Raw genomic sequence first — 122229 nt, 5'->3', positions numbered from 1 at the left:
TGAGGCCTGCGATCCAGTCATTCGCTTCTCACAGGCTCACCACCTTGCCACAGCACCCCTTCCCCCTACAGCTTCTCCCCTCCTTTTCCATACACCTTCTCTTCACCCACTCCATGTGCGATAGTGGTTTAAGAGTTCAGAGGCTAACCAAAAGTTCGTTAGCTCGAATATACCAGGCGCTCCTTGGAAATCCTGCGGAGCAGTTCTACTCTGTCATATACGGTCACTATGAGTTCGAATGGGCTCGACGGCAAAGGGTTTGGGTTTTTTTTGGTTATGCTCTTTGAGGCTTTTGCAGTTCATTTTTAACATGACTTCACCATGCAGAAATGTTGGGGGGTGGGGTGTAAAAGGGGATCATTCCATCCATAAGGGTAAGGGATCTTTTCAGATATGATTTTAAAAATCCCCGTGCCAGGAAGACAGAAGAATGGGGATGGGAAGTACACGAGAATTTTCAGAAGGAGTGCCACTAGGTGCCAAGATCATCCTTTTTGACCGGAGGGACGCGGGATGCTGCCGCGCCCACCACGCCCCGCGTCACTGCGATTTCCGGAAACTCCGCGGCCTTGGGTACTGGGTTTCCCGGGATGGTTCCGGAAGAACGCCAGCGAGCGGGCTGATAGGGCACCGGCAAGCTCCAGCTGCCGGGGCGCAACCCACGGGCCGGACTGAAGGGTAGCGCCTTGATACCCGGCTGGTTCTTGCGTCCGTGGACCCCAAAGAAGCACGGAGCCCGGGATCGCGCACGCTGCGCCGCCGCTGCGCCTGCCTCGGGGACCTGCGCTGGGCGAGCGCGCGCACCTCGCGCGCCGGTGTCCGCGCCCCACCCGCGGCGGAGGCAGCGAGCACGAGAGCTCGTGCGCGGGGAGCAGCTTGGCGGCCCAGCCCCAGGGAGTCCCCGAGCAGAGGCTGCTCAGGCTCCGGCGGGGGTCGCTAGGAGCCTGAGCGCACGGAGACACAAAGGTGGGCGCGATGCAGGGACAAACAGGGAGCCGAGAAAGGGAAAACGAAAGCCGCGGAGCGAGCCGGTGACTGGTGAAGGCGCTGCGCAGCCCTCGTGACGCCGGCGGTGCCCGGGCCTGCTCTGGTGGGCCTGCCTGGCTGAGTCCGGTGGGCCTGCCTGGCTGAGCCCGGAGCGCCGTAGCCATGGCCATCGCCCACCTGGCCACAGAGTATGTGTTCTCGGACTTCTTGCTGAAGGAGCCCGCGGAGCCCAAGTTCAAGGGGCTGCGGCTGGAGCTGGCCGTGGACAAGATGGTCATGTGTATTGCCGTGGGTCTGCCGCTGCTGCTGATCTCGCTCGCCTTCGCGCAGGAGATCTCGATCGGTAAGGCCCGGGGCCCGAGGGGCGGGCCGGGGCTGTTGAGAAGTGATTTTATTTCGCGCCGGCCTGAAATCTTCGCAAGTCCCTGGCTCTGCTTGCAGTTACGGTGGGGGTGAACTTGGGAAAGAAAAACCAAACCAAACCCGTTGCTGTGGAGTGGAATCCGACTCATAGCCATCCTATAGGACAGAGCAGAACTGCCCCATAGGGTTTTCAAGGAGTGGATTCAAACTACTAACATTTTGGTTAGCAGCCGAGTTCTTAACCACTGCGGAGGTGGCCCAGTTTTATGGACCGAAGCGTTCTTTGCTTACGTGCTTCATTTGTACCCTTGTGGACCCTGTTTGAAAACCCTGGTGGCACAGTGGTTAAGTGCTACAGCTGCTAAGTAAAAGGTCGGTAGTTCGAATCCGCCAGGTGCTACTTGGAAACTCTGTGGCCTGTTCTACTCTATCCTGTAGGGTCGCTATAAGTCGGAATCGACTCGACGGCACTGGGTTTGGTTTTTTTTTTTTTTTTTTTTGGACCCTGTTTAAGGCGCTCTGGTGGCGCAGCACTTAAAGTGCCCGGGTGCTAGCCAGAAGGCCCGCATTCAAGTCAGCCAGCCGCTCAGCGGGAAAAAGATGTGGCTGTCTGCTTCCGTAAAGATTTCTAGCCTTGGAAAACCTGTGGGGCAGTTCTGCTCTGTCCTATAGAGTTCCTGTGACTTGGAATGAGCTCCACAGCAGAGGGTTTGGTTTTGGTGGACCCAGTTTCAGGACCGCTGAAGATCCCTCGCTAGAATCTCCACTCCTCAGGCCCCTGCACCACACTGGTCCAGACTGTGGCTTAGTGTTCGTGTCCTACCTTTTTGATCGGCCCCCTTGCCACCAGATTTGCTGAGAAAAACTGCCTTCCCCCTTTTCCTTTCGCACAAAGTTTAACAGTCCTCTAAAATTTTGTACCAGAGAAGTTCCTAAATGGCTCAGTGGAGGTGGTGGAAAAAAGTGCCCATGGGAAGTGTGTTTCTTTCAGTGTCTGTTTTAATTGATGTTTACTGAGACTTTAAGTTTCCAGTGATACCAGCACTTGGCAAGTATTAGAGGGATACTGAAATATTCCACCCGGGCAGCCTTATTACCAATCTGAGATGAACAGGTGACCTTCATATAAATTTTCACTTGATCAGAGTGACATTTTTGAGCGACTGGAAAGACTGGTGGTTTGGGGAGCATCACATGGCTAATCAGTGGCCGACCTTCCTCATCAGCTGTTCAGATTGAGCACAGGAGAGTATTCATGAATAGATAGGAAGACAGTGTAGGAGGGCTAGAGACAGTTTTGTGGGGGGACTGAGGGAGAGGCGAATGAGGCTGGACCTTGGGAAAACCTTTCTGTCAGAGGTCGGCTGGCCTGAGCCTTAGGTGAGGTTTGGATAAGCAGCAGCTAGACCATTTGCCAGAATCGACTTAATGGCAATGGGTTTTACCATTTGCCAGGATTTTGAGAGGGCAGAGAAAGTTAGAAGTTTCTGGGAGGGGCAAGACCCTGAGACTGCAGAGGCAGCTGATTAGTTAGGGATCCTAGGATCTGGGAGTGACTGTGGGCCAGGATCAGATTAGAACAGACAAATGCAGACTCAGTGGTTTAAGATGTGGGAAGTTATTATTTGAGTGGAGGGTGGACTAGTTGAAAACAGTATTTAATAAGTATAACCAAACCCTGGTGGCATAGTGGTTAACAGCTACATCTGCTAACCAGAAGGTCGGCAGTTCGAATCCACCAGATGCTCCTGGGAAACTCATTGGGGCAGTTCTTTCCTGTCCTGTAGGGTCGCTGTGAGTTGGAATTGACTTGATGGCAGCGGGTTTGGTTTTGGTTCTAACCTGGTGGTAGCATGTAGGGTTGGGGAAGAAGGGGAGAGAATGAAGTTAGGAAGAATGGATGCCATGAGAGGGGCATCAGGTGAGGTCTTGTACATGGATGGGGGTGAAGAGTAGAAGGGAAAGAATGGGAAGCAGTGATTCTGAGAGGTCAAGGAGCAAAAACCAGCACTTGGGTAACTGGATTTTAATAGAGAATGAAGGTCACAGACTGGTCCAAATGGTGCAAAAGCCACAGGCCCGTGAGTGGAGAATAGTGGTCCTGATGGAATAGTGAAGCTGAAGGGAGGGATGGTCAGAAAAGGGTGATGACCTCGATTTTGTGATCTACAGCACTGAGCGTTTAATTTGGCAGAAGTTGCCAAATTCATTGTGGAGAAGAAATTTTCAGTTTTCTTTGTCTTTGGGCAAGCATAGTCATGAGGGTCTCCTCTTGCCTTCCGGATGACTGGAGGTTGAAGCATCCCATAGAAAGGAAAATGACTTAAATACCATGGGTCCTAAAGATAATCTCTTTCTTCAACAAATGCTTTTTGAGTGCCAGCAGTGTGCTGGACCTGGTTCTGGGACCAAGGACCAGGGATAAATGAGGCATGGTTCCAGATGTCCTGGGAAAGAATACAGTGTTCTGATAGGGACAGAGAGCCGTAGGAGAGAGGAGTTGGCCACTCTCTGTGACCAGCTCCATTTCTGGCTGATGAATTAGAGGGAATCCCAAGGTACCTGTACCAGTAGTGCCTTCTTGTTGTTAGTTGCGACCAAGTCGATTCCTGAAACATCCGAAGTAATGGGTGGGATTAAAGGCATTTATTTGAGATTTGGAGTGGGCGTACCCAGAAAGGGCCTGAGTTTGCTACGTGTATAGCAGATATTCCACCTGAGGGGAACTGGAAGGGGTGTAGATGTGGTTCTCACCCTGCCCTGTGGGAGTTTACCATCCAACCTGACGGAGAATGGACATGGCTAACAGGCAACATTATTCGGCAGTCTGTGATCAGTGACAAGGTGGGCGTTGAACTAGGGGCACCAATCTGGTGAGGATTGGCAGGGACTTTCATAGAGAGCTGTCAAGCAGACTTTATGTTTTCCAAGGTGCTTTAGGAGTTTCAAGGGGACATAGAGGATAGGCACATGGGATGAAGCCACCAGGAGCATGTAAGGCCTATCAGGTTGAATACACATTAAGATAAAGAAGGAAAGTTTTAGAGAGAAGGAGAGGGGGACATGAATTAGTAAGTGGAGTAAATGGAGTTGGTCATGTCATGTAGTATTTAATTTTGTACAAATTCAGCTATGCACTCAGCCAAAATAAAAAATAAATGAGCAAAAAAGGAGAAGAACCAGAAAGAGAGAGCGAAGTTATTTAAATGAAGCAAGCATTTTTGCCTATCCTGGTAGCACAGTGGTTAAGAACTACAGTGAGCTATGCCTGCTAATCGAAAAGTCAACAGTTCGAATTCACCAGCTGCTCCTTGGAAACCCTGTGGGGCAGTTCTACTCTGTCCTCTAGGGTCACTATGAGTTGCAGCTGGCTTGACAGCAGTGAGTTTGGGTCAGTGAGCACATGCCCTAGAAGGAATGTGAGATGGGCCTGCAAACTGGTCTCTTAAAACCTGGCTTTATCCTCCCTGTCATGAAAATATCCCACTCCATGGTTCTGGAAATACTGTTTCATCGTCAGTAAGGAATCGCCTAGACTCCTGAGGGATAAGAATCAGAATCAGTACAAAGCTGGTTCCAGTGAGGCAGAGGTCAGGTATGTCTCTGCCTTTCCACTTCCGCGTAATTTCTGATACCAGCCGCTCCCCCCACGGCACTTTCTGCTTATCTGCAGGGTTTGATAATTTGTTGCAGTGGCAGCACAGGACTCACAGACCATATTCACTGTTATGTGGTTTACTAGGGAAGTAACAGGTTACAACTCAGGATCAGGATCACCTAGGAAGTAACAGGAACAACTGGAGATCAGGAAGCACATAGGCAAGGTCTGGAAGGCGCCTCTGAAGCAGAGAGCACATTGCTCCTTTCTTCAGTGCAGGACAGCATCCAACCAGGACAGCTCTCTGTTACTCTTCTCGGCCTCTCCACTGCTAAGTGACCCAGCTCATGGCCAGTTTAGCAGCTTTCTCAGCTCTCTTAGCTGCTCTCTGCTGTCGGGCTTCTCCGCTGTCTAGTCTCTGCCTACAAGCAGATCCTCTCGGCCATGCAGGCCCCAGGCCCCCTCTTGGCCTGTGTAGGCCCGTTTTCAGCCTCCCTGCCATCAGTCTCTCCACTACTAACTAGCCCAACTCATAGCCAGTGTAGCAGCTTGCTCAGCTGCTGCTCTCCTAGTGGCAGCTTTCTGCTGTTGCTGCCAACTCTGCCAGCGGGCGCCTTCCGGGCCTCTTACCGTCTTCAGTGTTATAGCCTTTGTCCTGTATTACAGCTTTTTTAGGAGGTTTCGTTTATAGGGCTCCCTGATCCAGACTGCTTTACTCCAGGCTCTTGGTCTTGAGGTTCCCCCCGGCATCCTTTAAAAACCTATGTGGGGTTAGCTGTGTCTATAAGCAAACTCCATGTAAATTTCAAGGCATGGTTTTCCCGATCAGGACCGTGGCCAACCAGTCCCCTCGGTGGACTGCGAGTCATGGTTTTACATACCGTGTTTCTGACTAGTAAACCTAGCAGTCCAGTTAAGGTGAGTAAAGTAGACCAATCACAGGGCAGACCGACCCAGGGCCAGACAAAAGCATCAAACCATCCCATTGTTTACAGCTCACCAGGGCAGTGTCAGTCAACCTGGGAAATCCCATGGGCAAAAGTAACAAACCCTCTGGGGTAGAAAACAACCTGGCAACCCCCCTACCCCCATGCCCCAGGCTGCTTCTCTGAAGAACTAGGGTAAAGGTAACTCTTCAGGTTTTAGGGGAAAAAAATCTCCCAAGCTGTTTTTCTAAAGAACCAAGGCAGAAGACCACATAAAGGAGCTCATTTCACCACACATTCTTTATTATTATTATTATTGTACTTTAGATAAAGGTTTACAGAACAAAACTAGCTTCTCATTCAACAATTAGTATACATATTGTTTTGTGATACTGGTTACCAACCCCATGACATGTCAGCACTCTCCCTTCTTGACCTTGGGTTCCCTATTACCAACTTTCCTGTCCCCTCCTGCCTTCTAGTCATTGCCCCTGGTCTGGTGTGTCCCTTTAGTCTCACTTTGTTTTGTGGGCCTGTCTGATCTTTGGCTGAAGAGTGAACCTAAGGAGTGACTTCATTACTGAGCTGAAAGGGTGTCTGGGGGCCATACTCTTGGGGTTTCTCCAGTCTCTTTCAGGCCAGTAAGTCTGAATTTTGTTCTGCATTTTTCTCCAGCTCTGTCTAGGACCCTCTGTTGTGATTTTGCTCAGAGCAGTCAGTGGTGGTAGTAGCCAGGCACCATCTAGATGTATTGGATTTAGTCTGGTGGAGGCTGTGGTAGTTGTTGTCCATTAGTCCTTTGGACTAATCTTTCCCTTGTGTCTTTGGTTTTCTTCATTCTCCATTGTTCCCGACAGGGTGAGACCAATGGAGTATCTCAGATGGCCACTTACAGGCTTTTAAGACTCCAGACAGTGCTCACCAAAGTAGAATGTAGAACATTTTCTTTGTAAACTATGTTACGCCAATTGAGCTAGATGTTCCCTGAGACCGTGGTCCCCACAGCCCTCAGCCCAGCAATTCGGTCCCTTAGGGAGTTTGGCTGTGTCTATGGAGCGTTCGTGACCTTGTCTTGGACAAGTTGCCACTACACATACTTTATACATTGAATTATAATCTGTCCATGTGACTGCCTCACCTGCAGGGTACTTGTGTTCTGTTCTTCCCTAGAAACTGGCATCTTGCGTGGTACAGTTCATAAACATTTCTTGATTAAATGAAAGGTGATAGCTTTGGCAAGAGGGATACTTTGTTTGGTTCATGCATTTGCAAAACATTTATTGAGCCTGGCGTGCATAGTGCCGCTCCTTGGCAGTGTGGAGTCCGACTTATGTAAGACATAGAGCCTGCCTCTTGGAAGCATACTCTAACCAAGGAGATGGATGCATGACCCAACCTAATCCAGGAGTAATAGAATCTGGGCTGTATCAAAGGTGTGTTCCAAAGCCTGCTACTGTGGGAAGGTAGATTGAGGGATTGATTCTGACTCAGAAGGACCAGCGAGGGCTTCAGGGCACAGAAGAGTCTTGAGCTGAGCTGAGGGAGGATTCCAAACGTATGGAGCAGTGTGAGCAAAGCAGGGAGGTATGAGATGGTGTGCAACTGTGAGAGCTTTAGGGGCATGGTTGCCTAGAGAGGTGGGAGTTGAAATGAGTCTACAGGGGTATGAAATAGAAAAGCACACAGTACATGCCATTGTTTTCCCATTTGAGTTGGCGTGTGTGTGTATATAAAATTAGAAATGAAAAAATCACCTTTAATGATTACACAGCAGATTTGCCTCTTTTCTCTTTGCATTGGTAAACTCGTATGTATATATAAAAAAAAAATAGATTCATCTAATTACAATATCAAATCCTCCTCACCATGAAATAAAGTTCATTTTCACTTACTTTCTAAAAGTTAAATTTTGTATTAAATGCTATACTATAAAATATGATTCAAGTTCTGTGACAATTTCGACTACTTTAAGATTCCAATAAATAAATAAAAATATTGCATATCCTGTTTTTAGAATTAAGGGGGGCCCTCTGTGTGTGGGTGGGAGGTGTTGAAAGTTAAAGGGAGAGAATGGCCTCACAGGATGAAACATATTTGGCTTCATATTAAAGGCTTCTCCTTAGTCTTCGGCCTGTTTTCTCTCTCATTCTCAACCCACTGGGCTTCTCTCAGAAAAGAGCGATAGAACCCGCCCAGCCACTGAGACCCACGGCCAGGGCAGTGAGCTAACCTTGATTTAGCCCCGCTGTGCGCCAGCATAGTGGCTGGTGCTTTACTTATATTAACCCTTTCATGGGGCTACTGAAGGTGAGGGTCCACGCCATGGGGACTCTGGCTCCTCGGCCTCCCCAGCAGCTCATACAGGCCAGTGTGATGGGTGCTAGTGTGGGGCTTCCCGGGATTGCTATTGAGGATTACTGCAGGGTCCAGGAGCAGAGGGAGCTCTGCTTGCTTGTCCGCCACATCTTGCCGTGCCTACACCTTGTTGGGTCATCAAAGAAGTGACGTGGTCCGGGGAGGGGAGAGGGGGCCAGGTACCCACAGGCTGAGGAGGGGCAAGTGGGGACGGGTGCCATGGGCCAGGGTGGGGCAACTCTGGTAGCTCATAACAACAGCCTGGGGCTGCCCTTTGGCCCTGACTCACCCAGTGATGGCGACCATGACAAGCAGAGATATTCTTGAGGAGCCACTAGCAGACTCTTAACTTCTGAATTGGGGCTGGGAGCATCTCGAAGGCTTGTGGACAGTGTACGTACTAACAGTTGGACTGTTAGTAAGAATTAAAAATTAGGCCTGCAACTTCTACCCAGCCCTTCCAAAACACTGTAGGGCCTGCTCCCCTACTGGGTAAGATTAGTTGGGGTGAGGGGGGAACTATCCAAGAAATGAATTCTGTAAGCGTGCTCCCTTTAGACAGACCACACCCTGACTGGGATTCAAGCTCCTGAAGTCTTTTGATGGGATCTTGGATACCCCACGTTTGGATTATGCAGGGCTTCATGCTGAGATGTGCTTCCTCAGGGGATGCTTTGATTCTGTGGTACCCTCACCTGATGTGTAGTCCCTGGGAGAGGGCAGCCCCATTCTCCTCTTGGGATGTTTCTTGCCCTGAGCTAGGCTGGCTGGACCAAGTGGGCAGTGGAGACCACCCATTGGACCCCTGGGCAAAGAGGAGCTCTCTTTGCTGCCATCCCAGTGGGCAGCCACAGTTCTGGGAAGAGAGGGACTTGGTCTCTCTGAGTTAGCTCTGCTTTGTTGCTGTCATTGCAGGGTGAGCAGGAGCCAGAGGACAGATATAACTGCAGCTGCTCCTGATGCTATTAGCTTACAGTTCCCCTTGTGCTTACCTACAACTGAGTCAGCAACTGGTGGCTTAAGTTGTCGGCACTGTGTGGCTGAATTTAGGCACATCTTTGGGAATATTCTCAGGCTGGTTTCAGCACGTCCCAGATGATGAGTAAAGGTGATTGATGATTTTTGGGATGTCCATAAGAATGGGCAAATAGTCAGGGTCTCACAGAGTAGGCCTCGTAACAACACATCCTCAACTCACACTTAGTACCAGAGAGCTAAGAGGGCCCTCCAGGACGCCTTTCAGAAGGACGGGTGCAATCTACTAGTGCTTGTTTTTCTGTTAATATTTCTGTTGTACTTTAATTGTATAAGTCAGCCTACATACCTTCTCATGGTAGAGAATTCCTAATCCTCCTTCACCTGTGCGCTAGAGGTAACTGCCATGGATAACTGTTACGGCCTTATAGTTCCCGTTTTCTGCATTAATATAACACTTACACTCTTTTTTTTCTTTAAATAACAAATTGAGTCATAGTGATTGTTGATGGTTTGCCATGATTGTCCTGTGATTTGCTTTTTTCCACTTAGTATATTTTGGAGAGCTTTTCATGCCTGTGCATAGGTATCACCTCACATTTTTAATGGCGGCGGCGGGATGGGGGGGTGGAATAATATTCCATAACCCAAACCCAGTGCCGTCGAGTCAATTGCAACTCATAGCGACCCTACAGGACAGAGTAGAACTGCCCTATAGAGTTTCAAAGGAGCGCCTGGTGGATTTGAACTGCCAGCCCTTTGGTTAGCAGCTGTAGCACTGAACCACTACACCACCAGGGTTTCCATAGCATGGTACATTTTTATCATAATTTATCTAAATACTTCCCTAGTGTTGGACATTATTGTTGTTTCAAAATTTCTACTATTACACATAAAGCTTGTTTGTGCATAAACCTTTTCTTACGTAAATACTCGCCTCCTTCTAACATTGAAAGGAAAGAAGAGAATGGTATTGATTTCCAGAACAGTGAAATCATTTTCCATTTTGTATTCCTGAGTTCTGCTATTGCAAGTAAGTAGACAAAAATGTTGCCTTGTAGACCCTCTACCCCTGACTCCCTCAAAACCAAAAACAAGCAAACCAGTTACTGTGAGTCACCTCCAACTCATGGCAACCTCATGTGTGACAGAGTAGAACTGTGCTCCACAGGGTTTTCAAGGGCTGATTTTTTAGAAGTAGATCGCCAGGCCATTCTCCTGAGGCATCTCTGGGTGGACTCAAACCACCAACCTTCTCATTAGCAGCTGAGCAATTAACTGTGTGACCCAGGGACTCCTAACTCCTACATTCAGCTACGGTCATGTACTGCATAACATCCATTCCGGCAGCCTCCCATCGCATATATGCCTGTGGTCCCACAGGCTTTTTTTTGTTTGTTTTTCTTTGTTTTTAAAGGGAAAGCAGCTCTCCTTTAGTTTATTATTTCCTCCTAATTATTTTAAAGACCCAACCTCCCAGAGTGAACTGCAGTGGGGCTCCGGGGTGCATCCCGATCCCCACAGAACCTAGTCCTTCCCCACCTCTCCCTCCGCCTGGCTTTATTTACCCGCTCAGCAGCCATATAGCCATTCATTCCCAGCACAGGGCAGCACCTGCAGGCTCCTCTGCTCCTGCAGTGGGTGCTGGCGGGGAAGTAGGCCAGGCCCGGGATGGTCACAGGCTCCCAGAAGGCACTGTACCAACAGCTCAGCCACAGCCAGGGCCACCATTGCCAGCTCTACACACACAAACACACGTGCACACGCATGCACCCGCATCCCCTGCCCTGCACCCAGACGTACGCAAAGTCCCTAATCCGGCTGCCGTAACCCAGCAAGCCTGGCCTCCTGTATCCAGTGGATAGTGGGCAGGTGGGGGCTGCAGAACCCGGGCTGCACCTGCTCCTCAGGTGGCTGGAACAGCAGGCAGGGCTGGACAAATTCTACTCTCTCCTGGCTTGCTCTCTCTTGCTCTGCCTCTGCCCACTCAGCCGCTGCTGCTGTCACCGCCCATTCCTCCTATAGCAGCTTCAGCAGCAGTGATGAGAACAACAGGAAGTGGGCTCCCATAATGTTTGTTTGTTTTTTATTATTTCTATTGTGCTTTAAGTGAAAGTTTACAAATCGAGTCAGTCTCTCACACAAAAACTTATATACACCTTGTTACGTACTCCCAATTACTCTCCCCCTAATGAGACAGCCCACTTTCTCCCTCCACTCTCTCTTTTCGTGTCCATTTCATCAGCTTCTAACCCCCTCTACCCTCTCATCTCCCCTCCAGGCAGGAGATGCTGGCATAGTCTCAAGTGTCAACCTGATCCAAGAAGCTCACTCCTCACCGGCATCCCTCTCCAATCCATTGTCCAGTCCAATCCATGCCTGAAGAGTTGGCTTCGGGAATGGTTCCTGTCCTGGGCCAACAGAAGGTCTGGGGGCCGTGACCACCAGGGTCCTTCTAGTCTCAGTCAGACCATTAAGTCTGGTCTTTTTATGAGAATTTGGGGTCTGCATCCCCCTGTTCTCCTGCTCCCTCAGGGGTTCTCTGTTGTGCTCCCTGTCAGGGCAGTCATCGGTTGTAGCTGGGCACCATCTAGTTCTTCTGATCTCAGGATGATGTAGTCTCCGGTTCATGTGGCCCTTTCTGTCTCTTGGGCTCGTAATTACCTTGTGTCCTTGGTGTTCTTCATTCTCCTTTGATCCAGGTGGGTTGAGATCAATTGATGCATCTTAGATGGCTGCTTGCTAGCGTTTAAGACCCCAGACGCCACTCTTCAAAGTGAGATCCAGAATATTTTCTTAATAGATTTTATTATGCCAATTGACTTAGATATCCCCTGAAACCATGGTCCCCAAACCCCTGCCCCTGCTACACTGGACTTCGAAGCATTCAGTTTATTCAGGAAACTTCTTTGGTTTTGGTTTAGTCCAGTTGTGCTGACTTCCCCTGTACTGTGTGTTGTCTTTCCCTTCACCTAAAGTAGTTCTTACCTACTATCCAATTAGAGAATAACCCTCTCCCAACTTCCCTCCCTCCCCCCTCTCGTAACTACAAAAGAATGTTTTCTTCTCAGTTTAAACTGTTTCTCAAGTTCTCATAATAGTGGTCTTACACAATATTTGTCCTTTTGCAACTGACTAATTTCACTCAGCATAATGCTTTCCAGGTTCCTCCATGTTACGAAATGTTTCACAGATTCCTCACTGTTCTTTATCGATGTGTAGTATTCTATTGTGTGAATATACCATAATTTATTTATCCGTTCATCTGTTGATGGGCACCTTGGTTGCTTCCATCTTTTTGCTGTTGTAAACAGTGCTGCAGTAAACATGGGTGTGCATATATCTGTTCATGTAAAGGCTCTTATTTCTCTAGGATATATTCCGAGGAGTGGGATTGCTGGATTGATGGTAGTTGTATTTCTAGCTTTTGAAGGAAGCGCCAAATCGATTTCCAAAGTGGTTGTAACATTTACATTCCCACTAGCAGTGTATAAGTGTTCCAATCTCTCCGCAGCCTCTCCAACATTTCTTCTTTTTTGTGTTTTTTGGATTAATGCCAGCCTTGTTGGAGTGAGATGAAATCTCATTGTAGTTTTGATCTGCATTTCTCTAATGGTTAATGATCGTGAACATTTCCTCATATATCTGTTAGCTACCTGAATGTCTTCTTTAGTGAAGTGTCTATTCATATCTTTTCCCCATTTTTTAATTGGGTTATTTGTCTTTTTGTAGTTGAGTTTTTGCAGTATCATGTAGATTTTAGAGATCAGGCGCTGACCAGAAATGTCATAGCTAAAAACTTTTTCCCAGTCTATAGGTAGTCTTTTTACTCTTTTGATGAAGTCTTTGGATGAGCATAGGTGTTTGATTTTTAGGAGCTCCCAGTTATCTAGTTTTTCTTCTGCATTCTTAATGTTTTGTATACTGTTTATGCCATGTATTAGGGCTCCTAACGTTGTCCCTATTTTTTCTTCCATGATCTTTATACTTTTATATTTTATATTTAGGTCTTTGATCCATTTTGAGCTCGTTTTTGTACATGGAGTGAGTTATGGGTCTTGTTTGATTTTTTTGCAGATGGATATCCAGTTATGCCAGCACCATTTGTTAAAAAGACTGTCTTTTCCCCATTTAACTGTTTTAGGGCCTTTGTCAAATATCAAATGCTCATATTTGGATGGATTTATGTCTGTATTCTCAATTCTGTTCCATTGGTCCATGTATCTGTTGTTGTACCAGTACCAGGCTGTTATGACTACTGTGGTGGTATAATAGGTTCTGAAATCAGGTAAAGGTCTCCCACTTGGTTCTTCTTTTTCAGTAATGCCTTACTTATCCGGGGCCTCTTTCCCTTCCATGTGATTTGTTTCTCCATCTCAATAAAGAATGTCGTTGGGATTTGGATCAGAATTGCATTAAATGTATAGATTGCTTTTGGTAGAATAGACATTTTTACAATGCTAAGTCTTCCTATCCATGAGCAAGGTATGTTCTTCCACTTATGTAAGTCTCTTTTGGTTTCTTGCAGAAGTGTACTGTAGTTTTCTTTGTATAAGTCTTTTACATCTCTGGTAAGATTTATTCCTAAGCATTTTGTCTTCTTGGGGGCTACTGTAAATGGCATTGATTTGGTGATTTCATCTTTGATGTTCTTTTTGTTGGTGTAGAGGAATCCAGCTGATCTCATTTCTTATTCAGGTTATTTGCTTCCTCTCCTGTTTTTCTTTTGTCTGTTTGGCCAGTGGTTTATCAATTTTGTTGATTTTTTCAAAAAACCAGCTTTTGGTCTTGTTAATTCTTTCAGTTGTTTTTCTGTTTTCTATTTCGTTTGGTTCAGCTCTAGTTTTTATTATTTGTTTTCTTCTGGTGCCTGTGGGTTTCTTTTGTTGCTCTCTTTCTATTTGTTCAAGTTATAGTGATAGTTTTTTGATTTTGGCACTTTCGTCTTTCTGTGTGTGTGCATTTATTGATATAAATTGGCCTCTGAGCACCGCTTTTGCTGTGTCCCAAAGGTTTTGATGGGAAGTGTTTTCATTCTCTTTGGAGTCTATGAATTTCTTTATTCCATCCTTAATGTCTTCTATAATCCAGTCTTTTTTGAGCAGGGTGTTATTCAGTTTCCAAGTGTTTGATTTCTTTTCCCTTCTTTTCCTGTTATTGATTTCCACTTTTATGGCCTTATGGTCAGAGAAGATGCTTTGTAATATTTCAATATTTTGGATTCTGCTAAGGCTTGCTTTATGACTAATACATGGTCTAGTCTGGAGAATGTTCCATGTGCACTAGAAAAGAAAGCATACTTGGTTCCAGTTGGGTGGAGTGTTCTGTATATGTCTGTGAGCTCAAGTTGGTTGATTGTGGCATTTAGATCTTCCATGTCTTTATTGAGTTTCTTTCGCGTTGTACTGTCCTTCACTGAAAGTGGTGTGTTGAAGTCTTCTACTATTATTGTGGAGCTGTCTTTCTCACTTTTCAATGCTGATAAGAGTTTGTTTTACGTATCTTGCAGCCCTGTCATTGGGTGCATACATATTTACTATGGTTATATCTTCTTGGTATATTGTCCCTTTAATCATTGTATAGTGTCCTTCCTTATCCTTTCTGACGGATTTAACTTTAAAGTCTATTTTGTCAGAAATTAATATTGCCACCCTTGCTCTTTTTTGATTGTTGTTTGCTTGATATATTTTTTTCCATCCTTTGAGTTTTAGTTTGTTTGTGTCTCTAAGTCTAAGGTGTGTCTCTTGTAGGCAGCATATAGACGGATTTTGTTTTCTAATCCGTTCTGCCACTCTCTGTCTCATTATTGGTGCATTTAGTCTATTTACATTCAGGATAATTATGGATAGGTATGAATTTTTAGTGCTATGATTTTGATGTCTTTTTTGTGTGTTGTTGACAGTTTCTTTTTCCCACTTAATTTTATGTGCTGAGTAGATCATCTTTATATCCTTCCCTCATATTTGTTGTTGTTGATTTTCTTCCTGTTGAGTCTCTATTTTTTCCTTGTATTTTATTTTGATGAGTAGGTTAGTTTTTCTCCTTTGTGGTTACCTTATTATTTACCCCTATTTTTCTAAATTTAAACCTAACTTTTTTTTTTTGTATCGCCGTATCTTCCTCTCCCTATGGAAGGTGTAACATTACATTTCTTAGTCCGTCTTTTTATTTTAATGTTGTCTTCTCTTTTATAATAATATCGCTGGTACCCTGTTTTGAGCTTTTTTTTTTTTTTTTTAATTTTTTTATAATCTTGCTTTGTTTTTTTTTTTATTTCCCTGTCTGGGTTGACTTCTGGTTGTTGTGCCCAGCATTCTGGTCTTGGATTGATACCTGATATTTTTTATTTTCAAAGAACTCCCTTTAGTATTTCTTGTAGTTTTGGTTTGGTTTTTACGAATTCCCTCAACTTGTTTTTATCTGGAAATGTCTTAATTTCACCTTCATATTTAAGAGACAGTTTTGCTGGATATAAGATTCTTGGCAGACAATTTTTTTCCTTCAGTTTTTTAAATATGTCATCCCATTGCCTTCTAGCCTGCATGGTTTCTGCCAAGTAGTCCGAGCTTAATCATACTGGCTCTCCTTTATAGGTGACTTTTCGTTTATCCCTCGCTGCTCTTATAATTCTCTCTTTATCTTTGGTTTTGGCAAGTTTGATAATAATATGTCTTGGTGACTTTTTTTTCAGATCTACCTTATGTGGAGTTCAGTGAGCATCTTGGATAGACATCTTCTCATCTTTCATGGTATCAGGGAAGTTTTCTGCCAAGAAATCTTCAACAATTCTCTCTGTATTTTCTGTTATCCCTCCCTGTTCTGGCACTCCAGTCACTCATAGGTTATATCTCTTGAGAGTCCCACATGATTCTTAAGGTTTCTTCATTTTTTTTTTAATTCTTTTATCTGATTTTTCTTCAAATATATTAGTGCCCAGTGGTTTATCTTCGAGTTCAGAAATTCTGGCTTCTACTTGCTAAATTCTGCTCCTCTGTCTTTCTATTGAGTTGTCTACTTCTGTAATTTTATTGTTAAACTTCTGAATTTCTGCTTGCTGTCTATGGATTTTTCCGGCTGATTAAACTTTTCATTATGTTCCTGAATAATCTTTCTAATTTCTTCAATTGCTTTGTCTGTGTGTTCCTTGGCTTTTTCTGCATATTGCCTCGTTTCCTTCCTGATATCTTAAAGGGTACTGTATATTAAACTTCTGTGTTCTGGCTCTGGTAATTCCAGGAATGCACTTTCATCTAGAAGATCCCTGGATTCTTTGTTTTGAGAGCCTGTTGAGGTGATCATGGTCTGTTTCTTCATGTGACTTGATATTACCTGTTGTCTCCAAGCCATCTATAAGTCATTGTATTAGTTCATGCTTGCTTACTGTGTTGTAGCTTCTTGCTTTGTTTTGTTTTGGTATACCCGTATGGGTTGCTTCATTGAGCTAGCTTGATTATTTTCACCTTTGGAGCTCTGACATCCTGTCCCCAGATGGCTAGAGCTGTTATCCAGTATATCAGTCTAGGAGTCCATTCAGTTTTCTTGTATGAATTCAGCTCAGGTTTCCAGGTAGCTGATCATCAGGTGTGTGATACAGGCTCTGTCCTACAGTCTTAGAGGGGCAGGGGTGATTGGTGTGTATGCAGGTATATGATTGCAGCAGGGGGTCACGCTGTGAACAAGGCAGGGGGCTGAGAGCCAACCCCCGAGTGTTTCTGAGGAAAGTGCGTGCCTGTTCCCTAGAGCATGCAGGTGGGTGGGTTCTGCAGACAGACCATGGGCACCCAAAGTTTTTGCTTGTAATGACTGGGAGGTACCAGTTATCTTTGGACCCCTGTCACGGGTGGCTTGGTGACCTGAGTGGAGCTACCAGTCCTTAGGTCCCTGATGTGGGTAGGTGAAGACCTTGTTTAATAGGCAAAAGAGTGTCAAACATCAAACACCTACCTCTCCACTGCATAGCTGAAACAGTTGGAGTCTAACAACAAGGGCCTATTCTCCCGAAATAGGCCCACACAGGTCCATGTAGAAGGGAAAGGTGCTCAAAGTCCATGGCCGGTTTATGCCTGGGCAGGAGCCGCTTCTGTCCTGAGCTCCTCCAGTTAGTGAAGCTAGCAAATTACCTTTTCCCCCAGTTGCAAATTTTTTCCTTCCCCAAGGCCAGGAGGATGGCTCTAGGTATTCAACGGTGCCTATCTCAGGCCCAGGGAATTCAGCCGCTGAAGCCAGCCTGGCGGGGGGCGAGGGGCATGGTAAAATATACACAAGTACTTAGCTTTTGCGGACAGCTCCGTACTTCTCTGGTTGCTGAGGTGTGAGTCTGCTGTGTGGCTGGCTGCTTCTCCCTGAGGAAACTGCGACCAAACGCTAGTACCAGCCAACTGCTGCTGCTCCAGGAATGGTATCTGAGGGCTGTCCGCAATTCAGGTCCGGTAGCTCCTCTCCGCTTCTGAACAGTCTCTTCCTCCCCTTGCCCCTCAGTTCATTTTCTAAGGTTGTCTTTGAAGGTCAGGGCCCCCAGCTTGTCAAAAATATACTCATTTCACTTGTTTTTTCAGGTCTTTGTTGTAAAGAGGGCTCACAGGAAGCGTCTGTCTATTCTACCATCTTGGCTCCGTGTCTCGACTCCCATAATGTTTTAATGTAATAGAATTTATGGGGGTTGGTTCACAATTTTGGATTGTACTCAAATTGGGTTTTGGGAACCTGGGAACTGCCTGCGTATAATACAGTGTTTGCACAACGGCCAAATTGCATAATGTCTTGTTTCGCAGAACATGTTCTAGACATTAAGCAACACGTGACTGTGTATTGGAAGATTAGAAGAGGCATTTTGATGTGATACTAGTGATATGAAAGAAATGACCCATGTTAGGGGTAAGATTGCAACTTTAGGTTGGACTTCCTGATACTGTTCCCATTATGCACTAAGTTTCCTTCCTAGCGCTTACCACAAGTTGCAATTATGTAATTATTTGTTGAGTACTGTCTGTCATCAGGCTATGAGCTCATTAAGGGCAGGGACCGTCTGGCTTTAGTGTTCTGTCTATAGGTTCCAGCACAAAACTTGATGCATAGTAAGCATTCAATAAAGTATATGTAAATAAATAAAATGAACAGGAATGTCCATAGGATTTTAGCATTTTGGATCCTGTGCATTAGTTGTTACACCCGTTTCTTTCGAGTCTTTTCTGAGTCATGGTGACCCCATGTGTGTCACAGTAAACTGTGTTCCATAGGGTTTTATTTTTAATAATATCTTATTGTGTTTTCAGTGCAAGTTTACACAGCAAATTAGGTTCCCATTCGACAGTTTTCTATACAAATTATTCAGTGACATTAGTTATATTTTTCACAACTTGTCAACATTTTCTTTAATTGCAGTCTGGGTGTTCTGTTTCCAGAACTCTAGTGTCCCAGCACTGGAGCCCTGGTGGCACAGAGGTTGGCAGTTTGAATCCACCAGCTGCACCCTATGGGGCAGTTCTGTTCTGTCCTGTAGGGTCACTAAGAGTCAAAATCGACTGAACGGCAGTGGGCTTATTCTGGGAAACCCAGGTGGTTAAGAGCTATGGCTGCTAACCAAAAGGTTGGCTGTTCGAATCTAACAGGTGCTTCTTGGAATCCCTATGGGGCAGTTCTGCTCTGTCCTATAGGGTCGCTATGACTTGGAATCGACTCGACAGTGACTGAGTTTTTTAATTTGCCGCACCCCCTTATCTTCTCATCTTTGCTTTAGGGTAGTTGTTGACCTTTTGGTCTCATATAGATGTTTTTTTAATGGCGCACCATACTAACAGGTAATATCCTTTATTTTCTGCCAACCTGTGATTAAACTATAAAGGTGAGATTAGGTGATATTTTTGGCTCGCAGTTTAAAGAGTATCTTTGGGCGATGATTTCAGAGAATCCTCTGGTCTCAACTTGCCCAATAAGGCTGGACTTTTTAAGAATTTAGGTTGCTCTCTGGGGCTTTTGAGGCTGTGACGTTTTGGAGGCAGATCACCAGGCCTGTCTTCCAAGGCACCTCTGGGTGAGTTCGAACTGCTGACCTTCAGGTAAGTCTCCTTGGCAAGCCCTCCTTGCTGTTACTCATAGAATCAAGCCCAGACTTTCTTGAATGCTATCCCAGGACCTTCTCATCTGTGTCTCAGCTGCTCCAGGCACAATGGTCTACTGTCTCCCTAAACACGCCATGAACTTTAAAGACTCCATGCTTTAATTTAATGCTATTTTCCTAGCCTGATTCCCCCCTCTTCTCCCTTTGAATTCAGTGACCCTCCGCTATAGTTCAACTTTTGTTGTTGTTGTTAGCTGCCGTTCAGCCAGCTGCCAACTCATGGCAACCTCATGCACAACAAAATGAAACACTGCCAAGTCCTGTACCATGCCCAGGATCGATTGTGGTTTGGACTGTTGATATCCGTAGGGTTTTCATTGCCTGATTTTCAGTAGTATGTTGATCGCCAGGCCTTTCTTCCTAGTCTTAGTCTGGAAGTTCTGCTGAAACTTATTTGGCATTATAGCAACACACAAGCCTCCAAATGGGTGGTAGGTGTGTATGAGGCGCGTAGGCCGGGGAGTTGAATTCTGGTTTTTGACATGGAAGGCAAGAACTCTACCACCGAACCACCACTGCCCTCGTCCTTATGTTCTTTGGTAATCTGTTATCATTAGTTATTTATATTATTGGCCTCCACTGAACTGTAAGCCCTTGGTGAGCAGGAGTCATGCTTTCTTTATCTTTGAATTGCCTGCATGGCACGCAGTACCATGTACATGGTAGATGCCCACTGAATGCTTCTGGGGTTGAGCTCAACACTCTTGCGCTCTGCTTGCCCCAGGGAGAGCATCTGTGCTGTGTTGCACCATAATAGAAACAAAGAGTGGGGCACTTAGGGAGGGTGAGAGTCCTTGGCTCCCTCTGGTTTGCTGCTGGCACCAAAGCGGTGTGACAGTAGATACCTGGCTCTGATGAAAACGCTTAGGTGTCACTTTCCTTTCTTGAAGTCCTTCAGAAAAGAGCATCTGGCACTTTAGCACATGCATTTGTCACTTAAAACCCGTGACAGCCCATTTAGAATGTCCTTGCGTTTGCAAAGAAGTCTTATGACCGCTGGTCTGCGTAATGGTAACTGCCGTTACAAGCTCTTTTCATTTTGTCAGAGTCACTCATCTTTGCTTCAGTACAAACTTTAGATTCTTAAGGCTTCTCGTCCACAAAAGGGCTTCTTTGTTGCAGGGACTGCAAAAGCTGGTTTTAAAATGGCATCTTTGAGAGGTGATTTGGAAGAAGTTAACAAAATTTGGGTTAATTTCTTGCTGGCCTCATTAAATCTAAGGATTCATGTTATCCAAGGCCAGCTTTCATGGTGTGTAAGAGATGAGAGAAACAAACCAGTAAGTAAATGTAAAATTAAAATAATTATAAGTCCACTTAAAACAGGGTATGATGGCAGATGCCTGCATCTTTGCATCTCCAGTGCTGACTGTGGGGCCTGACACATCGAAATAAACACAGTAGCTACCATTTATTGAATTCTTCCTGTATGCTGGTACTGTGGCAAATATTTCATTTAATCCTTAGGGGAACTCAGTGAGGTTTTGCACATGAGAAAAATGAAGTTCAGAAAGGTTAAGTAACTTGCTAGTAAATGAAAAACTCAATGCCTGTTGAATATAATGAAACCTTTTTTTAAAGCAATATTCAGCAATAAAGGTTCTAGAGCCTCTATTTATACAAGATTTGCCTTCCCCATATCTAACTGGACTTCCATATTGTTTTATGAAAAATGGCCTCTGTGTGAGTAAAAGATCAGCTGGGCAGTAATTTTGTCCAAACCCTTTTTATACTTCTTGTTAGTGTGTGCTGTTGAGTCAATTCTGACTCATAGCAACCCTGTGTGACAGAGTAGAACTGCCTCGTAGGGTTTCCTAAGCTGAAATCTTTATGGGGAACAGATGGCCACATCTTTTTCCTGTGGAGCCGCTGAGTGGATTCAAACCACCAGTCTTTCAGGTAGCAGCCGAGCACATAACTGTTGTGTCACCAGGGCTCCTTTTTTATACTTAGAGGTATAAAGTTACCCCTTGCCTTAAATGGGGTCCCTACATGGTGAAACAGTAATGTGCTCGGCTGCTAACCAAAAGGCTGTCAGTTTGAGTCCACTTAGAGGCACCTTGGAAGAAAAGCCTGGCAGTCTGCTTCTGAAAAATCAATCATTGAAAGCCCTGTGGAGCACAGTTCGAGTCTGACACACGTGGGGGTCACCATGGGTTGGAATCAGCTTGATGCCAACTGGCTTTTTACTGGTTTGGGCCTTTAATGATCTGTTCCTTGAACATTTTTCTTAAACCACTCTCTCCCCTTTTTGCGACATCCCATATCTTGTGTTCATTTTACAATTGTGCCCAGTTTCCCTACAACTCTCTACAAGGAGAAAACCAGGCAGAAAACACATTTTCTGTAATGAAGGTGGTGTGACCACTATGGGATTGCTGTAAGGATCTGTCTCTTGGCTCTCACGTGCCAGTCCTCATGTGATATTACTGATCGTTCGTTTTATTTTATCTGACCATTCCTCCTCCTCTGGATGAAATCAGTGCCTACAATCCCCGCCATCCTACTAATAATTTTTCTCACTCCACGGAAAGTAGCATTAGGTGCACTGGGCAAGGCCCTCACACACCAGCCATTGACCACAGGTAGCTGAATTGTTGGGTTTGTGGCTTTTTTGTTTTGTTTTTATTTTGGTGTATGTATACACAGCCAGTGATACACCATTTCAACAATGTCTGCATGTACAATTCAGTGACATTGATTACATTCTCCAGGTTGTGCTACCATGCTTGCTATCCATTTCCAATTTATTCAACCTTCTCATCCAACCTTTCGAGTTGCCATTGTCAATTTGATCTCACATAGATAATTTTTTAAAAGAGCACAATGCTTAAAGCAGACATACTTTACTAATTAAGATAAGTTGTTCTCAGTTCAAAGAAGATTTCAGGAGATAGTTTTGGTTTAAGGTTTAAAGTTTAAAGATTACCTCAGAGAAATAGTTTCAGAGGTTTATCCAGCCTCAGTGGCTCTACAAAGTCTGGATTCCATTGAAAATTGAAAGCTCTGTTCTGCATATTTGTCCCTTTTGATCAGCATTCTTCTATTGACTCTTTAATCAAAATGTTTAGTAGTGGTTTGGCTGTGTAGTTTTTTTGTTTTTTTTTTTTTAATTAACTTTTATTAAGCTTCAAGTGAACATTTATAATTCCAATCAGTCTGTCACATGTAAGTTTACATGTATCTTACTCCCTTCTCCCACTTGCTCTCCCCCTATTGAGTCAGCCCTTTCAGTCTCGTTTCGTGCCAATTTTGCCGTCTTCCCTCTCTCTCTATCTTCCCATCCCCCCTCCAGTCAAGAGTTGCCAACACACTCTCCAGTGTCCACCTGATTTAATTAGCTCTCTCTTCATCAGCATCTCTCTCCGCCCCCCCCGCCCGCTGACCAGTCCCTTTCATGTCTGATGAGTTGTCTTCGGTGATGGTTCCTGTCCTGTGCCAACAGAAGGTCTGGGGAGCATTGCCACCGGGATTCCTCTGGCTGTGTAGTTTTTGATGGCACTTTTTTCTGTACTTGGGCTGAGAGCTCATGGCCAGGTTACAGGGAAGGCTGAACTTGGCCCTTTCTGGTTTCTTCTCGTTTTATTGGCTGGCCTTGCATTCCACAGCGCCTATTCTTCTCCACAGCACCCAGGCCTCATACCGTGGCTTCACCTTCTCTCCTCCCTGGTCACTTGTTCCCAGGGTGTCATGGTATTAGACAAAGAGAATGACCACACCTTCAGGGTTGAGTTCCAACTCTGCCACGTATTAGCTGTCTGAGTCTCTATTTCCTCATCTGTAAATGGGAATAATGATAACTAGCTCTCAAGTGTCTTTTATTGGGTTAAATGAGAACATCTAATTCCTATCTGAGGGAAGGAATACACAGAGTCACTATACCAAAAAGAATTGGTCGGCATTCATCATTTCAGGAGGTAGCATATGAACAGGAACCCATGGTACTGAATGAAGAGGTCCTAGATACACTGAAGGCATTGGCAAAAAACAGGCTCCAGGAATTGACGGAATGCCAATTGAGATGTTTCAGCAGAGGCATGCAGCATGGGAAGCGCTCACTCGCCTATGCCAAGAAATTTGGAAGACAGTTACCTGGCCAACCGACTGGAAGAGATCCATATTTATGCCTATTTCCGAGAAAGGTGACCCAACCGAATGTGAAAATTAGTGAACAATATCATTAATATCACGTGCAAGTAAAATTTTGCTGATGATCATTCAAAAACAGCTGCAGCAGTATATCAATACGGAACTGCCAGAAATTCAGCTGGATTCAGAAGAGGACGTGGAGCCAGGGACATCATTGCTGATATCAGATGGATCCTGGCTGAAAGCAGAGAATACCAGAAGGATGTTTACCTGTGTCTGATTGACTTTGCAAAGGCATTCAACTGTGTGGATCATAACAAATTATGGATAACATTGCGAAGAATGAGAATTCCAGAACACTTAATTGTGCTCATGAGGAACCTGTAATAGATAAAGAGGCAGTCGTTTAAACAGAACAAGGGGATACTGAATGGCTTAAAGTCTGGGTTGTATTCTTTTACGATACCGATTCACTTTGTATGCTGAGCATATAATGCGAGGAGCTGGACTATGTGAAGAAGAACGGGGCATCAGGATTGGAGAAATACTCATTAACAACCTGCGTTATGCAGATGACACAACCTTGCTTGCTGAAAGTGAAAAGGACCTGAAGCACTTACTGATGAAGATCAAAGACCACAGCGTTCAGTATGGATTACACCTCAATGTAAAGAAAAAAAAAACACCATTTACAACTGGACTGATAAGCAACATCGTGATAAATGGAGAAAAGATTGAAGTCAAGGATTTCATTTTACTTGGATCCTCAGTTAACACCCATGGAAGCAGCAGTCAAGAAATCAAACGATGCATTGCATTAGACAGATCTGCTGCAAAAGACCTCTTCAAAGTGTTGAAAAGCAAAGATGTCACCTTGAAGACCAAGGTGCACCTGACTTAAGCCATGGTGTTTTCAGTTGCCTTCCTATGCACATGAAACCTGGCTGGTGAATATCGTTTGCCATCGAGTCAATTCCGACTCATAGCGACCCTATAGGACAGAGTAGAACTGCCCCATAGGGTTTCCAAGGAGCGTGTGGTGGCTATGAACTGCTGACCGCTCCGTTAGCAGCTACAGCACTTAATGACCATGCCACCAGCGTTTCCAGATGGTGAATAAGGAAGACCAAAGAAGAATTGATGCCTTTAAATTGTGGTGTTGGTGAAGAATAGTAGATATACCATGGACTGCCAAAAGAACAAACAAATATGCCTTGGGAGAAGTATGACCAGAATGACCCTTAGAAGCAAGGCTGGTGAGACTTTGTCTCACATACTTTGGACATATTATCAGGAGGGACCAGTCCCTGGAGAAGGCCAGCGAAAAAGAGGAAGATCTTCAATAAGATGAATTGACACAGTGACTGCAACAGTGGGCTCAAGCATAACAACAACTGTAAGGATGGCACAGGACCAGGCAGTGTTTTATTCTGTTGCACGCGAGGTTGCTATGAGTCAAAACCGACTTGACGGCACCTAACGACAGCAGTACTCTTTAGTAAATATTGCCTGTTCAGCTTTGTTAGGCATTTTTGTAATGTGGACTAGCTCGAATGTGATTGATACATAGGAGAATAATATCAGTATAATGTAGGAGTTACATTGGGTTCATATGCAGTTTTTCCAGCATGTGAATGATTTGTACCAAGTAAGTGCTGTGGGACAAAGCGAGCTGCGGAGGAATGTGGTGTGTACACGGTGGCCATTCACACCACGCTCTTCCTGTTGACACCGTTTGGTCATGTGTCCTGTCTTGGAAGTGCTATTTCATGGTTCTCCTGGCCTTTGTGCATTTTGCCACTTTGTGGGTAACTCAGAAGACTCAACCTTTCCTTATACACTCCTTCATCCCATGAGTGTGTCTTTGCCAGGGTTGTAACTGATTTTGTTAATGCTTTAGGTACAAAAGTGCGGATTTTGAGTGATCTACGCAACCCTGTATGTTCCATAAAAAAAACCAAACTTGTTGACATCGAATTGATTCTGACTCAGGGCGACCCCACATGTTTCAGTGTAGAACTGTGGGCCATAGGATTTTAAAAAGCAGTAATCTTACAGAAGTAGATTGCCAGTTCTTTCTTCCATGGCACTATTGGGTGGATTCAAACCACCAACCTTTCAGTTAGTAGCTGCGAGTAAACCATTTGTACCACCCAGTGAACTTATATGTTCCATACCAAAAAGTCGCTGCCGTCGAGCCGATTCCGACTCATAGCGACCCTGTAGGACAGAGTAGAACTGCTCCATAGAGTTTCCAAGGAGCACCTGGCGGATTTGAACTGCCGACCTCTTGGTTAGCAGCCATAGCACTTAACCACTACACGACCAGGGTTTCCATAAGCCCTATTATTTTAGTGATTCTTAAAACATTAGGTGTTTTTTTTTTTTAATTAATTAATTTACTTTAGGTGAAGGTTTACAGAACAAACTAGTTTCTCATTAAACAGTACACATATTGTTTTATAACATTGATTACCAAACCCATGACATGTCAACAGTCTCCCTTCTCAACCTTGTGTTCCCTATTACCAGCTTTCCTGTCCCCTCCTGCCTTCTAGTCCTTGCCCTTGGGCTGCTGTGCCCCTTTAATGTCATTTTGTCTTACGGGCCTGTCTAATCTTTGGCTGAACGGTGAACCTCGGGAGTGACTTCATAACTGTGCTAAAAGGGTGTCTGGGAGCATACTCTCAGGATTTCTCCAGTCTGTCACGCCAGTAAGTCTGGTGTTTTTTGTGAGTTAGAATTTTTGTTCTCCGTTTTTTTGCACTTCGGAACCTCTATTGTGATCCCTGTTAGGGCAGTCAGTGGTGGCAGCCAGGCACCATCTATGTGTACTGGACTCAGTCTGGTGGAGGCTGTGACAGTTGTGGTCCATTCGTCCTTTGGACTGATCTTTCCCTTGTATCTTTTGTTTTCTTCATTCTTCCTTGCTCCCGAAGGGGTGAGACCAGTGGAATATCTTACATGGCCACTCATAGGCTTTTAAGACCCCAGATGCTACTCGCCAAAGTAGAATGTAGAACATTTTCTTTGTAAACTATGTTATGCCAGTTGAGCTAGATGTTTACCAAGACCATGGTCCTCACGGCTCTCAGCCCAGTAATTTGGTCCCTCAGGGAGCTTGGGTGTGTCTGTGGAGCTCCCATGACCTTGCCTTGTATAGGTTGTGCTGGCTTCCCCAGTATTGTGTATTGTTGTACCCATCACGAAAGTTACCACTTACCTATCATCTATTAAGTGTTCTTCCATCCCCATCCCTCCCCTCTCTCATAACCATCAAAAATTGTTTCTTTTTGTGTGTAAACCTTTTCGTGAGTTTTTACAGTAGTGGTCTCGTACAATATTTTTCCTTTTGTGATTGACTTACTTCACTCAGCATAGTGCCCTCCAGATTCATCCATGTTATGAGATGCTTCCCAGATTCATCATTGTTCTTTAGTGTTGTGTAATACTCCACTGTGTGTGTGTACCACGGTCTGTTTATCCATTTATCTGTTGATGGGCATCTAGGTTCTTTCCGTCTTTTTGCTGCTGCAGTGAACATGGGTGTGCGCATGTATCTATTTGTGTGACGACTCTTTTTTCTCTAGGATATATTTCTAGGAGCGGGGTTGCTGGATCATATAGTACATCTATTTCTAGTATTCTAAGGAAGTGCCATATCATATGCCAAAATGGTTGTATCATTTTGCATTCCCACCAGCAGTGCATAAGAGTTCCTGTCTCCCTGCAGCCTCTCCAACCTTTGTTATTTCCTGTTTTTTTTATTTGTGTCAGTAATGCTAGGAACACATTAGGTGTTTTGGAACACAGCACTATTAGCAGAGACGCCTGTGTTGATTTTCCTTTCTACCTTCCAAATGGCTTTTTGTATTAATCTTCATTTCACAGAACCAAAGCCTTTGGCCTGGAGTAGGTCTGGAGGTCATAGAAGTGGCTTCAGGCAGACATGTGTTGTGACCCTTTTTTCACACTCTCACCTGGACTATTGCAATAGACTTCCGACTCTTCTTTTTTGTTCTTGACTCCAAGTGGGAAATTCTTCACATAGCATTCAGAGTCAGCCCTGTAAACAAAACTGAAATTTTCTCATGTGGATTTTAGGGTTGGGCAGATGTGTGCCTGTATTGATACTGTGGGGAGCTAGAGTGCTCCCTGGGAAAGAAGGAAGATGCAAATGCAGAATCAGGGAAAGCAAGGAAAAACCCGGTGGTGTTGGAATTGGGGTTAAGAGATCTTAGTATAAACTCAGTAAAATACATATATATATATTTCATGGCTTCATCTGCTGAGGGCCTAGGAGCAATGGCATAGTGGGAGCAGTGAGCACATCTAGCATCACCCACTGAAAGGAGCCTGGGGTTCACGGAGAAGTGGTTCTTACTAGGGTCAGGGTGGCAAGAGTCTAAGCTGAGCCCAGAATATCTTGTTTCAGAAAGTCTAAAAGTGCTCAAAAACTGAGGGAACCATGTCAGAAGGACATAGTTTGACAGAGGACAACTTGAGCATCAAAATGAATAACAACAGTAATGAATGATAGAGTACTGAATAATTTAAAAAGCCATGAGCAGCCCGCATTGATACCAAAAAACAAATGGAGAAGGGAAAGCTCTTCTTTATAGTAATATGGCAACTAATAAACAAAAAGAGAATAATAAAGATGAAAAATCTTCATTTTGCAACCACAGCTGAAATATTTGACTATTCGGTGAAAGTTTGGGAACAGGATATTCTCACAGTCTCAGAGGGTCTCCCTACAGAGCCCTTCCCGTTTCTGAGGGAAAAAAGTCCCCTTTACAGCAGAGAGACTTGGCAGACAACACAGTAACCAAGTGACTGTCATAGGTGACATCACGAGTTTTGGGACAGATTGTCATCAGGGGCCTCCTGGTATGGAGTCCTGTGGAGGACCCACAGCCTTTCTGTGGGATTTCTGCCAGAAAGCAGAACCTGGATTCAATTGCTGAGAAACAGAAAAACCCAGACTGAGGGATATTTCACAAAACAGCCTGTGCATTTCACAAATGATAAGGTCATGAATGAAAGAAAGGCTGAGAGACTGCTCCAGGAGAGGGGGACTAAAGAGACATGACAACTAAATGCAGTGTGAGGAGCAGAACTGGATCCTGATTGGAGGAAAACAAAAGTTGCTATAAAGGAGTTTGGGAAATCTGAATGTAGATTATAGTGTAAGCTCCCTGGGTGGCACAGATGGTTTGCACTTGACTGCTACCCTAAAGGTTCAAACCTACCCAGCAGTGCTGTGAAAGAAAGATACAGCGATTTGCTTCCGTTAAAATCACAGCCAAGATGGAGGGTCCCAGGCAGTGCTGGAGAGGAATGTACAACAAAATTCCAACTCAAAAAGAAAGACCAGACTTGCTGGCCTGACAGAGACTGGAAAAGCCCTGAGGGTGTGGCCCCTGGATGCCATTTCAGCTCAGTGATGAGGCCACTCCTGGGGTTCACCCTTCAGCCAGGGATTGAACAGTCCCATGGAACAAGCCTGAGGGGGCACATCAGCCCTTGGGTGGGGACTGGAGGGTAGGAGGGGACAGGACAGCTAGTAGTGAGGAGACTGGGGTTGAGAGGGGAGAGCGTTGACATGCTGTGGGGTTGTTAACTAGTGTCATACAACAATGTGTGTACAGTTTGATAAGAGGCTCGTTTGTTCTGTAAACCTTCATCTAAATTTCAAAAAAAAAAAAATTAAACATAAAAAAAAAGATTAAAAGAAAACCGTGTGGAGCAGTTCTACTCTGTAACACATGAAGTCACCATGAGTGAGAATCAACTCAATAACAACAATAACAGATTGTGTCTTTTTTTTTTTAATTTGGCAATTGCAGTGAGTTATGTTGTTTTTAGTAGATAAAAGCTTTTAGTCTGATCTCTGCAACTTACTTTGAAGGGGTTCAGAAAAAATTAAGAATGTGTGTATGTTTTTGTTGTTGTTTTTAGGTGCCATAAAGTCAGTTCTGACTCATAGCGACCCTGTGTACAACAGAAGGAAACACTGCCCGGTCCTGTGCCATCCTCACAATCATTGTTATGCTTGAGCCCATTGTTGAAGCCACTGTGTCAGTCCATCTTGTTGAGGGTCTTTCTCTCTTTAACTGACCATCTACTTTACCAAGCATGATGTTCTTCTCCAGGGACTGGTCCCACCTGATGTCATGTCCAAAGTATGTGAGATGAAGTCTTGCCATCCTTGTTTCTAAGGAACATTCTGGCTGTCCTTCCAAGACAGATTTGTTCGTTCTTCTGGCAGTTCGTGGTATATTCAGTATTCTTTGCCAACACCATATAAAAAGAAACCTGTTGCCATTGAGTCTATTCCGACTCATGGCAACCTTATAGGACAGAGTAGAACTGCCCCATAGGGTTTCCAAGGAGTGGCTGGTGGGTTCGAACTGCTGACCTTTTGGTTAGCAGCCATACTCTTAACCACTCATGTATACGTATATGGAAGGAGCCCTGGTGGCACAGTGGTTAAGTGCCTGGCTGCTAACCAAAAGGTTGACAGTTCCAATGCACCAGGTACTCCACGGGAAAAAGATCTAGCAGTTTGCTCCCATAAAGATTCTCAAACCCACTGCCCTTGAGTTGATTCTGACTCATCGTGACTCTGTAGGACAGAGTAGAGCTGCCCCGTAGGGTTTCCAAGGCTGTCAGTCTTTACGGAATTAGACAGCCACATCTTTCTCCCATGGTGTGGCTGGTGACTGCTGACCTTTCAGTTAGCAGCCAGGCACTTAACCACTACACCACCAGGGCTCCTTCCATAAAGATTATAGCCTTGGAAACCCTATGGGGCAGTTCAACGCCATCCTATAGCGTTGTTATAGGGTGTGAATCAACTTGATGGCAACAGGTTTGGGGTGTATGTATGGAGTTACTGGTTAATGCAAATGGTTAATGTGCTTGGCTACTAACCAAAAGGTTGAAGGCTCAAGTCTACTCAGAGAGCCTTGGAAGAAAGGCCTGGCAGTCTACTGCCAAAAATTAGCCATTGAAAACCCTACGGAGCAGAGTTCTTCCCTGATACACATGGGGTCACCATGAGTCAGAGTTGACTCAACGGCAACTGGTTAACCGGTTGGTTTTCTTTTTCATAATTTTTTTTCTTTTTTTAAGAATTATTATTATTCAGATGAAGCTTTATGGAACAAACTTGCTTCTCATTAGACAGTTAGTACACATACTGTTCCGTGACATCGGCTACCAACACCGTGACATGTCAGCATTCTCCCTTCTCGACCTCGGGGTCCCAGTCATCAGCTTTCCTGTCCCCTCCTGCCTTCTAGTCCTTGCCCCTGGGCTGCTGTGCCCCTTTAGTCTCGTTTTGCTTTATGGGCCTGTCTAATCTTGGCTAAAGGGTGACTCTCAGGAGTGACTTCAGTACTGAGCTAAAAGGGTATCCAGGGGCCACACTCGGGGGCTTTTCCAGTGTCTGTCAGGCCAATAAATCTGGTCTTTTTTGTGAGTTAGAATTTTGTTCTATGTTTTTCTCCAGCTCTGTCCGCCACCCTCTGTTGGGATCCCTGTCAGAGCAGTCAGTGGTGGTAGCCGGGCACCATCTAGTTGTGCTGGACTCAGTCTGGAGGAGGCTGTGGTAGTTGTGATCCATTAGTCCTTTGGACTAATCTTTCCCTTCTGTCTTTGGTTTTTTTCATTCTCCCTTGCTCCCGACGGAATGAGACCAGTGGAATTTTTTTTTTTTTTTTGTATTTTTAATATAACATTCAGTTCTTGTACCTTTTTTCTTCTGGGCCGCAGGTCATGGAATTTTTATTCACAGGACAATTGTCAGGTTTTTACATTGGATTTATGGGAGTTCTTGGTTTATGTGGTTTAAATCTGGGTGTGCTAAGAGGCTGGACCCAGCATCACAGGAAAGAATGCTCCAAAACCGCTGCTACGTTCTCTGATTTGTTTTGTTCTTCTGGGTGTAATCCTAGCTTCCTGGTTCCTTGTGGCTGTGGTGTCAGTCCAGTGTCCTACTTCTGGTTTTGCACTTAGAAGATTATCTTATATTGTTGACACCATCGTTCTTGAATTGAATGAACCTTTAGGGTTCCATTCTGAGGTACACTAAACTGGGTTGTAAGTTTCCTGTGTTGTGGGGCCATGTGGGTCATTCATCCTTGGCTGTAAGGTAGTTCAGTCGGGGTGGGCCCTTGTCTCCTCCATTTAGTGACAGCATCGCTGCACTGAGACCTTTGTCTAATCTGTTAGACGCAGAAGGGGAAAACCATTCATTCTAAAGTGCCCAGCAGTTGTTTATTACTTTCTGGGATGGATAGTGAAGTGCCTGGGGACTTCTTGGAACTAGTTCAGAAGATAACATTTGATGATGCCCATCCTAACAAAGGACCAGATGTTACCCCTCAGTTGTGTTCTTTTTTTTTTTTTTTTTAAATTTTTTTTGCGGTTAAGGTGAAAGTTTACAAATCAAGTCAGTCTCTCATACATAGTCGTGTTCTCTTTAAAAGCCAGGCTTAGCTGTGGAAAAAGAACAGGTGAATAAACTTGGCTTAAAGGGAAAGAATATTCTAATTTCAATTCAGTTTTCAGTATGGACTGCAGAGAGTACTTATATTTTCTCAGTGGCTTAGAGTAGTTCCTGTGAAATGTCCATTAACAGATGAAAGGGTAAACAAACTGTGGTTTTATACACAGTGGAATATTACTCAACCACAAAGAGAAATGAAATTGTGATACCTGTTACAACGTGGATAAACCATGAAATCATTATGCTGAGTGAAATAAGCCAGACACGAAAGGACGAATTCTGTATGGTCTCATTTGTATGGGAGCCCTGGTAGTGTAGTGGTTAAGAGCTCAGTTGCCAACCAAAAGGTCAGCAGTTTGAATCCACCATCCATTCCTTAGAAACCCTATGGGGCAGTTCTACTCTGTCCTGTAGGGTCACTATGAGTCAGAATCGACTTGATGGCAGCGGGTTCACTTGTATAAAATACCTAGAATGAGTAAATACATAGAAACAGAAGTTTATCAATGGTTACCAGGGGCTGGGGGGAGGAGGGAATGGGAACTGTTGCTGAAGGGTGCTGCCATTCTGTGGGGATGATGTAAAACTTTCAGAAACGAATCGTGGTGGTAATTACACAACGTGGTGAATGTAATTCAAAAGACAGCCAAACCTGTTGCTGTCGAGTTGATCCGACTCATAGCAACCCTATAGGACAGGGTAGAACTGCGCCACAGGCTTTCCAAGGCTGTAATCTTTATGGAAGTAAACTGCCACATCTATCACAGAGCAGGTGGTGGATTCAAACCACTGATCTTGTGGCTAGCAGCTGAGTGCTTAACCACTGCACCACCAAGGCTCCTGTGAATGTATTTAATGTATTAAATGATTAAAATGGAAAACTTTTTGTTCTATATATTTTAGTACAATTTAAAATGAAGAAGGGAAGAGGGAAAAGCAAAACTAGGCCAAAACCTCTCCAGGTGTGTTCAGACCCAGAGCCGGAGAGCTGTGCACGTTCTGGTGCCATTTAGAACCTGCTGGCTGCCTCTCCCTGGCTCTCCCTGGCCTGGGCTCTGTTTTCTGCTAGGCTGTGTTGCTCTGTGGTTCTCCAGGAAGCTGCTGCCATGGCGGCCTCCGGTCCAGTTCCAGGCTGCCTTAGGGGCTGCCGCGCTGCCTGCTCAGGAAGCCGGTATGAAGCCTGAGCAGCTCTGGGCCCCTAGCCATCCAGTGCGGGGTGGGCGGGATGTCTGTGGTGCGGATTGCTTACTTAAAAGGTATTGGAGCCGCTTCCACAGGCCCCGTGAGCACACATCCTCCTCAGAATCTTTCATTGTATTCACCGGACAGGTAAATGTAAAGCCCACAGCTCCCTCTGCCCTCTCACCCGACCACAGGTTGTGTTTTTTGTTGTTCCCGGTATAAATCTAAGACTTGTTTCTCCCTTTAGGTACTGTTGTGAAAGGCAGTACATTTCTTGCTGAAGCCTCTCCATCTCTCCAGACATACTTCCATATCCATTATCTCTCTACTTTTCAACAAGATAAAAAAAAAAAAATGTCGAGTCGGTTCCGACTCATAGCGACCCTATGTATGACAGAAAAAAACACTACCTAGTCCTGCACCATCCTCACAGTTTTTGCTCTGTTTGAACCCATCGTTGCAGCCATCTCGCTTAGGCTTTTCCTCTTTTTTGCTGACCCACTGCCTTACCAAGCATGATGTCCTTCTCCAGGAACTAGGCCCTCCTGATAACATGTCCAAAGTATGTGAGACAGAGTCTCTCTGTCCTTGCCTGTAAGGAACATTCTGGTTGTGCTTCTCTGTTCATTCTTCTGGCAGTCCATGGTACATTCAATATTCTCTGCCAACACCTTAATTCAGAGGCATCAATTGTTCTTTGGTCTTCATTATTCATTGTCCAGCTTTTGCATGCATGTGAGGCAATTGAAAATACCATGGCTTGGGTCAGGCGCACCTTAGCTATTTCCCAGGTATTCGAGCGCCTATTCAGCTGACATACAGTGGGATGGAGTGGGAAGAGCACAGGACTCATCGGCTGGAGAATTGTAGCACGTCACGGGCCTCTATTTTCTCAGCTGTCAAATGGGGCGGTGATATCTACCAGGGATACTGTGAACATTAGATATTAGTTAAGACAGTACTTATGATAGTAGCTTGAAACTTTGAAAGTACCAGACATTATTTATTGAATACAGGATGCTATGGGAACAGGGAGACAGAGACAGGGAGAAACAGACAAGAGAAATGAAGAGAGAGAGAGTGTGTGTGTGTGTGTGTGTGTTTTGCTCTGCCTGGTAGGAGCTGAGATACCACTAGAGGAGCTAAGGCATACGTGTTTATACAGTACAATTGAAGGTGATTATCTGCCTGTCTCTGATGGCTTTACAGTGCTGAGAGTTCAGTGGGGAGAAAACCTTGGACAGTGTTGTATGCACTGAAAGATGGGCCATTGAGGTAGATGGTGTGGATGGGCGCTGGCTTAACAGGCAGTGTTGGAGGGAGGGTCCTCCAGGCATAGGGATTAGTGTGAGGAAGGCAAGTATTTGGGAATGCATGAGGCCTGTGCAGGCTACAGCAATAATTGGGTTTGATTGGAGCATTGGTTTTGGGTTTGGACTCTGGGCAATGGGGAACCAGTAAAAAATGTTGAGCTAGGGGTGTGTGATGATCAGAACTGAGCTTTCCGACACATATTCTGGCAACAGTCTTAAAATGGGCAGAGTAGGGATTGACCAGGAACTGTCGCTACTGGAAGACTACTGGAGAAATATGTAAAATGCCTAATCTGTTGGTGGGTCAAGTCCACCCAGAGCTGCCTCAGAAGAAAAGCTTGACAATCTACTTCCAAAAAGTCACAGCCTTGAAAACCCTGTGGAGCGCAGTTCTACTTTTCAACACATGGGGACGCCATGCATTGGATCTGATATGACAGCAACTTTTTTTTATCTTATTGAAAAGTGAAGAGAAAACAGATGTGGAAGTGTATTTGGAGGGATGGAGAGTTGGGATGGTCCACGTCCCAATCTTCCTAGCCCCTGTGCCTTTTAGCCAGGCCGAGCCATCACGTCTTGGGTAAAGGCACAGGGCTGCGCAGCCCAGCTTGTGTGGGCACCCTGCACCCTCTTGCTTTGCCCTCTCTCTACTCCAGCTCTTCACTCCCTACTTGGTTTCTGTCCCTTACTGGCTTTGACTTTTGGCCTTCGTTTCCTGTTTCAGGCCTAAACCCATTCCTGGGGCTTGATGATCTGTTTGTTTCTCTGGATTTGATCCTTGGCCGTTCCCAGGAGTCTTCCCGCTCTTGACCACTTAGAGGAACCAATTGCTCCAGCCACCCCTCCCAACAGAGCCCTGGCTCCTGGGACATTCTCCAGCGTGGCCTCGCGGGCTCTGGGCTCGGGAGGAGTGGTTGGCCCAGAGAGGAGTGTGAAAGAAACTGGGAGTTGGATACGATTCAAATTCTGTTGCCACCATTGGCTAGGGGACTGCTTAACTACTCTGAGTTTGTTTCCTCCAACTTGGTTTGGTTGTAAGGATTAAATGAGGTCATGATTGAAAGGGCTCATGAGTGTCCAAAGAACATTGGTTTCCAGCTGCCTTCTGACCTTCCGTTACAGATGAAGAACATTTAGTTATGAGCACAACACGTCCTTAACATCCATCTCTCTAGACTCAGCTATATTTCCCTTCTCCCTTTTTCCCAAAAGCTTTGCTTAAAAAAAAAAAAAAAAAGTTGTATTAAAGAACTTTCACCAGTTCCCTGGGGGAGGCCCCAGGGGTCCCAAGGCAGAACTGGAAGGGCATTTTCCTATAGGAAGAATGTTGTAAATGTTGGATGCATGCATATGAGGACTGTGCCGAAGGACTCTTATGGACCAGGCAGGCTTTCTTAAAATCCTAAGAGCATTGCTCCTTTTCATGAGGAAGTATTTGAACAGATGTTGCCAAGCAGGCAACTTACAAGAAGTCCTCCATGTTTAACCTGGGATCGCCTGCTTATCTGCCATTGCATTCAGTAGACCCTTGGAGGATCAGACAGCAGAGAAAGCATTTGAAAACAAAGCCACGCTGATAGAAACACAGTGTGAGGTTAGTCCTATGGTCTGTGCTGTCCTTGACTAGTCTATTTTTTATAATATGTAAGAATTCAGGTTTAATGGGGTAAGACAGTCAGAAGGGACCTTGAAATACTTTTCATTCCCTTAACTCACATTTAAGCCATTCCTGGCTGGTGAGAACTTACCTTATTATGTGACACTTTCTGATGGTCTTTTGACTTTTCACAGTGATCTATCCAAGAGCTCTCACTGAGAAGTCCTCTCTTGATGTTCATGGGCATAAAGGCACCGATGAGGTGTGGAGACATTCAGGGTCTTGTCCATATACCCCCTTGTTCCAGACAACATCCTCAACATTTCCGACTCCTCCCACAAGTATAAAGGCCACCCTCCTTCCCAGGGAAAGGTAGCCCTTTTTTATGCCCTAGAGACTAGGGAACTCCAGCTGAATGTCTTCCTGCTATACAGGGGTACACAAAGTTGGGAACATGGTGGGCCGGCCCCCAATCTTGAAAACTATACCAGAATCTGCTACAAAAACCCAGAATCTACTAGTCCTTTCATATAGAAGACTGTAATATTTATTGAGCAACTACTGTGAACCAGGTACTATGCTAAGTGCTGTAGCCGCTACCATTTTTTTTAAACTATTTAATCATCACAGCAGAGCTATAATATGGATATTAATGTCATCCCTCTTTCACAGATGAGGAATCCCAGGCTTTAGGAGGTTAAGTGACTTACCCAGCTATGGGTGGCACAGCTAGGTTTAAACACAGCTCATGTCAGAGCCTGAGCACGTAGCACTCTCTTATTCCGTGGAGAATGTGGAAGAGAGTGTGTCTGCTTTGGAGCCTCAGTTGGTCCTCATCTGCAGTGAGTTCTCACACCAACTACCTGGGGTTAGCCCAGACTTCACAGGCTAAGGGTGTAGTCCTCCCTCCATGAGACTGCCCTCACTTCAGACACCAGCCACAAGCACTGGGTTCCCCAAGACACTCTCATTTCTGACCAGCTGGCTACAGATTTGCAGGTTCCCACTACCTCCTCAGGTTGATAAGTCTCTAAAATGACTCACAGAACTCAGGAAAGCACTATCCTTACAGTTACAGTTTTATTATAGTACAAGGATACAAATCAGAACCAGCCAAAAGGAGAGATGCATAGGGCAAAGTCTAAACCCCTTGCCACTGAGTCAGTTACGACTCATAGTGACCCTGTAGGATAGAGTAGAGCTGCCCCATAGGGTTTCCAAGGAGCCCCTGGTGGATTTGACCTGCTGACCTTTTGGTTAGCAGCCATAGGCTCTTAACCACTACACCACCAGGGTTTCCAAAATGTTCAGCTTTGTTGTCCTTAGGGATGTGTCACCGTCTCAGCATATTGATGTGTGATAATACACAGAATATCATCAACCCAAGAAACGCAACCGAGCTTTGGTGTCTAGTGTTATTATTGGGGTTTCGTTATGTAGGCCAGCCTTAGAGATTCCAGAGGAAACCCTGGTGGTGTAGTGGTTAAGTGCTATGGCTGCTAACCAAAGGGTTGGCAGTTCAAACCTGCCAGGCCCTCCTTGGAAACTCTTATGGGACAGTTCTACTGTCCTATAGAGTCGCTGTGAGTCGGAATCGACTCCACGGCACTGGGTTTGGTTTTTTGGATCTGTCACCAGATGTTCCTTCAGCCTTTTCTTCCTCAGGCTAAAAGTTCTTTGTTCTGAAACGCTAACGGAACTGCACTGTTGCCGTCAAGTCAGTTGCGACTCATAGCGACCCTATAGGACGGGGTACAACTGCCCCTTAGGGTTTCCAAGGAGAGGCTGGTGGCCTTGTGGTTAGCAGCCATAGCTCTTAACTACCGAGCCACCAGACCTTCCCAAGCTCTCATTTTCTAATCCAGTTTTCTGCATTGACTCTCCTCCTCACTGCCCACCTGCACACACCCCTTCTCTCTCTCACTCTTAGCGCAAACTAAAACTATCTGCATCTTCCTCAGATCTTTTTGGCTCTGGTTCCTTTCCTATGCTCTTTTTATTCTTATGGTAGTTTCACTTCTTTAAGAGTTTCTACCTGACAGAACACAAGCCATCGTCATGACCAGTGTTGGCCAAAAAGCTCTTAAATACTTGGCTTTGCAATAAACTTAGGTGTCTGGTCTTAGTTCTGCCTTCATGAATGTCCCTGCCTCCTGCCATGGTGCTCCATGACTTAGATAGCACTTAAAAACGCCAGGAAGGCTGGGAGAGGTGGGTGGGTTGGAAGGGTTCCAGAAACTGTGTTTTTATTTATTTGGAACAATCTGTTTTGCTTTCAGGTACACAAATAAGCTGTTTCTCCCCAAGTTCTTTCTCCTGGCGTCAGGCAGCCTTCGTGGATTCTTACTGCTGGGCTGCTGTTCAGCAGAAGGACTCCCTACAGAGCGACTCTGGAAACCTCCCACTGTGGCTGCACAAGGTAACCAGGTGCATTTTCAGATCTAGCCTGTCTGGTTTACAGATGTGGAAACTGAGGCCCAGAGAGGCTGTGCCAGTCCACTGCCATGCAGAAATGTGCGACCAGCCAGGGCTGTAGCTCAGATCATAAAACCTTAACACTTTCATGTCAAAGGGAACCTTAGTGATTACTCAGTCTAGTATCCTCATTCTTTGTACAGGTGGGGAAACTGAGGAGGTTTCCATTCAAATGTAAGCTCTGTAACAGCACACCTGTCTTTTGTGTTTTAGTTACCCCTACGTCCTTAACGCCTGGCAGGATGTCTGGCCCATAGGGTCTCATAAATTTCAAATGCCTGAATGGGCATAGCTAGGTAGTGGTAAAGCTGGAGACTCAAACATAGCTCCTAGGACCAGCACTTTTTCCACTACACACAGGGTCTCTTGAAAAAAGTCAGGGCCACCATAGTGCTCAGTTGCTTCTAGCTGACATGTTACCGCAGCATGGAGAAGCCTGGTGATGATCCCCTCTGGGGTGATGGGCTGCAGCACAGCTTTTGGAATAAAATCCTTTGCTGTCCAGTGGATCCGGATACTACAAAGAAGGGGAGTCAGTGCTGCCCAGGAAGCGCCTGTGTCCAGGTTCCATATCCTACAGAGAAGAGGCACAGGTCCGGAGCTCCGTGGCTAGGGGAGACGGGGCACATAGTGGCTGAGCTGTGAGGAACTCAGGCTAGAGCTGGCAGGTGTGTGCAGAAGAATGTTCTCTTAGTAGTGAAGTGACTCTAGTAGGTCTTCTCTGTGCTTATGAAAGTGAGCCTTTATTTCAGCCTGTCCTTGGTTGAACCACTGGTGTCTTTTGTCCATCATGAAGACAAATAGAACATTTGGTATATCTTCCGTTGTTCTAGTCTGCTGAGAAAAACAGATTTTTTGCTTCTGAAAAACCGGAGGCTGGAGCTTGTTTGACTCTCTTGCTTTGAGCTGCTGCTGGAGACACAGCCAGCATCCTTCTTTTTCAAAAAGAATTATTTCAGCTCTTTGCTCTGACTGAGGTGTGTTTCCTTCATGTTTATTTATTGCATGCCACTGGCATAGTGATACATCATAGGGGCTCCTTTCTTTCTTTTGGATTGGGCCTTTGTCTTTGGTTTTAGCCTCAGGGTTAGGCATGGGTCCTTGTCCACTCTGTATGGTTTAGTAGCCAGGACAACGGGTAATAAGGAACTTCAGCGTGTACAGGCACAATTCTAGGATTTGAGCAGGATTGTAAATCTCAATCCTTGCTAGTGTGGTCTAAGACAGTTTGTTATAATGCCCTTAGGAAGTTGGAAAGTTATAATCCATCAGTGGACTGGGCATTGATGGATTCATAGAAGAATGTGTTACCCAGAATTGTCTAATGTCAGAGTTGAGAGGGACGTTAGAGATTGTGAAACTTGGAGAGCATGAAGGAACATAAGGATACTTGCCCAGATACATTTTACAGGTAAGGATCTGAGAACCTTGAGAAATCAAGCCTAGGAATCACAGAGCTAGTTACCAACTGTACAGACTATAGAACACAGGTCTTTGGACTCCCAGCCCATTTCCCCTCCAGTCTAGGAGGGGGAAATCTGGTAACAGTGAGTGATTAAGGAGCTCTGTTTCTGGCAGTGGTAGATGAGCTTGTTAGGATGAAAGTGTCGATGACAAGCTGAGCAGAGCTCTTGCCAGATTTATAGGGCTGGGAATAAAATTTAAGTTCAGACCTGCCAAGTAGGATACCCCAGGATTTTTGGCTTCAACCCTGAAAAGCCGTTCACTGGGAGTAAGGGGTGATCCAAAATTAGGTCAGCCCTCATAGGATCTAGAGTCCTGCTTTGATTCATTTCAGTACTGATTGAATTAAGGAGATTTGGGATTGCTTGTGTCTCTAGTCTACCTGCCTTCCAGAAGCAAAAATAAATTTTCTCTGGAGGAAGTTAACATCACCCAGGGCCTCAAATTCTCACTCCAGATTTTCACATATAATGTTAGGCACTCAGTCAGAAATAACCAGGTGTGCAAGAAAGCTAAGAGAAAAATCAGAAATAGGAACAGACCCACAAGAGATCTAGATAATCAGCTAGTCAAACATACATTTTGAAAGATCATTAATAATATGTTGAAGGGTTAAGATACTAAGGAGTGTTTCACAGACAACTGAAAACTCTGAAAAAGAAATCAAATGGCAATTCTAGAACTGAGAACAGTAAGTGACAGAGAGTTGATTGTAGCTAACATTGATTGAGGGCTAGAATCTATGCTTGACACCAGAGAGCCATAGATGAAGGGATCCCTTCCTCAAGGAGCTCAAAGTCGAGTTTATAAACATGTAAAGGGGACACAAAAACCAAACCATTTGCTGTCGAGTTGATTCTGACTCAGTGACCCTATAGGACAGAGTAGAACTGCTCCATACGGTTTCCAAGGAGCCCCTGGTGGATTTGAACTGCCGACCTTTTAGTTAGCAGCCATAGCTCTTAATCACTATGCTACCAGGGTTTCCTAAAGGGGACACTGCATGATCAGAAAGCTAGAATGTGGTTATTATAGAAACCAAGGGATGAGTGTTTCCAGAAAGAACAGTGAACTCTGTTGCCTCAGAGAAGCCAGTGTGATAAGGGTAAAACAATTCATTAGATTTAGCAAGATCATTAGTGACCCTGGCAGGAGTGACTTCCGTGGAGAAGTGGGAGCCAGATGGCAGTGAGTGAAGAGTGAATGGGAGGTGAGGAAATGAAGATAGTGGGAATGGAAAACTTCGTCAGATATTTTTTCTTTCCTTTTTCAGAAAATCACACTTCTGGGAAAATGAAGAGAGACTAATGAGCAGGGAAGCTAGGTGGTAGACGGAGGGAAGGTTTGGGGGTCCAGGAAGATTTTGAAGGAAGAGAGTTTTGAGCATGCCTAAGAGAAGGTGGAGAAGAGGCTGAAGAAGCAAGCACTCCAGGAAGGACACCGCTTTTGAAGGACATAAGAACTGCTTGGGGAGGGCACATCCATCCAGGAGAAGGGAAGGGGACTGGCTTATCCTGGTGGGTGCTTATTTGAACTGTGGAAAGTGGGGCTGGGTTGTAGAGGACCTCTGAAAACTAAACAGGTGTCTAGGCTAACTGCTGGCACAGTGAGGACCATCACAAGTCCCTAAGTAGGTGAACTTGTTTCCAAGAATGAATTCTCAGTGATGGTGTGCAGAAGGGAATAGAGGTAGGGAGAGAGCCAGGTAGGGAGTCCACTTGGCAGGCACAGAGTGAAGGGTTTTGATCAGGGAACAGTAGCACTAAGGACAGTGTGAGGTCCTTGGTGGAAATGTACATTCAGGGCAACCGGCAGGTGGTGCTCTAGGACTGTTCGATAACTGGCCTTTTCCACGTATTCTTTTTTCTTTGTTCAAGTTCAGAATGTAGGCAACTGCTAGACAAGATTCCTCTCCAAAACAAAAAAGTAGATTTTTGACTTAAAACACACACACACATAAAACACAGTGGACAATCTTTCTTTGTTTCTTTTTAGGTGGATTCATAGAAACCTAGATGACAAGATCCTCTGGGGCTACCTGGGCCGGAGATTTGTAAACCTGAGCATTACCTGGGAGGCTTGTGGAGATATGGAGTCCTGAGCCCTATCCAGACCATTAGGTTGGAATCCATGGGGTTAGGGCTAGGAATATGCTTTCTATAAGCTTCCCAGGAGATTCTGATGCTGCTGGCCTGGCTTCAGTTCCCATGTGGGAACCACTGACCTAGACCAGCCTTTATCCAATTTTAGGTGAATGCACATCACCTGGGGCTCTTGCTGAACTGTAGGCTCTGATTCAAGTAGGTCTGAGTCTGTTTCTAACAAGCTTCCTGGTGATGCTGAAGTTGTTGATCTGCAGACCACTCTTTGAGAAGCAAGGATCTGGAGCAGGAGTTGGTGTTGGCATACACTCTCTTTGTGGCATGCACTCAGGCCAAATCCAGCCTGTGCTTATAAATAAAGTTTTATTGGAACATAGCCTTGCTTATTTGTTTAGGTATTAACTATGGCTGCCTTCAGGTTATAATGGCAGAGTTGAATAGCTGCAATAGAGACCATATGGCTTACAAAACCTAAAATATTTACTGTCTGGCCCTTTACAGGAAAAGTTTGCCAACCTCCTCATCTGGAGCACTGCTGTACTCCCAGATGGCCCCAGCTCCAAGGAAAGAGAATTCCCTGCCTCATAGACAGTTCATTCCATTTTCAAAGAAATCTGTGGACAAGTTGTGTCCTTGTAATTGATTCCGATTCTGATGGCGGGCCTCTATTCCTTCTTATGCAAACATGGTTACCATTTTCTTCTTTCCAGGTTTCTCTCCATGCTGGGTCCCTCCCAGAATATCACCTAGCACGAAGCACAGTACCCTGGGTGTCCTCCATTCGGTGCAGAATAGAATGGTGGCCATCTTTCTTTTTTACTTTCTTTTTTTGTTAGCTGCTCATGGAGGGCATTAGCCTTTTGGGTAGCCCTTTATTCTTTTGACTTCCCGTATCTGGGGTTGTCTTTAAATGGGTTGCAGCATACAGTCAGGAACACATATCCTTCATGTATCTTTTTCACTTCCCCAACATGGTTCGTTCTTGGTTTACCTACTTCCCACTTTCTATTTCTTCTCATCATTTTCATGGTTCTCTTTTTGACTGTCCGGTAAACGTTAGGGTCTAAGGTCTAGCCGTCGTCTCTTATCTTCTCCTTCTATACATTTTCCTTGGGTAATCTCAACTGTGTGATCCTGGCTTTTACTGCTTATATGTTGCCAAATTCTGAATCCTAAGGCCAGCCAGATTTTCTCCCTTTATTCTCAGTTATATACTACACGTCTCCATCAGAATATTCTTGACTACAGGTGCCTCACGTTCAACGTTACTCATCATCTTAGGTCTGCCCCATACTCCATTTCCCTCTTCCCTGAAACTGTTCCTCCTTGTTTTCTTTATTTCAACGAGTGGTACCACCACCTAGGCCCTTGCATAAGCTAGAACCCAGGAACTACCCTCACTTCTTCCCCTTTTCGTCCTTCATTTCCAGGTGGGCACCAAAACATTTTGTTTCTCCCTTTAAAAAAAAACCAAAACCATTTCCGTCAAGTTGATTCTGACTCATAGTGACCCTATAGAACAGCGCAGAACTGTCCCATCGAGTTTCTAAGGAAAATCTGGTGGATTCGAACTGCCGACCTTTTAGTTAGCAGCCGTAGCTCTTAAGCACTACACCACCAGGGTTTCTCCCTCTAGGTAGCTATTAAATCTATCTTGCCCGTCCCTTCACTGCTGCTACCTGGGTTCACTGCTTCTCACTTCCTGCCTCTCTGCTGCAGTGGCCTCCTTTCCTTCCTCGCCAGTTTATTCCCTTGTCCACTGCCTTAGTAAGTTTTCTAAGTAATTGTACCCTTTTCCGGCGGCTTCCTGTTGTGAATAGTGGGAATTTGAGGCCTGCATAGTTTGGTCCCTGTTTACCCTTAACCCTTACTACCTCTTCACTTATGGGCTCGCTCCAGTGTTTACTGTGGTTCTTTGGATGTGGAAGAGCTCACCAGACAGACAAGGAGAGAAGAGCATTCCGGACAGAGGAAAGAGAATGTTCAAAGGGCCACAAAGGAAGTGAAATTTGAGCTGAGTCTTAACATAATAACACTTTTTTTTTTTCCTCACTATGCTTTAAGACGTAGTTCAGGTGTTACTTCTTCAATGAAGCTTTCCTTGACCTCTCCAGGGACTTAGTACTTACGTATTTTGTGGCTGTCACTTTTATGTTTTGACTATAGAATTATTCACTTGTGTTTCCACCCAGCCTGTATGACCTGGGGCTGACTACATACAGTTCATCTTTGGGGCCATGCATCCTGCCCACTGCCTGGCTCGTCGCAGATGCCCAGAGGTGGTTTTGAATTAGTTTACCCATGCATAATTAATCCCATAGTTAGCGATCACATAAGTTTCAAGGAAGGAAATGTTCAGTACTCATTTCAGGGTTCTTTGCCTTAGATGAGGGAGAGGAGATTTAAACAATGGACGGAGGCTGTGCTAGATCACTTTCAGGGTTCCTTCTATCTGGAGATTCTGTTGTTCTCACTACAGCCCTTTCCAGAAACAACCCATAGTATGAAGGCAAGTAAACTCAAAAGTGCACCAAATGTGTGGCTCCTATTTTGCTCCGAGACGCCCTACTGTCATTTAAAGAGCTCAGTGCTAACGCGGGCATCACACAGAACAGCGCAGTCATGACTTTAACAGATGCTAAGCATCTCAAACCTAACTTGGGGTAAATAGAGCTTATGAGGGTTTTAGAGCTTATGAGGGAGCCCTGGTAGTACAGTCGTTAAGAGCTTGGCTGCTAACCAAAAGGTCAGCAGTTTGAATCTACCAGCCGCTCCTTGGAAACCCTGTGGGGCAGTTCTTCTCTATCCTATGGGGTCACTATGAATCAACTCGATGGCAACAGGTTTGTTTTTTTTGGAGCCCTGGTGGCCCAGTGGCTAAGGGTTTGGCTGTTAACCAAAAGGTCAACAGTTCAAATCCACCAGCCACTCCTTGGAAACCCTAGGGGGTGGCTCTACTTTGTCCAATAGGGTTGCTATGAGTCGGAATCAACTGGATGGCAACAGGTTTTTAGAGCTTATGAACAGAGCCATTCCTCTCCAGCAGATGTACTCTCAGAGCTCTGCATGTCTTTCCGTGTTCCTTATTGGGACAAAAGGATATTTTAAAGACTATAATTTAATGCTTTTTTGGATTTGTTTCTGTTGAATTGATTTTAATACCACCTTGTTACAGACTCACTGCAAGTTGCCTTTTTATTTTTAATGAGGGGAAAAAAAAGAGGTTTAACTGTGGAGAAAACCCAGAAATAGGGCATTCAACGACATTCCTACAGAGGTGATCCAGATACAAGAATATTTTAGGAGAAAGCAAACATCCAATATGTAATACCTTTAAACCTTCATTTTCCTAATTTCAATGAGCTGTGCTGAACTATTCATTGGTGCTAATTACTGCACCACTTGGGTTAGAAAAATTGCCACATGTTGTAAGCAGTCACTTTTTAATTCAGACGAACAGTTTGAGGTGAAATACTCTTATTCAAAGGGCATAGAGACAAAAGTGGCTTGTGAAAATATTTCACAACTCCAAGTCAGAAATGATTTCCCGCTGTGGTTCCCAGAGGAAATGCCTGGCCCTGTTGGTGATGGAGGTGGCACAGTTCCATGTAACACAGTTACCTTTTTATACAAATGGGCATCCTTCACAGTGGGCAAGCGTTGAACTAACACTGCTTCTCCCTGAAGCCAATTACGTATTACACTAATCACAGTCTGTTGTCTGTGTCATTGTGTGGCAGCCCTTTGCAAACTGAGAAGCCACACCCTGTGCCAGAACCCCGAGGTAAAGGAGCTGTGTGTGCTGAGAGAGCCTTGTGAACTTCCTGGGCCATTTATGCTTATTTCTCTCTTTCCTTGGAGGCAGGGATTTCCTAACCTGGGGTCTGTGATGGCACCAGGGGACTGTGAACAGGGATAAGAAAAAACATGACAGCTCTACCTTTGTACACTGGTAGTTAACCTGTGTCCAGTATTACCTGGACAGGTGAATTTAGCTGAAAATTCACTTCTAGCTAAGATACAACATTAAAAAAAAGTATATATGTAGGCTCCAATTCACACTGATATTAGAAAGACCCATGACTTTGTCTTCCATAAAAATTACAAATACTGTGAAATATCGTTTACTGTTTACTACTTTGGAGCCCTGGTGGCACAGTGGTTAAGAGGTCAGGTGCTAACCAAAAGGTTGGCAGTTTGAATCCATCAGCTGCTCCTTGGAAATGCTATGGGGTAGTTCCACTCTGTCCTGTAGAGTCACTGTGTGTCAGAATCAACTCGACGGCAACAGGTTATTCACTACTTCAGTTACGAGGCAGTGGTAGCTCAGTGGTAGAATTCTCGCCTTCTATGCAGGAGACCTGGGTTCAGTTTCCGACCAGAGCACCTCGTGCACAGCTACCACCCGTCTGTGAGTGGAAGTTTGCATGTTGCTATGATGCTGAACAGGCTTCAGTGATGATTCCAGACGAAGGCTAGGAGGAAAGGCCTAGTGATATGCTTTCATTTGGATCACAACAGTTCAGTCCGAAACTAATCATAGGTATGGCACAGGACTGGGATGCATTTCATTCTTTTGTGCATAGGGTCACCGTGAGTTGGGGGCTGACTTGACAGCAATTAACAGCAACAACACTTCAAAGTTACAGTAGTTGTCAGACCATCTGTTAGAACCTATCTAATGTGTTCATAAAAAAGCACATACAGATTTGTTTTTTAACTTTTTGGATAGTTTTATATCGATATAATCTGTTTCCTTTGTGATTCTGTATATATTATTCTGCACATTCAAAAAGCCTTCATGAAAAACAAGGAGAGACTGAGGACCTGTTACAGAACTGAGAAGACGAGGGAGACATGACAGCTAAGTGCAGTGCGGTGCCCCAGGTTGGGTCCTGGAACAGAGAGAGGAAGATTATGGAGAAGCTGGCGAAATCCATATAAAGTCTGGAGTTTGGTTGATAGAAATGTGCCAGTGTTGGATTCTTAGGTTTGACATGTAAGATGCTGGCAATGGGGGAAGTGGGTGATGGGTATATGGGAACCCCAAAAAAACCAAACCCACTGCCGTCGAGTCAATTCTGACTCATAGCGACCCTATAGGACAGAGTAGAACTGCCCCATGGAGTTTCCAAGGAGCACCTGGTGGATTGGAACTGCCGACCTCTTGGTTAGCAGCTATAGCACTTAACCACTATGCCGCCGGGGTTTCCATGTGGGAATGCTCGGTGCTATCTTTACAACTTTTCTGAACGTCTGAAATTACAGTGAGGGCAACGGTGTTGGGCCCCCTGCCCACTCCCAGAGATGTTTGGAGCGGGGGTTGGTTTTGTGTCAAGTCTGAGGACATTGTGTCCTCTTTTAGTTAAAATTCTGAGGGTCTGTGAGGGTAGACCAATCCTAAGGTAGGGAAAAGTGTTGCAGGGAAGTAAAGCACTTTGCAGGGTCTTGTGGGAAAGAAAAGGAGCCCTGCTGGCGTAGTGGTTAAGCCCTTGGCTGCTAACCGAAAGGTCGGTAGTTCAAACCCACCAGCTGCTCTGTGGGAGAAAGATGTGTCAGTCTGCTTCCATAAAGGTAACAGCCCTGGAAGCCCCATGGGACAGTTCTGCTCTGTCCTACAGGGTAGCTATGAGTTGGAGTCGACTTGGTAGCAACGGATTTTAGTGGAAAAGGCATAGCTCTGGGGTCAAAGAGGTCAGGGTTCAAATTCTGATTCTGTCACTTACCATCTTTGTGATACGGGGCCCAGAAATCACTCTAGGCTGCTGCTTTCTCATTTGCACAATGGAGCCATGAACATAGGCCTTGCCAGGGTCATTGCGATGACAACTGAAGATAATAACATGACAATCTAGGTAGCCCTTTTGCTAGTTTTAGCTGGTATTTTTTAGTATATATTATATTCCAGGCATTTTTTCATATATTATTGATTTTAATCTCCATAACACCTGTATGAGGGTAAGTCAAAATGTATTGCTACTAGGGTTCCAGTTCACACATACACAGGTTCATTGCAAACAGAACGTGTTTTAACCTGTCTCTGATCAGTGGATGGCTGCAGACAAGTTCTCTCAGTAATGCACTTGTCTTAGTCTCAGTAGGGTGCCTTCAAAAGAAAACAATACTTTTTGTGCCATGGAAAAAAATGATTTTGAGGTTAGGGCTAATAATAAATTTTTAACAAAACTCAACTGGACATCTTCCCAAATGATTGAAGCTTTGCTACAAGTTTATGGAAATGCTGCCCCACATAAAACAACAGTTTTTAAATGGATCAAACATTTTAAGGAGGGTGGGGAAATCCTCAAAGATGAGCCAAGGGAGGAAAGACCGCTCAGAAGGTTATAGCGACTGTTTTTTGGGATTCTAAGTGGATAATTTTGATAGATTTTCTCAGAGGACACAGGATGATCACAGGGGCTTATTATGGAGAAGTTTTCAGAAAATTGAAAACTGCATTGGTGAGAAACAGGTCAGGAAAGTAGAGCCGAGGAATTTTTCCATCATGACAAAGCACCTGCACAGTCTTCAAGGGTAGCAAGAGCAGTCCTGTGAGAATTGTGTTGGGAAACCTTACCCCATCCATCCTACAGCCCTGATCTTGCCCCTTCAGACTTCTCTTTGTTCCCGAAACTCAGCATTTAAAAGGAACATGATTTGGGTCCCTCGAGGATTCCAAAACTACCATTTTGGCATAGTGTAAATCGAAGAGTGCAGAATTATTTGGGGAAGGATTAGAGAGATGGAAACACCGCTTTCAGAAGTTTATAGCCTAGATGGAAGATGTGTCAAGAAACAATAGCTTCACGTTTTGATATTTTTGTTTGATAAAGGTGTCTGTGATTTCGTAGCAATACGTTTTGACTTACCCTTGTATTACATTACCATTTCATAGTTAGGGGAACTGACAGTCAGAGGGTCTTTGGGTCAGAGAATCTCAAGGCCACTCAACTGGTGGTGGTGGAGCCTGGACTCAAGTCTCCTCTGACTGCAGTGCATGGTCTTCCTAAATCTTCTCTTGAGGCTGAACATGTCCTGACCACCCAGCAGACGGTGGTTACCAGGTTGTTCCGTAACTTCCACATCCCCTCTGGTGTGTTTTGTGCAGATCCAATGCTTACTTCGAGATTCTGTTGCCTATTGTGGTCAGCTTCTCTGGATTTGAGGTTATCCAACTGTAGAAGAGAGGTGTTAGACTGTCCTCAAGGTCTGTTCCCACACTAGCATTCTGTGAATTTTAACTGTTTGTTTCAGCTGTTTAACTGGGATAATTCCTGGCTCACCAAAGCCAAAATTTCCCTAGTTTTGGGTAAAGTTCTTTGTTTCTATGGGATTCTCCCAGATTTTAAAGAGAAGAGAAAAACAGGAGCTATAACCCTTAGTTGTCTCTTAAAAGCACAGCAATTCAAACAAAAACAAAAAACCGAAACAAACAAACAAAAAAAAACCCTGGCGGCGTAGTGGTTAAATGCCACGGTTGCTAACCAAGAGGTCAGCAGTTCAGATCCACCAGGCGCTCCTTGAAAACCCTATGGGGCAGTTCTTCTCTGTCTTACAGGGTTGCTATGAGTAGGAATCGACTTGATAGCAGTGGGGTTTTTTTTTAAGCGGAGATCCTTGTTACCCTTACCTGTTCCTTACTTGGGATTTTACTCGGGGATTACACTGAAGAACATGGGAGTAAGTTTTTTTTTCTTCTGTGATTAGAAAGGAGACACCACATGTCACCATGTAGTTCCAATCAACAATTGTTGAAGGAAACAAAAAGGTATCAAGTATTACCTGGGCAGGTGAATTTAGCCGTAAGAAGGCGTTATTAGGTAATGAGCCTACTCTCCACAAGAAACGTGGTCATGCACATGTGTCTCTGAGAAAAAATGAGAGCAGCATTTAAGTTTGGTTACTTGTGTGTGTGTTGTAAGGGGACATCTCTGTTAGTCCCATGATTTGCTCTTCTTTTTCAGTTTTTTCCCTACATCCTGTTACTGCTTGCGATCCTCTTGTACCTGCCCTCCTTGTTCTGGCGTTTCACGGCTGCACCTCATCTTTGCTCAGATCTGAAGTTTATCATGGAAGAACTTGACAAAGTTTACAACCGTGCAATTAAAGCTGCAAAGAGTGTCTGTGACCTCGACAAGAGAGAAAATACCTGCCCAAGTACAGCCGTTAATGAGAATGCAGGGCAAAGGTAACGTACCCCCCAGCAGGTATTTTATCAGGCTTTGTAGAACAAGTCCTTAGCCCTTCTCCTGCCCAGCTTGACCTGGGCCTCCCATTGCCATAGATGGTGGGGAATGTCATCTACCTAGTGACAGTCTGTGGGAGCCAGGAAGGCTGTCCCCAAATCTCACCCCCACCTGCCTGTTCCAGCCCCTGTCATTTCATCAAGAGTTCTCATTCAATGCAACATCACTCTCTCAGCTTTTAGAAGTTCTACCAGGGTTAGCAGGTTAAGGTACTGCATATAGCTTGCTTGCTTTGATCGTCTCCTTAAAGAAGAAGCACAGAGTGCTAGGGTCTTGAAGAGTTGTGAGAGGTCATCTAAGGTCTGCATTCACTGGGAGCATCAGAGGAAGAAGGAGGATGAGGAATTGGTGGAGGAAATGGAATATGTGTCCAGTTGCCTCCACCAACAGCTGCCTCCTTTGCCATGAAACCAGAAGAACTGGATGGTGCCAGCTACCATTACGAAACAACTCGATCAAGGATTGTATAGATGAATCCTGGTCAAAGGGGAGGAAATGTGGAACATAGTTGAAAATTCTTGTAGAATCCAGCCTTTCTGGAGCCACTGGGGCTAGATGACTCCGAAAACTATTACCCTGAGGAAATCTTTAAACCTTGAACCGAGACTATCCCCTGAAGTCATCTTTGAACCAAATAATAGTTTAGCGTAATTGGAAAAGAAGTCTGCATTAAGCATTACACTCTTTTAAAGAATTGTCTATATGTGATCAAATTGACAATAGCAACTCGAAAAGATAAATGAGGAGCTTAGGTGGGCAGTGCGTTTGTGTTAGTGGTGGTAAAATAGTTTGGGAAAAGCTATCAGAAAAGGTGGCACAACTTAAAGAATGTAACCAGTGTCACTGAATTGTACATGTAGAAATTGTTGAAATGGTGTATGTTTTGTTGTGTATATTTTCACCAAAAAAAAAAAGAGCGGCACAGAGTGTTATAAGGCAACTGAGCTTAAGAGAAAGGTGTAACAGAAATGGGGAACAAGTAGGCAGTGCCTTACCTTTTTCACACACTTACTGTTGACAGTAGTAATAGTAATATTGATGGCTATCTTTTTTTTATCATACTTTAGATGAAGGTTTACAGAGCAAATTAGTTTCTCGTTAAACAGTTAATACACATGTTTTGTGACATTGGTTGCCAACCCCACAACATATCAACATTCTCCCCTTCTCGACCTTGGATTCCCCATTACCAGCTTTCCTGTCCCCTCCTGCCTCCTCATCCTTGCCCCTTGGCTGGTGTGCCTCTTTAGTCTTGTTTTGTTTTATGGGCCTGTCTAATCTTTGGCCTTCGGGTGGACCTCAGGAGTGACTTCAGTACTGAGCTAAAACGGTATCTGAGGGCCATACTCTTGGAGTTTCTCCAGTCTCTGTCAGACCAGGAAGTCTGGTCTTTTCTTTTTCATGAATTAAAACTGGTTCTGCATGTTTCTCCAGGTCTGCCCAAGACCCTATACTGTGATCCCTGTCAGAGCAGCCAGTGGTGGTAGCTGGGCACCATCTAGTTGGTCTGGACTCAGTCTGGTGGAGGCTGTGGTAATTGTGGTCAATTGGTCCTTTGGACAAATCCTTTCCTTATGTCTTTGGTTTTCTTCATTTTCCCTTGCTCCAGCCAGGGCGGAACCAGTGGAGTATCTTAGATGGCCACTCATAAGCTTTTAAGACCCCAGACACTACTCAGTAGCTCTCTTTTTTTTTTTGAACACCTAACTATGTCCCAGACCCTGTGGCCAGTACTTTACGTACATTAGCTCATTTAATCTTCAGAACAACATTATCAAGCCTTTATTATACCCCCCTGTTTTTCCATCATGAATGGTTGGGGTTTTCCAGATAAAAGCACTGAAGCATAGAGAAATTAGAAATATGCCAAAGCCCTATAGCTAAAAGTGAAAGAGCATCCACTTGAGGGACTGAATTACTGGGGCGGAGGGCTGGTGTCTTAGTTGTCTAGTGCTACTATAACAGAAATACCACAAGTAAACCCGTTGTCGTTGAGTCAATTCTGACTCATAGGAACCCTATAGGACAGGGTAGAACTGCCCCATAGAGATTCCAAGGAGCGCCTGGTTGATTTGAACTGCCATCCTTTTGGGTACCAGCCGTAGTAGCACTTAACCACTATGCCACCAAGGTTTCTGTGTCACAAGTGGATGGCTTTAACAAAGAGGAATTTATTTTTTCACAATTTAGTAGGCTAGAAATCCAAATTCAGGGTGTCAGCTCCAGGAGAAGGCTTTCTCTCTCTGTCGGCTCTGGAGGAAGGTCCTTCTCATCAATCTTCCCCTGGACTAGGAGCTTCTCTGTGCAGGAACCCCAGGTCCAAAGGACACATTCTACTCCTGGCACTGCTTTCTTGGTGGTATGAGTTCCCACCTCTCTGCTGCTCACTTCCCTTCCCTTTTATCTCTTGTAACATAAAAGGTGGTGCAGGCCACACTCCCAGGAAACTCCCTTTACATCGGATCAGGAATGTGACTTTAGTAAGGGTGTTACAATCTCACCCTAATACTCTTTAACATAAAATTATAATCACAAAATGGAGGGTAACCACATAATACTGAAAATCATGGCCTAACCAAATTGACACATGTTTTTTGGGGATACAGTTCAATCCATGACAGCTGAGAAACATGGTCTCAGGGGACTTCTGGGGTAATTGGCATAATACTACACAACAATAAAGTATGATGATGAATCCGTGAAACATCCCATAATAGGGATGAATCTGGAGGGCATTAATGCTGAGTCAAATAAATCAAACACAAAAGGACAAATATTTTACAAGACCACGATAATAAAAACCCAAGAAAAGGTTTACACACAGAAAAAAACAATCTTTGATAGTTATGAGGGAGGAGAGGGGTGGGGAGGGGAAATCACTAACCAGATATTAGGCAGGTGTTAACTTTGGTGAAGGCAAAGACAACACACAATATAGGGGAAATCAATACAGCTTAACCAAGGCAAAGTCATAGAAGCTTCCTAGATCCATCCAAACACCTTGAAGGACCGAGTTACTGGGGCTGAGGGCTGGGGACCATGGTTTCAGGGGACTTCTAGGTCAGTTGGCATAATATAGTTCATAAAGATGTTCTGCACCTACTTTGGTGTGTAGTGCCTGGGATCTTAAAAGCTGTGAGTGGCCATCTAAGATACATCTCTTGGTCCAATCACATTTTGAGCAAAGAAGAATGAGGAAAACCAAGGACACATTTAGTCCAGTGGACCGCATGAACCACAGCCTTCATCATCCTGAGCCCAGAATTAGATGGTGTCTGACTACCATCACCAACCACTCTTGACAGGAATTACAATAGAGGGTCTCCGACAGAGTGGGAGAAGAATTCAGAACAAAACTCAAATTCACAAAAAAGACCAAACTGGTCTGACAGAGACTGGAGGAACCCCCAAGGCCATGGCCCCTGGACATCCTACCAACTCAGAACTGAAGCCACTCCTGAAGTCCACCTTTCACCCAAAGATGAGACGGGACTATAAAACAAACAGCACATGTGAGAAATGTGCTTCTTAGTTCAATCAGGTGTATGAGACCAAATGGGCAACACCTGCCCAAAAGCAAAGACGAGAAGGCAGGAAGGGACAGAAAAACTGGACAAATGGACATGGAGAACCTAGAGTGGAAAGGGAAACAGGGAGAATGCTGACACATTGTAGGGATTGCAACTGGTGTCACAAAATAATTTGTGTATAAATTTTTGAATGAAAGACTAATTTGCGCTGTAAACTTCCACCTAAAACACCATAAAATTTAAAAAAAGAAAAAGTGAACAAGCTAAGACCTAAACCATATCTGCCTGTTCTCAGACCCTGTGTGCATACCCGCTGAGCTGTCTGCCTCCCACCCCTCACCTGGAGGAGGCATGTGTGTGTTCTAGTTGAGTCCAGAAATTTTTCACTTTCTTATTCTGCACAATTTAATAGAAAATTGTTATTTAAAAGAAAGCTGCAGAATAGGAGCTATCAAATGTATTTAACAAACAGCATTTACCGAGTCCCAGACACTGGTCTAAGAATGTACATATATTGGCTCATTTAAGTAACTGTTCTTGTTAGTTGCGATTGAGTCGACCCTGGCTCATGGTGACTTTATATAAAACAACGAAATGTCATCTGGTCCTGCATCATCCTCCCAGTCCCCAGCATGTTTGAGTCCATTGTTGTGGCTGTTGTGCCAGTCTGTCTCACCCACGCCCTCATTGACCTTCTACTTCACCAAACATGTTGTCCTCCCTAGTGATTGATCCCTCCTGGTGACGTTTCCAAAGCAAGCAAGTTCAATGATGATCTGATGATCCATAAGGTTTTCTTTCAATGGCTAATTTTCAGAAGTAGCTTGCAGGACTTTGTTCCTGGTCTGTCTTAGTCTGGAAGCTCTGCTGAAACCTGTCCACCTTGAGTGACCCAGCTGGTATTTGAAATACTGGTGGCATCTCTTCTGGCATCATAGCAACACACAAGCCACCACGATACAACAGACTGACAGATGGGTTGTGATTTAATTAACTAAACCCAGAAAACCAAACCCATTGCTGTTGAGTTGATTCTGACTGATCGAGACCCTATGGGACAGAATAGAACTGCTCCGTACGGTTTCCAGGGAGCACCTGGTGGATTTGAACTGCCAGCCTTTTGGTTAGCAGCCATAGCTGTTAACCACTACACCACCAGGGTTTCCTTTAATTAACTAGACTCTCTAAAATATTAAGGGGAAAAGTGGTTTATTATTGTTCTTTCTGTTTTTGTTTCTTCTTTTTTAAAACCTGCTCTTACTCTCTAGTACTCTAATGAAGTGGAAGGGAAGCCTTTGAGATTTTTAATATTATATGGTTGAATGTGTTTTTGGTTTTCATATGTGATGGGCTTGGTGAGGGTTTGAATTATTTTTATTTGTTTCCTTTTTAGTTTGTGGGAGATACCTGAAAGCCACTTCAAGTACCCCATTGTGGAGCAGTATTTGAAGACAAAGAAAAACTCTAGTTATTTAATAGTCAAGTACCTCGGCTGCAGGGTGCTAACACTCACAATTATACTGTTAGCATGTGTCTACCTGGGCTATTACTGTAGCCTGTCCTCACTTTCAGACGAGTTTGTCTGCAGCATCAAGTCAGGGATCCTAAAGAACGACAGCACTGTCCCCGATCGGTTTCAGTGCAAACTCATCGCGGTGGGCATCTTCCAGCTGCTCAGCTTCATTAACCTGGCGGTTTATGCTCTGCTGGCTCCTGTCATCATCTACACACTGTTTGTTCCATTCCGACAGAAGACGGATGTTCTCAAAGTATATGAGATCCTGCCCACGTTTGATGTTCTGCATTTCAAGTCTGAAGGGTACAACGACTTGAGCCTCTATAACCTTTTCCTAGAAGAGAACATAAGTGAACTCAAGTCATACAAGTGTCTGCAGATACTGGAAAATATCAAAAACAGTGGTCAGGGAGTTGACCCAATGCTACTTCTGCCTAACCTTGGCATGATCAAGATGGACGTTGCTGATGGCAAAACTCCCAAGCCTGCTGCCAGCGCGATGGAAGGGGAGCAGAAAAGCCAGATGGCAGAGCTCCAAGGTAGGGTTAGCCCTCCAGGCGGAGGCTGAGGGAGCCCAATGAGTGCCGTTACAGCCACATTTTAGGAATGATTGAGAATCTTTACTCTGCCTGCTGTTGTTAAACCGTTTTGGTAGAGTGGTCTCAGATGAAGTCTCTCCATATTGGGAGAGGGGAAAAGAGTTGAAGGTGTCCCGTATTTCCAAAGAAGGAAAGTGTCTGTGCTTTTTCTGATTGTTCTTGCTTCCTTCTCACTGACTTTCTGTCTCCTCTGTGCCTCTTGCTCAAGCACTCCTGCGTGTTGCCCCCTCACTTACTTTTGTCTTATCTTACTGGCTTTTCTCTCTGTACCACTGATCCCCTTGTCTGTCTATTTCAAAACTAACTGAAAGTTTATCAATTTAACTGTTGCCTTGAATTAATTTCACTGTTTTGAAGTTTCACCAAATAAAACATGGTAAAGCAAAGAATATAATACAGATTTATCTCAGAATATTTGATAAGTGCTGATAGTTCCTGCTATGTGCAGATGTACACTTTTGTCATAATTTGTTTTCAATTTTGGCAGATTTGAAGGTACCCAGTGAAACTAATGCAAATAATGGAGAGGTGAATGTCCGGCAGAGACTTATGGATTCTTCTTGCTGATTTTTTTCTTCCCTTGAACTTCAGACCTGTGACTTCGCTGATAGGGGATTCAATATGGGATTCATTTTGGCTGAAGCACCTCTGTCAACGTCCATGGTGGTTTGCAATAAATGGTTCTTCTTAGAGACATTGGGCATGTCTTATTGAGTCCCTGATGAAAATGATGGTCAAAAGAATGTTGTGAAGAATAGTTCATCAACTTCCTACAAGAAGCAAGTCATAGATAAGTAAACCACAGCAAGTGTGTGTGTGTATGTATATATATAAAAAAAATATATATAGATATATATATCTATATAGAGAGAGATATATATATTTATCTATCTATATATATAGATATATATATATATCCTCGTCAAATGGGAAAGTGGAAGGAATGAATAGTCAAAAGAGTAATAGCCCTTTGGAAGTTGTGGAGAAACACCTTTCTGTACAGATGGTGGCAACGCAACCCAGAGCTGCTAGAAGGCAAGGACGTTGGAAGGTTTTTTGTTTTATTTTATGAAATAATAACATATCAGAATATAATTAAATATGCAACTCCCATGTACTCTTAATTACTGTTGGATGAGAAAAACATTCACTGGCTAAATGGACCATAGGTCAACATGCTCTTGGCAGTGACCTAAACTGAGAGTAGTGCGGATTCCATGGTTCTCATACACATATTCAGGCTCTTGTTATGTCAACCTTGGCTAATTGAAATCCTCTAACCACTGTTTGTTGGGCTGTGCTCTGAAGAGCAGCAGGCCCAAGCACTGATTTGATTGAAAACTTTATATCAGTTCATACAATTGTGATGTTTATATGGGGAAATCTAAACATACAGAACCAATTAAATCAGTCACCCTCAAAGGGGGTGCCTACAGCGCTTTCCTCTGTTGCCAGAGGCATTTGAAAATAGAACTTAAACACATTAACAGAACATGGGGATGTTTAAAGTGAGGGACATCTTTACCTAATATGATCAGAGCACATAAATGACATCTACTCTATGATGTGCTTGGAGCCAGAACAACTTAACAGGTTATTTTATATTTAAAAACAACTTTTTTTTATTATTGTTCTTTAGATAAAAGTTTACAGAACAAACTAGCTTCTTATTGAACAGTTAGTACACATTTGCTTTATGACATTGGTTAACAACCTCACGACATGTCAACACTCTCCCTCTCCACCTTGGGTTCCCTATTACCAGCTCTCCTGTCCCCTCCTGCCTTCTTGTCTTGCCCCTGGGCTGGTGTGCCCATTTAGTCTAGTTTTGTTTTATGGGCCTGTCTAATCTTTGGCTGAAGGGTTAACCTCAGGAGTGATTTCGTCACTGAACTAAAAGGGTGTCTGGGGGCCATGTTCTTGGGGTTTCTCCAGTCTCTGTCAGGCCAGTAACTCTGGAATTTTGTTCTACATTTTTCTCCAGCTCTGTCCGGGACCGTCTGTTGTGATCTCTGTCAGAGCAGTCAGTGGTGGTAGCTGGGCACCATCTAGTTGTATTGAACTCAGTCTGGTGGAGGCTGTGGTAATTGTGGTCTGTTAGTCCTTTGAACTGATCTTTCCCTTGTGTCTTTAGTTTTCTACATTCGCCCTTGCTCCCGAAGGGGTGAAACCAGTGGAATATCTTAGATGGCCTCTCACACGCTTTTAAGACCCCAGATGCTACTCACCAAAGTAGGAGATAGAATATTTTCTTTATAAACTATATTATGCCTGTTGAGCTAGATATTCCCCGAGACCATGGTCACCATAGCCCTCAGCTCAGTAATTTGGTCCTTCAGGGAATTTGAATGTGTCCACGGAGCTTCCATGACCTTGCCTTGTACAAATTGTCCTGGCTTCCAGTATTGTGTATGGTCTTACCCTTCACCAAAGTTACCACTTATCTATTGTCTATTTATTGTTTTTCCATCCCTCCTTTGTAACCATCAAAGATGGTTTCTTTTTGTGTGTAAACCTTTTCATGAGTTTTTATGGTAGTGATTGACTTATTTCATTCAGCATAATGCCCTCCATATTCATCCATGTCGTGAGATGCTTCATAGAGTCATCATTGTTCTTTATCATTGCATAGCACCCCATTGTGTGTATGTACCATAGTTTGTTTAGCCATTCATCTGTTGATGGGCATCTGGGTTGTTTCTATCTTTTTGCTGTTGTGAACAGTGCTGCAGTGAAATGGGTATACATATGTCTATTTGTAAACACAGCTTTTTTAAAATTCATTTTAAGTCATACAGTGTCAGAATTGAGGCCTCTTGGGAGGAACATTTTAGCATTGATGGAGAATTATAGAATAATATTACAAATGCTGGGTGAATAAGATAAAACCCAAGCTTGCTTTTTTTTTTTTTTTTAAATAAACATTGAAGGCCAGCTCAAGATGTTAAAAACCTTTCTCAATTCTGACCATGTAAATATATCCTATGTTTACAGTTGATAGAGTTCTTTAAAATTACCTCTATGGACTTTGCATTTTTATTCTAAAAAAATTAATACGTTGCTGAAGTGAGTAATCCTCAGGAACCTCAAAGTTTACTTTTGACTCTTAGGGATAGTTACTTACCTAGTCCAATTACCATTTTATAAAGAACAAAAAATATGTATGCTGATGTCTGCCTTCCAGAACATTCAGAAAAGCAGATTTTATTTTTGCTTTTGTGACAATTTCTGAGATGGAAAGCTGATGATAAATATCAAAGATTCAGTCAATATTTTAAATTATTCTCTATAATATATTTATTACTGTTGAATTATAATGTGACCTCAAAATGGCAGCAACAAAAATAATTGATTTCGATACATTTTTCTATCACTGTATCTGAGAGTTTCTATCACAGTTTTCTACACTGATATCTTATAATTTAAAAGATTTATGGAATGTGTTTTTCTAGAGTGTGATCTTTTTTTAAAAAAAAGCCTCATCTTTTCTACAGACTAATTTATATTGTGAAGTGGTAAAAATTGCTGTCATGTGTAATCCTTTTATCAGGGTCAGTATAATTGGTACCCTTGACCTCTGCCCAGTTCATTTTTCCATTCCCACCCTCTGAGCTCCAGTAAGGTTCGTGATGTTCCAGGCATCCTATTAGTCACTGGCTCTGCAGATACGATTGTGGCAGTTCCTCATCTTTGAGGAGTTCAGAATCTAGTAAAAGGCTGTGGAGACAGAGGCAGGTATTAAGAGGTGAAAAAGTAGCTAAGTAAAAGCCCTGCCAGAGAACTTCAAGCAAATACACTGTGCTCCTGGGAGGCGCCATATTGTTTTTTCTTTCTCCCATAGCTGATGGTTTTGAGAGTCTAGTTACAGTTTTTCATAGAGGCAGATGATCTTCCTAAGGTTCTTTAGCCACAAATCCTCCAGATTGAAGCTTGGGCAAAGGAATAGCATAGACACTGATTTTGAACAGCAAGAGCTCCAATTGCCTTTATGCATTACCTTGCAGAGGGTAGGGAGGGCAAGCCAGTGGGATACGGTGAGGTTGCCGATGAGCAACAGTTGTGGCTCTAAAATGCTGACAGGGATGCCTGACCATACAGTGCAGTTTGAAGAAAAAAGAGTCTTATTAGGAAAGTTAACTTTTCCACCCACTGTGAGTTGCTGGCTCGAAGGGACTCCTTTTGAGGAGCCAGTTTCCTGAGGGAAAGGAGTCATTCACTGCCTTATAAAAAGGGACAAACAGATCCCGAAGGACCACCTCAGGATTTGTTTCCGGCTCATGTCTCCCTAGCAAGGCTAAACCAGACTCATAACAAGCGTTACAGCTGGAAATCAGACAGATCCTCTGAAAGCAGTACTCCAGCCGCACGTTTAATTTACCAGGGCAGGAGCGGAGACCCTCTAATGTAGAGGTTCTTAACCTTTGCGGAGGTCACAAACTCCCTTGAGACTCCTTTCAAAGCAATGATGAACCCACTCACTCCTCAGATACAACATTCTAAATGCACCATCAGAGGTTGTTAACAGCCGCTACATCCTGGTGGAGAAGCTGTGCTCTACTGGCAGAAGGCTATGCCACCTTCAAAGAAAGGGGGCCCCCATTGCCTCTGTGAAAAGCTACCCCTTCCAACAGTGAGACTCAGCTGTAAGTGTGCATATGAAGTCATGTTCGCATACTTTTGAACGAACTGTACCTTTTGTGTAACGACCTTCATTCTTCAGAGTCAGATGGAACAAGGTCAACATGAGTGGGCAGCAGTGGTCCTTGGATGATCAGGCAACCTACATTGACTCCTATCCTTTCTCTGGCCACGAGTCATTGTCTGGAATGTGGGTGGGTGGGCATTTACATTTGTAAAATGTTTCCTCCTACTTTGTTCTATGAGAAAGCTAGAAACTTAAAAGTGCATGGTGGGTGTTGTTGGTTTGTTTATGTCTCATTTGTGGAAACTACCCATTTACTGAGCATCCTCTCCTACCTGGGACCGAGCCACTGTGGTCCTTGGACACATGAGGATTAGTTCAGCTCTTAAAGGAGAATTGTTTTACACCTTTTTAAATGGATTCATTTCTTGGTTTATTTGACTTACTGCCCAAACCAGTTGCCCTCGGATCCACTGCAATGCATGGCTACCCCATGTATGTCAGAGTAGAACTGTGCTCCACTGGGTTTTTCCAGTGGCTCATTTTTCAGAAGTAGATCACGAGGCCTTTCTTCCAAGGCACCTCTGAATGGACTTGAACCTCCCTTTCCATTAGCAGCCAAGCGCATTAACCCCTTTGCACCACCCAGAGACTCCTTCTTATTGCCAGTCTGGGATAAATAGAAGATCTAAAAGGATGGACATTTTTTATCCACTGCTTTATCTCAAGCTCCCGAAAGGGAGACTGGCATGTAATAGTCACTCCGTAAATATTTGTTGAATGAATGAATTAGCAAACAAACCGTTAGGATAAATCATACTTTGTTGGCAACTGTGGTTCAATTTTAAAAGACATGGTTCTTGGCAGGGGAGGGGAGGCATATTCAGCTGCTCGGTAGAGAGAGGAATATTTCTGTAAATGAATAGGTTTCCACATAAAAGTAGTGATAGGCTTTCGCTTTTCATTATGGAGTAAATCGTGACTGCTTTCCGAGTTTAATACAAGTTCAGTTTTGACTGGTAATGATTAGGGATGTTCAAGTTTCGAAGGTTCTGGTTTTGGTAGTTCTACATCCTCTTGAAAAGGGATGCTGATGTAATCGAGGTTTCGTCTGAGGGCGGTGAGGTTCATAGTTCCTTTTGGCCAGTCATTGGCATTTTTCTTACTATTCGCAAGTGAAACCTTTTTAAAGATTGACAAAGATGATATTGTGTCATATGTGGAACGTAATAGATGTTAACTCGTGAGTGTTTTGCCCTGCCTGCTTTAAATGAAATGTATTGTGTTTCGGGGTTCCCCTGTAAAAATAGTTTGTCACTTAAAGCATGAAGCGTGGTCAGTAATTATTCTTCAAGTTTGTAGAAAGTTATACAAGTTTCTCATGCCTTGAATGTTTTTTCTCTGCCCACAAGAGGAGGAAGATTCTTGTAGAATTCTGCAGGGTTACAAGAGTTCCCTACAGAAATACTGAGACCATTAGGTCCTCTTTAACAGGTTGGCTTTTTTTAAAGTGCCATCAGTACAATTTAATGGTGTTCATTAAAGTGGTGCTCTAGGCAGAATTGAAGTTCTTTTTAATGACTGAATTTATTCAAAAACTTTTAAAGAAAAAATGTGTTTGTTCTTTGTGTTGTGTCATTTTGTAAAAAATGCTGCCAACAGAGGGGAGAGTGACATAAAAAATTAAGTCCATCTTGGTTTCTGTTCCACAAAGATCCGAGAACGAGAATGAATCATGGTGCTGGAAGATGTTCCATTACAAAGCACAAGAATCTTGAAAGCACTGCATGTTGGTGGTTACCACTATTACATTTCCTACTTCCCGGTTAAGTCACTTGGTGAAACTCTGCATTCCCATATAAAAAGGGATGAACTAAAAACTAAGGCTGCTGTGTCTGTAGTAGATAAAGGTGAAAACAGTGTTTTAGTGTTACACGTTGTGTCCACTTAAATAAAACTTCTCTGAGTAATGAAAAATGTGTCTTAATATTTCTTGCCTGCCCTTCCTGGAGAGTCATCTCATGGAAAATGTAACAGGAGATGAGCCCGGAAATGTCTGGAGGCTCCATTCTTTCTGCTTGATAACATAAAATTCAGCAGGCTCCATGGTACTTGCTAAAATCCAGCTGGCAGTAACTAAAGGAATAAAGTCCTTGATTAAGGGTCCACAGATTCTGGAATTTCTAAAGCACAAATCACATACTTTCTGATTGGGGATTGTTTGCTGGAGTTGGGGAGGAAGGAATGGGGACTGTATGCTGCTAAACATGGGTTGGCCTGTCCACCGCTCTCAAGAGGGAGACTCCTTTGCACAATGGGCAATTAACATGATTTACTATTGTGATTAAGTCAGAGCCATGTGAAATCTTAGTACAGTGTCTGGCACTTAGTAAGTACTCCGTAAATGCTAGCTGCTATTATTACCACCTCTTCCTGCTCCTCAACTACTCCCCAGGTGGCACCCCCAGGAGCCTTGAATGTTGTATTAGTTTTCTATTGCTCCTTACCAGATTACTGCAAATTTAGCAGTTTATATGCATTTATTATCTTGGGTCAGGAGTACAGGCATAGCTTAGCCAGGTCCTCTGCTCAGGATCTCAAAGGCTGTAGTCAAGGTGTGGACCAGGTTGTGTTCTCACCTGGAGGCTTGACTGGGGAAGAATCTGCTTCCAAACTCCCTCAGGTTGCTGGCAGAATAATTTCCTTGCAGTTCCATGACTGAGGGTCTGGCCTTTTGCTGTTAGCTAGCAGTTGCCCTTGGCTCCTAGAAGGTACCCCCTTCTTTGCCGTGTGAGCTTCTCCACTATGACCACTTACAAGCCAGTGAGGAGAGCCTGTGCCCTCAAAGAGGGCCCAGTACCCTTTTTAAGGGCTTTTACCTGATAAAGTCAGGCTCCTATTCAAAAGTCAGCTCCAGTGTCACCACTGGAACCTTTGTGTGACCCCCCCATCTCCCCTTGTCCTGATTTGCATGTTCCTACATGGAAACCCTGGTGGCGTAGTGGTTGAGCTATGGCTGCTAACCAAAAGGTCAGCAGTTCGAATCCACCAGGTGCTCCTTGAAAACCCTATGGGGCAGTTCTCCTCTGTTCTATAGGGTCACTATGAATCAGAATCAACTTGAGGGCAACGGGTTTGGGTTTACTAGGCTCATAATTACACATTGCTTTGGGGCTTAGCACACTGCAGTATTGAAATGGCAGCCTTATCTGTTTCCTCACCAGCCATGGAGGCCCTTGAAGGCAGAGGTGGTACCTTGCTTCTTCTTGTCCCCCTAGCACCTGGCACACAGCCTGACACACCAGACACTAATTGTTTATACCCTTCATATCCCCATGAATACCTTTTGAAAGTACCTCAGCTTGGATGAGAGCATGAGATTTGAAGTGAACTCTCCCCTAGGCCAGTTATTACCCTCCACCAAAGCTCGCTTATTTTGCTCAATTCAGGTTGGCCAAGTACAACATATCCGTTTCCCCCTATTTTAGTGAGTGAGGACTTAACTGGGGTCTTTCTGAATTGCTTCTCAGTGACTTTCCTGGCTAGTGGTGTCTCTATCTACACTCATGCTGATTTCCATCTTAGTAGCCCCCTGCCATTTTCTAAGGGTTGTAACAGACACCGCCTTACTTGAACCCGTCCTGTGAAGCGGTTGATTTGAACCAATTGATTTGAAATAGCCATGCCACTGTAGTAACAGGAGAGGGTGAAGGCTTTTCTGTCCATGCTACTGCCCAGCTTATTCTATGATGGCCACTCCACCCCTAGCCACCACCCAGGGGTGAGGGCAGGGGATAGGGAGAGAAGCAGAGTTGGAGGCTGCTGACCCTGAGCTGACCACTGTGCCCCCTTCCTGGTAAGGCTAGATTTAAAACGTTTAATCATTTAAATGATAAAAACATGGCTACTCCATGTGTGTCAGAACTGTGCTTCATAGGTTTTCAATGGCTGGTTTTTCAGAAGTAGATCACCAGGCCTTTCTTGTGAGATGCCTCTGGGTGGACTTGAACCTCCAACCTTTCAGTTAGTAGCTAAGCACAATAACTGTATCATCCAGAGAACTTTGAAGCTGTATTATAGTAACTCAGCTTCAGAACTGAGAATTTGTCAGTTCAAATCCTTCTTCCTCCCCTCAAATTAACGTCAGTGTTCTGGGTTCCCTCTTGAAAACAGGATGAAAAAAGAGAAATAAATGCTTCTTCCTGGGACACCAGACACTGGGCAGACCCCTCAGGAAAGGAAAAGCAAGTCAAGTCCCTGTGAACTTGATGCTGTTAAGTCGATTCCGACTCATAGCGACCCTGTAGGACAGAGTAGAACTGCCCCATAAGGTTTCCAAGGCTGTAATCGTTACAAAAGCAGACTGCCACATCTTTCTCCCACTGAGTGGCTGATGGATTCGAACCACTGACCTTTGGGTTAGCAGCCAAGTGCTTAATCACTGCACTGCCAATGAAGGAAAATCAAAATACACTTTCCAGGAGCCTTGTGCCAATGTGTCTCAGAAGGGAAAGAACCAAAGTGCTGTCTAAAATCACTTCCAGATCCCTAGAAATATAATTTGTATTACCTCAGGAAGCAAGGAGTCGAATAGAACCTGAGCCTGCATGGAAACTTCAGGAATGTTTTAAAAGGATAATGTTCTGATGGTAATTTCAGAGTGAAGAGACTCAGATTTTAGTATTTATCTCATTTGTTCATTTTGAATATGAAAAGTATTACAAAGGAAGTATTGTTAAGTACAGAGGCCCTTCAGCCTCTTTACCATCTTTCAAAGTACTTTATAAATAATATCACCCGTTGAGATAAAGGAAGCTTCATTTAAGAGAAAAACCACCCTAAACTCTGGCTGTTGCAGAAGAAAACGGAGGAAAAAATAAAAAGAATGTACATCAGAAAGAATAGGGATCGTCTAGACAGGCTGCCCCATAGATTATGATGAAACTCACCTAATAGTAGCGACATAAAAAAGCAAAAAGAAACAGGTGGAATTAATGTTACCATCATTTCAGCATATAACCAATAGAAAAATTATTGAGCTATTTTACTTTTTTGCACTAGGTCTTTGAAATCCAGTATTTTCTACTTATAGCACGTCTCATTTCAGACTAGTCTCGTTTTGAGTGCTCAGTAGCCACATGTGGCTACCCGTTACCCATTGCCGTCAAGTCAATTCCAACTCAGTGACCCTATAGGACAAAGTAGACCTGCTCCATAGGGTTTCCAAGGAGCAGCTGGTGGATTCAAACTGCTAACCTTTTGGTTAACAGCCTGAGCTCTTAACCACTGCACCACCAGGGCTCCCACCTGTGGCTAGTAGCTACCATATTGGACAGAGTAGGTCAAGATAGACTGTTTTACTCACCATTTGCCCCCACGTAATGGCATACACTTTAATGTCCCTGTGTCCTTGCAAATGCCTTTGTTTTAGCCTGAGATTCTCTAGCTCCTTTCTGAAGGATCATCTGTCTGCTAAGCAGATTTAACTAACTGGGTGCATTTTCTCTGTTATCTTGAAGCTCAACAAGCTTGTGAGTCCTTACTACCTGCTCACAGTGAGATGCACATTCAATACCTCCTCACTTTGAAGCAGTTTTAATCTGGAATAAGAGCTAATAAGAGCTGGTGGCTGTTCCCCTAACCCCCATGTTATCTTGCCTTGATTTTTGTTGTTTGCTTACTGTTTTTTGCTGTTTGTCCCTGTTCTCAAACAGGCTGTAAGCTCTGTGAATTCAGGCATCTTGTCATTACGTACCTTCTCAGTGAACCTCCGCACTCCAACCTCAGCCAAGCAACATGTTGACCACGTAGTGAAGTTGGAAGGAGCAGACAAAGTAAATGAGAGAGTGGATGACAAAGCATGTTTCACTCTGAGAGCAATCTAACTGCGGGTGCTTAGAGAGATTCTTTCTACTTCACCCAGAGCCCTGATGAAGATGGGGAAAGACGTGTCATAAGAGCACATAGTAGAATCCTTCCAAGTGCTTTCTACCAGCTTGATGTTGATAAAAGGAGCTCTGGTGGTGCAATGTTAAACACTCAGTTGCTAACCAAAAGGTTGGGGGTTTGAACCCACTCAGTGGCTCTTTGGGAGAAAGACTCGTAAAGATTACAGCCTAGAAAACCCTATGGGGCAGTTCTAGTCTGTCACATGGAATTGCTGTGAGCCGAAATCGACTTGACAGCACCTAGCAACAATGCTCATAGACTTTAGGCTTTCCCACTGCCCAGGTAGAAAAGTTAATACCCATGTGCTCTCTGCAGAATCAGACACTAAACAGCTGTAAATAGAAACTTCTGAAGCCACAAGTGGAGAAGAACTTGGAACTGTGTGGGTCGGCTTCTGGAAGCTCCCTTTCTACACCTAAGACTCTGTGGTAGGGAGGGAAGCTCACAACTTTGGGGTCAGAGGAGAAGTAGGGTAAAATCTTTACTTTCCTGCTGTATAACCTCTATGAGCCTTAGGTCTTTCATCAATAGAATCGGTAGAATGGGATAATAATACTTCACAGGCTTGTTTTTTTTCTTTTTTTTTTTTACTTTTGATATAGATACACAGGAGGTTGCAGAAAGAGAGAGGTTCCCTGTACCCATCCATCACCCATGCTGAGAGTTTGCATCTCCACCCCAGATACACTGAATCAGAATCTACATTTTAACAAGATCCCCAGGTGATTCTTAATGTCTAATAGATTTGGGAACCACTGCTCTACTGATGGTTCTCTGAGTTGGTCCCTAACCAGGAGCATGAGCGTCACCTGGGAACTTGTTAAAAACGCTGTGCACAGAACAGTATCAAAACCAGGAAATTGACATTGGTGTAATCTATAGACCTTATTCAGATTTCACCAGTTTTATATGCACTTGTGTGTGTGTGTGTGTGTGTGTCTGTAGTTCTGTGCAGTATCATCACAGGTATAGATTTATATAATCACCACCACAATCGAAACACAACTCTTGTTCCTCAGCCACAAAGGAACTCCTTTATGCTACCCCTTTATTGTCACACCCCCTCCAACACTCATCCCTGGCAACCACTAATCTGTTCTCCACCTCTATAATGCTGTCATTTCGAGAATTTAATATAAATGGAATCATACACACCTTTTGAGATTGATTTTTTTCCACTTGGCATAATGCCTTTGAGCTCTATCCAAGTTGTTGCGCTGGTCAATAGTTCATTCCTTTTTACTACTGAGTAATGTTCCACACTTGCTTTGAGGGTCCAGCAAGACAGCACAAAGACAAGCCACTAGCACAGTGTTCAGTAAATGTCAGTTCTTCCTCTCTGGGGGCTGATTCTGAACTCTTGCTGAAGGTGGACACCAGTTTGGGGCAACAACTCCCACTGCCCATGAATTCACCCCCCCACCCCACTCCTTAGTTTGCCTTTCTGCTGTTTAAAGTCCTGCAGCCAGAGCTCAACTAGTAAGGACAGTAAGGCCCAGAGAAGGGAGGAGGCCAGAAGTCTTAAGTGTCTAGATCCTGGACTCCTAGCCCATCCTCTCGCTGTGTGTGCTGCTTACGGGCCTGCAGTCTGTGCCAGGTGGCTCATCCCACACTCAAATTTGCAGCACATCAGCTGGGGAACTGGGCTCCTAACCAAACTGGTGATTCATCCCTGAGCATTGATCAAGCAGGGCAGGGAGCCAAGGGTGGTTGGTTTTTCCCTAGACTTGAAGCTCCCACAATGGAAAAGCTGTCATGACTAAACTCTGCTCAGTTACAAGAGGAGGTTGACATTCATTCATTCCACAAAGGTCTACAAACACCTCCTGTGGCCAGTGGTGGGGATTCAAAAAGTGAACAAAGCCAATAGGCCCCTGGCTTTGTGGAGTTTTGTGGGAATGATGGAAGCCAAAGGGGAAGGGAAGGCTGAGGAAAACTAAGGCTTTGTTTCCATCTATCATTTCACCTCTCCAAGCCACTTCCCAGTGTGGGGCTTGGACTAAATAACCTCTACAAGTCTCATTGCCTGTGCTTCTCAAATCTCTGTCCTCTCCCATTGTGTTCCACTAGATCCCTGGAACTCAGATCCCTAAGAAAAAGGAAATTAGTACTTGTTGAGCACCTACTATGTGCCAGGCGTTAAGAAAACATACACTGGCTCACTAAATCTTCACAATCCAGTGAAAATGTTCCCTCAGTTTGGGGGTGAGGGACTGTTATGGATTGAATTGTGTCTCCCCAAAATATGTGTTGGAATCCTAACCCCTATACCTGTGGACATAATCCCATTTGGGAATAGGGTTGTCTTTATTGTGTTAATGAGGCCATATCTGTGTGGATGTCAAATCTAATCACCTCTGAGTTATAAAGACAGCAGATTAGACATAGAAGTGAGCACAAACTGGGTAAGATGGATGCTATGTGAGGAACACCCAAGGCTACCGACAGGGAAGAAATCGACATAGTCAAGAGCCTGACTTGAACTTTTAGCCTCCAGAACTGTTAAGAAAATAAATTCGATTCTTTAAAGCCACCTACCTGTGGTATTTCTGTTACAGCAGCACTAAGTCACTGAGACAGGGACATATCAAGTGATTGAGGGATTGGGGGTTCAAGAGGGGCTGCCCGAGTTCTGAGGAGACCACTGACTGCTGTGTGACCTTGGGCTCCTAACTCCTCTAGGGCTGTTTCTTCATCTGCAACATAAGAAAAGTGCTAATACCTCCGTCATGGGGTTGTGTGAGAACTAAAGTAGATGGTCTAAATAAAGTCATTAAACACAGTGCCCAGCACATAAATAAACACTCAATTCTTATTAGGTCTAACAGCATTTTCTCTGTCCACAAAGTAAAACATGTTTGGAAAGTAGAAAACCCCAAATGATTGGAGCCAGACAGGGAATGAAGCAAATGTCATCCAGAAAGAAAGACAGTTTGGCATATTGAAAAAGCTCAAATTGGGTTTTGGTATCAGAAAATCTGGTTTGGGGTCTTAGCTCTAATACCATACTTGCCGGGAAGGGGGTGGGGGATGAGAGAATGATCCCGGGAAAGTCACGTTAACTGTTTTTTTCTGTACCAATGTTGCCCTTTCGGGGCTGTTCTGAGGATTAAATGAGATAATGCACCTGGCGCTCAGTAGGCGCTCAAGCAATAGAAGCTGTTTACCTTGCCTCAGACAGAAAGCCACTCATAATAGTTTAAGTGAGGGGGAAGGTGTTTAGTTACTTCACAGAACCCAATGGTGGAAAATGCAGCTGGGAAAATATCCTGGAAAGATCCTTACTAAGGAAGGAAAACCTGCACCTTTTCTGAGAACAGCTAGACAGGACACCCTGCCTTTAAAAGAAAAAAAAAAGTTCTGTTGAGCCGATTCCGACTCGTGACGCACGTGTGTCAGAGTAGAATTGTCCACTGTAGGGTTTTCAGTGGCTGATCTTTCAGAAGTAGATGGGCAGGCCTTTCTTCCAGGGTGCCTCTGGGTGGACTTGAACTGCCAACCTTTCAGTTAGCAGCTGAGCATGTTAACCATTTGCACTACCCAGGGACTCTATCCTGCTTTTACTCCCCAGGTTTGTCGCTGGGCCCTGTGGGAGTGGCAGAAAGACTGGAGAGAGTTGTGGAAGCAATGGGGGTATTTTTAAAACTACTCAAGAATATCCTTGACTCAGAGGGCCCCAGAAAAGGAGCCAGATGGACCTGTGGGCGTCTGTCATGTCAGCATTTGGAGCGGGGGCTGGAGAAGCTACCCGGGGAACCCCAGCCCCCAGCCCGTTGCGTAAGCCTGTGTGGGCGCAGAGACGAACGCACATTCCTGCAGCGTCAGGGCTCCTGTCCCCAAGTGATACTGCTGCCAGCTCGTCCCTACACAGGTGGTGAATTCCCCAGACAGGCTCTTCTCAGTTTCTATTCCTCCTTTCTCTTTTTTCATTTATTAGTTTTATTTTTAATTAAAAAAAAAAAAGATGATGTAAGCTATTCATGATTGCGTATTTATTGCAAAAAAAACCAGGCAATACAGAAATATATGGAGTAAAATTCTCCAGTCACTGTTGCCATTCCCAATCCCTGTCCCACTGCCCAGAGAGAGTCGGGGCTGTCACTTGGCTGTCTGTCCATCTCCTCCCTCCACTGGGGCGCTGACTCCCCACACCCAGCTGCGCCTCGCCTAGTCACCTGCCTTGCTCTGCCCCACTTAGTAGTTTTAGGACTGAATTGTCCAGGAATGGGAAAGGGGAAGGAACCATAATTTTCTAACACAAATACTGAAGCACAATTTTCTATCAACATACTACATTTCAGTCAGATGTTACTAACTTGAGAGAATTTTGTTTCGAGTGGATTTAAACAGGGCTTAGAGGGTGGGCCTAGGTGGTGCAAATAGGTAAGTACCCAGCTACTAACCAAAAGGTTGGAGATTCACACCCACTCAGAGTTGCCGCGGAAGAAACCCCTGGCAATCTTACTTTCAAAAGGTCACATCCGTTGAAAACCCTGTGGAGCACAATTCTGCTCTGAGACACGTGGGTTTGCCCTGAGTCGGAATCGACTGGATGGTAGCTAGTTGGCTGGTGGGTAAGAGGGTGCGCTCTGACAGCTGTAAGGCCCGGCTCCTCCTTGTGATTTTGCTGTGTGATTGAGGAAGTTTCTTGACCTCCTTACAAGTCACTATTCAACTGAAAACGGGGATAATAGCACCTATCTTAGAAGTCTATCGTGGAGCTTAAATGAGGCCACAGATGTAAAGAACTCCCTGCCTGGCACAGGTGAGGCCTAATGTTAGCTCTTTTTATTTTATCAGAATTCATTTTGTTCGCCTTCCGATTTAACTCTCAGACTGTAATCACTTTACTGCATTTTCAAATTCTTAATGGGTCACCTCGCAATAGGGATCTTTCCAATTTACAGTCTTCAAAATAAGCATGATGAATTTCGGTTTTTCACAATCTAGAATCCATGTCTACAGGGGTCAGCTCTGGCTGGTGGGGCTTAGCATCTTAGATACTTAGTGTCTCTAGGTAATGGCGTCTTGGGGTGGTGGCAAGGGGTGGTAGCCTTGTGAAAGGTGGTGACAGTTAGTGGTGGTCTTGGGGCCCCACATGATCCATCCTGGCTATAGCAGAACCCCAGCCAGACTTCTTATTTGGCTATTTGTTTCCATAGGAACGTGACTCTGATTTTGTAATATCTTTATAAAATTTTACATATGTTTTGTGATCAGCATAGCCCTGATCAATTTGTGTTTATCTTAAAACAGGTGACAGGGGCCTTGCATTGCTTTACCTATCTCGGGGTGAATTCTTGAATATTTAGATGAGTTCTTTAGCCTCTCTGAGCCTCAGATTCAGCTGAGTTAATAACATTGTTATGGACTGAATTGTGTCCTCCAAAAATATGTGTTATAAATCTTAAACCCTTTGCCTGTGCATGTAATCTCAGTTAGCAATAGGACTTTATTATGTTAATGTACCAGTGTAGGGTGTGTCTTAAGCCAATCATCTTTGAGATATAAAAAGAGCAGATTAGGCACAAAGAAGGAAGCACAAGCAGAGGGGAAGATACACACCACATGAGGATCTCCAAGGAACAGAGGAACAGAAGCTAAAAAGAGACAAGAACCTTCCCCTAGAGCCGACAGAGAGAGAAAGCCTTCCGCTAGAGCCAATGCCCTGAATTCAGACTTCTAGGCCTCCTAATTTGTGAGAAGATAAACTTCTGTTTGTTAAAGCCACCCACTTGTGGTATTTCTGTTATAGAAGCACTAAGAAACTAAGACAAACATCTAGCAAGTAGGATTATTGTGAGGAATAATTATTTTGAGGTGAAAGTTCTTGGTCCATAGTGGGTGCACAATAAGCTTCATGGGCCAGGGACAAGGCCCCTTATCTCCTACTTCTTGCTCCCTGTGGTCTCTGGCCCTCTCTGATCACCTCCGCTCCCTGCACCCTCACCCCCTGCTCAGTACACCCACGTTCAAAACGGAGGTGGAGACGGCTGACTCAGCTCTTGGACAACTGAATCTGTCAGGGTAGCTCTTGAGGCAGCTCAGCTGTGTGAGAAGGAAGTGTGCCAAGCAGCAGTTCGGTGGGCACCCCACATGCTCTGTGATTCATCCTTCTCTGTAGTTAACAAATTCCTATCACAGGTTCTTAGAGGTCTAATGTTCGGATGGAAAGACCATCCACGGCCAGGGACTGGGTTTGGTAGATTTTAGTATCAAATACAGTAATCAAGCTTGTGGACTTGGGAATCAATCACCTGGGTTGAAACCCACTTACTAGCTATGACCTTGAGCACATTACTCATTCTTTCCAAGCTTCCATTTCTCCATCTGTAAAATGGAGACAATAGTGGCTCCTTTGCAGGGTGGATGTACAGCTCACCATGGAAAGTGCTTAGCAACACTGTCTTTCATCTGCTCACTAATCGTAGGCTTGTGGGCACCCAGGCAGCCCATTCTCCTGCTCCTTGAAGCAACCAGGACTCTGGTCCCTGCCCTTCCACACCAGTTGTATGACTGTTACTGATTGAATTGTGTCTTCAAAAAATATATAAATCTTATTCCCTATACATGTGGATATAATCCCATTGGGAATAGGATTTCCTTTGTTAAGGAAAGGAATAGGATTTCCTTTGTTAAGCACAGTGCTTACCTTGACCTTGCTTACCAGCTCATCTATAGTGAACAATTTCATATATTTTTTTTTTTAACCTCATCGAAGATTCTGCTTCTAGGTATGGCTGGCATCTGTCTCTCTCCCAACCCCATAGCACCTTCCTATAGAATCAAAGCCTCCTTTTCAAATTTACAATCTCTTCCAGGGGTAGATGGCCCAGTAAGCCAGGTAAGCACAGGCTTACCTGTGCTTATTTACTAATCTGTAGTGAACAATTTCACTTTGATGTGGTGAAACTAAGGATAGCTTCCCTGTTTGTGAACAGGAGAGAGTGAGGTGAATTCTCTCAGATATGGTGAAATCCACGTGAAATTATTCACTACAGATGATCCAGTAAGCACTGTGCTTACCTTGCCTGTTGGATAATCCACTCCTGACTTTCGAGATATAAAAGGAGCAGGTTAGGTGCAGAAGGAAGCATAAACAGAGGGAAAGATAGACTCCACATGAAGATTGCCAAGGAGCTGAGGAACAGAAGCTGAGCAGAGACAAAGACCTTCCCCTAGAGCTGACAGGGAGAGGAAGCCTTCCCTTAGGGCCAGCCCCCTTAATGTGGACTTTTAGTCTCTGAAACTGTGAGAAAATAAACTTCTGCTTGTTAAAGTCACTCATGTGTGGTATTTTTGTTACTGCAGCACTAAGAAACTAAGACAACGCCCTTGGGCCAACCAATCTGTCCTCAGAGCCTCAGGCCTCTCATCCGGATAACGTCCATGTCCTCTGGCTGCCGCTGCAGCTGTCACAGCTCACTAAGTAACCCAACTGGAATACACTCTTTTTCTTAAAGCCCTTCTACTTAATCAGTGTTTAATAAACAGACTCAACTAGAATGGAAAGGGGTTAAGGATCCCCTAACATATACTTGAGACTTTCTCTCTAGAAATAATGAGTTTTGAAAAAGCTCAAAAAGGGAAAGACTTTGGGGAGAAATTTAGGCAGCTTACTCACATTCTCAGAGAATTTATCACACTCTCTCCTGCATACAAACAGGGAAGCTATCCTTAGTTCAGTGTGTGACTAGGACATTGAAAGCCCATTTGAGGAGGTTTGGGGATTTATTCTCTGAAGGACAGATCAGGAGGCAGTGCCCATTTTCCTGCATGGAGCTTGCCCTGGAGATGTCCCTGCCCAGTGCCCAGCTGACCAGCGATTGTCCAGGAGTGAGGATCAGTGTCTGACAGGAAACGTGGGAGCCACCGGCACTGGTTGCCAAGAGCACCAACATGGATGCCTCAAGACACAAAAGAGGGTGAACTGAGACTTTACTCCTTCCTCCTAACTCTGACCCAGACCTGCAAGAGGGATTTAACTTAGGAGCACTTCAGAATCCAGAACAGATTAGAGCACCACCCCCCAGAGTAAGTCACCATCCCAGAAGACCACGCCAAGCCCCCTTCACAGGGAAAGAAGAAAGAGCGGGGACCTTCCTGCCTGCACCAGCCCTGGTGCATGCGTGGTGCACAAGCCTAGGTGCTCTCCTGATTATAACAGTAACATATGCTCATGAGGAGAATTTAGAAAGTACACACACACACACAACTAAAATAATTATCAACCATAATGTGTCTGGCCTGACCAGGCCATTTGACATGAGCTGTGGTTTGTTGGGGGCTTATTGCATGTCGTGCACTGTGCCAAGTTCTTTACAGACATTGACTCATTTCATCCCCATAACCACCTATGAGATAACAGACAATTCCAATTGTACAGACAAGCGAGGGAAGAGATGCTTAGATAGGTTAATTCACACCAAATCAAGCAGCTTTTAGGGAGGAAGTGAATAAAGCCGGGTATCTTACCGACTGTGCCAGGCTGGTCCTCTTGGAAAGGTGAGGACTGAGGTTTCTTGCAGTGGCATCAACTTGGCATCATTCGGTTTTTTACATTATTTATTTTGCCATCAGGGTCCAATGAACCCTTTTTATTTTTTATAGTCATTTGATAAATAATTTACAGAAGTGAAAATAACAAAATAAGAATTTAAACGTAGTAAATCAAATTTTCCATATTCAATTTTAGTCATTATTCCACATTTTCTTGGTTTTGGTTAATACGTGTGCATATATGTATATAAATACACATATAAAAAAGAAACCAAACTCATAGCCGTTAAGTCTATTCTGACTCATAGTGACCCTATATGACAGAGTGGAACTGCCCCATAGAGTTTCCAAGGAGCGCTTGGTGGACTCAAACTGCCCATCTTTTGGTTAGGAGCCATATAGCACTTAACCACTACACTACCAGGGTTTCCATCCATCCGTACATACATACATATGTACATAGGTACATGTGTGTACACACACACACATATATATGTATACACATATATGTACCTGAAATGGGCAATGGCCTTTGAATGCAACTGCTTGTTCATCAGTTGTCATGTTGTTATTCATTTATTTACTGAACAAACATGTTATACATGTCTACTCAGTTGCTGGTGCTGTAGCAGGCGCTGAAGATGAATCAGACCCAAGCCTTGCCCTTGAGGGCTCGCAACCTAGAAGCAGAGAGACAGAATGAGAGGTAAATCCAGACACAGTCTGATAAATGCTATCAGGGGTATGTATGAAATACCCCTGGATTATGGTTTAGGATGCAGAGAGGGATTGAGTCAAGGATTACAGGAAGCTTCACAGAGGACGTAGCATTTGGGTTGAGCCTGGAACCATGGCTTCTAGTTTACCAGCTAAAGAAGCAAGGTTAGTGGTGGTATTCTAGGCAGGGGGCCTTCAAGAGCAGCAGCATGTGGTGTGAGAGATGAAGAGTAGGGTTAGAAAGGCTGTCTGTAAAGAGGAGTGGGGGATGCGTCAAGGCTGGCTGGGCTCTCTCTCTTCTCAGCTCACCTCCATCCCAAGGGTCAGCTCCCAGAACAGGCCAGCAGAGCCAGGCAGTGCCTGCCCTCACGGAACTACCGTCAATTCAATAAGGAGTGACACGTACTCAGCTGGTGATACATAGGCCTAGGGACAGTTGGAGACATTTCCTTGCCCTAGCAGAAGAGCTACTTTATTGAGCACTTGCTCTGTGGTAGGCGTTTTGCTAAAGCACGTAATCTAAATTATCTCATTTACTTCTCACCATGCACTAGCAAGTACGTTCGTACCCTACGTGGACGAGGAAGCAGATGCTGGAGAGTTTCTATGACTTGCCCAAAACCGCACTGCCAGGATTTAATCCCAATCTGCCTGATTCCAAATCCCAAGCTATGTTAGTGTTAACTGTGGCCTGGGGAGGGTGGGGCAGTGGTGACTCGGTGGTAGAACTCTCGCCTCCCACGTGGGAGACCCAGGTTAGATCCCAGCCAATGCACACCTCATGCACAGCCACCATTCATCTGTCATTGGAGGCTTGTGTGTCACTATGATGTTGCGCAGGTTTCAGCAGAGCTTCCAGACTAAGACAGACTAGGAAGAAATGCCTGGTGATCTACTGCCAAAAATCAGCCAATGAAAAACCTATGGATCACAAGGGTCCGATCCCAATCTGATCATGGGAACAGTGGAGGATTGGGCAGCATTTTTTCACCCTGTGTGTAGGGTCGCCATGAGTCAGGGGCCTGCTAACAACACAGACTTACTGAACCAGGACCTCTGGACTGGGGCCTGGGAATGTGCATCTTGGTAAGTCTTCCTGGAGACTCTGAGGCATGCCAGCATTTGAGAATCCCTACCCTGTGCTGTCATGCCTGCCTACCCCTGCCAGGGGGCTGAGAGGAAGATGAGTGACTGGGAGAAGGGCAAGCTGTTCAGACAGAGGAACCAGAATCCACCAAGCCCCACTGATCAGGAAGACAGTGGAGCTTTCAGGAACTGCAGGCAAAAGTGAGGGTCTGGAAGGGCACCCCGCCTCAGGTCCTGTGAGAGGCCGGGTCCCCCCACATCCTCCTCACACACATATCTCTAACCTTCAGCCAGTCCCAAGACAAGATCCCGGTGCTCTGAGGTACTGGTGTTCAGAGAAGCCATGAGGCAGCGCCGCGCCGGCCCACTGGACCCCCTGACTGAAAGTGACAGCCCTGTGCACCCTACCTTCTACTCCGCTCTGCTTTGAGTGTAGCCTGCTCTGAATGTGGGGCAAACTGCTGCTAATGAGGATGGCCATCCTTAGCGGGGAGGGGGCCCAGGGTCAGAAACAGGCTTGGGGAGGGGGGGCACTTTACTGATGTCGTCTCATTTTGTCCTCCAACAGCAGGTGAGAGAGGGTTGACTATCTCCATTTTACAGATGAGGAAGATAAGGGCTGAGATGGGGAGTGCAGAGATAGAGGGTGAGGGGGAGTGGGTGAAGGGAGTACTGTCTCCTGATTTGTTCTGATCTGGGCAGGAAAAGCTGGTAGCTGTCACAGAAGTGGTCACTGCAGGGATCAGTAGGGAGGCCTAGCTCCGGCAGGGTAGGACTCAGAAGCACTAGCAGAGGGCCTGCCCCAGAGAAGGGACTCCCAAAGGGATACCACTATAATTGTTATCTAAGGAGCCCCAGTGGTACAAATAGTTAAACACTTGGCTTTTATTGGAAAGGTTTGTCAGTTCTAACACCACCAACGGCTCTATGGGAGAAAGACCCGGTGATTCTGCTTCCATAAAGATTACAGCCCAATGATCACAAAACCCTGTGGGGCAGGTCTACTGTGTCACATAGGGTCACTATGAGTTGAAATCGACTTGACAGCACCTAACAACAACAACAACAACAACAATTATCTAATCATGCATTCATCGGGCTTTTCAGAATACCTCCTCTGAGCAGATCACTGTTCATATGTTGTTTCTAATCCTCACAGTCTTGGCCCTGCCACTTGGCCTGTGATGGCGGATACCTGGGGAGTATTCGTACCACAGCCTCTAGAGTCACTCAGGCACCGAGGTTAAAGGCAGGTTTAGGGTCAGCAAACCTGAGTTCAAATCCCGCTCTGCCACCTACCAGGTGCGGGACCTTGGAAGACCACTGTCCTCCCAGGGGAAGGTGCTATTTTCCCATTTTCACAGTGACAGGAGACTTGAGAGGTAAGAGCACAGACTTGCCTGACTAGAATCCACGCTCCCAGCCACCTTGCTGTGCTGTTTCCCCAGGGTGGCCCCACTGGCTTCAGAATCTTCTGGGGTGCTTGAAAGAGTGCAGAGTCCTGGCCCTGCCTCCCATTCACTAACTCTGAATCTCAACAGTGAGGCCCTGGAAGCTAAATTTTTTCACAAGCTCCATGGGTGATTCCTGTTACCTCAGCTCCAGTCTTTAAGCAGGTCTGTGCATAGTTGCAGGAGCCCTGGTGGCACAGTGGTTAAGAGCTCCACTGCTAACTAAAAGGTCAGCAGTTCAAATCCACCAGCCACTTCTTGGAAACCCTATGATAGGGCAGTTCTGCTCTGTCCTACAGGGTTGCTATGAGTCGGAATCGACTCGGCAGCAACGGGTTTTTGGTATGCATAGCAGCAAGGAGACCTGGTAGCCAAACAGTTAAGCGTTCAGCTGCTAACCAAAGGTCGGTGGTTCGAACCACCCAGTGGCTCCAAGGTAGAAAGACACGATAATCTGCTTCTGTAAAGATTACAGCTAGAAAGCCCGATGGAGCAGTTCTACTCTGTCACATGGGGTCGCTATGAGTCGGAATTGACTTAACGGCACCCAACAACAACAACATGCACAGCAGCATGCAGAAGTAGCCCGTGCTACAAGAATACAATTGCTAAGGCGCTGAAAGTGTCCCTGGTGGTGCAGATGATTAATGGACTTGGCTGCTGACCGGAAAGTTGGAGGTTTGAGTCCCCCCAGAGGCATCTCAGAAGGCCTGGTGATCTACTTCTGAAAAAAATCAGTCATTGATAACCCTATGGAGCACAGTTTTACTCTGGCGCACATGGGGTTGCCGTGAGTTGGAATCAACTTGATGGCAACTGGTTTGTTGCTGAAAGTTAATAGAGACAGAGCCCCCTCTGTGGCTAGCATGATGTCTCTGACCAGAGGAGGTAACCAAACTACCATAACCTGCTGTGGGTCAGTGGGAACAACAGAAAACCAGGTCTGAGACTTCCCTGCTAATAATTCTATCAATTGCTTAGGGAAAAGGAACTGGCGATGACATTAGAAATACATTGCAATTATCCTGGTGTATTTCAATTTTTTTAATTTGTATTTAGGTTATGAATTTATTAAATTCACTATTAGTCTGTGTTCAATGCTCCTCAATCTTTGTTCTGCTTCTAAAATTCCCAGTCAAAAGGCGGAGGGGTGCGCACTTAAAAGATCTTTAATAAACACTTGTTGTCAGTTGCAGGGGTGGTGGCTTAATCCCCCGTAGTCATCATCAGAGCCACCTTCCAGATGTCCCAAATTATACGCAGTTTAAGTAAAGGCAGCATACATGCCATGTAGATGCGGTTTTGCAACAAATCCTTTAGCTCACCCCTGCGCCAACTATATTGCTGTCCCTCCTACCTCTTCTGGGAGTGCCTGGGCGGTGCGAACAGTTAACACACTCACCAAAATGTTGGCAGTTCAAGACTACCAGAGGCATCTCAGAAGAAAGGCCTGGGATCTACTTCTGAAAAATTAGCCACTAAAAACCCTATGGGAGGAAGAAAAGAGGGAATTTTTGCTTAGGGGGCATTGAGTTTATATTATTGGTGGTAGAAGAAATTGGAAAAGAATAGTGAGAATGGTTGCAAAACTTGAAGAATGTAATCAACGTCACTGAATTATACATGCAAAAATTGCTGGGGAAAAAACCCAACCCTATAGAGCGCAGTTCTACTCTGACATACATGGGGTTGCCATGAGTCAGTATCAGCTCGAGGGCAAGTGAGTAATACCTTTTCTATAGGCCTTTAGGAGCTTCCAGGGTTTCTTTCTGGAACACAGTGGACCAACCAGCAATTGCTGCAGAGTCCAGAATGGTGAACATCATCTCAGAAAGATGCCTTTCTGCCTCTCTGAATCATGGCTGACTTCTGCCCTTACAGCCTGGGTTTGGCTCAGGGAACTAGCCTCACACGCACCCATAGCTGGGGAAATTCGGCCTGTCTACCTGCATCTGCATTCCAGCCCACCCCCATTCCCTCTCCCCTATCCCTCAGTTTAGGAGCCCTGGGGATGCAACAGTTAAACACTTGGCTGCTAACCAAAAGGTTGGCGGTTTGATCCCACCCAGCGGCTCCATAGGTGAAAAGACCTGGCAATCTGCTCCTGTAAATATTACAGCCTAGAAAACCCTGTGGGGCAGTTCTACTCTGTCACATGGTGCTGCTATGAGTTGAAATGGAGTTGATGGTACCTAACAACAAACAACATCACTCAGTTGGGCTCAGCTACAGCACCTGGCTGAATTACAGGTGATGCTCGACAACTTCTTGTTGTTTGATTGATTGATTAATTTGTTGCTATGGAAAATGTCAGATTATAATGCAACAGCGGGACTTCTTCCTGACTTCCTGCTTGACAACACACTATGAGCTTGCTCCTCCTCCACGCACTATCCCCTCTGGGTCAGGAGGAATAACTGAAACCTGAAACTCCAGGAAAAAGGGGGCAATGTTGGTGTCTTAGTCATCTAGTGCTGCTATAACAGAAATACTACAAGTGGATGGCTTTAACAAAAGAGGTTTATTTTCTCACCATAAAGTAGGCTAAAAGTCCAAATTCAGGGCATCAGCTCCAGGGGAGGCTTCCTCTCTCTCTTGGCTCTGGAAGAAGGTCCTTGTCCTCAATCTTCCCACAGTTGAGGAGCTTCTCAGGCGAAGGGACCCTAGGTCCAAAGGACACACTCTGTTCCTGGTGCTGCCTTCTTGGTGTATGAGGTCCCCAACTCTCTGCTTGCTTCCGTTTTATCTCTTGAGAGAGAAAAGGTTTGCAGGCCCCACCCCAGGGAAACTTCCTTTACATTGGATCAGGGAGGTGACCTGAATAAGGGTGGTATTACAATCCCACCCAAATCCTCTTAACATAAAATTACAATCACAAAATGGAGGGTAACCACACAATACTGGGAATCATGGCCTAACCAAGTTGATACACAGATTTTTTTGGCGGGGGCATAATTCAATCCATGACATTCCAGTATTTCTGTCTTAGTCATCTAGTGCTGCTACAACAGAAATACCTCAAGTGTATGGCTTTGACAAAGAGAAGTTTATTTTCTCACAGTAAAGTAGGCTAAAAGTCCAAATTCAGGTTGTCAGCTCCAGGAGAAGTCTTTCTCTCTCTGTTGGCAGGCTCATCAATCTTCACCCAGACTAGGAGCTTCTCAGCACAGGGATCTAGGAACCAAAGGATGCACTAGACTCCTGACTCTTCTTGCTTTGTGGTAATGAGGTCCCTCTCCTCTTCGCTTGCTTCTCTCTTTTATATCTCAAAAAGATTGACTCAAGATACGACCTGATTCTGTATATTGAGTCCTGCCTCATTAACATAACTGCCTCTAATCCTGCCTCATTAACATCATAGAGGTTAGGATTTATAACACATCGGATAATCACATCAGATGACAAAATGGTAGACAACCACATAATACTGGGAATCATGGCCTAGCCAAGATGACACACATTTTGGGGGGGACACAATTCAATCCATAACAAGCCTCTTGGATAGAAAATGAATAGGAAACAATGTTACATAAATTGGAGAAGAGTTTAAATGTGTTTATTTAATAAATTATCACTTTAGTACAAAAAATACCACACGAGACAATTACAGGGATTCTAAAAAAAAAACCAAACCAAACCCGCTGCCATGGAGTCGATTCCGACTCATAGCGACCCTATAGGACAGAGTAGAACTGCCCCATAGAGTTTCCAAGGAGCACCTGGTGGATTTGAACTGCAGACCTTTCTGTTAGCAGCTGCAGCACTTAACCACTACGGCACCAGGGTTTCCACAGGGATTCTAAAAGATATTAATTCATAGACCCTGTGGACTTTGTGTCTAGAAATTGGACACAAGTTTGTAAGATGAATTTCTTCTTCTCAAGGAATCTCTGTGGTGGTACTTGTAACCTTTTTTGAAGGTAACATCAATATTCTAAACTTGTGGTCCTTTTTGAATGAGCTACCCAGGACTGATGACTCTGTCCCCAGTAAACCTCCCTGGGCTTAGAGTAAATGTTCCAAAAACATTAGTGATTTTAAGCATCATCAAAATGTCTCTAAAACCCATTGCTGTTGAGTCAATTCCAACTCTTAGCAACCCTATAGGAGACCATAGAACTGCCCCACAGGGTTTCCAAAGATTGGCTGGTGAGTGAATTCAAACTGCTGAGCTTTTGGTTAGCAGCCAACCTCTTAACCACTGCACCACCAGGGCTCCAAAATGGCTCTAGGGAAGCTGAATTCACTGCACTTATTGCTGATGGAGCTTTGCTAGACCTACACTGCATGCTGGTGGGTACACCTGGAGCATCTCTGGGCAGCACAAAGGTGATTGATCCAGAGAGGTCAAAGCCTAAGTCTTGGCCTCTTTGACCCTGTGCATCACTCTCACTGGTATTTGCATTTCAAGAGAGTTCAAGCAGCAGCTCCTCTTTTTTTTTTTTTTTAAATAATGTGTTTTATTTTTGTTGTTTTGTTATACACAGAAAGACATATAATTCAACGGTTTCTACATGTACGATTCAGTGAGAATTCACCCTCTTTTTCCCTAATTATTCCTCCACCATTAACATAAACTCCCTGCCCCCTAAGCTTCCTATCTAACCTTTTGAGTTGTTGTTGTCAGTTTGATTCCATATAGCTAGTCCTTTAAAATAATATAATTCTCAAGGTAGACATTCTTTATTAGTTAAGCTAAACATTGTTTGGTTTAAAGAAGACTTCAGGGAATATTTTTGGTTTAATGAGGCAGCTCCTCTTTGAACAGGCCCCCAGCTATCCCTGCAGAGCTAGTAATACTCTTGCTTGTGCCCCCAGGACAATTATCAAACGTGTGTGAAAGTGATGTGTTCATTAGGAGCTAATGAGCAGTGCCCCATGCCCTCTTTCCCTCTGCCACAGCAACTAGCAATGCTACAGACAGTGGCTGCTGTGGTAGCCTGGTCCTGGAGTCAGAATAGCATGGAGGTCATAGACAGGTAGCACGAGATTTGTCAATTAAAGAGATTGATAGTTGAGGATTGCTTGTCACTGCAGCATTAACTGACGTATACTAAGTGATTCAATTCTGTTTTAGACTCACTGTACTATAACAATTTTATTTAAAAGTTTGTCTTCCTAACCATGAATGTTATAGGGGCAAGACCATGTCTTATTCATGTCTGATTCTCCATCTCCCAGCAAAGTGTCAGCATGCATTCATGTACATGTTGTTGTTGGCTGCCATCGAGTGGATTCTGACTCGTAGAGTCCTCATGCGACAGAGTAGAACTGACCCATAGGGTTATATTAGCTGTAATCTCTACTGAAGCACATCGCCAGCTCTTTCTCCCCCAGAGCTGCTGGGTAGGTTTGAACTGCCAACCTTTTGGTTACCAGACGAGCATTTAACTGTTGTGCTACCAGGGCTCCTTCTCATGTACATAATGTGCCCTTATTAATATATGGGAACTGAATGAATTAACCTGAAGTGTGGTCTATTTGAGACATTGCTGTATTCATAGATGGGTTCATAACATTGGCACAGCTATACTTTTTTCAGAATCTGAATGTCTTTAGATTCTGTTTCTTTCCCTCTTCTCACGGTACTTTGGCCAAAGAGCATCCACCACAACATCACAGATTATTTCCACACATTCAGCAGCTCTCCTGCTTGTTTAAGACATCATGCCTCCATCTGTTCATTCACTCATCTATACATACGTTCATTTATTCATCACAAATTGTCTGAGTGCTGTAAAAAAATGGCATAGTGCACTTACAAAAATACTTCATGGGGCTAGGGAGCAATTGGCAAACAAAAGTAGAAGGTGCACTTTTTTTGTGTAAAAATACGGTATATGCTAAGCTGGGAATACAAAGACATATAAAATGTAGATCTTGTTCTAAAGGAGATCAGTCTAGTGGGGAAAACAGACAAGCAAACAGATGTGAAAAATGTATCATGCAACAAAAAAGATTTATGAAAACATTAGAGGTCTTTACATTTTTTTCCTTACAAAGAAAATCTTTAAGTTTTAGAAGTACTGATGTAGTTCAGTACCCCTATTTTTCAGATAAGGAAACTGAGGACTTGCCTAGCGCCCTGCTGGGTGGCCTACGATGCTTGAGAAACAGGAGTGGCTGACCTGAGCTAATAAAGGATGAGAGGTTGGAGCCAGATCTCAGCTTGAACTTGTCAGTCTGGCTCTCCAGCTCCCCCTTCCTAACACAGCACATAGAGTTTCTGTGGAAATTAAAAAGCAAGAGCCAAATTGATAACATTATGTAAGTCTGGAGCCACATCTATTATCAGACCACAGGGCTTCTCTAATGAAACACTCCTGGGAATCTGACATTGTTGTTCTCCCTTTGTGTGCTCCAGCTAATAGGAGCCCTGACTGCCAGAGCTCCAGAATGCAAGTGGCCGAGCCAGCTGGGTCCAAGTGTTTGGAGTTGGAGGAAGATGTTAGGGCTTAGCTAAGCTGGACACGCCATGGCCTTTTTCCCTCTGAGGAAGCCTGAATGGCCTAGTAAGTAGAGTATGGCCTTTGGCCTGGACAGATTGGGCTCAAATTCTCGTTCGGACACTTAATAGCTGTGTGATGATGTGCTAGTATCTTAGTCTTTTAGATCCTCAGTTTCTTCACCTGTAAAATGGGAGTAATAACATAGAGTTGTTGAGAAGGTTAATTGAATAATCTATGTAGGGTCGCTGTGAGTCAGAATTGACTGAACGGCACACAACAACAACAACAGCAACAGTGACATGTAAAGCACAGAGCTAGCCCATGACAATCCACATCATCTGGCAGATGCCACTGTTCCCAGGGTTATGGCTAAACCAGATAATGTATACAAAGTGCTTAGGCCAAAGGTTGTTCAACACAAATTAGCCATTATTACTTTCATTATCAGTATTATATATAGAACATGAAATTCTTAAGAAACCAAATTTGGAGTTGAGAATGCCCAAATAAAGGCAAAAACAGGTTTTTGTTTTTGTTTTTTTTGTGGATAGCTTCATGCTGTTTGTTTTTTTTTTTTTTCTTGCAGAGAGTTGAAGCTGTTCAGGAGACAGTGTTTGCCTCGAAGCTCATTGCAGATTCCAGCAGATTTCACTTAGATGAACAGCTTGGCTTCAGAAAGGGACACATAGATTGCAGGCAAGCACCCCATGAGCACAGTTAACAGAGCCTATTAAAACCATGAAACACTAAAATTGAATGCAAAAGATCTGCTATGCTTCATCCCAAGTTTTATAGGGCTCTGAAGCACAACTGCCTGGAGAAATCACTTTTTGTGACCCAATGTGATGAAGATAAAATGCCAGCAGATCTGGACCAGAGCCAGGGGAGATTGGGTGCCATAAGCTCTCTCTCAGCTTTTAAGACATATGTAGCCATAAAATGAGTACAACATCCAAAAACAATCTTGCCTAGGACTGGGAAATTATCTGCAGGGGAAAGAAATTGAAGTTGCTTGACAAGCAAAGTCATTTTAACTCTCCATGGTTCTCAAATCACTCTGTTGCCCTAGGTGCCCACTAGTCCCAGTCTTCTCCATGTCAGGAGCAAGGCGGGCAGAGACTGATGGAGTAGAGCAATCTCAGGGTGTACCTAGGCCAGCCTGGAGCCAGGTAGTTCATAATTTGAGGATTGAGGGCAAGTTGAGAGTCAGGATGAGGCATGTAGAAGAGAATCAGGGGGACCCAATCCCTCCAGTGGTGGCCAGAACCAAACATCTAAACCAAGATGATGTGGGCAGGTTCTTCTCATCTAGTGTCTTAGTCTCCTCCTATGGCTGCCATAACAAAATACCACAAGGGGGTGGCTTTAAAGAACAGAACTTTATTGTCTCACAGTTCTGTTGGCTAGAAGTCCAAATTAGGATTTTGGCTGCATTGATTCCTCCTAGGGGCTTTGAGAGAATAGCCGTTCCATGCCTCTCTCCCAGTCTCTCGTGGCTGCTGGCAATCCTTGGATTCCTCGGTTTAGAGGGGGATGCTCACATGCTGTCTTCTCCCTGAGAGTATGACTCTGTTTCTGTGCCTGTCCTTCTCTTTTTTAAGACACCACTCAGAAGGGATTAGGATTAGGATCCGCCCTGTTAATTTAGCAGATAACATCTGCAAAGAGAAACCCGATTTCCCCAAACAAGGTCACATTCATCAGAGCAGGAGTTACGGCTTCAACATACCTTTTTCGGGGACACAATTTAATTCATAACACCTAGGAAGTTTTCTAGAGCCATCATCTTCCTTTCAATTCACAGAAACATGTCACTGCCCTCTCAAAATGTCCAGCTATGAGTTGACCACAGTCTTCCATTTGTCACACGAAAGGGCAGAGTCCAGTGGATTTTTAATTCTCATGACCTGAAAATCAGTGTATTCACAGCAGTTCTTTAACTGGGCTTGCCCTATTCTAAATCCTTCCAATGGCTTTGAATTTGACACTATTAAAATATACATCTATGTATCCATTCACTTGCCAACAAATAGATACTGCTACTATATGCCTTCTTTCTCAAAATGTCACAATCTCCTCTCCCACCCCATATGGTGACATTTTCCTCTTCCATCCTTCTTATAATTCCTCCTTTTCTGTGTAAGAAGCTTCCTTACTGCAAGCATTGTGGTATAAATTATACAATGTCTGTGATCTGTAACGGACTACATAATTTTATTTATATCTTTATTTGCTTTTATGTTATACAGTAAAGAGTATTATATGGTGTTATGGATTGAATTGTGCCCCCCACAAAACGTGTGTCAACTTGGCTAGTTCATGATTCCCAGTATTGTGTGATTGTCCACATTTTGGCACTCTGCAGGGGTCTACCACACCCTGGGAGGTGATCCCAAAACTTGGTCAAGGTCAATTCTGTTTGTCTAACTTTCTCCTCCACATAATTTCAAAGGCAAAAGTAGGCCAGGGGCCAGGGCCCTCAGGTGAGTCTGATGGGCAGTCACCTTGGAGAGTCAACAGAAATGGCAAACAGGAAGTGATGCTGACCTCACCTCCCCTGCAGCAATAAAGCCATGTTCCCAAATAAATGCCAACAGCACAGAAACCCCAGGGGTTGTTTCTCTCTCTGTTTTCCTATAAACATTATAAAAATAACATAACAGTTTTTAAATGTCAAAAAGGTAGAGAAATGAAGTCATCCATCCTTTCAAAATCCTAACCCACAGAATACAAAACATTTACAAAAAATGACAAAGAGAAACCAGATAACTGGGAGCTCCTAAAAATCAAACACCTATGCTCATCTAAAGACTTCACCAAAAGAGTAAAAAGACCACCTACAGACTGGGAAAAAAATTTTCAGCTATGACATCTCCAACCAGTGCCTGATCTCTAAAATCTCTTAAAACTCAACCCAAAAAGACAAACAACCCAATTAAAAATTGGGCAAAGGATATGAACACGCACTTCACTAAAGAAGATATTCAGGCGGCTAACAGATACATGAGGAAATGCTCTCAATCATAGGCCATTAGAGAAATGCAAATTAAAACTATGTTGAGATTCCATCTCACTCCAACAAGGCTGGCATTAATCCAAAAAAACACAAAATAATAAATGTTGGAGAGGCTGTGGAGAGATTGGAACACTTATACACTGCTGGTGGGAATGTAAAATGGTACCACTGCTTTGGAAATCTATCTGGTGTTTCCTTAAAAAGCTAGAAATAGAACTACCATATGACCCAGCAATCCCACTCCTCGGAATATATCCTAGAGAAATAAGAGCCTTTACACGAACAGATATATGCACACCCATGTTAATTGCAGCGCTGTTTATAACAGCAAAAAGCTGGAAGCAACCAAGGTGTCTATCAACGGACGAATGGATAAATAAATTATGGTACATTCACACAATGGAATACTATGCATCAATAAAGAACAGTGATGAGGCGGGGCCAAGATGGCGGACTAGGTAGACGCTACCTCGGACCCCTCTTGCAACAAAGACTCGGAAAAACAAGTGAATCAATCACATACATAACAGTCTACGAACCCTGAATAACAAACACAGATTTAGAGACGGAAAACGAACAAATACGGGGAAGCAGCGATTGTCTTCGGAGCCTGGAGCCAGCGTCCCAGTCAGCGGATTTTCTGGAAAAACTAGTTTCCCAGTGATGGCTCGGAGACAGCAGTCCATATCAAACCACATAAGGAAGCAGACCATGACAGCTTCTACAACCCCCCAAACTAAAGAATCAAAATCTTTCCCAAATGAAGATACAATCCTGGAATTATCAGATACAGAATATAAAAAACTAATTTACAGAATGCTTCAAGACATCAGAAACGAAATAAGGCAAACTGCAGAAAAAGCCAAGGAACACACTGATAAAACAGTTGAAGAACTCAAAAAGATTATTCAAGAACATAGTGGAAAAATTAATAAGTTGCAAGAATCCATAGAGAGACAGCATGTAGAAATCCAAAAGATTAACAATAAAATTACAGGATTAGACAACGTAATAGGAAGTCAGAGGAGCAGACTCAAGCAATTAGAATGCAGACTGGGACATCTGGAGGACCAGGGAATTGACACCAACATAGGTGAAAAAAAATCAGATAAAAGAATTAAAAAAAATGAAGAAACCATAAGAATCATGTGGGACTCTATCAAGAAGGACAACTTGCGGGTGATTGGAGTCCCAGAACAGGGAGGGAGGACAGAAAACACAGAGAAAATAGTTGAAGATCTCCTGACAGAAAACTTCCCTGACATCATGAAAGACGAAAGGATATCTATCCAAGATGCTCATCGAACCCCATTTAAGACGGATCCAAAAAGAAAAACACCAAGACATATTATCATCAAACTCGCCAAAACCAAAGATAAAGAGAAAATTTTAAAAGCAGCCAGGGAGAAAAGAAAGGTTTCCTTCAAGGGAGAATCGATAAGAATAAGTTCAGACTACTCAGCAGAAACCATGCAGGCAAGAAGGGAATGGGACGACATATACAGAGCAATGAACGAGAAAAACTGCCAGCCAAGGATCATATATCCTGCAAAACTCTCTCTGAAATATGAAGGCGAAATTAAGATATTTACAGATAAACACTAGAGAATTCGCAAAAACCAAACCAAAGCTACAAGAAATACTAAAGGATATTGTTTGGTCAGAAAACCAATAACATCAGACACCAGCACAACACAAGGTCACAAAACAGAACATCCTGATATCAACTCAAATAGGGAAATCACAAAAACAAATTAAGATTAATTAAAAAAAAATGCTCATAACAGGGAATCACTGAAGTCAATACGTAAAAGATCACAATAATCAAAAAGAGGGACTAAATACAGGAGGCATAGAACTGCCATATGGAGAGTGATACAGGGCGATATAGAACAATACAAGTTAGGTTTTTACTTAGAAAAATAGGGGTAAATAATAAGGTAACCACAAAGAGGTATAACAACTCCATAACTCAAGAAAAAAGCCAAGAAAACTGTAACGACTCAACTAACATAAAGTCAAACACTACGAAAATGAGGATCTCACAATTTACTAAGAAAAACGTCTCAGCACAAAAAATTATGTGGAAAAATGAAATTGTTAACAACACACACAAAAAGGCATCAAAATGACAACACTAAACACTTATTTATCTATAATTACGCTGAATGTAAATGGACTAAATGCACCAATAAAGAGATAGAGAGTCTTGGACTGGATAAAGAAACACAATCTGTCTATATGCTGCGTACAAGAGACACACCTTAGACATAGAGACACAAACAAACTAAAACTCAAAGGATGGAAAACAATATATCAAGCAAACAATAAGCAAAAAAGAAGAGGAGTAGCAATATTAATTTCTGACAAAATAGACTTTAGACTTAAATCCACCACAAAGGATAAAGGACACTACATAATGATAAAAGGGACAATTGATCAGGAAGACATAACCATATTAAATATTTATGCACCCAATGACAGGGCTGCAAGATACATAAATCAAATTTTAGAAGAACTGAAAAGTGAGATAGACACCTCCACAATTATAGTAGGAGACTTCAACACAGCACTTTCGGAGAAGGACAGGACATCCAGTAAGAAGCTCAATAGAGACACGGAAGACCTAATTACTACAATCAACAAACTTGACCTCATTAACTTATACAGAATTCTCCACCCAACTGCTGCAAAGTATACTTTTTTTTCTAGTGCACATGGAACATTCTCTAGAATAGACCACACATTAGGTCATAAAAAAAACCTTTGCAGAGTCCAAAACATCGAAATATTACAACGCATCTTCTCAGACCACAAGGCAATAAAACTAGAAATCAATAACAGAAAAACTAGGGAAAAGAAATCCAGCACTTGGAAACTGAACAATACCCTCCTGAAAAAAGACTGGGTGATAGAAGACATCAAGGAGGGAATAAGGAAATTCATAGAATGCAAGGAGAATGAAAATACTTCCTATCAAAACCTCTGGGACACAGCAAAAGCAGTGCTCAGAGGTCAATTTATATCGATAAATGCACACATACAAAAAGAAGAAAGAGCCAAAATCAGAGAACTGTCCCTACAACTTGAACAAATAGAAAGTGAGCAACAAAAGAATCCATCAGGCACCAGAAGAAAACAAATAATAAAAATTAGAGCTGAACTAAATGAATTAGAGAACAGAAAAACAATTGAAAGAATTAACAAAGCCAAAAGCTGGTTCTTTGAAAAAATTAACAAAATTGATAAACCATTGGCTAGACTGACTAAAGAAATACAGGAAAGCAAACAAATAACCCGAATAAGAAACGAGAAGGACCACATCACAACAGAACCGAATGAAATTAAAAGAATCATATCAGATTATTACGAAACATTGTACTCTAACAGATTTGCAAACCTAGAAGAAATGGGTGAATTCCTGGAAAAACACTACCTACTTAAACTAACACATTCAGAAGTCGAACAACTAAATAGACCCATAACAAAAAAAGAGATTGAAACGGTAATCAAAAAACTCCCAACAAAAAAAAGCCCTGGCCCGGACGGCTTCACTGCAGAGTTCTACCAAACTTTCAGAGAAGAGTTAACACCACTACTACTAAAGGTATTTCAAAGCATAGAAAATGACGGAATACTACCCAGCTCATTCTATGAAGCCACTATCTCACTGATACCAAAACCAGGTAAAGACATTACAAAAAAAGAAAATTACAGACCTATATCCCTCATGAACATAGATGCAAAAATCCTCAACAAAATTCTAGCCAATAGAATTCAACAACATATCAAAAAAATAATTCACCACGATCAAGTGGGATTTATACCAGGTATGCAAGGCTGGTTTAATATCAGAAAAACCATTAATGTAATCCACCACATAAATAAAACAAAAGACAAAAACCACATGATCTTATCAATTGATGTAGAAAAGGCATTTGACAAAGTCCAACACCCATTTATGATAAAAACTCTCACCAAAATAGGAATTGAAGGAAAATTCCTCAACATAATAAAGAGCATCTATGCAAAGCCAACAGCCAGCATCACTGTAAATGGAGAGAACCTGAAAGCATTTCCCTTGAGAACGGAAACCAGACAAGGATGACCTTTATCACCGCTCTTATTCAACATCGTGCTAGAAGTCCTAGCCAGGGCGATTAGGCTAGACAAAGAAATAAAAGGCATCCGGATTGGCAAGGAGGAAGTAAAATTATCTCTATTTGCAGATGACATGATCTTATACACAGAAAACCCTAAGGAATCCTCCAGAAAACTACTGAAACTAATAGAAGAGTTTGGCAGAGTCTCAGGTTATAAAATAAACATACGAAAATCACTTGGATTCCTCTACATCAACAAAAAGAACATCGAAGAGGAAATCACCAAATCAATACCATTCACAGTAGCTCCCAAGAAGATAAAATACTTAGGAATAAATCTTACCAAGGATGTAAAAGACCTATACAAAGAAAACTACAAAGCTCTACTACAAGAAATTAACAAGGACATACTTAAGTGGAAAAACATACCTTGCTCATGGATAGGAAGACTTAACATAGTAAAAATGTCTATTCTACCAAAAGCCATCTATACATACAATGCACTTCCGATCCAAATTCCAATGTCATTTTTTAAGGTGATAGAGAAACAAATCACCAATTTCATATGGAAGGGAAAGAAGCCCCGGATAAGCAAAGCATTACTGAAAAAGAAGAAGAAAGTGGGAGGCCTCACTCTACCTGATTTCGGAAGCTATTATACAGCCACAGTAGTCAAAACAGCCTGGTACTGGTACAACAACAGGCACATAGACCAATGGAACAGAATTGAGAACCCAGATATAAATCCATCCACGTATGAGCAGCTGATATTTGACAAAGGACCAGTGTCAGTTAATTGGGGAAAAGATGGTCTTTTTAACAAATGGTGCTGGCATAACTGGATATCCATTTGCAAAAAAATGAAACAGGACCCATACCTCACACCATGCACAAAAACTAACTCCAAGTGGATCAAAGACCTAAACATAAGACTAAAATGATAAAGATCATGGAAGAAAAAATAGGGACAACCTTAGGAGCCCTAATACAAGGCATAAACAGAATACAAAACATTACCAAAAATGATGAAGAGAAACCAGATAACTGGGAGCTCCTAAAAATCAAACACCTTTGCTCATCTAAAGACTTCACCAAAAGAGTAAAAAGACCACCTACAGACTGGGAGAGAATCTTCAGCTATGACATCTCCGACCAGCGCCTGATCTCTAAAATCTACATGATTCTGTCAAAACTCAACCAGAAAAAGACAAACAACCCAATCAAAAAGTGGGCAAAGGATATGAACACACATTTCACTAAAGAAGATATTCAGGCAGCCAACAGATACATGAGAAAATGCTCTCGATCATTAGCCATTAGAGAAATGCAAATTAAAACTACGATGAGATTCCATCTCACTCCAACAAGGCTGGCATTAATCCAAAAAACACAAAATAATAAATGTTGGAGAGGCTGCGGAGAGATTGGAACTCTTATACACTGCTGGTGGGAATGTAAAATGGTACAACCACTTTGGAAATCTATCTGGCGTTATCTTAAACAGTTAGAAATAGAACTACCATACAACCCAGAAATCCCACTCCTTGGAATATACCTCAGAGAAACAAGAGCCTTCACACAAACAGATATATGCACACACATGTTTGTTGCAGCTCTGTTTACAATAGCAAAAAGCTGGAAGCAAACAAGGTGTCTATCAACGGATGAATGGGTAAATAAATTGTGGTATATTCACACAATGGAATACCACGCATCGATAAAGAACAGTGACGAATCTGTCAAACATTTCATAACATGGAGGAACCTGGAAGGCATTATGCTGAACGAAATCAGTCAGAGGCAAAAGGTCAAATATTGTATAAGACCACTATTATAAGATCTTGAGAAATAGTATAAACTGAGAAGAACACATACTTTTGTGGTTACGAGGCGGGGAGGGAGGGAGGGAGGGAGAGGGTTTTTTACCGATTAATTAGCTGAAAAGAATTGCTTTAGGTGAAGGGAAGGACAACACTCAATACATGGAAGGTCAGCTCAACTGGACTGGACTGGACCAAAAGCAAAGAAGTTTCCGGGATAAACTGAATACTTCAAAGGTCAGCGGAGCAAGGGCGGGGGCTTGGGAACCATGGTTTAAGGGGACTTCTAAGTCAATTGGCAAAATAATTCTATCATGAAAACATTCTGCATCCCACTTTGAAATGTGGCGTCTGGGGTCTTAAAAGCTAACAAACAGCCATCTACGATGCATCAATTGGTCTCAACCCACCTGGAGCAAAGGAGAATGAAGAACACCAAGGTCACACGACAACTAAGAACCCAAGAGACAGAAAGGGCCACATGAACCAGAGACCTACATTATCCTGAGACCAGAAGAACTAGTTGGTGCCCGGCCACAATCGATGACTGCCCTCACAGGGAGCACAATAGAGAACCCCTGAGGGAGCAGGAGATAAGTGGGATGCAGACCCCAAATTCTCATAAAAAGACCATACTTAATGGTCTGGCTGTGACTAGAGGAATCCCGGCGGTCATGGTCCCCAAACCTTCTGTTGGCACAGGACGGGAACCATCCCCGAAGACAATTCATCAGACATGAAAGGGACTGGACAGTGCGTGGGAGAGAGATGCTGATGAAGAGAGAGCTAATTATATCAGGTGGACTTGAGACTGTGTTGGCATCTCCTGTCTGGAGGGGGGATGGGAGGATAGAGAGAGTCGGAGGCTGCCAAAGTTTTCACGAAAGGAGAGACTGGAAGGGCTGACTCATTAGGGGGAGAGCAAGTGGGAGTAAGGAGTAAGATGTATATTAACTTATATGTGACAGACTGACTTGATTTGTAAACGTTCACTTGAAGCTCAATAAAAGTTAATTAAAAAAAAAAAAAAGAACAGTGATGAATTTGTGAAACATTTCATAACATGGAGGAACCTTGAAGGCATTATGCTGAGTGAAATTAGTCAGATGCAAAAGGACAGATACTGTATAAGACCACGATTATAGGATCTTGAGAAATGGTTTAAACTGAGGAGAACACATTCTTTTGTGGTTACAAGATGGGGTAGGGAGGGAGGGTGGGAGAGGGTTATTTACTGATTAGAGAGTAGATAAGAACTACTTTAGGTGAAGGGAAGGACAACACTCAATACAGGGGAGGTCAGCACAACTGGACTGGACCGAAAGCAAAGAAGTTTCCTGAATAAACTGAATGCTTTGAAGGTCAGCGGAGCAAGGGCGGGGGTTTGGGGACTATGACTTCAGGTGACATCTAAGTCAATTGGCAAAATAAATTCTATTAAGAAAACATTTGGCATCCCACTTTGAAGTGTGGCATCCGGGGTCTTAAACGCTAACAAGCGGCCATTTAAGATGCATGGATGAGTTTCAACCCACCTGGATCAAAGGAGAATGAAGAACACCAAGGTCACAAGGTAATCATGAGCCCAAGAGACAGAAAGGGCTACATGAACTAGAGACTGCATCATCCTGAGACCAGAAGAACTAGATGGTGCCTGGCCACAACCAACGACTGCCCTGACAGGGAGCACAACAGAGAACCCCTGAGGGATCAGGAGAACAGTCGGATGCAGACCCCAAATTCTCATGAAAAGACCAGACTTAATGGTCTAAGACTAGAAGAATCCAAGTGGTCATGGTCCCCAAACCTTCTGTTGGTCCAGGACAGGAACCATTCCCGAAGCCAACTCATCAGACATGGATTGGACTGGACAATGGGTTGGAGAGAGATGCTGATGAGGAGTGAGCTACTTGCATCAGGTGGACACTTGAGACTATGTTGGCATCTTCTGTCTGGAGGGGAGATGGGAGGGAAGAGGGGGTTAGAAACTGGCAAAACGGTCACGAAAGGAGAGACTGGAGGGAGGGAGCGGGCTGACTCATTAGGGGGAGAGTAAGTGGGAGTATGGAGTAAGGTGTATATAAGTTTTTATGTGAGAGACTGACTTGATTTGTAAACTTTCACTTAAAGCACAATAAAAATTTATTAAAAAAAAAAAATCCGAACCCAGTGGCTATTATAGATTTTTGCATGAGCTTTTCAAGCTTGGGCCATTTGTGCTGTGTGCTGATGCATTGTGTTTTGTATTTGTCTTTTCTCTTAACCTTATTGTTCATACATTTTCCCTGGTTATTGCCAGGCAAACCCTGCAATCTAACCAGAAGGTTGCCCTAAAATTAAAGGATGTCAGGATTAGAATGGACTCTGCAGATCATTATCTCAAGAAATTCTCAACCACATTTCAGAGATGGGATTCAAGCAGTTAGCATCACTCCTGAAACTATTTGCAAAATTCTACTGCTAGCATGTACATTTTTCTGGGGGCAATGATATCCCTGTCTTTCATCAGAGTCTCAAAAGGGTCCACACTCCCAAAAGTTATTCATTCTTTCTACATAGGGTCATTTTGTGCAGTCATTCAGGCTGTACCCTACACAGCTCTGGGTGAAGGGAGGGCTCCAGTCATGTAGACCATAATGGAATGACATCTCCTAGAATGCGCAGTGCACAACCTGCACAACCATGAATGGTGGGCATGCATTCTAGTCTATACTCATTCTATGGCTGGCACAAGAACTGAAAAGTGAGTTGCCCTTCCTCTTTGCATCCAAAGCTCCCTGCTTACATTTCTTTCATCACACTTGCATTATATTGAAGTGACTTTGGGGGGTATGTCTGTTTAATTCTAGGATCCAGTATTAAGGAATCCATTGTTGCATGCACTAATGGTAAGTTTTCCAATATCAATGTTATTACTAACAAAGCTGACGTTTTATTCTCCTTCTGCCTGACTCCTTTCTGTTTTTCGGTTGGTTCCAAACTCAGGTAGAGAAGAGGACAGCTATTATTGCCCCCAAACCTTCAACATGTACATGAAGAGCCGATCAACAATTCATGAATAAAACAGCAAAAAAAAAAAAAAAAAAAACCAGCCATACAAGGCACTAAAGACTAAGGACCAAATGAAAAATTAATCCCTCTAGTTTTTTTAGTCTTAGCAGTTAGACATATTTCCCCTCAGGGTGTATTTGTACTTTGTTGTTTCTCTATTTAGAAAGCTCAGCTCCCTCTTCTATTAAATTTTGCAATGGCTCCCATTACTGTGAACAATTAATAGTTAATGCTTATAATTCTCAAACACTTGCAATTACATTAGCTCATTTGAGTCTCAAAAGGAAAAAGAGTCTTGCCCCATTTTACACAATGAGTCAGGGAGGCTTGTCCTTGTGAGTGCTAGACCTGGGACTCAGAACAAGGTTTGTCAGGCTTGCAGTTCATTACACTGCCAGATAGTGCAATGGGCATTACAAATGTTCACCAATATCTAGTTCTCCTCTACTTCTGGTAAAGAGAGAACTGTGCTTCCACGCACCCATGAAGTGAGGCTGTGTGATCAGATGGGGCCAATAAACTGAGAATTAATGAGATATGTGTCACCTTTGGACCAAAGTCTTTAATTATTGGTGGTCAACTCACCAGCTCTCCCTCTTTCATTGCCACAGCTTCCAACATATAGAAGCACATTGTTAAAAACAATAAAAACTCAAAGAAATTGAAACATAAAGTTTATTCTGAGCAGTTATTTTACATGTGCATAGGGAGACCATTCTAATTTCAAAAAAAGGAAATTGCTCAAAGTAGGCTAGTTGCAATGATGCTAGTTACAATAAAGAGAAGAGCAGGAAGAAGAATAAAAGACCAACCAATCATTGCTATAATTAACATGATTGATCGAACCCTGCCCCTCCCCTTTTACTGACATCAAGTGATATCAGGTCATAAGGTATACTCTCCCTCCACCCACCTGCAGCCATGATACCTTCTGAAATTTAAATCAAGTAAGCCTGGCTTTGAACAGGACTTTTTTGGGGGGAGAAAAAGACTGCTAGCTGGGTTAATTTTTGGTCAGGAATTTTTTTATGGCTAATATTTGGTTTCATGGGTAAGAAACACCTTAAAATCAAAGTAAATATCTGTTATTAATTTTTCTCTTCAACAACATGTTGATACGGAGGTGTCACAAGATCAAAGTAGCATGGAATGATAGGCCAACACCTGGAGGATATGTGAGCTCCAGCTATCCTAGGCCTTGTGACCCCTGTCCTGCCCCATCCTCAAATCATTGCTATGTTTGAGCCCATTGTTGCAGCCGCTGTGTCTATCTATCTTGTGGAGGGTCTTCCTCTTTTTTAACTGAACCTCTACTTTACTAAGCATGAGGTCCTTCTTCAGGAATTGGTCCCTTCTGATAATGGATGGGGACCATATAAGGGATAAATGTTCTAGCACATTTGTGACCTGTTCATGGGAAGTTCTGATCCACTCATCCTTTCTTTAACCCCTTCTTGTCAGGGGCTCTGAGATGTCTTCTGAGTGACCTGCAGTCCAAGCTGGGATCTGGGTCTTCAATGAATTGAGTCTGGATCCTTTGGGTACTGTTTCCAGATCTTATGCTGGTCTCCAGGCCAGGGGTCCGGAAGTAAAAGGCAAAGCAGCTGGAGCTATCCACTCTCTCCCACATCCTCTCATTCATTTGAAACATATCTAGCACCTCCTACATGCCAGGTCTATACTAACTCTAGTAATACAATGGAGAAACAAGAGAAATATGGCCTCTGCCCTCACAGAACTGACAATCGTCAGGGAAGACTGACAATCAGCAATTTGAAGAAAGTCTGATTATGACAAAGGATATACAGGGATGCCATGGGATTACTGAGCTGGGGAAACTAATTTATTCAGGGGTCAGGCAAGACATCTGATGACTTTAACCTCCTTTTGAATTTTTCCTTAATGTGTATCTAACTACATTTAACTGTGGGAAGTTAGGCAATGGCATGCAGTATAGATTTTCCATGTTTTTAAATTCCACAGACATTTGGCAGATACTCTGTTGGACGTTTGCCTTTGTGTTACTCCTATACTTCCTCCAGCAATCACGTGAGGCAGGGTTTTGTATTGTCTCATTTTCTTTGCAGATGAGGAACCTCAGACTAAGAGAGGTCACACAGCTAGTGCGTAATGTACTTGCATCCTGGGCTCCTTGCCATGCCACACTGAGCTGTCCAGGAGCACCACTCCCCCTTTGTCATGCTCTTGGGAGTACATTCATCCACTTTCTGAGAGACCAGGTCCTCTCATATTTGAAGTTTTCTATAACAAAGCAATATCAGACATGGTTGCAATTTACTCAAGATGTTTGATTGCTTCAAAATTTGTTCACTGCACATTTTGGCAGTGTGCTATTGCCTTCATTGTCCCCCTTTTGTCAGAGAGTGAAAAATATCACTCCATCACATCATCAAGAATTTCCTTCCTGCCAGGCAGAAGTGTCCTATTGAACAGAACATTGATCCTTCAGTGCTCAGACCACTCCAGCCAGAGGCACAGACAATACCAGAGGCAGCGTGAAGTCCCTGGATATACTCTGCCTTTTAGGTTCTACTGTGGAAGAAGGTTTGGCTCTTCATTACCCCAGATGCCAGAAAATGGTGTAATTTTCACTTCAGAGCTTGATGATTCTGGCTGTATTCTTGCCAGAGTTGCCTATTTTTCTCTTAGTTTGAAAACTGAGATATTAAGAAATGGCAGAAGGAAGCTCTAGGGTTTGGTTCCTCCACTGAAGAATGTTAAGCTACAAAGTGTGATTTTCCTCTGGATGGGAGAAGTTATCATAATTGAAAGTCCACCAGGACCACAGTGAGTGGAGAAGAAGGTCCCCAAAAGAAAACAGCATCTCCTTACCAGAAGAAGGGAGAAGGGAAGAAAGCTGGAGAGATAAAAACCATAGTTACCAGAGAATGCAGATGACACAATCTTGCTTGCTGAAAGTAAAGAGGGCTTGAAGCACTTACTGATGAAGATCAAAGACTACAGCCTTCAGTATAGTTCACACCTCAACATAAAGAAAACAAAAATCCTCACAACTGGACCAATAAGCAACATCATGATAAACAGAGAAAATATTGAAGTTGTCAAGGATTTTTATTTTACTTGGATCTACCATCAACAACTATGGAAGAGCAGTCAAGAAATCAAAAGACATATTGCATTGGGCAAATCTGTTGCAAAGATCTCTTTAAAGTGTTAAAAAGCAAAGATGTCACTTTAAGGGCTAAGTTGCACCAAGCCGTCGTCTTTTCAATTGCCTCATATGCACGTGAAAGACTGACAACCAATAAGGAAGGCCAAAGAAGAACTGAAGCCTTTGAATTATGGTGTTGGTGAAGAATATTGAATATACCATGGACTGCCAGAAGAATGAACAAATCTGTCTTGGAAGAAGTACAACCAGAATGCTCCTTAGAGGCAAGGATGGCAAAACTTCATCTCACGTACCTTGACAGGTTATCAGGAGGGACTAGTCCCTGGAGAAGAACATCATGGCTGATAAAGTAGAAGGTCAGGGAAAAAGAGGAAGATCCTTGCCTTAGGGTGGGTTTTCTAGAAAAGCAAAACCAGTAAAGCCTATAGAGAGAGAGAGAGAGGGAGAGATTTATATCAAGAAAATGGCCCATGCAGTTATCAAGGCTGGAATGTCCCAAGTCTCTGGGTCAGGTTTCTTCCTATTCGTGTAGCCACAGGGGCTGGTGAAGCCCAGATCGCCAGGTCAGAGAGCAGGGCTCTTGTTCCTAGGCTGTGAAGATCTCCGAATCCCAAGATTGACAGGCAAGACCACAGTTAAGCTGCTAGCTCTAGTCCGAAGAACCGGAAGCCAGATGAACAGGAGCCAGCTGCAGGATCCAGAATGAGCAAAAGCCCACAAGCCTTGCCAGAATGTCCACTTATATTCAATGAAAGCCACATGCCCAAAGAAACTCCCTTTCAACTGATTGGCTACTCACAGCAGATCCATCATGAGGGTGATCACATATCAAATCTCAACAGAGACGTGACCACATTATGCAACTGCCAAAACACTGAGAATCATGGCCTAGCCAAATTGACAAACACCCTTAACCATCACAACCCTCAATGAGATGGATTGACACAGTGGCTGCAACAATGGGCTCAAGCATAACAATTATGAGGCTAGCACAGGACCAGACAGTGTTTTGTTCTGTTGTACATAGGGTCTCTATGAGTCAGAACCGACTTGATGGCACTTAACAACAACCAGAGTACACTACAAATAAAATTGAAAAAGGACCTGCTTTCAAGGAATTGACATTCTAGTAGGAGAGGAACAGATAAAAAAGATAAATTAGTGAAATATTTATTGAGCAACTATAGTACACATGCCAGGCACCACAACGGTGGCAACAGAGAGGAGTAAGAGATGCTCTTATTCTCAGCCACTGATCTTGTAGGAGTATCTTGATTTCCCATGGTTTCTGAATACCCTCTGCAGATAGCAGACAAACTGGGAGCATGCCATACTTCAAAGAAATAAAATACAGGAGGGTTGTCTATGCAGCCTCTTTTTTCTTTCTTTAATAGCATCATGAGGAACTTGGCCAGGGTGGCAGAATGAGGAATTGATATTGCTTTGTTTCTCTGAGGGGAGAGCATTTCTCAAATTCAAAAGGACCCAGCACCTTCGTTGGTCACATCCTCTACTTTCTACTGATCACAAGAGAAGGCAGAGATACAATAGTGTTCATAAAACAGAAATACCAGATATTTATACCTTCTGGTTTAATACTTTCACACAGTAATTAACTAATATCTCCATCTCATCTTCAAAAGGCTTTGAGGTGATTCAAAAAATGCTTGAAACTGAAATGCCCCAAGTCTCTCACCAGCTCTTTAGTATGAAGTCATTTATACCAGCACTAATTTCTTAATTACAGCTAAAATCTCCGTTTGTGAGGAGCCTCAACCCATTGCCATCGAGTGGATTCTGATTCATAGAGATCCTATAGGATGTAGTAAAGCTGCTCCACAGGGTTTCCAAGCCGCAATCTTTATGGAAGCAGAATGCCACATCTTTCTCCTGAGGTGTGGCTGGTGGGTTTAAACCATCAACCTTTAGGGTAGCAGCCGAGTGTTTAACCACTGGGACACCAAATCTCCTTAAGAGGAACATTAGTACTCCTGAAAAACTAAAAGAAAAGAACAACAAAACTTGAACAACTCTTTCTGAGAGCTCCTCCAACCAGGGAGGAGGAGCCACATCCATGTTCTTGTGCCCTTCCTTGCTCCTTTGAGCCACGTGGCACTGCCTCTGGGGCTGGCAACACACTGAGAGTATTCTCCACTGGAGCCTCATTGCATTTCTGGCGCCAAAGCTGCACTGTGGTTTGTGGCCATGGGAAGGCCTTAGGGCCTTGCATTCCCTCTGTCCTATACTTTGTCACCTTATTGCCCTTTATTATAAAGTTTGTCCTGAGCCAACCCCTGCAGACTTGGGTCCTAAGCAAGCGAAGATGTATCTACAAGCCAAGGAACACAAAGGATGGTCAGAAGCCACCAGAAACTAGGAGAGAGAGATGCATGGATCAGTTTTTCTTTCAGTTCCCTCAGAAGTAATCAACAAGGTCGTGTTGCCCTCATCTGGGACTCTCAGTCTTCTGTACTGTGAGAGAATACACTTCTGTTCTTATAAACCACCCAGTTTGAGGTATTTTGTTACAGCAGCTCTAAGAAATGAATACAGGGAGGTAAAGCTCTTAAAAGGGAAGGAGCACAAGTGGAGAACTGCTTTTCGTCTCTGCTTGAGAACATTATTTTGCTCTGTTCAATTACAGCACAAAAATTGCACTTAAAATCAATGAAATGGATCCAGAGGTTTAGTTAAAAGGGTAACCTAAAAGTTTAATGAAGACACTGCTTCTGTGGGAATTTTAAGCAATCTGATGAGGAGAAGTTTCTAGTATATTACCCCAGCCAACTGCAAAAGAGCAATTACCAGGACGTACACTGCAGATATATAGACAAATGTTGTTCTTTTGATCTGTTTTGCCTCCATAGTCTTCTCTCCCGCCACCCCACTTCTGCCTTGAGGAAGAGAGAAAATAAACAGGTTGGCAGGGCAACCGAGGCTTTCCCCTTACCAACATTTTAGCAGGCAGCTAAAAACTCTCTTTCCTACTAGAAAACCAAAAAAACAAACAAACAAACAAACAAACCTGTTGCTGTTGAGTCGATTCCGACTCATAGCGACCCTACAGGACAGAGTAAAACTGTCCCAGTAAGTTTCCAAGGAGTGACTGGTGGATTTGGACTGTGACCTTAAACCACCAGGATTCCTTTCTACTGGAAAAAAAAAAAATCACTGGATCATTGAAAACACAGGCCGAAGGCAGAGCTCTGAATGTTTCCCCTAAATGTTTTGCTTTTAAATTTATTATTCCTATTCTAGTAAAAAGGCTTGTGGTAAATTATAGGAACACGTTCTGCTTGGCTTTGAAGAATAAACAGTGATTACACTAAACTAATGAGAATTCTACCAGATAATACTACATTATTTGTATTTATTTAATTCTTGCTGTAAATTTATATCATTAAAAAATATAATAATTGTTTGTGGTGGGTGCTTAATTCATTTACTCAACAAGTATTTATTATGTACCTGCTCTGTGTCACTCTGCTAAGTAGTGGGACAATAGAGGTGAACAAAAACTGACGTGATTCCTGCCCTCGTGAGACATACAGTCTAGTGATGAAGAGAACCTCAGTACAATCACCTCATTAAAGAAAAGGTACGGTTGCAGCTCACACAAATGCTGTGAAGGCAGGTGCTTCAGGAACCTATATGAATCAGATTGTACGTACTCCTGGAGGTCCCTGGAACAAAGGAAAATGAAGAAAACCGAAGACTCAAGGAAACAATTAGACCAAAGGACTAACAGTTCACATGAACCACAATCTCCTCTAACCCGAGACAAGAAGAGCTAGAAGGTGCCCGGCTACCATTACTGACCACGCTGACTGGGATCACAGTAGAAAGTCCAGGTTAGAATGGATACAAAATGTAGAATAAAATTCAAGTTAAATAACAAACAAACTAGACTTCCTAGTCTTATGAAAGAGACTAGAGGAACCCTCAAGACTATTGCCCTAAGACAACCTTCTAACTGGAAACTGAAGACACCCCTGGAAGCCTGCCTTCAGCCAAATAACAGATAGGGCTATAAAATAATAATAATAACACCCATGAAGAATGTGTTCCTTAGAACAATCAACTACAGGAGACCTAAAGGGTAACATTTCCCCAAAACCAAAGATTAGAAGGCAGAAAGGGACAGGGAAACTGGATGAATGGAAACGGGGAACCTAGGGAGTAAATGAAAAGAGAGCTGACAAATTGTGCAGATTACAACCAATGTCACGGAACAATTTGTGTATGAATCATTGATTGGAAAACCAATTTGCTATGTAAGTTTTCACCTAAAGTACAATAAAATGTTAAAAAAAAAAAAAAAAAGAAACGTAATGTTACCTGCACCCCAGGAACCCCTTTCATGAGTCTCTGACAAAGGTTTCACAATTTCACCTCCAACCTCTCTCAGTAAAATGGGAAATGTTCTATCAGGGGATGGCTTGAAGCCACTGAGGTGAATTCTGAGCTGTCTCGCAATCTTTTTCCTCCTGGGTCTCTATACCCTCTGGTTAACATGGCCCTACTCTTATTCACCTGACCACTATTTGTTCTTCTTAACAGAAGAGACTGAATGAGGAAGGATTTGCTAAATTCGGCAGTCTATCTGCATTGGCAACTTTGCAACATCTGATAGTTGTTTTCTTTGACAACAAAATACAAAGTATGTGTCCTTCCTGTTGAGTGGCAGAATAAACTGTCCACACCACCTGCTGTCTAGAACATCAGGTTTTCACAGTCTTCCCAGAAGAGCCAGGCAGAATGAGAAGAGGAGGGAGGGCTGACCTCAGTCCGTTGTATTTTTCAGAGTAAGCTAGGCCGTGTCCTGGCATAAAGCCACAGGCATGCTGATACGGCTGATGGAGTCCTCATGTCACACCATTAGGACTCTGAATGACTCAGGTCCTATTGTTTTCTGCTAGGTCATGTTGACATAAAATTCTCTTGATTACTGGCCTTGCAAAACCCACTGCTCAAAATGTTCATTTCCTGAGCAGGGACTGCAATTAGTAGCCAGTCGTTGAAGCCACAGCCTGACTAAGCCTCAATGCCTCAGCACTTACACATGACAACTTCGGGGGTTATGAGTCTTTTGGTCACTTTGGTCACTTGCTAAAATCTAGAAGACCCACTGGACTGGAAGTCATAATGCCTGGGTTTCAACTGATCCAATAATAGCTACCACTTACAGGGTACTTGCTGTGTTCTGGACCATTCTGGATACTTTGAATGCATCATATCCTTTGAGATAAGACAGAATTTGAATGTCTATAAATTTTACAGGTATCCCCATTTTACAGATAAAGACACTGAGGCTCAACCTGTTGTATGTGCAATAGTATGCTAGTCCCTCTTGGAAACAGATTGGCAACCTGACATTGAGGAATTTAAAAATAGTTAAAATGACAAGTGTTTTGTTATTTTTTTTTTACTTTAAATAATAATTTACATTATTATTTAATTTATACATCTCTGTTTCTATAAGGTTTCCCTTATGTAAGGGAAATAGAGATTTATATATCGCTATTTCTATAAAGGAAATAGAGATTTACATATCTCTTTCTATAAGGGAAACCTTATAGAAATAGAGATGTGTAAATTAAATAATAATGTAAATTATTATTTTTAAAGCAAAAAATAAATAAATAACAAAACACTTGTCATAGAGGTTAAGTGATAAGGCTACTAACCAAAAGGTTGACTGTTCAAATCTACCAGGCACTCCTTGGAAACTCTATGGGTCAGTTCTATTCCATCCTATAGGGTTACTATGAGTAAGAATCGACTTGACGGCAACAGGTCTTTTTTTTTTGGTATCTCTGTAAGGATCCCTGGTGACGCAGCAATTAAGTGCTTGGCTGCTAGCCAAAAGTTTGGCAGTTCAGACCTACCAGTGACTCTGCAGAAGGTAAATGTGGCAGTCTGCTTTACAGCCTTGGAAATCATATGGGGCAGTTCTAGTCTGTCCAATAGGGTCTCTGTGAATTGAAATCGAGTTGTCAGCAATGTGTTTTTTTGTTTGTTTGTTTTATCTCTATATCTATGTTAAAATAAAAAATGATGCCTAGGCCTCATTCCTCAAGATTCTGTTTAATGGTTCTGATTTAATAAAGAAATAAACAGTTAATTTAGCTCAAGGTTGTTGGGGGGTTAGAGATGGCTTCATAGATACTTCTGCCAAGTCTTAAGGAATCAGTAGTGTTTTAGCAGCAAAGCAGGTGGTGGAAGGGAGTGTCATGATAGGAACTGGTGGAAAGGTAGGTCAAGGTCAGGAAGAATTCTCTTTATTGTTGTTGAAAATATGCACAGCTGCCTGAAAGTACATTAGCATGTTTGGGAAGGATGAGTTTCAAGGTGGATCTGAAGTATGTGTTCATGATAGGAACTGCTAGAAAGGTAGGTCGAGGTCAGGAAGAAAGCTATAAATTATTTTTGACCAGATCTGTTTATTAGAATGAACACATTGGGTTACAGAAAGAGTAGATTGGAGGTTTGCTGGATGATGGTTCCTCAAACTCAACTGGCCCAACACTGAATGAATTCACCCGCCTTCTCAAGCATTTCTCATCTGTCATATCAAATCAGTCCTCAGACCTATTGATCTGACCACCTGAGGTATCTCATTTGTCCCCTTCTCTCCTTCCCCACTGCCATTGCCATGACTTTTCTGGAGTATTGTATTAGCTTCCTACATGTTCCCCTCTCACAGTCTTGCCTTCTTTCAGTTCACTCTCTCCACTGTTGATGGAGTGATATTTCTAGCACACAGTACTGATTACATCACTCCCCAACTCAAAATCCTTCAGTAGCTCTCTATTATCCACAAAATAAAAATTGAAAGTCCTTAGCATAACTTTCAGAACCCTTCACAATAGGATCCATCCCTACATCCCACCTCTTGCCACCCATTTTAGCAATTTCATAACTGACTAATGTGAAGCCACTGAGAGTTTCCCAAAACACCAAGCTGTCTCAGGAACCTGTGCCTTTGCACCTGCCATTACCTTTGCCTTGGACACCATCTTTCCCTGTTTCACTTATCTACCTGCAAATATCTGCTCATGCTTAAAATCTCAGCCCAAAGGGCACCTCCTCTGTGAAGCCTTCCTTGACTTCTCAAGGCAGCCTCAGATGTTCTTGGACTTCTGCTACATTTTGAACATTTCTTTATTATTAAAAAAAAATTTTTTTTTTCACATGTTGGACTTACTCTTTCCTCGTATGTTTGTACCCAGGGCTTAACATGGTACCTGGCAACATTAGATACTTGAGAAATATTTAAAAAGAAAAGAAGGGAAGGATGGAAATAAAGGAAACGGGAATTAAATAGTGGCAGAGGGTGAAAGGAAGAAAAGGTGAGAAAGCGGGAGGGAGGAAGGAAGGAAAAAAAGAGGAAGAAAGGGAGGGATGGAGGAAAAAGGTGGAGGTTAAGTGTGAAGGTGGAGGAAGATGCTGGTTTGACTTGCCAGCCTCCATTTTCTCAGTGAAGCAGGGTGTTTCAAAGACCATGCTGGGCTCCATCCCACCCCAGAGACAGAGTTTCAAAGCGGAAGTGATAATAGACAAAGAATTTTTTTATCGTTGTTGAAAGTATGCACAGTAAAACATACATAAATGCAACAATTTTTACAAGTACAATTCAGCGACATTGACTACATTCTCACCCTCCTTCTGAATCGCTCTTCACCCGTTAACATGAACTCATTGCCCCCTAAGATTCCTATCTGACCTTTTGAGTTGCTGTTGTTAATTTGACCCTGTACAGATAGCTCTATGTAAAAATAAAAAAGAGGCTGTCTTGTGAAAAAATTAGGCTTTTAAAGCAGTCTATTTCGTGAGAAAACAGTAGCATGTTTACATTTTGAATGACAAGCTTATGACTCAAGTTCTCTCTTGGAAGACCAACGAAAGAGATTTAAACTATAATTGAATTTCCAACCCAATTTTGGAAAGATGGAAAAAAAAAAAAAAAAACCCTAAAGGCAGTCTTGGATGAAGTGTTGGTGCTGGCAGACTGAGATGACAAAGATTTCAATGGAACAGCCTAGAAAGATGGAGAAGATGTTGACTCCTTCTGGGCTGCCCCAGGTTAATGCCACATAACAGAATGTCCATTCTGTCAGCATTTTCCAAGCTTCTGTTGCATTTATATTCATATAGCAGAATGAGGAGTAGAACACAAGGGTCCTTCTCCCCAAACTACCATACCTGGCTTGGAGTCTTGAAAAGGAACATTTGGTATTTTTTGTTGTTGCTGTTGTTGTTGAACTGCCACCTCCACTTTTGGATCCATTCAGGGAAGCCTGCTCTCCCCAAGTCTCCATTTCTTTGATTTTCCCAAAAACAAGTGGCTTGGGGCTGTGGCTCCTGCCTCCCTGTCTCAAATTCTCTCCAGGAATGTATCCTCCGTGGTTAGAGTGTTAGTTCAAGCTCTGCACTGTGGAAAACCCAAGTTGGTAATAGGGTTACTAGTTCTGGTGGGATTCTTGAGGCCAGTGGGAGACTCCTTCCTAATATCCCCACCCAAGTTGTCCCCTCTAAACAAGGAACACAGCTGGTTCTGAAGATTCATCTGTTCTAGATCATGAAAGTTTCCCCTCAGCCATGGCCATGTATTCTCTGAGGGACTGAATGGAAAGGGTCATGAAGAAAACTTCTAGAGGAATGGAAATGTTCTACATCTTGTTTGGAGTGATGGTTACACAGTGTATACAACTGTCAAAACTCATAGAACTTAAGATCTGTGCATTTTACTGTATGTAAATAATACTTTGTGGTAGGCAACCTCTAGGCCCACTATGAGATAATAAATAATTGTTGTTTTAAGTAGCTACATTTTGGGATAATTTTTCATGCTACAATAGATCCACATTTGTGCCCATTCCAAAGAAAGGTGATCCAACAGAATGAGGAAATTATCAAACAATATTATTAATATCACACACAAGTAAAATTTTGCTAAAGATAATTCAAAAGCTATTGCAGCAGTACATGGACAGGGAACTGCCAGAAATTCAAGCCAGATTCAGAAAAGGATGTGGAATGAGGAATATCATTGCTAATGTCTGATGAATCTTGGCTGAAAGCAGAGAATACCAGAAAGATGTTTACCTGTGTTTTATTGACTATGCAAAGGCATTCAACTGTGTGGATCGTAACAAATTATGGATAACATTGCAAAGAATGGGAATTCCAGAACACTTTATTGTGCTCATGAGGAACCCATACATAGATCAAGAGGCAGCCATTGAAACAGAACAAGGAGATAATGCGTGGTTTAAAGTCAGGAAAGGTGTGTGTCAGGGCTGTATCCTTTCATCGTACCTATTCAGTCTGTTTTCTGAGCAAATAATGTGAGAAGCTGGACTATATGAAGAAGAATGGGGCATCAGATTGGAGGAAGACTATTAACAACCTGTGTTATGCAGATGACCCAACCTTGCTTGCAGAAAGTGAAGAAGACTTGAAGCACTTACTGACAAAGACCAAAGACTACAGCCTTCAGTATGGTTTACACCTCAACATAAAGAAAACAAAAATCCTCACAAATGGACCAATAAGCAACATCATGATAAATGGAGAAAATATCAAGGTTGTAAAGGATTTCATTTACTTGGATCCACAATCAATGCCCATGGAAGCATAAGTCAAGAAATTGAACAATGTATTGCATTAGGCAAATCTACTGCAAAAGACCTCTTTAAAGTGTTAAAAAGCAAAGATGTCACTTTGAGGACAAAGGTGCTCCTGACCCAAGCCATGGTATTTTCAATCACCTCGTATGCATGCGAAAGCTGGACAATGAATAAGGAAGACCGAAGAAGAATTGATGCCTCTGAATCACAGTGTTGGCAAAGAATACTGAATATACCATGGACTGCCAGACAAATGAACAAACCTACCTTGGAGGAAGTACAGCCAGAATGCTCCTCAGAAGTGAGGATCGTGAAACTTAGTCTCACACACTTTGAAATGCTATCAGGAGGGATCAGTCCCTGGAGAAGGATGCTATGCTTGGTAAAATAGAGAGTCAGTGAAAGAGAGGAAGACCCTCAACAAGGTGGATTGACACAGTGTCTACAACGATAGGCTCAAGCAGAGCAATGATTGTGAGGATGATGCATGACCCGGGCAGTTTTTTGTTCTGTTGTGCATAGGGTCGCTATGAGTTGCAACCAACTAGATGGCGCCTAACAAAAATATACCACAAAAAAAAAAAAAAGAAAAAAATTTGTTGAAAAGGAAGTGAAGCACAGTGCCTGGTACTACAAACTTCCGTTCCTTTTCTAGCCCAGGGGATCTGCTCTACCACTGCTTCGAGCTTTCCATAGTGATTTGCTTAGGTGCCTAACCCCACCTTCTTTGAGAATAGCAATATTACAATATAAAAATAACTAGGATACACAGACCCGCTCATAGAAGACCTGTAAGATACATGGCGAGAGATTCTTTACACTCTTCATGTGTAGTAGAACACCTGGAGTTCAAACAACCTGATGTCAGGAAAGGCTCACAGGAGGGACCTAGCAGAAGAGGCTTTCTCTTCACTCAGATAGATGATCTTTACAATAGAGGCTTCCCACGTGTCTTCTTCACCTCCTCCAGCAGGTAAGGATTAGAAACGATGTAACCTCTTTGGCCAGGACCACCTTTGCCTTGAAGGATAGTAGAAAAATTGTGGACCTTGGAACCACACAAACCTAGGTTCAAATCCAGATCCACCTTTATGAGCTGGGTGACCTTCAGCACATCCTGAATACTCTCTGAGCTTTAGGAACCTCATGTACAAATTAAGATAACTCCTACCTTGAGGAATTATTGTAAGAATTAGAGGCGCACATCAACATGGATGGGTCTCATATGTATTATGCTAAAAAGGCAGATTCAAAAAAGACTACATTGTATGACATTCTAGAAAAGGCAAAACCATAGGGACAGAAAACAAATCGGCAGATGCAAAATACAGGGGTTTAGGGTGGGTGCAGGGGCAGGAAGAGTTGAGTACAAAGAGGCACAAGAGAATTTTGGAGGATGGTAGAACTGTTCTATATCTTGATTATGGTAATGGCTCTTGGCCTTATGTGTTTGTCAAAATTCAAAGAACTGTACACTAAAAAGGATGACTTCTACTGTATATAAGTTATGCCTCAAATAAGCCTGCTTTAAAAAATAATGTAGTTCTCTCACTCCAGCCCACCAAGACAGCTGTACAGTCTTAGGTCACAGCTCTGAACTTGCTGAGGTCAGTCAAGATGCTATATAAGCCACACCTGCCTTTTCAAAGGAGTCCCCGTGTGGCGCAAAATAGTTAACGTGCTTGGCTGCTAACTGAAAGGTTGGAGTTTTGGCTCCACAAAGAAAGGCCTGGCAATCTACTTTTGAAAAATCACTATTGAAAACCCTGTGGAGCACAGTTTTACTCTGAAACATACGTGGTAGCCATGAGTTAGAGTTGACTCGAAGGCAACTTGTTTGGTCTTCCCAAGCACTCTCCCTTTCCGCCTCTGAGACTGCCCACAACCTTTCCTTGCCAGGGAGGAACTGATGCTTTGGGGTGGGGGGGCTGTGTGTGACCTAGTGACCTAGTCCTGGTCCTAGCAGACCTAGGACTGCTCAGCACCAGCTTGACCATCCACACCTATTGCAACAAAGATAACAAATGCCCTCCCCTGTACTTCAGGTTCCCGGCTGCTAATAAGGGATACTCAAAAGCCAGTCATTTTCATCAATCAACAGTATCTATGCAAATACATGGCTTTTTTTTTTTTTTTTTTTTTACTCCAAGCCAGTAAATACAATGTTGACACAACTGCAGAGACATGGCCTTCAAATCAAACGTACATGTTATATGGAACCTGTTCACCAAGGCGTGTGCTTCTCCACTCTTACACCAGGGAGAAAAAGAGCTGGCACTGTGATTTCTTAATCAAACCAAAAAGCAAGAAATAAACAGAATATGGGAAAGTTGCCCATTAATCTTCTTGAAGTTTCCACAGGGACGGGCCCAGCCAGAAGCCTTCATTTCTGTGGAGACCTTGGAAAGAAGTTTTGGATAAAAGGAGATGAAACCAGGGCAAAGAATGGATCGTCTGGGTCTGAGCAAGGCTACAAATTGCAAGGTTGGCCAGAGAAAAGGTGGTGTCAAAACTCAGGAGGAAAAGCCATGGTTACCCAGGCTTGCCAATCCCATCTTCCAGCCTGGAGGGGGGTGGGTGCTGATGGGTAGCCCAGAAATTCCAACTTCTTTAGCCCTGAGGGCAGCTGCTAAGGATAGTCCAGTGTGTCTTGCCTAGGCGGAGCCCTACAAAAGCACTGGCAGGAAAGAAGAAAGGGAGGGAAGGAGTACACTCACCCCGGAGGTGTTTTCTGACAAGCCATAACTAGGATGACCCCTCTTCTGTGGTCCCAAAGGTGTCCTACACTTATCCCTACTATAGCATGAGTCACTCTAGGGTAATTGCTGCTGACTTGCTGTTTCTGCCACTAGATTCCTCATTAAGAATTGGATGGGTATAACTCATTACTGTATTAACAGAATCTAGCTCAGAGCCTAGCCCTTATAACAACAGCAGCAATAGCTAACCCTTATATAAGATTAATAGCTAACACACCTTGCAGTTAGAGTCTGTCAGGTATGCTATAAATTCTTTACACATATTAAAATTTAAAATTCAACTGGTTAATCAAACCTGTTGCCGTCAAGTTGATTCCAACTCATAATGACCCTATAGGACAGGGTAGAACTGCCCCCATAGAGTTTTCAAGGAGCACCTGGTAGATTCAAACTGCCGACCTTTTGGTTGGCAGCCATAGCACTTAACCACTATGCCACCAGGATTTCCAACTGGTTAACAGTCTACCCATTTTATAGATGAGGAAACTGAGGTACAGAGCATTTAAGATACTTGTCCAAGGTCACACCACTAGTAAATGGCAGACCGGGGATTCACACACAGGCTGTCTGCTCCAGACTCTATGTGCTCTTGATCCTATTATAATCTTATGCTCTGTAGATTGTTGAATGACTGGCTCACTGAGGCCCTCTCTTTCTCCTCTTCTCTCTGACTCTCTTTTTCTCCAGTCTCATCTATCCCCTCACTCTCACCTATTATCTCTCTGCAGGTGATACCTAAACCTGTATCTACTGTCCTAATTTAGCTCCTAACAGCTAGTTTCCAATTGCCACTATTCCTCAAGGCCAATATGATGACAACCACGTCCAAACTTTATTCTCTCTTGTATTTCCTTTCATATTAAATGGCCTAAACCCAAAATCTCACTGCCATATTTGATTCCACCAACTCCTTCACCCCTCAAATCGACTTGGGCACCAAACACTGCAAATTGTTTTGTGTGGGTCCCTGTATGGCCATTTGTGCTGCCTTAGTCCTGGTTGCCATCACCCTCCCCTGGACCGTGGCATCAGCCTCCCTCTGCCTCCCTGTCTCCAGCCTGCCCTTCTAACCCATCTCCTGAGAGGCGATCATGTGGAGCTTTCTAGAGCACTGTTCTGAAAGGTTCAGGAACTGTTCACTGCCCTTTACTCCTGTTGCCATCGAGTCAATTCCAACTCATAGTGACAGAGTAGAACTACCCCATAGGGTTTCCCAGGAGTGGCTGCTGGATTCCAACTGCCAACCTTTTGGTTAGCAGCCAAGCTCTTAACCACTGCACCACCAGCGTCCTTCACTATCTGATCCCGATTTACTTTTCCAGCCTTTCCTCCCCACCACTGATCTCTTTCCTCCTGCCCCTCAACTCGTTCATGCCTTTGTTCATGCTGTTCCTTCCATCTGGAATGCCCTCACCCAGGATCTCCACTTGCCAAAGATTGAGGTATCCTCTATATCGCACTACCACCAAACCACCACAAAAGCAAATATACCCCCTCACCCATCTTTCCCCTCAGTTTCAGCTATTATTTCTCTGCAGATGATTCCCACATCTGTATCTACAGCTCTGTTCTTACTTCTAAGTACCGATTTCCAATTGATGGAGGGATGTCTCTGCCTTCCGTACATCAGGAGACAGATGCATAAGCAAATAACAGTAAATTATTCACCCACCACCTCATTCTGCACTCCTCTGTCTAGTTTTCCCTCTCTCTTTCTACACGCACACACACACACATGCATGCACACACGCGAATCCCAGAAGTCCATTCCATACCACCCTTCTCTGGAGAGCAGAACTGACCAGAAGCCGTATGTCCTGCTTTCTCCTATCCTTGTGTCTTCCTATCCCCAAAGACCCCCTAAATTTTTTGTATTAAAATATCGGTGATTGTCATACAACATGGGGAAAGTAATTAATATCATTGAGTTGTACACCAAAGTAAGTAGAGCTGCTGAGGCTTTTTAAGGCTTAGTTCCAGACTTGCCACAGCATTATTTTCACAGCATTCTATTTCTCCCTTTTTTAAATTGTGTATTATGTGAAATTTTACAGAGTAAATTAGTTTCCCGTTTGATAGTTTGTACATAATGTTTTCATGACCTTGGTTTCATTCCCCACAAGCATTCTATTTCTTAAAGAAGATCACGGGGCCAGCTTAGATACAAAGGAAGGAGACTACACAAGGATGCTGCAGTGCAATGAGTTGCTTTTATATGGTTTTTCTCACCATGGTTTTGTAACTCCCATCAAATAAGTGTAGGACTATGCAAATGAGGTGCTATGGCCCACCCAAGGGAATGGATAGCTTGCTAATAATGCAAATAAGGTGCATGGCACTCTTGTGGCGGCAGGCTCATGCAAATAAGGTGTATAGATCTCTAATGAGGGGATTGGTCAGTTTTGTCATCTGGCTAGGCTTAAAATGAGCCAACCCAGAGACTGACAGGGGGACCTCACTACCACCAAGAAGAAGACACGGGAGTGGAGCATGTCCTTTAGCCCTGGGGAGATAAGGCAGTGTTTGGGGAGAAAGGAAAAGGAAAATGGTTTCAAAAGATGTGTAAAATGTAGGCTTAATAGTACTTGGCTTAGAATTGACAGATTGGATGAGGGGGTGAGGGAGAAACACACACAAAAAAAAGAAATCGGATCTGTGAGGTAATTCCATAAAAAACTTGGTTGTAATTTCCTCTGCCACATAGGACCTTGCCTTAATTAATTCAAAACAACTCTAGTCATATTAACCCCCTGCCTCCCAAACCCCATTGAAATAATACCAAAACCAAACCAAACTGTTGCTGTTGAGTTGTTTCTGACTCAAGGCGACACCATCTGTTACAGAATAAAACTTCTCCACAGGGTTCTCTTGGCTGTAATCTTTATGGAAGCAAACTGCCAGGCCTTTTTTTCCACAGCACCACTGTGTTAGTGAGGCAGAACTCAGTCTACAAGATTGGATTGTGTCTTGAGGCAACCTTTTGAGATATAAAAGAAAGAAGAGAGCAGAGGGACAGAGGGACCTCATACCACCAAAAAAGAAGCACTGGGAGCAGAGTGCATCCTTTGGACTTGGGGTTCCTGTGCAGAGAAGCTCCTAGGCCAGGGGAAGACCTTCCTCCAGAGCCGACAGAGATAGACAGCATTCCCCTGGAGCTGACACCCTGAATCTGAACTTCTAGCCTACTAGACTGTGAGAGAATAAACTCTCTTCGTTAAAGCCATCTACTTGTATTTCTGTTATAGCAGCACTAGCTGACTAAGACAGGGCAGACCTCTGTTTTCCTTTACGTTGTTCCCGACACACAGACAACAAAACAGGAGTGACCTCTCTTGGAGCTCATGATGCCCACTGCTTGGGAGGGCCTCGAGGGTTGGAGGACCCAGTAGAGAGTGCAGAGAGGGATGGAAAATGTTACACTGAGCACTTACTAAAGTTCCAGACACTTAATGAAAGTTCCTTTGAGTTGATTCTGACTCATAGCAACCCTACAGGACAGGTTAGAACTGCCCCATAAGGTTTCCCAGGGTGTAATTTTTATGGGAGCAGATCATCAGGTCTTTTCCCTCACAGAACAGCTGGTGGGTTCCAACTGCTGACCTTTTATTAGTAGCCAAGCGCTTAACCACTGTACCACCAGGGCTCCTTTAATAAATGTTATAATTCTTAAATAATCTTCCAAAGTAAGTATAATTAAACAGCAGTCATGGGGGGAGGAAACAGAGACTCGTGGAGGCTTAACGATTTATCCAGTACTACTGGAAATGGAATTCAATCAGGTATGTCTATAGCAATAAAATTGTCACAAATGCTACAATCCAAATTCATTGCACGCTATGCTCATCCAAATTGTTGCTACTTTCTGGGGTTTAAAAGCCTGTGAGCAGCCATCTAGGATACTCCACTGGTCTCACCCCTTTGGGAGCAAGGAAGAATGAAGAAAACTAAAGACACAAGGGAAAGATTAGTCCAAAGGACTAATGGACCACATCTACCACGGCCTCCACCAGATTGAGTCCAGTACAACTAGATGGTGCCCAGCTACCACCACTGACTGCTCTGACAAGGATCACAACAGGAGGTCCCAGACAGAGCTGGAGAAAAATGTAGAACAAAATTCTAACTCAAAAAGGCAGGCCAGACTTGCTGGCCTGACAGAGACTGGAGAAACCCTGAGAATATGGCCTCTAGACACCACTTCAGCTCAGTAACGAGGTCACTCCTGAGGTTCACCCCTCAGCCAAAGATTGAACAGGCCCATGGAACAAAATGAGACTAAAGGGGCGTACCAGCCCTGGGTCAGGGACTGGAAGGCAGGTGGGAACAGGAAAGCTGGTAATAGGGAACCCATGGTTGAGAAGAGAGAATGTTGACACGCTGTGGGGTTGCTTAACAATGTCATACAACAATGTGTGTACTACTTGTTTAATGAGAAAGTAGTTTGTTCTGTAAACCTTCCTCTAAAGTTCAAATAAAAAAGAAGAGAAAACAAATTGTTGCTACCTACCTTGGTCTGACCAAAATGTAAGCATGGCCTCCTTCCACTTCAAAAGCGTTACAGAAACTGAAGAGAAGCCTCTGTAGCAGGTCGCTCCTGACAGATTTCTGAAATTATATCCTGCACTCTGTCTCATTCCGTTAGAAATTGTGCTTTATGTCAATGCCTGTCAGAAAAAAGTTTATCTTAGCAGAGTCAATACACAACAGGAATACCCAGCAGGTATGCTGACACTTTACAGCCTAGTGTGGAAATTCTCTCTGTCCTGAAACTCAAGCCCAAGAGTTCTGAAAGAAAATTCAGGTCTACTACCCCTGCTGGGTTACCCCTGAATGTTGCAGTCTTCCTGTGGCAGTGGGGGTCCTCCAGTCTTTCTGGATAGCATGGCCACATGGCACCATCTTTGGTTCTTCCCAGGTCATTGCCAGGGCCTGTTGATAGCAACAGCTTCTATGAATCAGATAGGTGATTCCTGCTGTGCCTTCCTGGAGAGCTGGGGCCAGTGATGGGGCAGACCCATGGAACTCAGAGGACTTTGGGCAGAATCACAAAGAAGCCCAGGAAGCACAGCTACAAGCTGAGAACCCTCTGATATAACCAAACACCTCATAGGATTGGTTTTCTAAGTTAGAAAGCTTAAGGCCATAGTCTCATGGAATATCTTGGTCAATAGGGATAATATAGTTCATAAAGTTTATGTTCTACATCCTAGTTTGGTGAATAATGTCTAGGGTCTTAAAAGCTTGTGAGCAGCCATCTAAGATACAATTCTCAGTCTCTTCTCATACAGAACAAAAAAGAAGGAAACCAAAGACTCAGAGAAGAAACTAGTCTATAGGACTAACAGTCTACACGAACCACAGCCTTATCTACCCTGAAACCAGAAGAGCTAGATGGTGCCCAGCTACCACTAACGACAGTTCTGATCAGGGCCACAATAGATGGATCCTGACAGAGATGGAGAAAAATGTGGAACAGAACTCAAATTCTTAAGAAGTCCAGACTTACTGGACCAGTTGAGACTAGAGGGCTTCCAAAAACTATCGCCCTGAGATACTCCATAAACCTTGACCCAAAACTACGCCCTGAGGCTAACTCTTAGCTAAATAACAAATTGACTCACAAAATCAAGAATATTACCAGTGAGTACTGCACATCTTTAAGAAACTATCTATATGAGGCCAAATGGTCAACAATTACTCTAAAGCAAAGATGAAAGGGGAAGGGACAAGAAAACCAGATTACTGGAAACAAAACTTCCAGAATGAAATTAATGAGTATGTTGACACATTGTGAAAAATACAACCAATGTCACTGAACAATTTGTGTGGTAATTGTTAAATGGGAGTTTAATTTGCTGTGCAAACTTTCACCAAAAACAGTAAAATATTATTAAAAAAAAAAAAAAAAGATGGATTGCAACCAATGTCACAAAACAATTTGTGTACAAATTTTTTAATAAGAAACTAATTTGCGCTGTAAAGTTTCGCCTGTTGTTGTTGCTGTAAGGTGCCGTCGAGTCCGTTCTGACTCATAGCTACCTTGTGCATGACAGAATGAAACACTGCCTGGTCCTGCGCCATCCTTACAATTGTTGTCATGTTTGAGCTCATTGTTGCAGCCACTGTGTCAACCCACCTTGTTGAGGGTCTTCCTGTTTTCCACTGACCCTGTGCTTTGCCAAGGATGATATCCTTCTCCAGGGACTGATTCCTCCTGACAGCATGTCCAAAGTATGTAAGACTCAGTCTCGCTGTCCTTCCTTCTAAGAAGCATTCTAGTTGGACTTCTTCCAAGACAGATTTGTTCGTTCTTTTGGCAGTCCATGGTATATTCAATATTCTTTGCCAACACCACAATTCAAAGGCATCAACTCTCCTTCTGTCTTCCTTATTCATTGTGCAGCTTTCACATGCATATTATGCAATTAAAAATACCATGGCTTGGGTCAGGCATACCTTAGTCTTCAAGGTGACACCTTTGCTTTTCAACACCTTGTAAGTGGTCCTTTGCAGCAGATTTACCCAATGCAATGTGTCTTTCGGTTTCTTGACTGCTGCTTTCATAGGTGTTGATTATGGATCCAAGTAAAATGAAATCCTTGACAACTTCAATCCTTTCTCCCTTTACCATGATGTTGCTCATTGGTCCAATTGTGCGTATTTTTGTTTTCTTTATGTTAAGGTGCAATCCATACTGAAGGCTGTGGTCTGTGATCTTCATTAATAAATGTTTCAAGTCTTTTTCACTTTCAGCAAGCAAGATTGTGTCATCTGCATAAAGCAGGTTGTTAATGAGTCTTCCTCCAATCCTGGAGCCCATTTTTCTTCATATAGTCCAGCTTGTCAGATTATTTGCTGAGCATACAGATTGAATAGGTATGGTGAAAGGATACAACCGTGACGCACACCTTTCCTGACTTTAAACCAGTCAGTATCCCCTTGTTCTGTCTGAACAACTGCCTCTTGATCTATGGAAAGTTTCCTCATTAGCACAATTAGGTGTTCTGGAATTCCCTTTCTTTGCAATGTTATCCATAATTTGTTATGATCCACACAGCCAAATGCCTTTGCATAGTCAATAAAACACAGGTAAACATCCTTCTGGTATTCTTTGCTTTTAGCCAGGATCCATCTGACATCAGCAATGATAGCCCTGGTTCCACGTCCTCTTCTGAAACCAGCCTCAATTTCTGGAATTTCCCTGTCAATATACTGCTACAGCCGTTTTTGAATGATCTTCAGCTAAATTTTGCTTGCATGTGGTATTAATGATATTGTTCAGTAATTTCCCCATTCAGTTAGATCACCTTTCTTGGGAACAGGCATAAATATGGATCTCTTCCAGTCAGTTGGCCAGGAAGCTGTCTTCCATATTTCTTGGCATAGACAAGTGAGCACCTCCAGTGCTGCATCTGTTTGTTGAAATATCTCAGCTGATAGTAAGTCAATTCCTGGGGCCTTGTTTTTTGCCAATGCCTTCAGTGCAGCTTGGACTTCTTCAGTACCTTCAGTTCCTGATCGTATGCTACCTCTTGAAATGGCTGAACGTCAACTAATTCTTTTTGGTATAATGACTCTGTGTATTCCTTCCATCTTGTGTCTGTCAGTTTGTCATACTGTGGGGGCTTGTGTGTTGCTCTGATGCTGGAAGCTATGCCACCAGTATTCAGATACCACCAGGGTCACCCATGGAGGACAGGTTTCAGCTGAGCTTCCAGACTAAAACAGACTAGGAAGAAGGACCCGGCAGTCTACTTCTGAAAAGCATTAGCCAGTGAAAACCTTAGAAATAGCAGCAGAACATTGTCAGATATAGTGCTGGAAGACGAGCCCCCCGGGTTGGAAGGCACTCAAAAGATGACTGGGGAAGAGCTGCCTCCTCAAAGTAAAGTCGACCTTAATGACATGGATGGAGAAAAGCTTTCAGTGCCTTCATTTGCTGATGTGGCACAACTCAAAACGAGAAGAAACAGCTACAAACATCCATTAATAATCAGAACCTGGAATGTATGAAGTATGAATCCAGGAAAATTGGAAATCATCAAAAATGAAATGGAATGCATAAACATCAATAACCTAGGCATTAGTGAGCTGAAACGGACTGGTATTGGCCATTTTGAATCAGACAGTCATAGAGCCTACTATGCCGGGGATGACAACTTGAAGAGGAATGGTGTTGCATTCATCGTCAAAAAGAACATTTCAAGATCTATCCTGAAGTACAATGCTGTCAGTGATAGGATAATATCCATACACCTACAAGGAAGACCAGTTAATATGATTATTATTCAAATTCATGCACCAACCACTAAGGCCAAAGATGAAGAAACAGAATATTTTTACCAGCTGATGCAGTCTGAAATTGATCAAACGTGCAATCAAGATGCATTGATAATTAGTGGTGATTGGAATGCGAAAGTCGGAAACAAAAAAGAAGGATCAGTAGTTGGAAAATATGGCCTTGGTGATAGAAAAAGTGCCAGAGATCGAATGATAGAATTTTGCAAGACCAATGACTCCTTCATTGCAAATACTGAAGTACAGAAAACATATTTTCTTTAGTGTTTTAGTATTGAAGTAGAGAGAATATATTTTCTAATGTTTTAGTATAACTGTATAAGCTAGTCTTTGAAACATAATTACTTGCTCTGTAATCTGTCCCATGATTGTTCCTTTAAAGAAAAATAAGATAATCAATTTTTAGTTGTTGATTAAACTATGTTCCTCTCCCAAGGAAAAAAAATACACAAAACCGAGGTAGCTGAACAAGGCTTAGGTCCATCTTGTGACAGAAACCAGGACGGTGTGAAGAGACTTGCAGGACTCCAAGATGGCATGAAGAGACTTCCAAGACTTCACTAATAGATAATTTTACCATCGTGTCTACCTCAAAGAAAAATCAGCATTCCTGAAAACTTCTGAACCCTGACCTTCCTCCCTATAAAAACCCTCCAGTTAGTCCTTTAGGGTCAGACAGAATTTGAGAGAAATTTAACCCCCTCTGTCTCTTGGACACCGGTGTTCGATAAAGCCCTCTTGCTGCTTACCTCCTCCTGTCTCAGTATTGGCTTTGCAGCAGGCAGCATGAATCCACGATTTGCAGTAACAATACCTTCTTTCACCAACATAAACGGTGACTATACACATGGACCTCACTAGATGGAACACACAGGAATCAAACTGACTACATCTGTGGAAAGAGATGATGGAAAAGCTCAATATCATCAGTCAGAACAAGGCCGGGGCCAACTGTGTAACAGACCATCAATTGCTCATATGCAAGTTCAAGCTGAAACTGAAGAAAATCAGAGCAAGTCCATGAGAGCCATGACCTTGAGTATATCCCACCTGAATTTAGAGACCATCTCACGAATAGATTTGATGCATTGAACACTAGTGACCGAAGACTAGAGGAGTTGTGGAATGACATCAAGGACACCATACATGAAGAAAGCAAGAGGTCATTGAAAAGACAGGAAAGAAAAGACCAAAATGGATGTCAGAGGAGACTCTAAAACTTGCTCACTAACGTCGAGCAGCTAAAGCAAAAGGAAGGAATGATGAAGTGAAAGAACTGAACAGAAGATTTCAAAGGGCAGCTCAAGAAGACAAAGTAAAGTATTATAGTGACATGTGCAAAGGGAAGCACACGCTTGGTGTTTCTCAAATTGAAAGAACTGAAGAAAAAAATTCAAGCCTGGAGCTGCATTACTGAAGGATTCATTGGGGAAATATTAAACGACACAGGAAGCATCAAAAGAAGATGGAAGGAATACACAGAGTCATTATAACTTTCACCTAAAACACAATAAAATTGAAAAAAAATAAAGAAGTCAACCAATGCTACACAGCTCATATGAATGAGAACTGGGATATGGATGCAGGCCATCTAGTTTCCAAACTTACATTCTTAACCATTACACTATCTGTTGTAGACTGAACTGTGTCCTAC

At 43.4% G+C, this 122229-nt stretch overlaps 1 protein-coding gene across 1 annotated transcript; it reads left to right on the top strand.

The window, feature by feature from the left end:
• The first annotated feature begins 565 nt into the window (after positions 1 to 565).
• Positions 566 to 62578, top strand: PANX1 (pannexin 1). Its single transcript, XM_049889527.1, has 5 exons — positions 566 to 1330; positions 38297 to 38436; positions 50023 to 50246; positions 55228 to 55889; positions 56437 to 62578. Exons 1-5 carry the CDS (start codon positions 1150 to 1152, stop codon positions 56514 to 56516), a joined length of 1287 nt encoding a protein of 428 aa, XP_049745484.1. The 5' UTR covers positions 566 to 1149; the 3' UTR covers positions 56517 to 62578.
• The last annotated feature ends 59651 nt before the right edge of the window (positions 62579 to 122229 follow it).

Source organism: Elephas maximus, chromosome 7 (assembly GCF_024166365.1).
Source record: "Elephas maximus indicus isolate mEleMax1 chromosome 7, mEleMax1 primary haplotype, whole genome shotgun sequence".
Taxonomy (NCBI): Eukaryota; Metazoa; Chordata; class Mammalia; order Proboscidea; family Elephantidae; genus Elephas; species Elephas maximus.
The sequence above is the reverse complement of the archived record's forward strand: the minus strand, read 5'-3'. Positions and strand labels throughout refer to the sequence as shown.

Excerpts from the sequence above, each read along its gene's own strand:
- PANX1 (XM_049889527.1), top strand. The coding sequence starts at position 1,150 with ATGGCCATCGCCCACCTGGCCACAGAGTATGTGTTCTCGGACTTCTTG. Across the intron at positions 38,437-50,022 it reads TCCCACTGTGGCTGCACAAG|TTTTTTCCCTACATCCTGTT; the intron begins GTAACCAGGTGC and ends CTTCTTTTTCAG. Across the intron at positions 50,247-55,227 it reads AATGAGAATGCAGGGCAAAG|TTTGTGGGAGATACCTGAAA; the intron begins GTAACGTACCCC and ends TTTCCTTTTTAG.